At 37.9% G+C, this 138,734-nt stretch overlaps 1 protein-coding gene across 1 annotated transcript; it reads right to left on the bottom strand.

Moving 5' to 3' along the window:
* Nucleotides 1–23,171: 23,171 nt before the first annotated feature.
* On the bottom strand, nt 23,172–71,249 carry JAG1 (jagged canonical Notch ligand 1). Its single transcript, XM_072409620.1, has 26 exons — nt 70,885–71,249; nt 70,307–70,612; nt 52,748–52,799; nt 50,049–50,303; nt 48,693–48,753; nt 43,487–43,617; nt 42,706–42,825; nt 41,604–41,717; nt 41,261–41,374; nt 39,380–39,493; nt 38,733–38,779; nt 37,775–37,948; nt 37,162–37,312; nt 36,255–36,419; nt 35,890–36,003; nt 35,340–35,453; nt 35,141–35,254; nt 34,475–34,591; nt 34,039–34,066; nt 33,226–33,311; nt 31,226–31,339; nt 30,425–30,534; nt 28,944–29,183; nt 28,382–28,513; nt 27,860–28,007; nt 23,172–27,065 (listed from the first exon to the last, which is right to left on the bottom strand). Exons 1-26 carry the CDS (start codon nt 70,960–70,962, stop codon nt 26,608–26,610), a joined length of 3,657 nt encoding a protein of 1,218 aa, XP_072265721.1. The 5' UTR covers nt 70,963–71,249; the 3' UTR covers nt 23,172–26,607.
* Nucleotides 71,250–138,734: the final 67,485 nt, after the last annotated feature.

The following is a 138,734-nucleotide window of genomic DNA, read 5'->3' as shown; positions in this document are numbered from 1 at the left end:
ATATGGCCCAGCTTAGGAGCTCTATTAGTTTTGCATTAGGGACCACACTTTTCAAAGGTGACTTGCGCAGTGTGGCTTTCCATATATTTACGAATGTATGTGCCCAAAACGTTTTTTTTTTTTTTTATGCAAACTGTTACAACTGTTTGCTGTGTGTCCTGCTGACTAGCTTGCAAGAGTGCTGGGAAAAAGTTGTATCGTAGCAGTGAACAGTTGCTTTTGTAAATCTGCCTAAAGACATTAGAGAAATGTCTTCTGAAGGAAATTCGTTTTATATAGGGATACGTAGACAATTGCTGCCACCAGTATACTAGACAATACTTGCCAGCCCTGAAACTAGTCTCTTCCCTGTTGGTGAGTCTTTCCATATATCTTAAATAGAGTAAAAGCAGTGGAATTCTCAAAAACTGTCATCCAGAGGTGGCTATATAGTGAACGGAAATGGCAAACAATGCTTTATAAATGGTTTGTACAAAATGCAAAGATAGAAAAACCAGCAAACTATTCATTTTAGAAATAGGCTTTATAGACTTATAAGGATGCCCATGAATAAGTTCCTCCCCTTATGTTTTTAAAATGTATGTAAAGCCAAAATTTTGGTAAAAGAAGTAAAGAAGGATTGAAAGCTCCTGTTTTTTTTCTTTTTGCTGAATGTACACTGTTGAGGGAATCTCCATTCAAGTCCAGTTTTGAATTCACATTTTTATAAGGCTGTCGTAATAATCCCATTACAGCACAGAATATTAATAATATATTATTATTGTTATTGTTAATAAACAGGATTTATATAGCGCCAACATATTACGCAGTGCTGTACATTAAATAGGGGTATTTCTCATTTTCTCTCTGTGACAAAGATTAGCAGGACTACTAGAAAAGTCATTAATATCGGTGACCCAAAAAATATACCTGTCCCCACTCCTAACCCAAAATAAACTGGCAGCATATGGTCTGCTTTATATGTAGAACAACAGGACAACAGAACAACAGGACTAGGTGAAGTTTCATGTATCTTGAACTATAAAGACTATTGTGCCTCTTCCCAATATCCTCGTTACCCCTTTCCCTACAGAAGGAAAACTGATCCCATTTTGGAACTCATGATGCTTTTTCTGTCCTTTTATACCTTTCTCTGGCCTGCCATTATAGTAAATCCAGCACCGAATAATCTCCCAGGCTGGCTTTCATTACATAAGGAATACCACCACCAACTTGGAGAGCATACTTCATACCAGATCCAAGTCAGGTGACGCTGAGGTTGCAAAAGGTATTTCATACAGAATAAAATACTCATTTATCATTTCAGCTCACACAAATGGAGACCTCCATGAAGATTTGAAATAAATGCTTTTATTCTTTTTGTTGCATTCTGAACGCAGTTCTGTTGTATGCTGATTGAAGACTGAATCATTGCCATCAAACCGCTTCACAGTCTGGGATTCATAATACATTTGGAAAGGACTCCTCTCCATCCCATTGCTTGACATCGTTATGATTACTTTAAAATACCCATTTCTGTGTTGCCTTTAAAGTGTCTTGCATTGGAAAACAGATACAAGTCCCAGGAAATTTTGCCCACAGTCTTTGTTATATTTATGGAGCCTAGGCAGGTTTTTTTAGAGTTGTCAACTTTCCTAGCGTGACGCTACATGGCGGCAGAATTTTGACAGCAAATAGAATCCAGCTGGTCTGTTTTGTCTGCCCGTGGATGCAGTTAGTGTTTGTCTTAGTACTCTGCACACCCAGAAGTAATCTGGCTTTATTAACTAATATTTTGAAGGAACATTTTTTTTTAGCCTGTGTTGCCTAATAGCAAATTTGAACAGATTTAGCATGTTAATGGATGCATTAGGGCAGCTGTTTCATTTAAATGGGTGCCTAATACAGCAAATCTCACTAAAAATGTGAATGTATCATTTCTGGCAATGCAACTCACCACAACATTCACAGAGTGAATGGTGCCACTTTGCGGTAATGGTGTGTTGCTATTGCCACATTTCAATACGATGAATTCACAGTCGGTTTTTGTTGCCTACTGGGGAGATTGGCCTTTTCTCTTGATCTTGGTCTCTGGTAAAGAAAATGATGGGACATCCAAAACTTAGAACCGTTACATGAAAGTTGAGGGAATACTATGGTATTAAGGTCCCTTCTTTCTTCTAATGCTTCCTTGTGTGGGATATTCTATTTCTGTAAGGGTAGTAAGTGAATAAAGAGGAAGAGAGAATCTGTGTCCACCTACTGCTAGTCAAGTACTTTAGAGAAACTCCAAGGTATATCTGGTCTACTTGGCTTCTTGACGTAAGTCTCGTGTCACCTACCCGAAAGGACAAAAACAGTCTTACATAGCACCGTATATTTATTCATGGAAGCTAAGCTCTAAGCATTTATAAAAGACACAAATGTAGCTCAGTACCATCATTAAAACCTCCCGTCGTGCACAGTTGGACGGGTTTCTCTCCTTTAATGAAACCGCTTACAGTATGCATTAGAAGCTGCGGACACATTTTCTTAAGTTAAAAAGATCCAGAAACATCTAGTTATTTACTTCTTCCTCTTGTTTCTGATCTGTTTATTTTCATTAAGTTAGGTTTAGTTTAGTACCTGATTATGACCCTCTATCAGCCTCATGCTGTCTTTGTATGTGCGGGCTGGAGTGTGAGAAAAATAATAGCTCAGGGAGACTTCATGTGCTTGACAAGAAGAATGCCAATAGCATGACAGAGTGACAGTAGGATGACCTCATCACAGTGCTACTGCTTTTTTCATTGTTCCTTCTCTAGCTGGGGTAGGAACAGGATGACCTGGGCTTGGAAATAATGGGTTGAGTGATGCTAGCCAATAAAAGTACTGCACAAGAAATCAATGAATTGGAAGTTGCTACTGCAGCTTATTCTGGTTTATTTTATGTTTTAATGGGATAATAACCGCACACAGCAACATACACTTACAAACAAAATAGGAGATGCAAGCTCATCAATAACTATAGTACAACAGACAACAGTGTGACTGAAGATTTTTGTTACAGTTTATATCATGGGAACTACATGCTTGTCACTTCTATCCTGATACAAATGTTTCTTTAAACCACTCATAACAGAAATCCTGCAGCAGTCTTTAAAAAAAAGTTAAAGTAGAAAAAGTAAAAAAAAAATCTAATATGTAACCAAAAAATTGTGAAAATCATGCAATTTAAAAAAAAATGTTTTTATCATTTTAAGTATGTGCGTGTGTGTATGTGTATATGTATATTTATAATAAAAGAGATTTATACTTGAGGATGAAGCATGGGAATTGATAAGCAGGCAGTGTCACGACCCAGGTGTTGCAGGTGTGTGCCAGTCATTGATGTCCTGGACCCTTTCTTACTGTAAGTATAACCACAGAAGATCTGCAGCAGGTGGGTATTTTTTTCCCAGAAAGCAAATATAGACAATGTCGGCTTTCGGGAAATTGGCCTACCTGCTTCTTCTGCATTTGTGGTTTTACATTTTTTTTCACCAGCATACCAATGGATAGGTTAGTATTTAGGGTTGTCTTACTAAATAAGAATGTATTTTGTGATACAGCGTAAGTTTCAGCAATGACATGACAACCCATTGTTGAAAGTCTGCCATCAAGTCATAATAGAACAAGTCTTCCTCTTGCCCCAGGTTTCAAATGCTGGGTAGAATGCCAACTGGCATTTACCATATACAGTGGTACCTTGGTATAAGTCCTTAATCCGTTCCGGATCCTTTAAAACTGGGGGACCAAGATAAGTATTGGGCTCCCCATATGGTATGCAAAACTTGTGTAGAGTGTCTACGTCAGTGGAAAAATGGAAAACTGAGAAGTTTGAAATTTGGTGTACCTATGGTAAGGTTAGAGTCCAAAAATCATTATAATGATTGTTATTTTTGTGCTGTGAATGTAAAAGGTTTTAGTTGTTATAAGAAAACCAAGTGGGAGTTCCCTGATTTGGAATCAGCAAGACAGCCTGTGCCGCATGGTGCTGATGTCCCCATACCAGTGTTCAGTACACTCCCTGATATTCCTGTATCCAACATGGAGGATATACAGGGTTTGGAGTGTAATCCAGGAGTTAGCAGTGGAAGTGAATTTGAAGGAAGTGTTTCATCAAACCAGCAGTTCTCCCAAGAAGAGCTCAATGATTAAATATGTGACCTAAGTCTGTCAAAACAAGCATCTGAACTTTTAGTTTCCAGGGTAAAAGAAAAGAACTGTCCGAGACCGGAAGTTATAATGACAGTTTATAGGACAAGAGAGGTGACACTCCGACCATATTTCAGTGAAGATGGAGACTTTGTGTACTGGTGTAACATCCCTGGGCTACTAGCCCATATGGGAGTACCAGAATACCGAGCAGAAGACTGGCCGCTTTTCATATACAATACTCGAAGTTTGAAATCTGTTTTACTGCATAACGGCAACTGCTATTCATCATTCCAATTGAGAACTCAAAAAAAACCTAAAGAAGAATATGAAAATATCCTAATGGTCTTACAAAAGCTTTGCTATCATTAACACCAATGGTCCATATGTGTTGATTATAAAATGGTGAACTTCCTACTTGGACAGCAAAGTGGATACACAAAGTATCCTGGAGGATAGTACAAACCCAGCCAGCAGTCACATAGTTTTTAAGGTTCCTTTCCCCTGCAATTAGTTCTGCATTTTTATGCACAGTGCAATATGAAGCCCATGTGCTTCAGGTCTTCATGTCCATGAAAACTAGTGGTAAAAGGGGGGGGGGGGGGTTCAATTGGCCATTTGCCACCACCTACTAAACTTCCAAGGTAATTTGTTTTTTTAAAACACAAAGCATTGGGTTAATGAAGAAGCAGGTTACCCTTTTGGCTAGAAGAGTTGATAATACAGCCTTGCTCCTCACCAATGGATGCAATCTCTTCATTCATACAGCTTCACAATGGGTAAGGCCTGCTTAGCATACACTTATTGCACTGCGTACAAACAGTAAAGAAAACTCATTGGTGTCATGATTATTATTATTATTATTATTACATAGTAATTATAAAGCACCAACATAATAGGCAGCGCTTTACGTAGACCAGGAGTGTCATAACTTTTTGCAAAGAGGGCCAAATTTGGTGAAGTAAAAATGTGTGGGGGTCGACCATTCAGCACATACTCAGGTCCTGCACAGCACACACCAACCACGGTGACGTGAAGGATTCCCTGTGGACAGAGTCGGTTGTCATTGTGGGCTCTGAGCAGAGCACGTTCTTGGAATCAGGGTGGGCATGGTCCGTGTGGGTCCCGCACAGCCCACTATAATGATGTAGGGGATTCCCTGTGGGCACATAGGGACTCCTGTCCTGCCGAGTAGCAGGCTGATATTTGCAAGGTGGTTGATCAACAATTAAATATATAAAGATATAAAAATATAGCTCTTTTGTATGCATGTATTTTTCTGTGGTCAACAGTGCTGCCGGGCCACATATTATTGATTTTATGACAGAGGCTGCGGGCTGGTGGAAATCTGAACACTGGCTGCAATTGGCCCTGGGATGGACTTTGGACATGCCTGACATAGACCATAGTCAAATCACTAACTGTCCCTCCAAGGGGCTCACAATCTAATCTCCCTATTATAGACATATGTCATTATTACAGTCTAAGGCAGTGGTGGCCAACCTTTTCGGACCTACGCACTGAGCCGTGTGATACTCAAAGGGGAAAAAAAACTTCCCCCAGAGTGATGTCATAATGCCAGAACCCACCCACTCTCCCATCGCAGGTCTGAGAGTCCGGAGACACAACCTGCCTACAGTTCGTAGGAGAGACATGCTCCGTGGCTCTGGCCAGCGTGCCCGTTGCAAAACACAGGTTGGCGAACACTGGTCCAAGGTCAACTTTAGTGGGAAGCCAATTAACCTAACTGCATTGTTTTTAGGAAAAACACAAGTGAATTGTGGGTATTAGTGATAGGGTTTATTAGACTGTAATGTGTACCAATCTGAACTATGTTTTTCAATACAAGTAGCATTTTTTACTATTTCCTGCACAATAAAGATGGATACCTGTGTCCCAGTTAGTCAGTGGTGTTGGCATTGGCATACGGGGTCTAGTGTGATTATTACATTGTTTTATTAAATATGTAGTATATACACTTGTGGTACTATCTTGTACTGGTACCAGGGGTGTAGTGGGGCGGGCACAGGTGGGAACGCCGTGGGTGGGGTGTGTCTCTGAATAAAACCCACCCACTCTCAATCCTGCGATGGGAGAGTGGGTGGGGTCTGGTATCATGATGTCACCCTGGGGGAGGTGCCTTCCCCTTTAAGTGACACAGGCAGGGGATATTTTTACATATGCTGTTATAATCGATTCTTTATATGTGTATTTCTTAGTCTGCAGATACCCTGTGTATATGGCCATTATTAGCTTATAGATGAAGAACATGTGTGCACTGATGTATATACGGTATCGGTTCAGGGAAACACAATAATAATAACATAAACCTGACTGACTAGATGAAAAGCTGACAGACAACCCTAAGCTATCTCTCAATGTGGTATTCCTGATGACCTGTCACTTACAATGGGTGGTGCAGGATCAAACCGTATGTTACATTAACAGAAACCTTTCCCTTTTTTATGTTTATTTTTAGGTGTGTTATGAAAAAGGTATGAAGCAAATCTTGCCCAAGACGGCATGAGCTGACTAGTCCAATGTTGTTTGCATTCCTTCTTGATTTGGTACATTAGGTCCTTATTCAAGCTACACCTTCTTGTTTCCAGTCCCCACCCCTTTTTTGTAAATCTCCGCCCCTTTGTGAAAATAAAGTCATATTTATTTATATAGTAAAGTTATATGTATTATCCATATATTGGTTGATGGCATTGTTCTGTAGAAACAAATGATCTGTGCTTTGTTAGCAAGGAAAGATTGAAGATTTTTTGTTAGTCTGGGTAGGAGGGTAATAGGCACTGTTTATACAAATAATTTTATCACCTATAGTGATGAATAAATGTGCTTGAGTTCCTTTGGCAATGGGCACAGTGAATGTTTTTTGATGTTTATTGAGCCTGCTTACTGAGAATCTACTGCAGAAGAGCTTATAACAGGCTCGGATAGTGCCCATTACTAAGGTTTATAGTGGTCACTGTCACAATTGGCTAGTGCTTGTCAGGTGGGGTGTCACGCACGGAAATACAGGACCACTAGGGGGGGCTATGGCTTGCACGGAGGTGGTGTGAGCCCTGAAAAGGGCCAAGGCACAGAGTCTAAGCAGTAACCTGGTCTTCTCCAGAGCCTCTGATGGTGAGGATGTTGCGCCACTTGTTACTGCCAGGTTGCGGTCCATGGGCACACCAAGGTGGGTAAATCACAGTACTAAATCACAATGCAGAAGGATAGTCAGGGAAAGCCAGGGTCGAGGCAGGCAGCAAGCAAGAGAGGTCAGGTCACACGCCAGGGGTCAACACCCAGGGATCCAGGAGACGGACACTAGTGACACAGAGGCCACTGTGGGCACAGGGAACACAGGAGACACTGGAAGCAACAGGAGGCACAGGTGACTCAGGGATATCCACAGGCAGGCAGGAACACAGGAACTGCACAGGGAAGTTGGCTGGGAACCAACAAACTGGACAACAAGGGGTTAACACAGGAGCTGGACACAGGAATTAAGCAACAGTTGATCAGGAACTAGCTCACAGAACTAGGGGTTCGAGCCTTAGTGAAGACTTTTGCATAAACACAGAATGCAGTCTGTGAGCTAGCTAAATAGCCTGGGCTGATCAGGAGGCTATTTCCTGATTGGCCAGAGGATTGGACGGAGTTGATAAAGCTTGGAAACAGAGGCACTCCCAGCATCAGAACTGCAAGCATGCGCAGGAGAGGGATGCCTGTGCTTTAGTGAGGAACAGGTAAGTGTGACATGGGGTGCCTGATCTGTACGTATTCAACCACATGGAAGCCAGTGAAGGCAGAATCCCGCTACTTGGAAAGAACGCGCAAAACTGCTATGCATTTCACTGCTTGCAAATGCCCAAATTTAATTCCTAATGGCAAGCATAAACCTCATACCTAACGTCCTACCTTTCATTATAAGTAGCTAGAAAGGCAGAGAGGGTACTAAAATATGCTGAGCTGAAAGCTGAAGTCCAGGCAACACAAATAAATGCAGCTCGGTCATGTTTGTAAAAAAATAACAAGTATTTTGTTATTATAGTAAGTACTGTGATCTTTGAGAGAGGTACATGTTAAATTCAATAAAATTATTGAATTAGGGTCACCACATCCCAATAAATGTGTAGCAAATCAAGATGATAGGATGTTAGTATAATTACATAACATCAAAAAAAAAATGGTAATTCTATATAAAAAACACTTCCTATGATACAATAAAATTGACCTACATATAGCAATGTGTTATTGGAAAGAACTACACTACACATTACTACTATACAGGCAGACATGTAAAAAGCAAACATTGGTATAATCCTTAAAATCTCATGAATCCAGCCATATTTCAGAATTTGAGATTTTTAATTCTACAAAGTCATTCATACAACGTTGAACCCAATGCATTTCACAGTTCTGTGGGATATTGCGTTTTAACTGCTAATATAAGAAAATTATATATATATATATAGATGTATGTATGTATCTTACACCATATGCGCCAAAAGAATACTGCCTCCAGGTGAAAACTGATAAAACAAGAACTGTACTGATTCCTGGGAACTTCCTTATGGGGAAGGCCACTGTATAAAAGAAACAAAACAAGAATATCTAAATATATTTCAATCTACAAAATCATAATGAGGGATAACAATGGAAAGTCTTTATAATGTGATCCATGGGATAGGTCTTGTATGCACATATGTGTATGATTATATATATATATATATATATATATATATATTGATATAATTAGTTAGCATATATTAGCATAGTAACTATTTTTTGCACGTGTTTTAGGCTCCATACATATTTGTCTTCTGAAGAAGTGGTTAATATCCCAAAGAACTGCAAAACACATTAGGTTAATTTATACATAGGAGTGATTGGAAACATTGATTACAATCCCCTATTATGAAATATGGTTGGCTTCTTGCAAATCAGTTTATGTGTTGAACCAAAAGTTCTTTCCACTAACACATTGGTATATGTATGTCATATTTATTCTGTGTCTTAGAAAGTGTTCAATAAAAGACTTTTCCAAAAATTTGTTCAAAAAAAGACCGTGTAGGGATTATGTGTGAAAATGTTGTCGCTTATCGTTGTCACATATCATTCCTAGTGAAATATCTGCCCATCCTGTTAAAGGTGCCCTTCTGTTATTTCTCCAAACCTTTTAATATAGAGCATTAAAACATTCCAATTCAAGTTTCTTTCTCTTTTCTTGACTTGAGCCTGAATGTGTCTTTATCATACCAAAACTCCAGTGATCATCCTCAGCCTAAATTGAAGGAAGCATCTTCCAGACAAGGTCCTTAATGTCTGGAACAAACATGTACCACATCCTTTGCCTTTGAGCCACTCCAACATTAAATTTAATTCAATTTGTTCAACGAAGACATGCAATGTACTCTAATACATTAATACAGGAAATTAACAGAAAAGGCAAAAAATAATGAACTACTTTCTTTCACAAAATTCTATAAAAAGTTTGTATTTTCTGATGCCATCTGGTCTGCATAATAAAAGCTACTATATCTCGGTCTGTAATATAGTTAACAGGAAATAAATATAATCCCTATCTTGTATAGTGAATGATCATTATGGCATTATGGCGTGTCTATATTGGGGGAAAATGGGTCCATTCTTTAAGATCTAGGGAGAACTTTACTAAAATATATATATAAAATTGTATTTTTAATATAAAAATGCCAATTTACAAACTATTTTATTTCAATGGAGTAAAATCAACATTTTGTAATGTGAAACGAACACCGAAACCTAACAAGCAAAACTTTTCTGCCAGTGCAATTGTTTTCCGAGTGGGAAGTGCACACAAATGGTGGCTACACTACAGTATTCTTTACCTGAACTATAATCAGAGGGGCTAAGAATGTACATATTATTATTTTTACTCTTACAGCATACACTTACTACATATTGCATAATGCTGACATCAGAACATGCTGCATGTACTGTATGAAGGATGGTATTTGGGTTTCTCAAGCTTTTTACCAGAGCTACTGGCCAGGCAGCATGCACATAAAACATTAGAGACTCCCATCCTGATGTAGAAACTACATTTACCAAAATTCTCTGCATGCTTACATAGAGCCTTGTCTCATTTGAGCAGTCCTTGTCCTTCTCATTCTGGCATCTGTCCTACTTGAGTAGGTTATCCATCAATCTGCCTGTCCGCGAGGCTTCTTATGCAGGCTGTAGTCCCAGTGGGGATCACACATAAGCAAGTGGCTACGCAAACGCCTATTGTGAGAGCCAATGTGAATTAGCCACCCCATAGGAGAATGCATAGTGGCCAGAATCTTCCAGTTGCTCTTCAGCTGCATAGAAGGACCTGGAAAGAAAATGATAGTGTATATGTCCAAAATCAATGTTTTAAAGGTTTAATTACCCCCTATACAAAATGAACATTTGACCCTTGCAATCCAGTGTGTCCCACTGCAAGGGGATATTTTAAAATAACACAAAGTTGGTCTTTAATAGAGACACATAAACTGATATTTCAGTTTCAGTAGATACTGGAAAATGAATCCTCTTAAAATTTTTAATACCTCGCAGGGATTCTAATGATAAAATCTGTGCACTTGAGTTCCTATACCTGTACACCTACTATGGAAATAAAAAAAGGACATATTAAAGTGTTATTACAGCTTACTACATTTTTTATGAAATAACCTGAACCCCAGGCAAACATCCAAACCATAGATAAAATATATATAAAGGGGCTGTTCTTCCTGCTGGAGACCACAGCACACAGTATAGCCTGGCAGATGATACCACTTTGTTCTACAATTTAGGGACACATTGCTTGTCCTTCGCTTTTGACTAACCAGTAAAGGAGCAGCAGAAGACTGATAAAGTCATCTCCTCTTACTCTACCTTTTTATTGATGTCTAGCTCATTTTGGGTAAACACCACCACTATTCACCATTGCAGCATTCTGAGCCTCATGCCTATACCATGGACAGTGAATCAGCGGAGTTATATTGCTGATTCATTGTCCAAGGAGGAGGAAGGATGGCACAAGGAAGCTGCATCAGTGTGGCAGAGGTGAATAAATCAGCAGTTATTTATATAAATATGAATTCAAAGGGTTCCTCTTTAGCAGGAGAAGTTATGACACAGGAAACAGGCAAGGAAGTTAAAAATAACCAAAAATAGAACTCAGTGAACATGTTTCCTTAACGAAATCTCCTTCTGATGAATACTGAGAGAGCTTTAGATGAAAACATCTCATTAGATGAAAAGTCCCATTTTATGACCACAGGTTCCCTTCACCTCCAGTAGTTTTCCTGCTCCTATAGATCATTACTTCTGTTTTCTGTGTAACGCTGCCTACACACTGTGCTGTACATGACAGCGCACGCTCTAGCACTTAGTGACTCCTAATGCGCTGTAGCCTAGTGGTATTTACCAGAGGGAAGTAAATCATGGAAATGGTATCTCCAGTATTGCATTGATCTTTATAATTGTCTCACATTTCACAGGTCTGGGGATTACCCTGCAATTTTTAAATATGGGATTCCAGAAATAGGCGAATCTCCCATAACTACTCATCAACAAACAGAGAGCCTGACTGTGGCTGACATCTTTGGGCTGTCTGCATCTACTAAGATTTTTATACTTATTGAAAAAGGGCATTCTTCCCTTAACAGAGGGGCTAAGAATGTACATAATATTAATATTACTATTATTATGACTTCTTGTAACTTGTCATCCATCCCATATGTTACATGATGTTCACATTAGAATGTTGTTCATACTATCTGAAGGATGTTATTTGGGTTTACCAGACTATGGTAGAACTTAGCACACCAAGCGTTAGGACCTCTATTGTGTCCCACTGGTGTGAAGATTAATAATGGTTCTTATCTATGTAGACACATCTTAGAAATGTGGGGGTGGATTGGGCAGATTGATGAACAGCAACAAGGGTTCACTGTACACCTCAGATCTCAGATGAAAATCTCACACAATAATTGCCACTGCAGATTGATAAACGACTAATGGGGAATGGCTGTTGTTTACTACTAGGGAGGGGAGCACAGCAGGGTGCCGCCCATTTGTTCTCTCCATTGAACAGATCATTTCATCTACAGAACTCTTTCATTCCTCTATCTTCCCCTCCTATTGTGTGCTTCTTCTCCCACCTCCTAGATTGTAAGCTCTTCGGGGAAGGGTCCTCTCCTCCTTCTGTGTCACTGTCTGTATCTATCTGTCATTTGCAACCCCTATTTATAGGGTGATGTTAGGGTTACAGGTAAAGTTAGAGGTGGTGTTAGGGTTATAGGTAAAGTTAGTAGTGGTGTTAGGGTTTTAAGAAAAGTTGGTGGTGGTGTTAGGGTTATAGGTAAAGTTAGCGTGAAGATTAGAAGTGTGAGTGATTCTGGTGGTGGTAGGGTATAGGTTGAGTTAAGCTGCGTACACACTTCCAATTTTTATCGTTCAAAATGAACGACGAACGAACGACGAACGATCGATTGGGCAAAAATCGTTCGTAAAAAAAGTAACCAACGACGCCGACGAACGAGGAAAGTCGTTGGAAACGAACGACCAGACCGGCGGATCGGATTGGACGACGATCGTTGACCATCGTTCGTGTGTACGATCGTTCATTGATCGTCCATGGTCTGAGCATGCGTGATGAACGAACGTTCGTTCACTTCCTGTCGTGCACGTCACTCCCTGTATCGCTCAAACGATCGTATCTATTGTGTGTACAATATCTACGAACGATCGTGTCGTTATCTGTATGTGCAGGATCGGTGCTATACGATCGTTCGCAGATATCGTGCAGGATCGTTCGTCGTTCGTTTAACAACGATAATAATTGGAAGTGTGTACGTAGCTTAAGTGTTAGGTTCAATAGAGAAGGTCAAATTTAGGACACTCATTGTATTAAGGTTCCATTGTTAACAGCCTCACAATGGATTATACCCTTTAAAGGAACTGCCACCCAAGGAAGCTAAAATGCAGTAAGTGTCCTGGATTTGACCTCTTATTAAAATATAAAGATGATATACTATGTGTAATCATCAAGATCTACACTGGAGCTCAATGTGAATCCTGCTTGGTGGTTCAGAATTGTGCCCGCACATTCGTGTTCGGGTTACAGGGAGGGTATTTGTTAGGGATGGTTAGTATTAAAGTTGGTAATTATGCTAGGGTTATAGAAAAGATACTATTTATAAAACAGAAAATCAAACATTCCCCTAAACATTCCCTCGTGAGAACCAATTCCTGCCATTGGAACATAGACCTGGAATGATTGGGGGAATGTTTGATTCCCGGTTTTACAAATAGAGTCCTATGAGTTAAATAGTAGTCTATGGGTTACAGGTAATTTAGTGATAGGTTTATAGGCTGGACAAGTGACAACAGGGATCTTTAGGGTTACAGGGAGGGGGCAGGTGTTAGGGTTACCAAGAGGGTTAGTATAAAGGTTTGTACTAATGTTAGGGTTAGTAGTGGTATCATTACTATAAGGAGGATCAGTGTCAGGGTTAGTAGTACTGTTATGGGTTACAAGGAAGGTAAATATTGGTGCCATATGGAAAATGAATATAAAGGTTAATGTTAGAGTTGCAAGGAAGGTTAGTATGACGGAAGGTATAGGGTTAACTTCGTGCCTATTGGCTACCAAAACTAAGCTTCTGGCACTAAAAGCTAATTTATCATATTAAGGATATTGGGAATGCTGTTGTTAAAACTTTTATTTGTTGCCACTTTGAAATGTATATATCCACAATATCTTTCAGAAAGTTTGTAACAATAACATTACAAAATGTCAAAATAAGGAGCCGCCTTGGAGTTGAGTAAATAGATCTACCCACAGAACAATGCCTGTGGTCATACATTGTCATAGACGGTTCTTGGGACTGATGCTTGGCACCATGTTAGCTGACATCTCTGTGCAGAATTTAGCTGACTCTCCCCTTTGATGCTCTAGGAAGGAAGTGACTTTGTTTTCACTCTGTCTAGTGCAGCAGATAAATGGAGAATGAAGAGAATATCAGCAGTAGGCTTGTACTAAGGAAAGTATGGCTCTGTCCACATGGAGGAAATTACAATACTGTAATCAAAAAAATGGATTACAAACTTCTAAACCCCATCCTGCACCAATGACGATCTTTATGAATGAACAAATCTGGCAGCCTATTTGATTTCTACCTTTAAACATGCGCACCTGAAAATGTCTTTGGGTTTCAGTACTGAGCAAATAAACAATGAAATATTTCTTTTTTTCCCATCATTTTGTTACAAGGGTAAAAAGGACATTTTGACCGAGTCCTCTGAACATGGAGCTATTTGTGGTGCAAAAAAATAGCAAAGAATACAGCTGATTCATAGCCTTATTGTGTTGTGTTCTTTATTACATCCTGAAAAGCTCTGTGACTAATAGATAATAATGTTGTTTCTCCACTGAAAAGGGAATAATACTTTTAAATTACCTAGAAACCTAGGTGAAAGTTGCAAAAGAGGGTGGGTCAGCAATCTTTTGAAGAGCTTGAGGATTATTTAACTGAAGTTTGTCTCAAGAATCTAATCAGGTCCAGGACTTTTTGTTTAAAGCAAATTAAAACTCAATGTGCATGGATGTTGGAAACAACATAACCCCGTGATAGGTGATTTGTATCACCAGTGTCCACCCATAACATGTTTTTGTGATGGCCCACAATTATTCCTTAACACATAGAACCAATAATAACACAACATTTCTGGATTACCTGAAACGTTAATTTGAATGCTGGTCATGGCTTCAAGCCTGATACTTTAAAGCAAACAAACAATATTTAATGTGAAAACATAATGTAGTAATCCTCCAGTACTATTAACAATATCAATATACATTTTTCTGGCTTAAAAATTGTGCTATATAGATTACTTCTAATGCACCGAAACAGGTTGCTAGTTAAATAACCCAAACAGTAATTGCAGCCTTTTTCTTCCCAACGTGTTTCACCATTAAAAAGGGTGACTGCAGCATGCCGTACTAGGGCATAAAATGATGTTCCTATAAAGTGATATATATATATATATATATATATATATATATATATCTCAATTATTGTACTCACCCAATAATATATATATATATATATATATATATACTTTGTATTACTTAGTATTATTAATTATAATCATCCAGGATGTGTGAGGTTGACCTAAAAGTTAGTATATTAACTACTACATGTGTAAAGTAAACTATAAGAGTGCATAGATAGAAGAAAAAGATATATACATAGAACGCACATCTGGACGATCAACAGAAGCTTCTTCCGCTCCCTAAGAGGGTCAAAGACTTCCTACATAAATACCAATATGTTTATATGGTATTACAGCCTATTATAAAATATTAATCATTAATTGTGCTGGTACTATCAATTTTCAGGATAATAGAATTGAACATTTGGGAGCTTTGAAATGTTTTTGTCAATTGTAGGGGTGTATGACCCATTACTCCAAAAAGGTAGAATCATGATATATTGATACCAAAAAAGGAAAAGTATACCAAAATTAATTTTAGGGCGAAGAAATAATAATTTTTTTTTTTTTTAAATATGAAAAAAAAAATTAAAACAAAGAAGGAATAATTATTTTATTTTTTACGGTCTGTTTTAGGGTATTGGTATAAGAAATAAATAGCCCTGGGGAGCCAACATCATACAACATCAAGGTTCTTAAATCATTACAGGTGACTTACAGTATGTATGAAGACAGAAGGGCAATCTATATCTGGGTAAGTAGGGGGCATGCTTTGACCAGTTCAAAGATCCTTCTCATTTTTACATTCTTTGTGGCTTTGATTCACACGTGCAATCTGGTAGATGGACCATGAAATTGTTCTTCAGGGGGGTAACCTAGAGAAAGTTGCAAACAAGTGTCATACAACTTTTCTGAGGTTAATAAATGAGTCTCAATATGAGTTCACAAAATACTTTTCCCCGAAACACTTCCCTTGCATGCATGTTTCAGACACATAGAAGCCCACAAAGATTACTATTTTTTTGTATAAAGGGTCTTTTTATCCAAAACTCAAGCTGGTCTTACAGAACCAGATCAAGAAAATTCTCAGTGAGTAAACAGTCACTAGAATACTTGCTGGGTGAATGATTTGTCAGCTAGTAAAGTGAAGGAACCCACATTCTGTCCCAGACCGATGATCTCAATGATCTCTGGTCAATTAGTAATCTTCATGCAATAGAGATTCTTCTTTTACTGATTTCCAAAGGACACAGGGGGGTAACTGGGTGGGATTTCATGCCCCCCTTGCTTTCATTAATAAATGCCTAATAAGGGTGTCCTTAAAAAGCGAAGAACCCTGGTAAAAATACTAAGTGGTCCATTTTATTAGTACACAGCATATAAGGAAAATGGAGAATATTTGTCAGGGCAATGCAACTTTTCACTGGTGGTATATCAGCCATTTAAAACACATGGAAGATTCACCTGCAGTGAATGTCTGTTAATTGATAACTAATGCAGTCACGACATCTATGATCAGGTAAGACTTTCTTAGGTTTCAATATCTTTTAAAATAGTGTATCTATGTTATGGGTACGTCTATATGGAATTTCTCTTTTTGTTATTTAAGACCCAAAATTACATCTCACCTCCATGAGGTAGACTTGCAATTGACCACAGCATTCTACTACTAGGTCAACCGTCCTCCCAACTGCTTCCCGTCAACTGAATGGGAGCAGCTAGGAATCATTTTTTGCATTTGTGGGCACCAGAGGTGTAGTGGGGCGGGCATGGGTGGGAACGCCATGCCCCTTACTTTTTTTTGGGAGTCGGCACGCGTGCCCACTCTTTTTTTGCAAACAATTCTTCGATGGTCCGCCCCCCCCCCCCATGGGGTCAGGAGAAGGATACTGCTGGAGAAGGGGTGCACCGGCCAGATCCACGGACCATGTCCCTCGTATTGAATTGTAGGCTCAGGGAGGTGGGCGGGTTGTCTCTCTGAACACAACGGGTGGGTTCTGGTATCATGACGTCACTTTAGGGGAAGTTTCTTTCTCTTTGAGTTACACATAGGCAGGGGTGTAGTGGGGCGGGCACATCATGGATAGTAACATGCCCCCTCTTCTTTTTTACAACTACACCCGTTTTGCACATGGTTGCAGTGGATTGCGGCAAGATTCCTGGCTGCATGGTTGCCTTTTCTCCTCTAGAGTAAAAGCTGCACCCCAAGCACATTCAATTGCATGCCCAAGCATTTTTCAAATGCTGTAGTTTGAAAATGCAAAGTATTTGAAAACGAGTGGTTGGGTGCGTCTAACGATGCATTTTTTGACAGCAGGTCTGAAAGGGGCCATACTGTCTATTGAACATTAATTGTGCACAGATTTGAGGGTCAGATTTGGTCTGGAAAAGGTAAAGTTGGACCTGGAGGGTCTGGAACGAATACACCAAGTTCATAAACTTTAAGGCAACATGAGGTGCAAGGCTACTTCACAAAAGCAGACCTCTGCTGTTCCTATGCCTTGAAAACCTGGGTTTTATGATATATTCCCACATCATGTAATTGCCTTTATTAGATGTTCAAACAACATTCCCAGACTATCCCTTTACCACTATAAAGCTATATAAATATATATTTTAATAAATGCTTTTATTGCAGCTATTATTAAGCGAAACACTGATCCTTACTTATTTTAATGGGAAGCAAGTCTATTTCTGCTCAGGTCTGATGAATCATGCTCGGAGTAAAGAGTAAACACACAGCATCAGTGGGAGACTTCCCGAGTCCATTTCCATTACTGACTGATATTCATCCAAGTCTTCCTGACACTCTGAACTCTACAATTATCCTTAATCCAGGAGAGTACAACCAGTGCATACCACAGACCTTATTTCCCGAGCCAGGCTTGTGACTTTAGGTTTGTGGGGCATGTTACTTAAAAATATCTATGTATTCAATATTTGATTTGCTTATATAAAGTATCATTAAAAAATGTTTTTTTATGATATTTCCCATTTTTACAAGCTTTATGTGTCATAATTTAATGATCCATATTTCTATGGATTTCAGGCACATATGGTAGGGCTCTATCTCCCATATGATTTTGCAAGCTATATGTAATTAATGCAAGAAAACTGGAAAATCTCATGAAAATTATGCTAAACTTTACTGTGTAATGAAAATGTGTCTTCAAGGCTGATGAATACTGTTGATTGAGGGAACATCTTACTCCATCACGGGATCAAGAAGGAATTTTTGTTCCCCTGTTGGAGAAAAATGAACCATGGTTTGACCAGGACACTATCTGCATGGAGATTGCAGGTTCTCCCCGTGTTTGTATGGATTTCCTCTGGGTACTCCGGTTTCCTCCCACATTCCAAAAACATTCAATTAGGTTAATTGGCTTAGATCTTAGATTGTATTAATGACATATGACTATGGTAGGGACATTAGATTGTGAGCCCCTTTGAGAGACAACTAGTGACAAGACTATGGACTTTGTACAGCGCTGCATAATATGTCTGCGCTATATAAATACTGTGTGATAATAATGTGTAATAGGGTTTTATCTAGGATATGCAGGTTTGTAGTATGTTTACTTCCCTTGTGGTTGAACTTGGATTGAAAGGATTATTTTCCCTGGAAACAATTCAATGTATATACTTTAATTACTTGCATTGCCTACCTTTTCTGCATGTTTCATACTACTATACTTGTAACAAGAATGAGTAGGTCAATGTTGTAATTCTTTACAAAGAAGTAAAAGTTGGTCTACGAAAGGAAGTAGGAATTATTTTAGCCTAATTCATTTATGCCCTGTGCCAATGGGCTATGGGGTTTGTGTTGATGACACCAGTTTGAGAAGAATTTAGGATCATTTAGAATTATTACCAGGTGAATGTGACCTTCTGACCTGCATCTCACCTGCTTCAAGTGGGGTTTACATTCTTGTATTGAAATGCAATTCTGTTAAAATTGAATAAAAGCCTGGTGACATAGGCTCTTAGAATTTCCCACTGGACCAATTGGTGGTCAATGAAAGAAAATAATTTGTTTATTTAGTGTTAAATTGTAATATATAGTAAAATGATTGAAAGTGAAAGACTTTCTATATCACCTATTGTTTTTTTTTGTATAGTGAACAGGAATTGATGGTGCTCTATATAAATATAAAAAATATTGATTCCTAAAGGCTAGCTGTATGCCAGGCAATAGAGATTGTGCTTGTGTTGCAGGAAAGTCAATTTTAGAATAAATCAATTGAGAAATAAAACATTTTTCACAGACCACAAACCTTTTTTATTGTGTTTTATTTCAAATTAACGATAAGGCACAATTGTGTGGGGAAAGGCTTTTCTTTTTACCTAGTTCTTACCAATCAGGACTTTGGAGAAACCTAAGCTGAAAACGTTTTGTTGATTCACTGACTTTTAGTTACGTTCTTTAGATGAGGCAATGGTGCTGTGTTGTTTGGCTTAAGAAGCATCAAATGGAAGAAGCATCAAATGCACAAATACAAAGCAAATATAGCCGTCATCAATACAAAAATGCAATAGAAAGCAGAAGCATCATGACATTGAGATAAAGCATCATTAGAATGGTCTCAAGCAGGGAACTGTAACTGAATAAAATTGGACCTGCAGAAGATCATGGGCTCATAGAATAAGTACACCCGGGTCCAAAAAGAGTAAAAATAAATTGACTGGGGTTTTTTTTTCCTGAACTGCCTTTTCCTTTCTTTAACATGACTACTAGGATTGATTTTTCTTTAAATGTGAAAGATAAGACAATGTCTACATTAAAAAACTAAATTTTAAGATTTTCTCATGAACCAAGAAGGGAGCTTTTGTTGGTTATTCTTCCCATGCACATTTAGCCAGTTTAATGTCATAAAAATTCACATTTACCAGGAATCATTGGGGCATATGTTAGAATTTCCAAATCACATTATTATTTTGCATAAAACAAACTTTGTTTTTCCATGAATAAACAAAACTGCTCCCTTGTGTGACCTCTAGCCTTGGCAGCTTAGATCACATGGTTTTTAGCTGCCAATGAACACTATGAGCAGAGATTACAATATACAATGTTTTTAGTCAGATCCCGGATGACTTACAGTGAGAAAAGAAAGAGAGCTAAGAACAAATGCAAACATTAAACAAGTAGCAGACTATATCTATAATCAAGTGCAAAGACCAGAGGGGATAATATAAAACTGCCTACAATTGTATGTCTTCCACCTTGTCAGATGAACCAATTATCTCCCATACATGCTGCATATAAGACTAGGTAAGAGTAATTTTTTTTAGTTCACACTGCAAGATAAATCATTTTTGTGTGAGAATGTCACATTACAATTTAAAAATACTTATTTTAATATTACCGCCTGTCCCCGCCTCCGAGCAGCTTGTCCGCACTGCCCGGCCGGCATCTGCGTACCCTGGCCTTGCATCCCCAATGTTCACATGCCAGGGACACAGGTACTGGCCAGCATTTGTGTAGCCTGGCGGGGAAGCAGATGGCGGGCATCGCTGGAGGATGCCATGGGCACATGGGTACCAGGTAAGACTTGAAAACTCCCAGGCACTTCCACCCCGAGTTTACTGCTAGGGAAGTGAAGTGACACCAATATGACACCTTTTTGGCTCTCTTTAAGAGTAGGAGAATTCTGGGTAACCAGGATTGAAGGATTCCTCCTACTGACCACTACACTAATGTACTGTGAGATGTTGTCATAATAATTATAGGGGTTCCCTGAAGCCAAGGAAGTTCATTTTTTTTCAATAGTTCCCCCATGTTAAAAAGGTTGAGAAACACCGAGCTAGATGTAGTATATTGGTTAGGTGTCTCAGAGCCAGAGGATCAGCATGGCAGCCAGGTCTGTAGTTTTTATCCAAAGGTTAGCCATGGCAGCGTCTTTTTTTTCTACCTGCAGGCCATGACTTTTGAATCTTTTTAGCCACTGTCAGTCACCTCCTTTAACCCTTAATTTTATACAGCTGCCAACAAAGATGAATCTCTTGTCTGCTAAATTTAAAATCTCAGACATAAAGGAGAAAAGATAATCAGCTGTCAGTGGCCCTTCTGTTGATAAATGCAACTCTCGTCCTGGCTGACTGTACTGTGAGTGGTCCTTTTATTGATGGATGCAACGTGCAACTCTGCTTGCAGAGTTATTACTTTCCTATGGATACAACTTTGTGTCCTGGCTTCTTGTCAGTGGTACTTTTATTGATGGATGAAACTTCTATTCTTGGCTGCGTCTGTTGTCCTTCCACTGATGGATTAAATCTTCAGTTCTTGGGTGGCTTTCAGTGGTTCTCTACTGGACGAAGCAATTTTCTGTCATGGCTGTTGAGCTTTGTTGAGTGATATCACTGGTGGATGCAATTCTCAATCAAGTCTGGAGGGCAGTGGTCTTCCTATTGGTCGATGCAACTTTCCCCTATGACTGGCAGTTGTACAATTATTGATAGGTGCAACTAGCTTTCTTTGTGGTCCCTCTACTGATAGATGCAACCTTCTACCCAGTTTGCTGTCAGTAGTCGTTTACTGGCTAATGCATTTTCCTGTCCCAGCCAGGTTTTAGTGGTACCATTGAAGGATGCAACTTCAGAAAGTTGAGCCAGACTAAACTAATGGATTGTCATGCAGTTTGGTTAGTAGAATTGTATATGGTCGCATGGATGCTCCTTGTCTATTCTGGTGCAAGGTGGGCTTTATATGAACTGCAGGACTCCATTACTGAATTTTAGCTATACACCCGTTACCCATGACTCTAAATCTGATTCTGATTTTGGTTACTGACCCGGCTTGCTCCAGATTACTCTTTGGTTCTCCCTTGTCTGTTGGCCTGCTAGTGTATTGACTTTGGCGTGTTCCAACTTTGGTTCTTGTCTTCTGCTTTTGTAGTTCACTGCCTGCAAGTTGCTGTCCCTGGTCTATCTCTGATTTCTTCCCAGGTATTCTAACCCACCAGCACTTCCAGTTACCCTACGACAGCATGCCAACGTTTTGGTGATATCACTAACCACTGACACTTATGCCAGTGTTTGATTCTTGCACTGTTTCCGCATTGAACCTCAGAAAACTCAGTTTTTGTGTTTTGTATTAGTGCTTAGTGAGCCCAAGTCATAAAAATCTCTCTACAATCAATTGCTTTCTTTCCCTAATTTTAAACATCTAAATATAATGAAAAACAATCAGACGAGAGTGAAATGTGCCATTACCTATTTGTTTTTAAAAATACTGGTTCTATGCTGTCTTGAGCTACTGACCTGGAAGTATAAAGTTAGTGCTGATCTGTATTCTACAGAGATTTTTTAAAAGACCAGCATGACAGTCTTGCAACTAGAAATCTTGAAAGGTTAGCCAATGGAAGCCCACAATAGGGTTTCTTTAATCAAAACTTTCTGTAAAAGATATAGGTGCTGCCATTGCTTATCTCATTCCCAAAACTTCAGTATTGACATCATTTGGTAAGCATGGCAGTCAGGCACCTGGCAGCGAGTGTTTTTGCAGCCCAAGTTTTTTCTCCTTTGCAGTTTATTTTGACTTATGGTTCCAAGTCTACTTGCCAGCTGGCCCTGATCTACCCAAACACTTAGACCTTGGAACCCTTCCTATCCTCATACTATAAAAGCACCAAATCAACAAGACTGACCTTTCTCTGATCTCACCTTAGCTTTCCCCATCTACCCTGCATGTTTGTATAAATCCTTCCAAAAAAAACTTTTCTTATTCAACCTTTTTCAGTCCGTTAATTATACAATTGCCAGCTTTTTGTTATATCTGTAAAAGATTTGTATTTTTCCTGACCAAGTGTACCAATTTAATTTATATTGTCAGGGAAGACCTCTAGAAATACCTCTTCAATGCTTTCAGAGAGTTGTCCACCTTACTAACAAAATTTGGCACGAGGCTTTGATCTCACAGAACAGTTTTAAAAAACTTGATGGTCTAGTGATATAAAAAAACACTTCAAATGAATGGCATGGTATGCAAAACAAACATAAAATTCAAATTTCACAGGTTTTTATACAAAAAGAAATTTAATAAATATTACTTTTCAAAAGGTTTTGCCTTGAACAACACAAACTCATACTTAAGGTTTTTTTTATGTTTTGTTATAGAACACAAGTAACAAAACAAGGACTCAATTTAAGTTTAGGGGGTATTAATGGGATGCTGTGTAAGATGGGAGTTTTTTTTTTTATTGTAATGGGTGCTAAGGGATCAGCACCATAATAATATACCATAACTGGTAATGCAGGATGTTTTTCCCTATTCCTCTTCTGCACACCTTTTTAAACACCACCTCTTTTACCTCTTTAGGGCTATGCAAATCCACACGTAAAATATGGCTACATGGGTGATTTTATTATTACATTTGCACAAATAAAATATGCTCAGCTGCAACATTTAGGTTTCATACTGTTGATTCGCCATTTAAATTGTCTTGTTTGTTGCTATGCCACAGTACATACATTGTGGTGCACTGTACTTTGCATGTTGGGGTGCCTAAAGCAATGAATAGCACAGCAAATGTACAACAAGTAATGAGTAATGAGCTGATGTGCACTGCATTGGTATCAATGGGTCCTCAGGCCTTCGTTGTACAGGGAATTTTTGCTGGTTCTATTATCCTACTAGTCACTAGTCCCCAAAAGACCAGTGACCAAATATGGATGGAACAATGGTCTCCTATAACTAAAAGCAACACAGTATCATGTAATAAATGATTAGGCTGATCACACCACACTGAAGTTATGCACCATTGAGTACCCTACACCAAAGAAAGCCCTTTGTTCAATTACTTAGCCATTGGTTTTCCATAATTAATTACCAATTTTTGTAACAAACTTCTTATTGAGAAGAATACTGGAGTACCAATGCTAATCTCTATCTGAAAATGTTATTGTCAGGCTGTTATTAGGAAGCTCAGGAGTCATTGCTTTGTGTTATATACCAGACACAATAACCCTGATGGGTCAAAGCAGTATCATCTGCATTCTTGTTTCAGGTCATTGACTTAAAGCAAGCTAGTCAGTATGACAACCAGACATCTAGTATTTTCCCATGCGAGATAAATCTTGCAAGACTAATAAATCAGCTGTGACCTAAACCTACAGCTGTAAAGAGCAATGATTACATTTACAAGGGCTCTTAAAATAAGAGATGAGAAATATCCTGTGTAGTCCTAAACTTAACCATGGTCATGGGGCATAATTGTTTGTCTCCGTGGGCCAGATTTATTAAAGCTTTCCAAGGCTGGAGAGAATACACTTTCATCAGTGTAGCTGGGTGATCCAGCAAACCTGGAATGGATCTAATCCAAGATTGAAAACATTTGCTAACAAATAGCAAATGACTTAAGAAATCCATTCCAGGTTTGCTGGATCACCCAGCTACACTGATGAAAAAGTATTCTCTCCAGCCTTGGAAATCTTTATTAAATCAGGCCCAGTATGTTGCGCAAAGCCAAAACACAATTAAGGAACAACTTTTAAAAAGACAACTTGGCACAATAAAAATGAAATCTTGATGGTAAAACTTCATGCAGCATGTGTAGCAGTTACCTCTACAACTGCTGTATTTGCCTAAATAAATTTGTTTAGTTGACAGTCATAATGTTGGTACCTTAAATATTCCTCTGCCAAGACTGGTCCTCGGTTGGTGGAGACAAATAATGTATGAAAGGTTGTGGAAACCGTTACATCTATGGTGTATTTTTATGGTCTATTGTTGGTCTGTTTTATAGTCTATAGTTATATTTTTATGGTCTACTATTTATGTTGCAGTATCCTACCAAGTCTATGGCTAGAATTGACAGATTTAAAAAATAAGATGTTCAAGAAATATTTGGCTCAGGGTTTGAAGCTTGAAAAATTAGATAAAGATGGCACAGAGTCTGTAACATTATATAGTCACCGCATTTCAATCAAACCATGGTTAGTATTTGCCTTGTAAGTTCAAAACAAAACTATTTCTTAGTGCCTTGGCCTGAAGGCAAGAAGTAAAAAATAAAAAAAAAATAAAAAATTGAAAAACCAAAAGTGGTCTCTGAGCTTCTACTGTTCAAGTATTAAAATAACTAAACGGTACACTTCCCCTATCAAAGAAAAAAAAAAAAAACATATCTACAAAGTGGTTCTTTACTACATTTCCAAGGTGAAGAAAGAAAAATATATATAGAATATTCAGGTTTTATAAAAACAAGAGATTGCGGAGTTATCTTCACACTAATTGACTTTTTTTTTTTAATTATTTTTTTTTTTACATGCACTCTCACAATTCTTGTACATGAAATAGCCCAACATGTTCCCTTGAACTGCCTTGTAGCAGAATACCTGCCGGTCACAGCGATAAATGTTTTTTTTTTTAATGTTTTTAATTTTTTTTTTATATCAAAGCCAAAAGCAGCAAAGTTCTAAACTTGTTGTTCTAAACTCTACCTCTGAAAATGGTTTCAGGCTGAATTTACAAAAAAGTCTTTTTTAAGTGATACTATATAAAGTTGTTTAACATTTGACATTGTACAAAAAACAGCATCAAGGCAAGTGCGCCCCTCCTATTTTCTCTTTTTTAAAAAATAAAACTATTCTTGAACACCGTAAATTTTGGCATACAGTTAACATGTAACAAGAAAGGAATTCAGAAAAAAAAATGAAGCCACAAGCTTACAAAGCTATCAAAAACCTTCAACTCTAAACAAATACATATAAATAAAAAGGAATGATATTTTAAGGCTCTTGATTATTAAGTTAATAAATCAAATATACACAGTGATTAATAAAAAAAGGAATTATTTACAGGTCTATACAAAAAAAAAAAAAAATGTCTACATGACAATTCTTCATTTTACCAGCAACAGCTGACAGTTTTTGCCCGTCCCTCCCCTCCCCCTTCCCAAACACAAAATACAATAAAAAAAATAAATAATAAATTTTATGATAGTTGCTGTGGTTCTGAGCTACAAAGGCACTTTCAAATACAGAACTAGTTGTAAATCGCTATAAAAACAAATATACAAAATAAAAAAATATACATAATAAATATAAATAAAAGAAATTTTTTCTAAAGATTGAATTGTGGTCACCTGTGAAAAAATGTGGAGAAGAAAAAATAAAAATAAGAAAAAAACAAAACAAAAAACTGAAGAGCTAGCAAACTGGAAAGGCAATGCAGTATGTTCTGAAGGGTCTCCGTGGGTGTTTTAACCGTGGCTGAATTTACATTAGGGCACTTTCGACTAGTTTTGCATAGATGTGAAATGCAGCACTTGGCATTCCAGCCAACCACAGCAACTATCTTTGCCAGTGTAAGCCAGCTTGTCAAAACTTAAATTAACATAGGGATTCTAAGTAAATAATAGCCTCAGACTCGAATATTACACAACAGTTTAAGAACTAGAGACTCCCGAGCCCTTAACAGCGGACACCAGCTCTGCATGGCAGCGCCTTCCTCTGCTATACAATGTACTCCATCCGGTTTAAACTCTGTGCTGTTTCCAAGTCTCTGTTGTCCTGTTTATTTGTCCAGTGTGGTTGTTTTGTGGGAGTGCTAAGAGGTGGCTTTTCATCCCTGTCCACCAGCGTGTAGGCTGGCTGCTTGACATATCTGCTTTTCTGCTGGTGCTTGTCCATGTCGTCTTCTTCCACTTCCGAGTTGTGTGTCCTTATTTTTGCAATTTTGGAATTTTTGTTTTCGTAGTCTTTAATGGGGACGCTATTGGCTGCGTGCTTTTCTATAGGGTTTTTTATTTGGTTAAGCTGCTCCCGCACATTATTTGTGGTGTTATCCTCAGAGGCCGTGTGACTTTGGCTGCCGTGCTTTCGCCGTTTCCTGATACACCAGTAAAACGCAGTCACCAGGCAACAAATCCAGGCCAGGGTTAGAATGGAGCTCAGCAAGGGTACGAGGAACTCTGAAAATTTAGGAGGAGAAGAAATTAAGATCCATGTTCATATATTACAAAATGTGCAGATTATGCAATTATGGCACCTCCCTACCTAAACAACCTGCTGACTATGCTAAAGTATGCACCAGTAAATTTTACAGAGAAGCAGTAGGTTTTCAACTGGTGACGTCAACACCCATCATGGTGTCATGGTTTGGTAGTTTGATGCATCATTTGTCCTAGGGCATCCATAAGTTTTTTAAAGTTCCTAACTAAAGCCAATACTACCAACTAGTATAACTTTTAGATTTATAATCACATAAGTAGCAGTAATAATGCATTCTTTAACTTCTGTATGACTACATTTGTATACTCTTTATATAAGCTGGAACTACAATCATGCTACATTCTACACTCATCAGAAGTATGCCCACTATATGCCCTTTTAATGCTGTTGTAAGAATATCATGAGCAATACCAAGAACCCAAATCCAGGTCTGTGCCCTGCTGGCTCTGAAGAAGAGAAACACAGAACAGAATTCTGTAAACAGAAACAAAAGAGCCTGGACCATCACATTACTGCTCTCCACTAATCATGGAGGTCTTTCTGGTCCACTGAGCAGAGAAAACTTTACCAGCTACACATGGCTGCCCAGTTTTTGTGCATGAAATGGGCCACCATCTGCATAGTACAGAAGTATTTTCTGGAAAGCAGATATCAATATTTGGCTCTGCATTATAATTAAACCCCATGATTTTTTAGTGTTAATATACTCATTGTACTGACATGCTCTCACTTCCTCAGTAGCTACAAAACTCACCGGTTCTGTTTTTGTTCTGTGTCTGTACTCTGACTTCAGCCACCGATGCGATAAAAGTGTTGTTTCCATCTCGTTTGCTCACAAGGTCAATTATTTTTTCAATGATTTCTTGAACAGGATTCCTACCATCACGGTTTTCGTCAGCAGACTGAAAGAGAAATGTAAATTTAGATTTAGAACGAAAAACTTAAAGCAAAATGAAAATATAGGAAGGTACCAGGAAAAAGACCAGCATTTAAGTGCCCACATTTCTCCATTCATCATTTAAAAATTGCCTAACAACGGAAAAGTTTGAATATTAGTTTAATTACTCCCTCATATCTTTCCAGCTCCTACTAGTTTTAGGCTATTGTACAATTTGCTGCTTTTATGTCCAGCTTTGTTTCCTATACTAGGATTCGTGCAATGTGCAGAGCTGAAACAAAGACCTCATGAAAGCATGCATCCTGTACCAATAATAAAGTTTATATTTCCAGTTTATGGTATGTGCACGCTTTTTCCCACAGTGTGATCTGTACTTACTATAGTCACATGGACCTCGTTGTTTGCCAAAGGAGACGGCTCGCAGGTGATGTAGATGGAATATTCAGCTGAAGCATTCTTTAGGATGTTCAGATTCCTCAGTTCATTGCAAATGCTCTCTGTAGTTAGGCCCTGATCACAAAAAAAGCAAATTAGATTTTATTTCTGGAAATGCGGCCTCAGTAAACAATACTACCTCTGATATGTTTTTGTAGTTAATGGACATTTTTCTAAAATTTAATCTTAACAATAAATACAGCAATTTGGGTTGGAGACCAGTTAGCTGCTAAAACTGGTTTCTTGATCTCCACATTTTTTAATCCTCTTATGGGACATAAGCGAATGGAGTTTACAACCCAACTGAGTCGATCTTGGCACTGGAGTCCCCCAGAAAAAGCAGTGTGAAATTTAGATGCCAGCACCCCCCCAAACTATAAAAGAGTGATTATTCTTTAAAAGTCTGTCTACCCAAACAGGGCTCCAGTGGTAAGATCCAACCTGCCAATTTGCTTACCTAAAAACAAGCAGTGCCCTTTCAAATGTCTAGTTTATCCTTACTCACCGGTGACATCATTTCTTTGTTGAAGGTGAAAGTGATGTTTGCACAACTGTTGTCTTGATAACTAGCATTAGCGTTACATTTTGTCTTTAGTGGAGGCTGATTGGAAGGCCAACATTCGCCAGCTCCAACGCACGGAGGAACAAAGCAGTGGTTGTCTTTAATAGGAACACAAGACTGTCCAGGAGGGCATTCGTTGAGACCTAAATGGTTTAGGTCACATCGCTGCGGGCCACACCACACCTATGAAATTAAATAACAAATGTTTACAACCAAAAATAAATGTTTTCTGCTACCAGTCTAAGACATGGCTCAGTGGAGTTTATACCAATCTTCAAACACAGGGTACCTTTTAGTTAAGCCCTGCTTGTAAACCTTTACTGAAGTGTCTGCTCCAATGAGAGATATTAGGCAATGTATTTACAGTTGCTCTCCAGCTGAGCGCTAACCTTTGTTCTGTGCTGTCATCAGCCGGGCTGGGGAGGGGTTAGCTGCAATGCATTACTAGCAGGAAATTAGCCCAGAGCAGGAAAATCTCTTTACTAGAAAAGTAAACTTTCTCCACCAGAATATTTTCTGCTGAGCTTCTGATACTCTTAACGAATCTCAGTTTAGTCACTAACTGCATTGTGAGTTTACTGGTGAAAAAACTGTTGTACTAAAGAAACATTTCAATACTATTACTAGGATGCATGTTTAGATTTGCATTGTAAATGCTCCATCTCTGTGTAAGATGGTTGCAATGTCCACCATTTTAGTTATGGTACTTAAGATATATTTTGGACCCAGATATGAAATCTGCTGTGCCTATTCATATGTGTAAGGGAAACTAGGCTTTACAAGCACCAAATGAAGTCAATTGAAAAGTCTTTTACACTGCTCCAGCTGAAGTAACCTCTAAAGAGCACCGTCATGGGTAACCTGCATCATATATAGCATTCAATTAATCTATTGAAAGCCATTGTTAGATTGGGAGCACCTTTGAGGGACAGAACAATGGACTTTGTAAAGAACTGGGTAATATGTTGCAGCTATATAAAATACAAGTTAGTAATAATAATAGCAATATGCAAAGTGCAGTGACACTAAGCAACAAGACATTTATTCAAATTTAAAATCTTTGTATGGAATAGCTGCAACAAATAGGCTGAACATTTACAGAAAAAAAAACACAGCCATTGGTTAACTCACATAGTGATCTGTGACACAGTAAAGCATTAGAACAGCTTGAATGGAATATCAGGTTATGTCAGAAAAAAAGCATGCCGTTTCTGTACAATCAGAAGTGTGCACAGGGCATGACGTGCGCTGCCTTATCATCCTGTATGCATCCTGTCCTTACACAGTGATGACAGCCCTTTTCTGTACAATGGCTGAATTTGAAAGCAAACCACTTAATCATTTTAGACCGTACTCAAAGCTTATTAGGCCTTCGAAGAGCTTGTTCTTCACGCTGTATGACAACGTTAAAATAAGGAGCTTACCTTGGAGCAGGTAACTTTTCCATTCAAACATTGACAGGAGTTGCAGTCATCGTCCCATTTGGCTCCATCTGGTGTAGCATGTCCATTGATTATACAAGGCCTTCCTGTAACTGCACAAACACTAGTATGAGATTAAGCCTTCACATCAAACACTAGTGCAACTTTTCTTGGACAAGAAGTGGTGTCACTTTCTGATCTAGGATCATGGAATAATGGTGCTTCAAAAAGTCGTTTTATCTAAAAACCTTGGACCATACTTTGTGCATGTAAATAGAGGGACAAAGGATGGACTGAGGCAGGGGGCTGATAACATGGAAAACAGGCTTTAGATTGTAAATTCTAATCTAAAGAGCAGGATGTACAATGTCACAAGCATTTACAAAGTATTTACATAGCTTTCAGCCAGTTTTGATCCACTTTTCCTTTCCAGAGGCATAAAGAGTGGATAGAAAGGCAAAACATTTTTTTGTTTTGCTTCTGATAGAGTAGGAAAGGATTAAAATCCGTATCAGGTTATTTCTGTCCCCTTAGGGAAATGTTCTTTTAACTTACTGTAAATCTCTCCAAAGTGGACAGAGTTGTCATACAAACAATTATCCAAATGACTTGCCCAGGACCGACGGGTTTACTGTAAAGCTACAAGAAGTCATTTTGTACGCTGAACCAATATTTAGACTACCGGGCTTTAAGTATCTCAAGGTCAGAACACGAATATGCTTCATCTGTTTCTGGGCTATACATCCACACAGGATTTAAACAGCTGCTTTAAATACTTTCATGACAAGCTGCAGCTGGCAATACCTTCTTGACACTTTGGACCACTCCGGCCAGGTGGACAGATGCAACGGTAGCCATTAATTTCATCAACACATGTCGCGCTAAAAGCACATGGTGAGGACTGGCACTCATTGATATCTTAAAAGGAAAAACAACACAAACAAAATGGTAAATGCAACATCCTATATAAATTAGGAATTTCAAAACATGTCACAGGGCCAACAAAAATCAAGGAAAGGCCCAACTCTATGCAGCTGCCATTGGCCATCAGCCACAAATTAGACAAGCATGCTGGAAAAGAAACCTAGTTCAAGATTATATTGTGTTAATTTGCGTTATGTTGTGTACACAATGACATTATGTAACTCTTAGGTAAGAGGGAGGAGATTAATATAGATACACAGACAACAAGTTGTGTGACATACGATCAAAAGCAAAACAGCTATAACGAGGAGAGTTAGTTAGTCAGGAAAGGTTCATGTTGCCTATCAGTATCCTTATTTCATTTTAAGATGCAGAGCTATTGGTAAAAAAAAAGATGACTGGTTGCTATAGGGAAAAAAGAATCTTTCCTAAATCACGGTTTTTATCCACAAACCAATTGAAAGACTATGTGCAAGGAGTCCATGCCCCTTCCATTACTGATGTGATAACACAAAATAGCAATGAAATTCTCAATACGGTCTCAAAAAATTCACCCATCTTGTTTCATGATAGCTTCCTTTCAAGATTAAATTTCCAAGAGCCATAGGGTCCTGTAACTATTTTTCTACATTGCGTGTCATATACAGTTACAGATCATCATAGTTTTATTATTTTAAAGGCAATTCATTCTTGTGGCTTTGTGCATAATACATAGCCACCATGCACGTATCTATTTCTAATAAAAATGAACTTGGTTACCGGTGATGGGCCACCACCCTCAACTTTTTTAACTTTCCCTTAGAAGCTCCAATCTCTCTCTCCTTAAAGCTTGAATACAATAGAGCTTCCATTCTTATTAGAGCCAGCAGCGAGCACATGCAGGCAGCAAGAGAGAGAGATGGAGCCATCCTTACGCAAGCTAGACCCCCCACTTGGCCACCAGCCAAATCCAGGCCGGCCTATTCAAGAATGTGTGTGTGAAAGGTTCCCAGCTGTATTATCACTACTACGGCTTTTTACATGGAATCTGGTGTGAAATCAACAGCGTTAACATTTATGACAGAACACTATTTCAAATGAAGGACCGGAGAATACCACTTTAGATGGAAATTACAGTTTAGATCTTCCCAAGGTATAATTACACAAAATCTATTGCCGTGATTTAATGGCCTGGTTTTACACAGCAGACAGGAACAATTGTCATTTTTTCACCAAAACCCACAGAAGCAAACATAAAAATCAAAATGGATTATACAATATTTACGATAGAGCACACACAGCTTCATCTTGGAATGGCCTTGCGAGAACTGTCTGTAGTACTAGTGCAACAAGTCAGCTTTTTTTATTGTTTAACAGGGACAAGAAAAATCTGGGCTTGCAAAATCATAGACTAAGAATCGTAAACTGACCCCACAGTAAAAGGCCAAGCTTACATACCTAGGCCATTACAAGGTCTATTTTTGTTAACCTTTCACTATGAGGACCGGACATCTCTACACAATAGTAGAATCCACTAGAAATACTTGGAACAGATTCAGTTCACCCTAAAGTTTGTTCTGGCCCCAGAGTAGTGTAACATTCCTAACGCTCAACTGAAAAACTGTTTTTGATGGTCTCTAGCAAAACTATAGAGTTGATTCCAGTATCCTACAACATCGACACACCTTATGCTAACCTTTTCTATAGAACAGGATCAATCCTATACAGTCATGTGGAACGATCACCACCATTTCAGGCAACAGTAATTGAAAGCATTAATCAAAATGGTCCTTAATTTAAAACCAGTACAAACCACCACAATATTGGCTGGGAGCCTTTCATAAACCCAACATTCTCACTACTAGTGTGAGTGGTTTCAAATACGTGACACCAATACTTACTAATTCTACAGTCTGGACCAGCAAATCCAGGCGCACATTCACATCGATACCAATTGTCTCCATCAACACATGTTCCACTGTTGTAGCTGGAAAAAAGAAAAACACAAACCTTGTAAAATTTGTCAATGAATACAAATATTTAAAGCCCATAGTTTTATGAATTAACCTTGAGCTAGTTTGTACTGCACTTTTTATTAGCAGTTTTTCTCCTAAGCAGACATGTTAAAATTGGCTTCAGAATGTGAATTCATTCAAGTATGTGACAAGATAATTGCCACTCTTTACAAAAATCACTAGGCTGCCTGCATAGAAGTCCATGCTTGTCTGGCTATAAAATTACAATCATTACAAGTCTAAAAAAGCAAAATTTTAAAATATAAAGAATGTTTGCCAACCACAGGTAATAAAGTTAGCCAGCAGCATTTGGGGGAAAAAAATTTACTACATCTCCTATATAGAGATCGGTATTTCTCACTAAATAAAAAAAACTTTAATAACAAAATATATCCTACATATTTCAATGGCAAATTAAAATCCCCCATGAATAAAATTAAATAGAGACTCTAGAGGCTCTTGTTCAACCTTGATGATATAAGCCACTGACCAGGAATTAAAAAGAAATCAAGTGTTGGTGAACAACAGATAAAAAAAATGATTGCAATTTCCTTATATTTCTGTCCTAACAAGTTCCATTTAGGAAAAGGTATATCTCTCTAACAAATGGCATTTATCTCTAACATTCTATCATCCTGATGTACAATGGCACAGAAATCTTGTAATGGGATTTTGTAAATGTGTGTTCATTTTGCTTACCATGGATGTGGGTTGCAGTCATTGGTATCTGCAAACACAAATCAGAAGCACAAATTAAAATGATATAGGGCCTGTGGATTATAATTAAAATCAAATTGCATACATAAAACTGCAAACACAGGAAGAGCTCTAGTTTAAAGGAAGGGGGGGGGGGGGGGGTCAAGCTGGATGAAAGTGAAGGGAAGCAGACAAGCTGAGAATGCAGGAAAACATGGGGCAACATCTGTCTCTGGTTATCTCATCAAACTTTCTCATGCCCAGGTCGAGCCTCTGTTACTTAATGTTACGGCAAAACATGATTCAGGTGATGCTGAGGTCCAAATCAAACACTTCCCACTTCTGCTTTCAATTAAAAGGTACATGGGGTGGTAGGATGAGCTAATTGTCTAGCTGCGGATGGATCTCCCTTCCAGCAAAGCTTTGTAAGCAGACTTACTCTGAGAGCACGTTGGACCTTCCCAGCCTTCTTTGCAAACACAAGTGAAAGAGTCCCCACGGACTACGCAAGTTCCACCGTTGAAGCAAGGATTTGGCAAACAGCTGCTGTTTCTTGCTACGAAGAAAACAATGTAAAGAAAGCATGAGAGCTGAGCGGGAACCAAGGCAATCAAACCAATCTTCTACATTGCAATACTCTACAGCAATCATTTTACAGAATTTAAAGGAACACTTCTAACATTCTAAAAAAAAAAATTAATTAACACTGCATTTACAATCAGTGTCTGATGCTAGCATTTACTAGGTGTAAAGAAATGGTTTAGGATTTCAGCACATTGTTAAAGGATAACTCCACCCTTATAATTCAGTTTTGGAAAGCTGAACTTTCCATACTACAAACGTTTGAGCAGTAAAATCTCTCTTTTGTAGTTTTAATGCATAATACCTAGAAAAGGTAATCCTTATTTCCCCACTACCTAATCAAGAGAGTTAGCAAAAATTCCTGTAACCTTTAACGTTCTTTCACCATGTCAAAACTTGCACAAAGCTAAGCAACCCACAGCCTACATACCATGTAGTTGCTTTTATACATTTAGTGTAAACATCAGAGGTAATAATAATAATAAAAAAAAGCAATCTACAAGCCTAATTTGTGAATTCTTACCAATATTACAAGTAGTCCCTTCCCATCCAGGAGAACACATACACTTGAATGTATCTCCCTGGTCATAGCAGGTGCCCCCATTGTTGCAGGTATTCTCATCGCACTGGCTGTCCTCTGTAAAAGACCAAAATTTTGTTATCAGGCCCAGCACTATGAACACACCAATGTTTTAGCTCCAATTACTAACACACACACTTACGGGAGTGGCAGGTCTTTCCTTTCCACCCATTCTTGCATTCACAGTAGAAATCATTAACCAAGTCCCGACAAGTACCTCCATTGTGGCAAGAATTTTTACTGCAGTTATTTATGTCTGAAACAACAGCAACAAACACAGCACATGGTGAGATACAAAATATGAAGACTGCAAACACTGGAGACATCAGCATCACTGCAAATACTAGTAAATATTTATATAGTTATATGGTGCATACAAATTATACGGCACGTTTCAAGGAACATTAGCCCCTACCCTTAAAAGGGGTATACACTAAAAAATTTCATCACTACAATCTATACCACAAAATATACAATCACCATGTCAAGGATTCTAGCACATTAGTACTACAGAAGAACTAGTGTTACCATACAGAGTGCAGTATGCCAACAAGGTCAATCAATTCAGTTTATCATATTAGTATCCTTGTAAACTAAAATCAAACAATTGTTCTGATAATTTTAGATTTAGGACCTATTACATGTTCTGGTAAAATTTGTAGAGCTGACCAATTAAAAGAAAATTAACTTACCTATTTCACAATAGGTTCCCTCCCATCCTTCACTGCAAATACACTTGTAGGAGTTCACTCCATCGATGCAGGTTCCTCCATTTTTACATGGGCTACTTTCACAGTCATTGATATCTTAAAGAAGAAATATCTGATTAGCATTGTATGTAATAAACTACTATATTAAAGTGAAAATAGGCTTTTAAAATAAATAAAATGCTAATTAAATGGAATTACAACTATGATACTAAAAGAATGTTTTTGTAGGGTTACCTGGGTGTGATCTACGACCCAGCTTAGGTAACCCCGGAAAAAAACATTTGCTTCTTCCAAACTTACAAGGTCTCATTTTGAAACAAAAGATTGGGATTGATGGGCCAACTTACTTTCATGACAATATGTGCCAGTGAAGCCCTTGTTGCACTCGCAGGTGAATTTGCCTCCAGGCTGGCTTTTGCATTTGCCGTGTGGTCCGCATACATTGGAGGAAATGTATCTTACACCCTCTGGGGTACTGTTGGAAGCCACTGCAACCGTACAACTGTCAATCACTGAACAGGAGGGAAAATGGATGGAAGATGGTTACATTCATTTTCCTCTTTAAATAAAAAATAGAATACTTAAAATGTTTTTTTAAGGCCTGCTGATAAATCATGCCATGCATATAAAACCATACATTGACCCAATGTTCACCTGATCACAATAAAGCTAAAACTGATCAGTTGCTGCTAGTTGCAGAAGTCAGCAGATTCTCAGTGCTCATTTAAAGCTCAATAGAAGGTTTATAATAAATCTGCAACTTCATAAAAGTCAACTGATAAAACCCAATATGCTGAAAACTGCAACCCTAGGTGTGTAAATGTTAAAGTGATCTTTATACGTTTAACAAATGTAGATGAAGCTTTTTATTCTTGTAAGCACTTACAAATGCAGATGATTTATTGACTATAATATCAAAGGTCCTGTGTTCTTTATCTAGTTCCAGCTATGGAGGAACTGCTATAAGTGGAAACCCCCTTTATTGAAAAACATGTAACTATGCATGATTTGAAATTTTTTTTACTATTTTTTACACTTTAACCCAAAACTCATAAAAAGGCAGCAGCACTTAATAGTCGCGACTCGCTTGACTTCCGCTCCACCACCAAAACCTTTCTGCACACTAATGACTTAACTGCTTGGGCACAGCTGGATTTTATTATCACCCTGTGTGGTTCACTAGTGCCTCCATAGTCAATGCACCCATATAGATTTGCTAAGAGCCCAGCATGTGTCAAGCAGTGGCACACATACCTTCGCAGGGAGTAGTGCGGCAGTGATCTTTTAATTGCGAACAGTTCTTTCCTTCGTAGTCCTCGGAGCAGTTACAGAAGTAATCTGTGGCGAGATTAAAGCACTGGGCTCCGTTCTGGCAAGGGTTGGGCTTGCAGTAATCTATGTCCAACTGTAAATGTTGGAGAGAAAAGCAGAAGCAAAACAAAGGTTTTATTATTACCCTATTCAATACTAAAGAGAACAGAGACTCTGGAATCTGACCTTTTCATCTAGCTGCCTCTATTCATTTTACTTAAAGCAGAATGTACAGCTCTGCACTGCCTAGATCTGAAGAGACACATCCAGGATATAAAACAGTCACCAAAGGCCAGCTAGGAACATATAACAAAACTTTAACACAAAAACATTTGTGATCTGTTTAATTTAATGGATTTGATTTCCTTGGCTCACCCTCTCCCTCCCTACCTTCCCCAGACCAACGCTTTATTGGCAGACAGCTGTAAGGAGTATGACTATATAGCAAGCCTCACTGAACATAAGGTATTTAGTGTACAAATCATTAGAAAAGGAGGGAGGGGGGCTGTTGGTCTTCAGAACAATCCAGGAAGGTTTGCATTTCACCAGTGCTCACCTGACAGAGGTTTCCAGAGAAACCAGCGGGACACAGACATTGAAATCCATTGATTTCATCCTGGCAGTGACCCCCATTCATACAAGGGTTGCTGGCACATTCATTGACGTCTTTCTCACAGCGCTCCCCTGCATAGCCGGGCGGACAGATACAGCGAAAGCCATTAACCAAGTCCTGCAGTTGACAAAGATTGAAACAAAAGGAACGCTGTTTACTTTTGAATCAACAATAATATCTGTTAGCACGTGAAAAAGAGAATAAAAAAGTGTGCAAAGCCCCCTAAATTAATTTAGCATAAAAGCCTTATTCCCACAATTGTTTATAAAAACATTTATGATACTTCAGACTAAACATCAACTTTCAAGGAAATAGGGACAGATTTTTAACATGCATCTTTTGTTTCCATAAAATTGGTTTTCAGTAAAAAGATATTATGGGACTGTCCATCCAAAATATTTTAATTAAAATGGCAGATTTATTTTCTCAGAATATTTCACAGATTTCTATAATTGAGTTCCCAGGTCAGCCCACCTTCCATAGCCACTAAAACAGGAGCTAAGTAAAAAATAAGCCATTGAAGACCTAAAAAAAACTGCTGGTTGCCCAATCATCTGGCTTCAATATTGCCAAAATCACTGACTCAGAGAAAGTACGCAGATTACACAAAATCAGAACAAAATTTATATTCTTTATTTGCATATTCTTTCTTGGTCAGTACCAAATTATTGGGACCAGAAGTAATACAGCCAAGAAGCTAGCAAAAAAAAAAAAAAAGGGGTCAGCAAAACCAGTGCTTCATTAATGACAAGTTTGCTTTACTGTAATAAAGGATTGAGCTAAGGGGTGTAGATTTAAACTCCAGGTAGGAGATCTTACTGGTGGATTCCCCAAAAAGTTTTGGTCATCGGTAATCATGCTAAATATTCGTTTTGAATAGAAAAAAAAAAAATCTACATACCCTGCAGGTTCCTCCATTTTGGCACTGGTCAATGCAATCATTGATATCTAGACAAGGGAGAGACAAGAGCAGAAACTATATAACTATGACACAAAAGACACTTGAGATTGTGGATCATGTAAAACTATACGCACTTGAAATGATGCTGAAAAAAAAAAAAAAAAAACGTAAATCTCTATAACCGTAGTTAGATAGAGCTTTTGTTGAGTTTCCTGCATCCTTTCCTTTAGATAAGGTTATTTTAAAGGGTGGGGACCTTGAAGTAATTCTTCCAGAGGTTTGCTAAAAACTTCACATCATTGTTTTCGCTATGTTATCAGAACGTGACCATACTACAGACTAATAAGTTTGATAAAATTGTATATTTTCTTTCCAAGCAGACAACTCCCTTTTTCCTTAAATCATATCAACTGATTTAGATGTTCTAGTTTTTTTTGTGTTTTTTTTTTTAGGGGGAAGGGGCAGAGAGGTTAGTCTTAAAATAGTACAGGTTACATCTGTACAGAGGAAACTCATGAAACAGTAAGCAGTTATATCCATCAGTTAAGCCGAATTGTTGAATGGTGGCCACAGTTTGAACTTGAATGTTTGAATGTGCATAGATACTCAATGTCAATTAGAATAGGTCAGAAAAAAGCTATACTTACTGACGTCACAATTTTGACCCATCCATCCAGGGATGCAGTCGCAATAGTAGCTGCCGATGAGGTTTCTGCAAGAATTTGCATTCACACAGGGTTTGACTTCACACTCGTTTGCATCTTACAAGAAAAAGACCACAGGTTAGTTGTCTATAAAAGATACTAAAATAGCATAAACTTGCCCACAAGTCCTAGAGTAATTTTAGCAGATAATACAGCTTGGGGTCTTGGAAAAATAACCTAAAAGTCATTAGTGTCTGGTCTAGAATTTAAAAAAGTAACCTAATCCAAAACTTTGCTAGTTTAAAATATGTTGGGTTTTAAAGTCTTTGTCCACATGAGAATGTTTACCTTTGCTTTCTGTCCTGTAGACACAATAAGAAGCAAGAAAAACTCTTAAAAAAAAGGCCAACCCTGGTCAACATAACATATTGTGCACCCATCAGAGGAGAACCACCCTACTATTAACCAGAGTATACTGTACACGGTTTCCATTTTTTGTAACAAAAATGGTAAAAAGACTGAATTCCCTAATCTGAGAAAAAAAAGGGTTCAACAAAAGGACCCAGTGTAGACTTTGCTGCAATGCAAAAAATATTTTTGTTACACCTATGTGATACAACACTGGTAATATGGGTCGTTGACTTGAATACAAAAATGTATTCCACTAAAACAAAAGAATCTAGCTGCTAGAAGCAATTACCCCATATTTGTTTATTCTCATTTCAGCATCTTTTTCCAATGTAAGAATCCCAAGCTACAAAGCACTGTAATAAAAGCTAAAACATACAGCTCACAATATACGTACACACATATGGTAGGGGTCTACAACATATTCCCAAGTCCGTGAGAGGAAGAAAATAAACGTTCAAAGCTTATTTGTTTTTGGGTTATTTTCCCAGAACTATACATTCATATAAGGCTCCAGTAATCCTAGGGCTTATTGTGTGCCTCCATCCTAATTTCCTATGAATATATGGAAGAGTAACCTTTGAACTGGCTTCTTCCTAGCCTCAGTCACAGAACAGAAATGTGCTCACATATGTCTGTAAGGTGAGACTTTTTTTTTTGGCAGACTTAAAAACCAGCTCCTTTAATTCACTGGTATTTGCCCGATTGCTCATTAAGAACAGTAAGAGGCAATTGAGCATTGCAGAGGGGAACTTCCTTCACTATTGTCAGCCAGATTAGAGAGTTTCATAAAGAATGCATACAAGTCATTCTTCATGAGATCATCCACATTTTGGAACCCAGCTGTAAACTCCTTGGTCTGTGGGAGTTGACACGGCTGAAAAGATACAGCAACTTTCCCACAGGACCAAGCAGGGGAGAGCATAGGCTCATGTTAAATGCTTTTCCAGAGTGCGCTACTTAGTTTAAACATACATTTATTTATGGTTAATGTTGGATCTCAACCTGCCATGGCTGGAGGCACTCTGTAACAAGAACCCTATCGTTCCCATACAATTGGGGTTAGTTTTATGGCCAATAAAAAGAAAAAACACCCTGAGCTTGGGGGAATACAAGTAGAAATAACAAAGAACAAAACAAGACCATCAAAATGTGGAAGAAGCCATGAAAAAAAAAAAAATAGATGATATAAAATGTCTTATTTTAACATTTTAGGACCGGCTTACAATCAGGTTTTGACATAAAAAAAATTCCGAAGCACCTGTAAACCAAAATAATTGCCCGACAATTAGCCGACCTGACAACTTTAAACAAACGGGGTTTATCAATCAATGGGAGATTTGGCAGCACAGAACCAGCCTATCCTGATACAACAATGGCCGATACAATAATTTGCATAAATATTTTTCAAGGTAAATACAGTATTTGCAATCTAGGGAAAACATCACATATATCACAGATAATTATAATATTTACCTATTTGGCAGGTCTTGCCAGTCCATTGGGAAGGACAAACACATTTAAATCCATCTACCAGATCCTGGCAGGTACCACCATGCCCACATGGGTTTGGAGAGCAGTCATCAATATCTAAAGAAAAATTAATTTTTATCAATCAAACCACGCAGAGGCATATTGAAGGCAATGTATAGTAACTAATAAGTAACCTATACCAAGTAATTAAAAATTTTCAAAAGGTCAATTTGGTTAATGCTCAATTTTTAACATATGGTTATGGGTTACCTCTGATAACCCAATTTTGGAAGCAGGGTAGATTGCAAGTTAACTTAACAAATCCTTTCCATTATTAGGTACATACTGAGGGTGCAGGTTGGTCCCGTCCAGCCTGGAGCACAGTTGCATTCGAAGCCTCCTGTGGTTTCCATGCAGCTTCCACCATTGTGGCAAGGATCAGACAGACAGGCGTGTTCAGCTGTATTAAAAAGATTAGATTACATTAATGACCTACAAAAAAAAATTACAAACTAGTAACTAATAAAACGAGTGGTGCTGGGAAAAGAAACAAAAAAAAAAAAAAAAAAAAAAAAATAAGGAGCTTGGTCCTATGTGTGGACCACCTTGCTGCAAAAGATGTGACCAGCGCTAATACTCCTATATCTTATTCTCATTAACAGTGCTTGGTTTAACACAACTTCAAACAAGAAGGAAATAATCTTTCATGCTAAGCTGATCTGATCAATGTGCCATAGCTTAGATCAGCTTGAATTTGAGCCAGGACTAACAGATTCCCATAGACTCGGGAGAGCACTGCCACACAATATCAGGGTGAGGAGGGGGCAAAGCAGCAATTACAATACTCTAGTACTAGAAGTACAAATACAAGACTTACCATTAGCAACTGAAAACAGATAATGTGGAGGTTAAAGTAATAGTTTTATGGGATAAAATGCAAGCTTTGAAGACTCCAGGTCTTGTAATCAGTCATGCCTAGTGCCCAAAACGTGAACTATAGAGGAAGCTAATCATTGCAAAGTGTCAGCCCCATTTATCATGTCTGGGGGAAGACTTCTATCCGTGTGTAACTTAGGGCGACTGGGTTTTCTAAGTCTAGCCTGGGAAAGTTGAAGGTACAACTTGCACAATACATATATTTACATATTCGTGACAACTGGCAACATTTTTTTTTTCTTTACACAAATAGGTTGCATTGACAACACAAGAATAAGTCACTGAAAGGTTACAATTATCATGTATTCATATAGTGTTAACAGCACTTTACAGAATACAGTCATGTGACTAATTTTTTTATATTTATTAGACCATTTTTTTTCTTTTTTAAAGTGAATTATTTTGATGCTTGTAATGGTGTGTTTGTTTTCAAAAACTGAGCCTCACATCTATACAATATGCGCACAATGACCACTAGTGTTAACAGACACTAAAACACTTTTAAGACTGACCTATTTCACAGTTTTGGCCCGAATACCCCTCCGGACAGGAACACTGGTATTTGTCAGGGCCAGTGTTGCTGCAGGTACCCCCATTCAGGCAGGGCTGATATGTTCCACAGGAGTTCAAATCTGTAAAAAAATATATATCACTTAATTTTTGGACACTAGAATTACTCTTCTTTTTTATGATTTGAAGCTTGTGTTCACAAGACTTTTTACACTGTACCCAGAGCTAACTAAGCATTGCTGGGCGTGGTACTCTTCAGATTGTAAAAGCAGAGATCTGTGCTCATGGACAACATTCCACACCTCTAAGTGTTACGGATTTGTCCAATATACATCAAATTATCCATTAGTATTGACAACTGTAAAGATAATTACATTCCCACATTTTTACAGAGCACCTGTGACCATTGAAAGAAAAGGATAATTAGAAGCAGCAGGTGAATCTGGTGAAGGTGAATCTGAAGAAAGCAAAGTAGGTTAAGCCTTTTCTTGTATATCTTTGCATGAGAAACACAGTGATTGACAAAAAAAGTTTGGTTTTATTTTTATGTACCCAAAGCACTGAAATTTTTTTGCTATGGTATTGTTATTCTGCACATCTTTATTGATAAAGCCAGCACCAGACAAATGAGAAACGGTTACTATAGGCAACACAGACACATTCCTTTTCTCTAGATCTTGTACATCAACCCAGTTAGTAATGGAATGTGATGAATAACACAACTTTACATAACAAGAAACAAAAGGCTTTCCCTGAGTAGAGTCTGCTGTACGATTAGCATACCTTTGTCGCAGAGCTGACCACCCCAATTCGTTTCACACAGACACTGCCATGGTTCAGTGCAAGTGCCATGGACACATCCTGGGTGAGGAATGCACTTGTCGCAGTACTGTCCCTGCCATCCATATTGGCATCTGCATTCGGGAAGAAGAAAAGAAAGAAGTGAATAGGGTTTACACAAATCGCCTTCGGCGCAGAAGAATCCATGCCTCGTGAAGAAAAATGAAATACATTCCTTGAGGGTGTATTGGGTGTTTTCTTGTAAACAAACCTACCAGTAGTTTTGCCAAAGTCCCCAAGCCAATCTTTTCACAAAAGAATCACTGTTTTAAGAGACCCTGCATGGTGCCACTGAGCACAATAATAACTCTATTCTGCCATCATTCAAATGAGACAGGGGGGGCGGCTGTGCTCTACAAATCAATCTCTTGGCGATGTCAGACTGGACAATCAATTCTGCGTAAAAATAAAAAGTCCCACAGAACAATGAAAATGCTGCCTTCCTGTTGATGCTTTCTTTTCCCCTCGCTGCCTCTAAAGCAGTAGATGTACTGCACGCTTGTATGTGTACACATTTTTGGTGGGGGTCCCTTGTACCAAGACAACGTTAAAGACCACTAAACATACTTATTTTATATAGTGCCTGCATATTTATCCACACTTTATAGAACACAATTATCTATTCATGTCACAACCTTGCCAAGTAGAGCTTATAATTCAACATCTCCACTACAATTAGACAATTTTGGATATTTGAAGTATATGTGTAAAGCATTTTTTTTTTTTGGATAGGACCACAGATCAAGTTTGTATTTCTGTTTGATCTGGTGACCACGGTCTCCAAAATAGGAACATTCAACATTTTTTATTTTTTGGGCTCACTCACACTACTCATCACAGGTTACTGTATGCATAATGTTCAAAATGTCTAAATAAATGGAAGTTTTTGGTTTTCTTCCAACTTTTCTGCAATTCCTATGTGCTGCAGCAAAAATGGAAAATGTTCTACTTTTTCAGCTCAAATCAATGCAGGGTGTGAACAGCCATAGGGCAAAAGGCAAATTGGCTTGTTCTTCTATTGTTCAATGTTGCTAGTGTCAAAAAACCCTAAAGATTGTTTTTTTTTTTTTAACTTTGCAGTATATATAAGGGTTGTGGGAAGAAACTGAAGCATTCAAATACATATATACATTCCAGGAATATTGCCATCAAAACCAAATTCAGATTTCCATGCTTGCAAGAACACAAGGCTAGCCAATAAAACACACTGATGCTATGCAAGAATGCAGTACAAATAAATAAGCTAAAATAATACATTTAAAATGAATTTAGCATAGTAGCAGGATCTTTTGTCTTGTACCACAGAAGACTACCAGTCACGGTCCTTTTTTAGCTCTCATAGCCTAAAACGTCAGCCAACATTTAACAGAAAATTAGATCAAATGCAAATCCTGAAAAATTCAGTAAATACAGGTAATTGTGTATTTGTAAAAGCTTTGGAAAAGTAACTCTGTTTGGAGACCCTTTAAAAAAGTTCAGGCTCAAATGTAAAATTGATTATATCCGCAAGAACTGAGGGAAAACCAAAAAAAAAAAAAAAAATCAGAACCACATGAAATAAGCAAAGGAGATAGGAAACAGACACACAACTCTTAAAAGGCCAGAGGGGGCTTCAATATTGAAGTGCGGATTCTAAAGCTAAACACTCCAAGAATGCCCAAGACCAAACATATCCCCCACCCCTTTTCAGATTTATAAAAATAAACCATTAGATAGAGGTCATTCAGACTTCAAATAAGGATCTGCCGCTGCAAATCCGAATCATGGGAAAGCTAGTATTTTGTGAAAGAAGGAGGGAACCGCAAGGCCATTTAACTCTCAGAGGCATGGTTGAAGAGCCGCTTAAATTGTATTGGAGACAAAATACTGTAGACTAAGAACAGAACAAGTCTGCTAAAACACAAACAAAGAAATCAGCTTTCAACTTTTGACCATCATTAGGCTACAAAAAAAAAAAAAATAACTAAACATGGGTCACAAATACTACACAATGCCAAAAAGTTTACCAAGTAAACCAGTAATACCATTTTGTGTAATAATCCTTCTTTGCAACATGCTATGGTGCCATGTTTTGTTTTTTTTAGTAATCTAGTGGTTTTGGTGCATGCGTGTTTAAATAAATACAAGTTTTGAAAGCCAATATCGGAAACTTTGCATACACCAATATAAGACAAAGTATTGCTCATTTCTCTGCTGATAAAGCTTGCCAAAGACCAAATCCAGAGTAAAAATATTCAATTTCTAAAAATGTCAAGGGATACAGAACATGTCGGCATGCTAAAGTCTTTCACATGCCATATCAATGGCAAGTTTTAGATTAGGCATTGAGGGAGTTCTAAGAAACCAAAGTGGACCAGGCGGAAAGCATCACATTTTAAGTAATTTTTCTCAGTTCTAGATTTTAAAGAATGCAGAAAGTACTAAATAAATGCCAGGACTTTAGAAGATCCTAGGCGTTAATGCAGATATTTGCATCCATTAAAGGCAGAACAACATTCGATAAGGGCATACCATGTATGTATATCAGCAAGGACTATTAATCAGCACAGCAGCTTTAGAGATCATTAGTCATTTGAATAAAGACAGTGCCAAGGAAAACAGCCAACTATGCTACATAAAGCAGCCCAGGAAGCACCAGATGCTTTAATATTCTTGGGAAAAAAAAAAAAAAAAAGTTATGGACCTTGAATGCCAAACACAAACTTACAGCCTGTTTAAGACTATACAAGCTTGCTTAAACCTAATGGTTAACTGGCAGCTATAAAGATGAAGAAACAGAATCAAACAGGCAATCTTTACCCTATGATGGGGCTCCCGATGATGGTGATAATGATAACCCATTCAACTTAAAACTTGAACTTTAGCATGGCTTTGGCTAGAATCTAAAGAATCATTTGTACTGGGTCAACTGTGTATACGGGGACTACCTTAATTTGGAGTGAGATCCCTCCACTTCTTGTATTATACACTGTAAAGGAATAAGATGAAATCTTTACTGTAGGACACAAATGAAAGAGAATTATATATATCTCCATCCAACTTGAGGTATTAGAAACTGATTCCATGTAAAAGGGCTTAGCAGGTGGCTTCTAACCGAAGTCAGAATGAATTTACCCTGTAATAACCACTAAAAAGTTCTTGCTGAATCAATTTAGTTACTAAAACAAAAAGGTCCCATTTTCTAGCCTTAGTTCTAGTTGTACTATAGAATTAATTCCCAGCATCTTTACCCTTTGACCTATTTCACAAAAGGTAATATTTGCATACAGACAACTGCAGTAAGATGCATAGAAAAGTGAAAGTCATTAGTGAGGTTACCACCCTGGTTTTGTCTTCTCGAAACACACAACACAACCATCAACATCTATCTCCATTATAAGCCTGTAATTTTGCTTTTCTTTACGATCCAATCACACCACGCTTATTGTTACAGCTTCTAAAAGACAAGCTCTTTTTTTTTTTAATATGCTAATTGTGTGTGGGAAAGTTGCACCTTAAGCAAATATGAGCAGTAGTGCATGTCTGGGCATTGAGTGGGAGGTGAGATGTACAAAGAGAAAGGCCTTAATACTAAAAACAAAGCCTGTTGTTCTACAAAGGACCCAGAAGGGAATGTTTATTTTGAGGACAAGTCAAAAAAAATCATTAGGCATGCTATCAACTACTCTTTATGTCATGATCCGAAAAATATAGAAGCCATCATTGCTGAACTTCTGTAAATGCTAGTTGCCTGGCTGTTTCTGGCATTAAAAATGACCCTGAACAAGTATGCAGATTAGGAAGAACTCCTGACCCACTGTCACAAACAGATCAGCCTGACAACCTGGCAAATAGAATTGTTGACTTGGCGATGCTAGCAATGTGGGCCCACATATCAGACACCTTAGCTTTGAGTAGATAATATATTATACAGATCAATCATAATTGAAGTAGCATATCTTTATTTTTAATGTCTTTTCTGTGTTTTTTTCATTGAACTATAGGCAGACCCTCGTGGCAACAACTCTATTCTCAATTCTTGTGGCAACAACTCTATTCTTCAAACGCTACAATACATTCTTCACAAGCCTGCTTAGACATAATAACATTTAAAACCCAACATTTATTTTTCCAGTTTAATAATGCCATGTCTCAAAAAAAAAAAGAAAAGAAGTTCATAATTAAATAGCTTTCATAATCATTTCAACTATGATTGCTCAAAGGGGAAATTTTAGTAGCACATTGGCAGTATGTGGGCCACAAGTCCTAGGATGCATAGCCCAGTGTTCTATAAATTCACAATAAAACCCATCAAAAATTTTACACACTTTACCAATGGCTTACCTAATAAGCCTGGGGAGAACAGCATGACAGCATGATTATTGCCCAAGTGTTACTTACTACGTCTTCTTGTGACTAGAACACTTACATTGTGATTTTGCACAAAGGGCCTACTTATTGTTGTGAACGTATCTCATGTTCTCCCAATGTTACCCTTGGTATGGTCACATCAATGCAATGAGCAATGGCACACTTTTCTCATTCACATCACAATGTACAAACCTTCTTGTTGACATACTTTACTATACTGTTCCTGCCGTTCCACTAGAATTTATTTTTTTAATTAAAATTGCACGTCTATAAATATATTTATCATATGACAATTTTGTGTAAACACGGCTTACACTTTTATATGGCTGGCTGGCTTCACAGGAGACCTCAGCTTTAACACAGGAATGATGACTAGATGAAAGAAAATCTGCAATTCCACGTTATCCCAATATTTTAATAATGAAATTGTTGAGTATGTAAAAAACCTGCTCTCTATTGTATCAGAGCCAGAACACAAACGACTTCAAAGCCCGACAACAAACAGTGTCTACTGACAAGATTCCATCTCAGCCATTAACCTCTCAGCACTCAAATGCTGGCTCACAAGAGCTAAGGGACCCAGAGATTTCACTAATCCCATTCTAAAGAATGCCTCACTTTTTTGCCTATTGATAGACTTGGTGTGGGGGATGGAGACTGGAAAGTGTTAACCCTTGTAATACCACACTGGCCAGTGAGCTAACACACAGTTTGAAGGACAAGCTTCACAAATATACAAATGCATGTGGTTTCAAAAGTAAATCTGTACAATATCTATCTTAAGTTCTCAGGGACTTACCGGCATTCTCCAGGAATCTTACAAGTACCATGCTTTGGGCTACATCCTTGACGACATATTGCTGAAAGCAAAAAGATTTAATATGGTGTTAATGACAATGATATACAAGAAACATGCAGTTTATTTCTGTAAAGATTTAGAAATATTTTACAAATGTATTACTGCAGTGTCAAACAGTAAAACTTAAACAGTGCTCATCAACAGTACTCATTGCTGGAAAAGAACAAAATACCAATGTGTAAATTAAAGTTTCAGACTCTGCTAAGTGCTATAGAGAGAAGAGGTTAGGGTTTGTCTTACCGTCCTTTGAAATCCTGACATAAACACATAGGATTATAGAGTCATTTCACATACTGTCATTATAGACCTGTGCACTTCAAAATCTTTGCAGTAATGCACTATGATGACGATCCATATACAAGTGATCTTGCCAATTTTCTAGTGATAGCTCCCCTGTAAGCTTGCTCCCTTAAAAGCAAGACCAGCAAGATGCCACTCTTGCTAACAAGTGGGATTTTGCATCCCTCCAAGTATAAAAAGGGAAGGATTGCATTAAAGTTAGTGGAAGCCTCAAACTTATGTGTAGCAAAGCAAACGCAAGTAACACATACATACACACGTCAAATTTTTCGGCATCGGCCAGATATCGGGCGAGAATCTGGCGTGTGTACAGCCCAGGTCGTTCATCGTCCGTGGATGCGTCCTGGCGGATCCACGGATGATGAACGATGAGCGATCCTAATGCAAGGGAAGGGGGAGAGCGTGCAGCAGGGTGCCGCTCCGTCGCTCTCCCCCTCCCCTCTCCATAGAGCAGAACGGTGCTGTATGTACAGCACTCGTTCATGCATCTTGCGGTTCTTACCGTTGGAAAGGATCGTGAAAGATCCTTTCCAACGACAAGAACTGCACGTGTGTATGCGGCTTAAATAGAATGCTTAGGTTGTTTGCATCTGATATATTCCACTTATTTTATCAAAAAACACTGAAAAAGATTTATTTCTTGTAAAAAAAATAAAACCATGGCATGCCTGCAACTCTGGAAGTAAAAGCCCAGCACAGTCATCCCTAACGCGTCACTCTCAAAGAACGAGAGAACACAGCTTGCCTGGAGAACCCCAAGAGATCGTAAAATGGTATTTGTTACACAATTCAGCACGGTTGGAAATCATTTTTTCTTCTGCTCCAAGAAGCATCCTCCTCTACAAAGGGTGTGTGCACATTAAATTAATTCCTTTAAGGGCCCACAACAATACTTAAATTGAAGATGGACACAGATGTATGAAGAACACAATTTGTTATATTGAATTTGCATAAAACAGATGAAACAGTGTTTGTATGAATTAAAGAAGCCTTTACCTTTGTTACATTCAGGTCCCATCCAGCCTTCCATGCAGGTTTTATTGCCATTCTGATCGCAGGTATAATGTCCAAAGAAATCATCTCTTGGTCGACAAAATTTGTTGCAGCCAAAACCATAATAATGCTCATCACAAATAACTCGGATTTGATACTCAAAATGGGACATGCCGGCATTTTGCTTTAATATTTGCCATTGTCGATTTGGGTTGATCATGCCAGAATGGAGGGCTTTGTCTATGATGTCATCGGGATCTAGTAAAAGAAAAGTGAAACATTTTAAAGTTTTGCCACTAATTACCCAACCTTTATAATTAAAACCAAGTAACTCAAATCTGAAGAATGGGGCTAACTAACGATATGAATAGAAACCAGCAGGTTGATACATCTAATATGTTTTGTGTAGGAGGTTCTCCAGAAGCAAATACTTTGTATTAGACCTCCCAGTCAACTGCTGATCCTTTATAATGAAACATGCACAGGACCGGGGTATGCTGAAAAAAGCTTTTTTCAGTTTGTAAAATTATATATCAATTTTCATAAAGATAAATAAGAAAAAACAGGCCTAAAAAATAGGTCCAATATGCTTTCTTATATACCAAATGTAGTGCAGAGTGACAACTACAGCCAACCTCCAGCAAAACACTTACAGAAAACTCAACATGAACTACTGGCATGAATGCGCCAAGACACACAACCTGTCCTCTTCAAAACACATGTCTGCTTAACACTGTAACCTGGAATAATATTTCACAGCAACCCGGAATATGGTATATATCTGTGGTATTTCGCTCTGTACCTTGGGCCTTATGACTTAAATGATCTGACACCGCCTTACGACCTGCAGCAAGCTATGCTTTGACTGCAAAGTGAAGAATAATCAGCACAAGGGAACAGCATACAAACAAGAAACCAAGTGCCTTGTATAACAAATACACTTAGCAATAAATGAACTGAAGCAATTTAAAAAGTACACAAAATATTCTTTATCATTTTATTCCTAGGGTATACAATTACATACAGTTTTCTGTTTTATGTAATCTCTTTGTGTGGTTTATACTAAAATAAAGCAAGCTTGTGACCAACGTTTTGTAGAATGCTCTCAAAAAAAGCTCCAAAAGTTATACTGATTAGAGTTTTCTTCTATGATAACATAAGGAAAAGGTTTGTGAACCTATCCCTTACCATTTACACTAGGCAAAGAGTAAAAATAGGAAAGAGTGTGGTTAGATGCCCTTTAAATATCTTCTGTTGTACATTTAAAACTCATTTCTGTTGATGTTTTTTTCATTCTGTACACCGGAAAAATCAATAATGTCTGGACAATTCAGCCACGATATGTATACATATTCCCCAAAGTACAATAACTTTATAATTTTACATGAAGATCGCTGGAAACTATACCGCACCATCAACAGCGTGGCATTCTATATTTAGTGCTAAAAATCAACAAAAAACTGATTTTTATGCTAAGGCATTCTTTGCAACAGAATTCTTAAATTAAATGCATCTTGATCAGATTAAGTGAAAGTACATGATGGATTACAAATAGAACATTACATTCGTGCAGTTTAGACACAAACTATTTTGTCTTCAAGAAAATAGCATAAACCAAGAATTGAATGCCAAACACCATCATTGAAACAATTTATGCTTCGCATTTTACTTACTGGACTTTCAAAAGGGGTCCTGGAGCTCCCTGAACTTCCTAAAATGTTGCATTTCCCCAAGGCCTGGTCATAGCAATGGGGGATGTGGCAGCTGGGGTTATGTAGGTGTATGAACTATGTTAGGAAATGGAATACTTCAATGGGCCACACAAGGGTGTACTTGAGGGTGGCACCAAATTACACCTTAAACTAGTTCTTGTGCTGGACAGTTAACATTTATATATATATATATATATATATTCCAAGTATGGATTTTAAGTGTAGTATTCTAGCTTGAAGACACTGAAGTTACCTCCTGGAGAGAATTGCATTGGGTTCCTTATTTCAAATCTGACTATGGGTATATTAAATATCATGCATACAGATACATTTTAGACTAAATGTTCTATATGTGAAATGTAATGTACTGTACTGCCTACAATCCTTAGAGGATGCTGAAATACCATTATGGGGGGTTTACTACGACCTTGGTCTGCACCTGCCCTCATCTTTGTACATTTCAAAACATTTTCATAAGCAATAATGTTCCTTTTCAGAGGGGGTTTTCAATCAGTAAAGCAGCCGATCAGCACTTCAGTGACAAGCCCTGGGAATACCATTAGCTTGCAGCAAAATGTAGAAATGAAAACAAACTTCTATCACAGAATCCAGCAGTTTGACTTGAAGGTCAAAAAGGAGTCCCACTGTGGTCTGCTGACAGGAATGGACTGTTGCTGCACTTTTGTTTACTTTTTTGAGCTCTAAAAAACGTGCCAAGGGGATGAAATATAGAATAAATATGCTCGAGTGCCTTCTCACTTTACTGACGGATTGCAATGGTGACATGTTACAGGTTCTAGTGAAGGGTCAGTCTATCCAAAAAAAGGGTATTGCAAGAATAAATGTAGTCAGCCTTTATTTCTCAGGACCTTCAAATAGTAAAATCTAATTTTGATAGTCCCCGTGCCATAGTCCATAAATGCTACAGTACCAATACAAAACAAGGTAAAGTTTTAAGGGGACTGGTACATACAAAGATTATATGCTTACCGTTGGTTTCATTGTTGTAGTCCCAGGCCTCGACCACGAGGGTGTAAGATCTCTGAAAAATGATAAAATTCACAGTTAATACTATAGATTACTGTAAGACATACATACGAGTAAAAGAAAAGAAGTATAAAAATGTTAATGTGTTATACACACTTAAAGAATTTTATACAATTGTAGCAGGCACACACAAATCGTAAAAGAATGCCAATAACAATAAGACATAACAGTTGGACTAAAATTAACAATCTGAAATTTTGTCATGCGCACAATTCGTCCAATAAAGATTATATTTATTTGTTGTCATTTAGACCTAAACCATGAACAGATTAGGTGAATCAAATGTGATCCTCTTTCCCCCCCTCTAAGCTAACTTATCCAAGCTGATTCAGCGGAGACCTTTCACCTTAAATTACTCATCTTTGTCAACACCAATGAGTCTCATGGACTTAACTAGGAAGAACTAATAAACACTTCCATTTCACTCTGGGATGGGAAATGGAAATGGATTTAAAGCAGCAAACTAGGAAAAAAAAAAAAAAGATCCAGCAAACACACAGACCGGATACTAGGGAAGCAAAATATGTACATATACTCATGGTTCTACTGCAAACAGTAATTCACTGAGTATCTGAAGTGAGGACTCCTGGGAGATTTTGCTTTTCAGCACCTCTTTGAAAGCTTTGTCTGCAATAGACCATCACTGCTCCCACAAGTATCAGGTAACAAGGGAAAGAACTGATGAATTTTAGTGAGGTCGGAGGGAGGAGAGGCTCCTTAATACAAAGCCTCGGACCTATGCATTCGAAACCTTTAGGGCAAAGCTATGTGTCACATTTATAGGCACACTAATCTGACCAGGAGATCTTATACATTCCAGTAATAATCATAGGCATCTACTGCTTAAAAACGCACTCCTTTGGTTTTGGACGCTTGCCAACCATTGTATTCAGCCACCTTTTATCTCTGCTCCCAAAAGAAGGCAGAATGGCAGAAGCTCAAGCTACAATAGGACCACTTTACTGCACGTCTTTGACTAGAAGTGGCTAAATCTCCAGTCGTACATTCATACAAGCAAGTTAGAAACAAAGCTTGGCAAGGCAACATAGCTGAGAACTTTCCATAAAATATAACCTTGAGTTTTTTGTAATATGACATCATTTTTAACTGCTATACAATTAAAGGGGGGTTTAGTAGAAACCTTCCCCAAGGGGACTTAGGGAAGAAATGTGTAGTAATCCTGAGAATGTATAAATCCTTGTTCATGTAAAATTCCAATAGGATGCACCAGAGGTTTCTAAAGTGCTCCTTGGTGATTGGTGTACAATTGTATTCTGCAGGACCGATTAATACAGATGTTCAGCAAGTCATTTGCTTTACTTGGTGCCATTTTAAAAAGGAACATTTACAGATGCTTGAGGTTGTCTTGCTGTAGGACTACAACTCCCATTTTTAAAAATTGGAACTTTATTAGCAGACAAAAAAAAGGGAAATAAGGGACACAGACTGTTGGATGTACCCGAGGATACCAAAGGGTCTGATCCTAAGAATTACCAGGTATGCAAAGCAGCAAAAATGACTTGGCTCATCCACAGTACCATCTGTGGTTCCCAAAGCCATTTGGAAACAAACAGAACGCAGTAATTACACAGAAGACAAACCAGAAGCATATATAGTATTTATGGAGCAAGGTAAACACCTTGAAGGTGTAGGCACAAAGATAACTTCAAAAGTCAGCATAAAGCTACCTCTAATAACTTGACCGAGCTTGCAGCCTTTGAAGGAAAGCCCTTCTTTGTGAAGCTCTGCTTGGAATACAGCCTAAATATGTTTCATATTCAAAAGAACAGGATTCCATCTTGTTCACAGATAACTGTGGGAAAATGCAGAGAAGAGCAAGCAAATCTGGGCAAGCCGGGACATGTATGGAGCCTCCGATACAAAGACCATCAGCCAGGACAATTTAACCAGCCTATAATATTATTTTCTCAGTAAATTAACACTCCTAATGGCACATTATAATTTTATAGGCTTTTATTCTGTTTGACAAGTCTTGTTCTGAAAGGAAAATTGCCAAATATTTTCAATCAAACAAAAATGCCTGCTGCATATTAATCAACTGTGCCCAAAACAAATCCAACAAAAAATGTTAAGCAAAAAAATGGAATGGATCTATTATGTAACTTAAAAAACTTGTGGTTTAAAACTACTGAAAAAAAGCCTATGCACGTACAAAAGATCTAGAAACACCTTCTGGAAAATTATTTTCCCATTTCCCGGTGTATGAAATGCTACATTGTGAAATGTTATTCTCTTCATTAAATTCAATACATTTTAATATTCACAAACAGAGTTTTTATTCTCAAGAGTTCTAATCCTGCACATCCAACCACAATCAATTAGTTTGACTTATTAAAGTCTTGCAAAAAGAAAAACTACAAGATGTCATATTATACAAAACAAAGAATCTGGTGTTAATAGTGTATCTAAAGCTGCGTACACACTTGCAATTTTTGTCGTTGGAAAGGATCTTTCACGATCCTTTCCAACGACAAGGGGCTGCAAGATGCATGAACGATGCTGTACATACAGCACCGTTCATGCTCTATGGAGAGGGGAGGGGGGAGAGCGACGGAGCTGCACCCTGCTGCGCGCTCTCCCCTTGCCTTTCATTACGATCGGCTGTCGTCCATCGTCCGTGGATCCGGCAGGTCGGTCGTCCGGACGATGGACGACACCGACTGTACACACGGAAGATTTTCGCCCGATAATTGGCCGATGCCGATTATCGGGCCATAAAAATCTGCCGTGTGTACGTAGCTTTAGACTCAATTCATTCCCATTGACTGGTGGGTCAATGGAAATATAAAGAGCTCCCTTTAATTAGTTATCAGTAGGAACAATTCCCCTTGTAGGAGACATGGCCCTATAACTCTGCAGACACCATCAGAAGGAAGATCTGTTCCTCACTACTCCCTATTCAAGGAAACCCTAAAAACCTCTGAAGAAGCCCTGGTTGAGAACGGTTGGTTCAGGCTTGGCAGCACTATTATAGATTAAATATCATGTACAATAAATTGCACAAATCTAAACAAATGTTGTATGCAATCGTCACAACATTTCCAAAATTGGGTAGGTTTAAACACAATGGTCATCTGGACCAATAGTGGAAGTGACAGGTGCCAAAAAAAACTAACCCTTCAATATTTTATGCAGAAAAACAAAAGGTACATATACTTCACGTTTGCTACATCACCTTATGTGACGTAATGTATGTACATGCCTATTACATCATTATTAGAAAAACCAGGTTCAATACAGCACAAAAACAGACTCATCCTATTGCCCAGCCCAGTGGTAGTTTAAATGGCTACTCATTGTATTGATGAGAATGTTACTTTATCTCCTCTCCAATCCTCCAATTATCACACCAGCTTCTACACGCGATGCCGGGAACAGCATTGTTGGCTACGATATAATGCTGAATAAAAAGAGAAGCTCTTTCACAATGATAATGGGAACTGTTGGTTTAATAATGGGTGAATGAACACTCACATCCAACCCGCTGTATTCAGGTTTACTGCACATCTCTGGAATGAAGGCAGCCAGCAAGTTTTAATGTTCCCATGACCATAGATGACCTCTGATAAATATACTTCTTACCCAAATAATAAAACTGCACACAGTCAACGTATTTAAATGAGAGATCCACACAGTGTCAAAGATCAGCTGTGTACTGATAATGCCACACTTAATTAGCCACTAGAGGTCTGACCCTGAGCCAAAGAGAAGGTCCCTCCAGGAATATACATATACAGGAGCACAGCATAGATTACAAAGCGACCATGAGCTGCAATAGGAACAGCAAAATTATTTTTTTTACAATATACCAAAAAACACAACATAGAATGTCTTTTTTTGGTAGTCCATCGGTCAAAACTATAAGGAGCGTCATTGCAGTCATCCAATGGAATATATGCTACCTTCAAATGATTATCTAACACAGATTGCTGGTTTACAGAAATGAACAAATTGTATTTTTACCTGCTGATGAATTTCATGCAAACTACTAGAATAAACAATAGAGATTCATACATACGAGTTGGTCAGATGGATTTGGTATTTGCCAGATTTGCCAGTCAAGTGTTCCAAGCACCTATAACACAACTTGGCCCAGATCGGCTTTGTAGATTACAACAAGTCTGGTCAAATAGTTGTCCAAGTGAGATTCTCTCTACTCTTTCTATAAAGGAGAAAACTTCCAATGTGTTAAAAATAACAATAACTGGATAAAACTAGTGTTTAGACAGTTTTAAGTACCTGTGCTGTAAAATGTCAAATTAGCAATTCTGTAGGGCAAGTCTTTGTCAAACAAATCTAGATTTAAAGAAAATCACTGGTGTACCAAAAAGCTTACCAAAAGAATTAGGAACCACCATCATTCCTTAGCGTCAAACAATTGAATCAAAACTGTTAATTCACAAGTCTTGCTCAGAACTCTACAAGGTTTATGAGTTTTTATACAAATCTAGACATAATTTATAGCAACATCGCTACTCTATTCTCCTTTCACTATTGGTCTATTATTCCTGTCAGTGTCCTCTCTGACCAATAATGTGGCATGAGAGGCAGCGTTGCAAGAATGGTCCCCTTAAAAACAACATGGCCCTTCGAATGGTCCAAAATTGCCCACAGTAACCAACCTGATCTCAGCACTCATCCTCTAAGCAGAGCAGAAAAAAACAAATATTAGGAATCCGGTTCAGAGCTCAGTTTATAAAAACAGCTCTGCATTTTCACAAACTTCTATGCACGTGCGCAAGAATGACAGAAGTACTTTCAGTGAGTCACATCTGAGCATAGCAATAGCTGCTCCCTTGTCTACAAACACACTATAAACACTACATCAGTATCTGCAAGTTGCATTTTCCACATACATTGCCAAGAACTGTACTTTAACCAGATCTGAGCCGAGAGCTGAACCCATTCACAGCTACGGGCCTTGGCTTGTGAATGTAACAAAGCTCTTGTAGACTTTGGGCAATGAATTGCTGATCAGATGGAAACAAAATTTAAGAAACTTCCACATTATTCCTAAAGAACCAAACACAAAAAGTGATGAGCAATTCTACTTTTGCTGATGGGACATCAAAACAAAATTGCTTAGTCAATGTAGAACATACAATTTTGAGGCCTTCAAACAACACATCAAACCCCAAGTCTTCTGGTCAAATATGTGACGACATCCACCATACAAAACAGCAGAGCACATTTAGATCTTCAACATTACCTCAGATCCTAAAACCATGACCACAAGCAATCAAATTCATTACAAAGAAACTACACAGATGATAGGGTTTTAAAATTAGTAACTACATAGAAGTAGAATGGCAGCAGCAAACTTGAAGTGCTCTGGTCCTGGGTTGCAATCCCACCAAAGGCACTGAAGTTTGTGTGCTTGATCTATTCTACTGACATTTCACAAATATATACCAAAACAGATATATTCTACCCAAACTGGGCTTTTTGTCTGCATATAAGTCCTACCATGCTAGAGCATTAGGGTTACCATAAACCTTACAGTCAACTGTGGATAGTTTAGGTAGGGCCAAACATTACAAAGTTTTGGTAAATCCAATCACACAGGACCTTCCGATACATGCTCGTTGGTGGATTAAAAGGTAATTCTACAATCAGATTGAAATGTGTGGTAAACTTACTCTAGGCTTCTTTACAGTAGGTACTGATCTTGTGTACACGCTACAGAATGTTATTGATATAATAAAACCAAAACAAGAGCTAAACCCCACTTCTTTCCGAGGTTACCTTAAATATAATTTGTGTTGGTTTCCCTTTCTACTATGTCACCGTGTACAGAGATATGTAGGAAAAAATGCATTAGAAGATACGTTGATGTGCATGGATGCATACAATTTCCCAGGACACGTATGAGCCTTAACTTGTGATACCCGAAGCAAAAAGCCAGAGATACTAGTGAAAAACGTTTAATGTGATACAGCTGCTGCAGCCGTGCCAAAGTGATTGAGTGAGACAAAATGCCACTATCCAAACTATGCATGTGTTGTATCCAATACACTGGGGCTGATCTCTGATCTGGCAAGCCTACTGGAATAATGAGTATCCTGTGAATACATAATGTGCTAAAGTTGCCATTGTGTGAACTAAGTCCATGGTTTGTCTGGGAGCCGAGCTCTGCTGAGTCTACTGCTGCTTCCTGTTGCTTGTCCTGTATTTGCATTATTTTTGGATGGGCCCCATTATGTTCTGTAATCCTCGTTGCAGTCAGAATGGCCACACTATTGTTCTTGGTTAATATTAGCAGTCATTGCCTGTCTGGGTGGCCAGACTACAATGTATTCTAATCACAAAAACTAGCATGTATCAAAGTGATGAAGAAAAAGTTATTTTTCCCCTGGAACCGATCCTATCAATGATATAATTCATTTTTAATTTTTAGCCATTACACACATCACAATAGACAGGAGCCTAATGAACACAGAAAAAAAAACATTCAGTGTAATTGTACTGTGCTTACGAGCACAAATATATTTGCAAGGCATTTATAACTGTGTAACGCTGGAGAAGTTCTTTAACACACATGGAGAGTTTCAGACTTGTTGGGAAATTGAACAGTAATCATGTCAACCCTCCTCTGAACACAGAAAAGGGAAGGATCTGTAAAAAAAAAAAAAAAATCCACCTGAGAGCTATCAGCATCTGGCAAGTGATCGCCTTGGGTCCCTATGCAGCATCGTAATGCAAGTTTGTGTACATATCGTTATTGCTCCTTCTTAACAAAGAGAAATCTGCCAGTATGGGTTATCAGATCTTTCGCTCGCAGTTTTTTTTTCTTTTTTTCTTTTTTAAAAGGAGAGGTCTATGGGATCATGCAAATTCTTAGGGTCTTTAACATTAGAAAATGTACCTTTTTGCCCCCTATTACCACTATTTTAGGTATGTTTTCCATGCTTTGCAAAAACTAGTAGGATTGTTCAAAACCTAATAAATGGATAAGGTTTTCATAGAGTAGAATGGTAACTAGTTTTTATGCCCCCTGTGATCCTGTCTCGTAGCACATTTTAAAAAAGGTGCAAAAGGGCCCTTATGTAAACACATTCCTTGATGCAACACTATCCATTAAAATACAAAAGAAATTCATGGTTTGAAATAATGAAATGTACTCTGTTTTTTTCCACTGTTTAACCTCAATAAGAATATATTAAAAAAAATGCAAAAGAATGTTCCCCCCTGTATAAAGATATGGACATGTTTGAAACTCATGTTGGGGTTATATATTCCTGTGTTCTTTTTGGGATTTTACCCTTCACTTCTATTTGGAATACTGGTATCTCCAAACCATTTCTTTCTCCTGTCCAAGTGATCTTCTTTCCCATGAATTCCTGGAGGATCGCATAAAATCGCATAAACTGGGTCACAGCAATAGAAGGTCTACTCTAATAAAACTCTTTACATATCTGTGCCATAATCCCAAACCAACAAAACAGAAGAACAAAATCAATACTAAAATACCATTTGTTTTGGATATCTTGCTGAAGATAACCAAGCTTGTATTCATCTTAACCAGACAGTAAGATTATATAGATTGACATAAATATATATATATATATATATATATATATATCAATGTGTTTTGCAGCACATGTAAACCCTGCTGACATTATAAATATAGTTATAACATTTATACCTAAGTGAACATTTACTGCTATTATTTCAATAGCTTATTGGCCATTTGACATTAACTTAACTACTTAAAGAATCCCATCCATAATTAAATGCGCTCGTTACAAAAGGGTGGCAAGGTTAATAGTTAGAATACCAGCTGGCCAGCCAAGCACAGCAGTCAGGTTCACACACAGCAAGCATGAACAAGAGCCCTTTTTACTCATTTACCTGGAGTGCATAAAACTGGGTTGAGCTGGTAAAGGGACTTTGAATGTTTGACAAGCGCCATCGACGTTTTATGATCCCTCAACTAATCCAAAAACACTTTTCAAAAGGCTGCGCGCTTATAAAATGCTACCATTAAAATATAGCAAGTTCTGCACACCGCCGACCTTCAACCCACCAGTGAACCTCTATCATATGAACAATTATCTTATCTGGATTGTTATGGCCCCCCCCCCCCAATAGGGAAGGTTAAGTGCATTAGATGCAATTCACAAAGCTTACACAAAAGGATTATTAGCCCTTTCTAATACATGTGACAGGTTGGGAAAACAAAACCAAAAAAAACATGGCATAGACCGTCTTATGCTGGGGATAAATCTTTGTGAATGGGGCCCAATATTTGAGAACAGTTTTACTAATAAAGCCAACTACTAGCCCCTAGGAAAGTCATAGATTGATTGTCACACTGATTACAGGATAAGGCATTCCAAGGCTGTTCCTAACTCACAGCAAAATTGCAATACAATGCACTCAACCCTGTGCATGGCTTGATAGCTTCTATTATGGTCGTTCATGGATTAGTGATGATGAACAACTGTGTGAGATGAGCCGACAGCTCGTATCGTGCAGGAATCATCTGGCATGCATACATAGCCAAAGACAATAATTCTTTTTTTTCTTATCGGGTATTGCTGATTTTCCATTTGTTATCCAACCTACAAGGAGTCAGGTGTAAAATAAATTACCTGGAAGACTTGATGCGGCTAAAAACAGGCCACCCAAAATGTTCTACGTGTATGTAATCTACATAGAACATTTTGGGTTACATTAAAGTTGCACATAGGCTATTTGGATTTATTCCTGTTATATGTCTATTGTTGCCACTAAATTAGCATTGTATCCATTGAACTGGGAGGCACAGGTCTAACTCTTCTGAGAAAAGGCAGAATGTCAGCTGTGCATCAATTCCCATGTTCAGACTCTTGCTTATCTGTCCAACTGGGAAAGGTCAGGAGGTTTTAGCACATCAATTCTCAATGTAAACTCAAGGGGGTTGTGGAATGCTAATACAATTCATCAACATTTTTATAAGTGATGTATTAAATACAATAACTTAACCCAGTCATTCCATCTGAGAACACTAGAGGAAGCCTGGCCTAATCCATCTGCAAGGCTTCATTTGTGAATACACACTTCTTTCTCATCAAAAAAGAAAAGAAAAAAGAGTCACCAATTTATATACAACAGGACAAGTTTACTCAGCATGTGAAAACTTTTCATGGCAGTGTGTGACAATGGGACAAAGACTTGCAAACCACAAGCCAGTGCAGTAATGAGGGTCATGCACTGAAAAGTTTGGCAGAAGCAGTGAGCTTGTGGTTCGCCTGTTGTTAGGCTACCGCTACCAGCATGCTTTGCAAATACATACAATGGGAGTTGTAGATCTATAGGAGTGGGAACCTGCTTTGTATAGTGTGACAAGTAAATAAGAATCTACACACAAAAAAATAATAGTCTGTCTTACAGCACTCAAAAACAATTATTGATTCTGCGAGAATCGCTGGTAGTTTTCAGCAATATTTTCTAGAAAGGTGTAGTTACATGGTACCCGGTAGACTGAAATCTGGGGCAGAGGAGAAGGACCAAATACAGTATATGGAATTAGGAAATATTTGCCAGGAAACCCTGTGATTGCCATATTAAAGACGCCATTCTGTTTATATAATTTGCTGTAACATGCGTTAGCAACTACCAACCAAAGTGCTTCTGGAAAGGATTGCAGCCCATTGACCACAACCCACACCACTAGATACAAGGTGCTTTTATCTTGATCATTTCTGATTATAAATCCCCTTCAATTAGAAAAAAAAAACCCTTCACAATAGTTAATAGGCCAAATGTAAAATTGTAACTTTGAAGACGAGCAAGTGAAAAGTATCTTCTGCTTAGCAAAGTGTGCCATGTTGGAGGGTCTGGGACTGTTGTCTCCTGTAGAGGGATCAAATGCCATGTAAATTCCCTCTGCTGGGAAATTAACAAAATCTTACAGAAAGCAGAGATGAGAATATCCAACTTGCAGTTTTTTGTGGCCCAAAAGTTCATGACAAAATACCCGGAACAAAGAAGTATTAGACCTGTGGGGTGGCCTGGTTCCCGACAGCTATGCCTGAATATTATCATAATGTATTTATAATGCTTCTTCATATTACGCAGCACTTTACAGAGTCCATAGTCATGTCACTTAAGCTGGGTACACTCGTGCAATATTTGTCTAAGGACTGCACGATGCATGAACGAGTGCTGTACATACAGCGCTGTTCTGCTCTATGGAGAGGGGGAAGAACGACAGAGTGGCACCCCGCTGCGCGTGCTCCCCCTTCGCTTCCATTGGGATCGTTCATCGTCCATGGATCTGCCTGGACGGCCATTTGGACAATGGGCGCTGTACACACGCCAGTTTCTCACAAGCAGCATTGCAAGTGTGTACGTAGCCTTACACAATCTACTGAGAAACAAAAGCCCTGGCCTGTACAACATTTGCCCAGGCTTACATTTTTAAAAAAATTTGATTAGGCCTTTCCTTTAAAACAATCTGACCTCCCACCAAGCATCATGTACTCAATAAGCACTCTGCTCCATGCAGTGATCATCTCAAGATAAAAAGTCTATTGTCTGATAAGATTTGAGGAAGGGAAAGGAATCCAAAAAGAAAGGCATTGGCTATTTGATAAGAGTTTCCCCTGGTAAGGTCAGTTTATGTGAGCTTTAAAGATAGGTTAGACCAAGTCACTGTGACTAGAGATATGTCCTGTGCTTATTGTGACCTTATAGAACTTTTTGTTGCCATACGTGTCCCCTGCTAGGGAAATTCACCCTCTTCAAATGCTCTTCTGACCTTTATGTCCAGTACAGAAACTGTTCTAAATCTTGACATACACAAAGATCTGTTGCTTTGCATATATAATAAAAGAAAAAAATAACACACACAAACAATCAGTGTGTACACAAGGGACAAATAAAAGCAGAAACAAGCCAACACACAACTGCATTAGAGTGATATCATCCTACGAAGTTGGGGAAATAGACATCAGATGGCCACAGTCAAAACTGTGCAGAAAAAAATACAATTGTCTGTGTTGGATGTTGTAGGAAAAATATTTTATTGGATAATTCAATACATGTTGGTGTGTAATGACAACAACTTGTGCCAAACGAGCTAAAAGTTAACTCTTTTTGAATGTTATGTCAAATTACTGTAATAATATAAGAGTGGCCAGCTCTCTACATTTTCAGGGCCAACACCAGAGACTAGATCAATTAGGCTCCAGGCTTGATTTGCAGCTACATGCTATACATATAACAAGAGGACAGAAAAGAAAATCTCTTTCAATACTGGAATTGGATCATTTAGTTTGACTGAACCCATATAACTTCCAAACAATTTTCTCCCAAAAGGAAGGTCTTCAGCTTGACTTAACTCTAATCCCAGCTGATAAAATTTTTTTTTTTTCTTGTGACAAATCATCCTTTTAAAGTGGAAAGATTGTTTGGAACGATCGATTCTTTGACTGATCATAAGTTTATGGTTACATGTATGGCCAACATTAACCAAGCTCCAGCCAAAAGAAGGTCCACAAAATGCTCTTCCAGTTCCAAAACTACTTTGGAGAAGCTCTTCTCTATTCTTAACTACTTAGGGGTCAACTAAAATGTACAAGTTAGATTTCTTCCTAATACATTTGCAATAATCGTTCACCGCAAGAAGAAAAATATATCATGACAATCTTCTAAGACACAAATATCTTCAACTTAAAACTACACTAATGCCTTATGTGATATAAGCAGGTGGTAGAGAAGGTCATCACATGAGAAATGGAAGATTGTCAGCTCCATATACAAACTTGGCTTCATCTTGATATCAGCTACACTCAACCCTAGCAACTATATAAGAACAATGACAAAACGCTGCTAAGGTTGTAGAATATTGAGCCTGATGATTGTGAGAATCTCTACAGATATAGTCAGATTACAGCACAATGGCATTATCAAGTGCATTGAGTTAATTAAAAAAAGCAAAGGGCTAGAAGTTCTGCAGGGTTTTTCTTGCCGCCTGTCTCCCCAATAGCAAGATTCACGTTTTCTAATTGACACAAATGTCACCAAGAATTAATGGGAAGTGCAAAATTTTGAGCTGCCACCAGAACAGAAAATCTTCCAATTGGGACACCTACTTGTATGCCAAATGGGAATTCCTTCACATTGGAAAGATTTTCTAAAACTTCCTATTAATTCTGCAAAACAGGAAGAGAAGGGAAATCTTCCTGGGACACAGATGGCATATAGGACAGATGTTTTACCCTGCACTCTATCCAAAAAAATAAAAATAAATTGGCTTTAGATCCACTTCAAGGGAATTACAGAACATTCACACAGATTTGCAGCTGTATTGCACAAATGTCAACATGCAAGCCCCACCACAATTTTACTGCCTTTAATAATTTAATTTCAATTTAATAGTTTTCCATGCCTGCATCCAAGAGCTCTCAGCTAAGAAAAAAAAATATAGAGAAAAAAGGACTCTTTTCTAATCGGCTAGGTTAGAGGTGACCAATGTGTCACCCCATGATAATAAAACTCCATTAATAATTACACCACTGGTCTTCGGTCCACACATTAATATTATCGGCTTCATAGACAAGACCATATACACAGTATTCTGTTTACATGCATCTGAACACAAATCCTCTGAACAAAGACACAAGGCCATGAGAGAATACGCTCCCGTCCGATGTGTAGGCCTCTGAAGCCTCAAGCATGACAGGCCTAGGCAATCAGATTAGCGGCACATACCACTATTAATTATAGGCCTAAGTAAACTCAATTACCTAAAACACACAAACATAAAGCTGACTCTAAACTGATGTAATGCAATTAGGAAAGAGAAAAATGGACATTTCTTCCTGGTACACACTGCAGATACAGTGACAGCATCTGGTAACCTGGAAACACCAAACCAAATATGTAAGTTCACAAGGTCCGATACTCAGCTAGGAAAGTGGAACTCTGTTCTCCTATACTTGAATTAAAGGTTGTATAAAAACTGCAAACTATAAGGCACTTTAAACCCAAGGCCACCAAAAGCCAGGGCCGCCATTGGAGGGGGAGTGGGACAAGGGCTACTTTTATACTAGGCCCCGAAGCTCTGGAACTTTTAGATATAGGGGAGGGAGGCCCAGAAGTTTAGCTAGAATGGGAACCAAAAATTTCTGATGCCGGCCTTGCCAATAGCCAAGGTGCAGAAAAACTGTTGGTCCAAAGAGCCCTTTTTCTTGTTTGTGTGCAGCCAGTTTTTCAGAAATCAGGCCTTAGCAACAGAATGAGAACTAAAATTGGCCTCCAGGTCAAAAGTTAAAAGTTCCTCTATGGTTTGCCATCCTCAAAATCCATTAATTATGTAAAATATGTATAATTAATATATCCCTATTTAATGTACAGTACTGCATATTATGTTGGCGTCATATTATTAAACAGGATTTATATAGCGCCAACATAGTACGCAGGGCTGTACATTAAATAGGGGTTGCAAATGACAGATGAACATAGCCAGTGGCACAGGAGGAGAGAACCCTGCCCGAAAAAGCTTACAATATAGGAGGTGGGGGAATTAACACACAATAAGAGGGGAGATATATAAATATATTTTATTAATGATATAAAGTAGTGAGCTATTACCAGGCAGTACGTGGAAAAGCATAAATATCTCAAATTGGTCCTAAAAATGCCCTTGTTTGCCATTATTGGTCTATAGGTAGACAGCATAAGCAAAACAAATTCCTGATTGTTTGCTATAGGTTGCCATTGTCCTTTGCACAATACAGTAAACTCACATCTACACAAACATTAAACCTGTGCAAATTACTTGCATTGGTAGCAGGAGAAAGTTGCTACAGTTGTAACTGAAATCAAACAGCTAATTGAACAAGCGCCTCCTATTGGTGGAATTATGGTGAAGAATCGCAGTGCAGAACCTAAGAAGCATAGGAGCCTATAAATTTCCTTTACAAAGTCCACATTTACAGCAATGTGTCTTTAAAAAAAAAGAAACTATGCAGTGCCCTGCCTCTTGCTAGATAAGGAAACAGTAGTGCTTCATAAATCCATAACTCAGACATAATAAGTGCGTTCAGGATCAAACACCTGAGTTTATTTCCTCAGGTTAGTAGGCAAACATCCGAACCAGCCTGTCCTTCAAAGCAAGACTGGGAAAGAGAAGTCAAATGGCACAACAATGGAGGCACTACATGCATTGGCAGCACTTCAAATACCGCAGATTTTTATAAAACCTTTTATCCCTTTGATGGCATATTTGATAACAGTTTTATCTCACTGCAAGCAAAAGCTGGCTCTCTCCACCAACAGAGGCTACTTGTGTGAACTGAAGTATTGTGCCAGTATCGCTTCAAAACAAAAACCAAAGAAAAAACATTATTACTAGGGACTAGGCTGGTCCAGCGCAGGAATAGGAGACTGTATTCCCAATGCAAGGGAAGACAGGAAGAAAAAAAAATCCTCTGCATTCTTTTATGAGTGTTATTCGATACACTTGTAAATCAGAGTGTTGAACACATACTTCTAGGAAAACTGACAATATAGCAAGCCCGACTTTGTGATTGTCTCCATACTGGTCTGTGCTTCAACAGGGGTGGCCTCATTACTTAAATAACTGTGGTCCCATTGGGCAACAACAAGGTTGAAGCTTTAGAGTAGAAACCACCACAAGACAAAAGAGAACTGGCCTTTCAGCCAATTAAACTCCCCCAAGGTTAAGCATTGAATGCCCACACACAAGCAGGCGAGATATCCAGTTAATTTGGAGACTGGGTGGGGGTAAAGCATGAGAAGACAATGCAATTATATTGGAATGGTTGGAACTGCTTATTTGTATTTTATAAACCATTTGCAAATGATGTTTTAGTATGTAGATAAATTAAACTAATAATAATTGAAGATAAATTAAACTATTAATAATTGACTTTAAGGATCTACTTAAAATGCAATTAAGATGCAGAGATAGGGACTTGGATGTCACCACCATCAACTTTATTTAGCAAGTGGGCCAACTGTAGATAAATTTAACGATGTATTACGTTTATGGGTTAAAGTTTGTTTTCAGCATCAGAGTACACAGAATTTGCAGTGTTTGCACGACAGCCAAAACATATTCTGAGTACATGACAAGTAGTATTATTTTGTCAAGTGCAAACACATGTGATACTCAGCAGTGATCCACCTGAATAATCTCAGTGTAAACTTTTCCCAAGCTTAGTCAAACTTCAAATACAAATGATCTTTATACCCATCCTTCAAAGTAATGGTGTGGGCTTACGTAGCTGCCAACTTTTCTTTTTTTTAATGGGACAGTTCCTGTTTTAATATTTCAGAAATGATGACCTATATATTAAATTCCTTAAAATCAACTGTAGTCATCTAATTATGTTCTCTGGAGATTTTACAAGGTTTAGACAGCTGAACATGCAAAAAATTGAAAATTTATTACAATGCTCCAAAAATGGAGTTTTTTTTTAAGCTTATATAGGGTGTCAGGGTCTAAGTATTGTGTTTGATGAGCTTAACTGAATACAGCAGTATCCCTGGACATGAATACAACTTCACACACACCAAGTAGGCTACAAGAGCCAATACATCCCTGTGTAAGCAGTTTCTTTCACCCATAAAACTGCTCCTTAAAAAAGACAAAGAATTCTGGAATCGCTGCTACACAGGGTATAAAATGTCTTCATAGCAAAACAGCAATGATTAATCCAAGTGGCACTCCTTGATTTAATGGAACTTGCACACCCACCCTGCAACACCTGGCTGGGAGCGAAGGACACAGCTGGAGGGGAAGGGCAGGGCAACCGCTGGAACAGGGAGGGCGCTTGGTGATACGGTAGGTATGAGGATACAATATTAAACCCTGTTCCTCCTGGACTCATTCCAGGCCTGCCTCCAAAAGCATGCAAAAGAAATGGATAGCTTACCCAAGCAATAACAGTCTCCCCTGGGTTACCGAAGGCCAATTACCACCCAGGCTGGCTTCAGCTTACCAATTTAAACCACATGGAAGCCCACTTGTTCTTCGCAGAGGGAAGCAGCGCAAATGAGCCATTACAGATTTCATGTTAGCTATAGCTGTCAATCATTCTTGTTTCACACAGTCTAAGTCTATGCAAAAAAAAGTGCTGACAAATGTATCTTACAAGGGGTTCTCTAAAGACAATTAAAATCCTGCTATTAGGGTTAGGTGCTAGACCAAGCTGACCTGTCATCCTCTGACCCCCAAGTATAGCAATATCCTTCCTGGAACTGGAGGTAAGCAAACATAAACCACAGGAGAGGAGGGAGGACTGGACAACTCAGCTCAGCCAGATGCCGCTGGAGAGGTTTAAAGGAGATTAATCTACTTCTAGCTCGTCACTTCTACTTGGACACCACAGAACGAACTCCTGACCTTCTAATACATTTAGAATAATAATAAAAACACTTTTCACACAAGCATGCTTACACAATGTGCCATTATTGTACACATGTTCTATATTGCCAGGCACTCCTCCCTATCTTCTTGGCCAGGCATGGAGATCACAGTCCACTTCCTCACCACTCATGGTTCTCCCTCCTTTTACAACTTGTATCCATTTCTACATCAAGATAGGAAGTGAATTAACCATTTCCAGCACCACTATTAAATATTGCCCGGTACTTTTCACCCCCGATCTCCTTGGCCATTGTTAGACATCACAGTCCATTTCTCCACCATTCATTGTTCACCCTCCTCATACAACTCGCATCTATTTCTATATGAAGATAGTAAATGAATTAGGCTCTTGCAGAAACACCATGAAATACTGCCAGACACTTTTCCAGGTTTGGTGATCACAGTCCACTTCCCAACCACTCATAGTTCACCTTTCTTTTACAACTTATATCCATTACTGCATCAAGTTAACAAATTATTAACCCCTTGCAACAACATCACCAAACCTTGTCAGGCACGCTTTCCCATTCTACTTGGCTATCCCCAGAGATCACAATCCGCTTCTCCAACACTCATGGAGCTCCCACTTTCTACAACTTGTATTGATTTTAAATTGTCTATCATAAAATTAGTTAACCCTGTGCAGCAGCTCTATACATTGCCAGGTCCTCATAACCAAACTTGAAAATCACAGTCCACCACTTACAGTTTCTCCCTTCTCATCATTTGTACAACTCATTAAGAAATGCATTAACCCCTTCTAGCAGCAGCACCATCAAACAGACAGCTGATTCCTTACTAACTAAAAGAGAACCTGTGCTGAGCAAACATAGAAGCTGCCATTCCTAACTTTCAATATCTTGATCCAAGCATGCAGCTAGTAAAATCATCTGAAGCCATGGAATGACTGACAGCCTTATTTTCCCAGCAGATCAGCACAGGATTCCTGCAGCACTTTTTTCCTAGCCACCAGAAAAAAAATCTGCACCATGGCATCAACCTTATTACAGAACTATTGCAATAGCAAACTAAAAAGTAACTCAAACATGAATATATATATTAAAAAAAAGTTTCAGCAATATTCCCATGTGACTCACCGGCCAGGCAAAACTAAAAGGGAGCACAATGCGACTCTTGTCTGTGTTCCTGCTGTATTTCAGGCTGAAGGAATTGCCCCCAAGGACTGGGGTAGATCCGGAGCCGAAGCTGCACGGCCCCCCTGCGGACACCCTGGACTGGTACTCCTTTAGACAAACTTTAAAGTAAGTGTCACATTCATCCCTGGTGCACTTTCTGTCGGTGGGGTTCCTGCTGCCATCGCAGCAATTCCCATTCAGCACTTCTCCATTGGGATTCTGCATTGATAAGATTTCCAACTCGAATTGCCCCGAAGCCACAGACACCTGTTAGATCGGATAAAAAAAATATTGATAGTTAAATATGCAAAATAAAAAGTGTAAAAAAAATAAATAAAATGATGCAAGTAAAAATAAATAAAAAGTGTAAAAAATAAATAAAAAGATGCAAATAAAAGTGTACAAAAAAAAAAAAAAAAAAAGAAGGTAATAAAGTGCAAACAAAGCATGATCACCATCTAAGCTCACCAAAAACTTTTTAAGCTAGGAAAGGTGCAATATAAAGAAGAATTGTGCTGGGGATCCCATGCAAGACATACCTTTACCCGTAAGCATAGTAAAGCAATGATAAGCCTGCAGGATATGTCAGTGATCAGGGCTCTCCTCCGTGCAAGCATTGCCTCCCTTGTCCCAGTGCTTGCTCACACCAGTGATCGCTGCGAGCTCTGCACAGCTCTGATATAGCTCGCAGATTTCAGCATGCACGAGTGGAAGACAACACACTCCTATGGCACGCCGATCCTCAATGCCTCCTTTTCTTTTTAGCAGCGCCTTCTCTCTCTCTTTATTTTATTATTGATCCTTTGCTCCTTTTCTCTGTCTTTTTTTATTTGCAAATCAGCTGCAAGCGTTCGATGAGGACAAACAATAAGAGGCAAGACCTGAAAGCCTGTCTGCTAGCAGACTGACTGATTGCTTCATCTAGGCAGGAGGAGCTGGAGGCATGGACCTGGTTAATATTCATGGATCAGGGTGGTCAGATGGTTTGGAGGTTACACCCAGCCTCCAATCTTGCTTCCCCTCCCTTGCACAGCCTCCCTCCTCCTTCTTGTAGAATGATAGAACTGGAAGACTGACAGCTAGGAAGAGATGTGTAGGTGAGGGTAGACAGGTAGGAAGTTGGGATTAACTGGCAGCAGACAAACCAGGTGCCAGTCACAACAAGACAGGGAAATAACACAATGTATTTCTGCAAGCTAGTGCAAACTTGTGCCATGGGAGATGAAGCCTGGGAGAGGCAGCTGGAGGAGGAGGAGGGAGAATCAGGATTGCTGATGGCCAGGAGACTATCTCAGATCTTTATTATCACAGATTAACAATTTATATCATTATAAGGTTCCTCCTAAAACTATGGACAGGGCATGGTGTGTTAGTATGCTGAAAATGAAGAAAAGAAAACAGATACAATTATTGACACAGGAGAAGCAGAGGACCCTGGCCAAAAAAGCTTACAATCTAAGAATGGCATGCAGTGCAGATTGTTTTATAACCTGACCCTTATGCTTTGTGGGAATAATAAAATAAATATAATAATGAGGAAAGAACACAGCCTGGGAAATATGTTGACGTTCCCTTAAAGTAGTGGTCAGTGGGAAAGTGGCCCCCCTTATAATGGTGGTTGAACAGAAATCCAAGCTGTTGATTGGGTAAACATCATGCTGAAATCGAAACATCATGTGTCGTGATCGGTTTAGTTTAACAAGAAAAATCAAATATCCAACAAGTGGATGGTACATCAAATGCTTTTTATTGATTGCAAGGATCTCTTTAAATTAAATAAAATAGCATCATGAGACGATTGTGTAATGTATCACAGCTCGGCATTATGACACCATTGCTGCAGAACTGATACTTTATCCTAAGGGCAATTATCTCACTATGCGCTGTGTGAAGTGTACAGGGGGTCATGTGAAAAGCAGAATGCTGGGTCAGATGCTGCAGGCAATAGGGCGCGTTGTTATATGCTCGTTTCGGGGTTTGCATGGCCTTTTTTTTTTTGCTGACCTCTGCTTCTGAAAATGCTAGCTGTGTGGCTATAAAGCTTTTAACTGGATGTAGTATGTAGACTGGTTCTGATTTTCTATTCTTAGCAAGGACAGCCAGGCAATTAGTATTCATATACAATGATGCAATGGCTATATCTCATAAATACATAAATAAGATTTGTTTTATAATTTTTCTGTCAATCTAGGTATGGGTTTCGCACAATTTGGCTTCAGTTCAATGTTTTTTTTTTGCTAGCCTGTGAGTGGACATTCAGCGGAAACAGAACACTGATGAGTTATATATTATTAATAATATTAAACAGTATTTATATAGCGCCAACATATTACCCAGTGCTATACATTTAATAGGGGTTGCAAATGACAGACAAATACAGACAATGACACAGGAGGAGGAGAGGACCCTGTCCCGAAGAGCTTACAATCTAACAGGTTGGGAAAGCAGCACACTTGTTTTTTTTAAAGAGACCCTGTTACTAGTATAAAAAACTAGAGGCAAAATAGACTCATAAAAGATGTTATTTATTCACCTCTCTGGCAGGCGATATGTCAAGTCTGATATTATCCCACACTTCTGGATATGTTGAATGGCGTGTCCCCTGCTGGGGACTGTGGTTTCACCTGCCAGCTGCAACATGACTATAGTGTCCTGTAGTGACAAAGCAAAGCACGGGTAACATCACAATGCACAGCGGGAGAGCTGTCATCCAACAAATGTGTGCACGGTTCTTTTATGGCAGTGGAACTAAAGTGGAACTAAACTCACCACCTCTCGCTCCCACACTGCCAACATCCTCACACATTCTTTTTCTGGGTTCAGAAACTTTGGCCATCTTGAGAAACTGATCAGGAAAGACGTAACTCCCACGCATGTACACGGAAGGTCATTCAGAGGAGTGCCGAGGATGTACAATAGGCTGGGTGTACGCAATTTTGTGTATATTCTAAAGACAGCAGACTTAGGGAGATACACTGATTTCATCTTCTCTTTCTCTCCTATGGGATACGTCGCTTTTACTTTTGTGAATAGAGTAGTTTTGGGCCTGTCAGAACTAACCCTGCAAGACCTGAAAGAGCACCAACCAAGTTTCATAGAAGCCCCCCCCAGACACCACCCGAGTCTGGTTGGACCGTAGTAGGGGCTTCACAAAAAAGAAAATAAAAATATGGTATGGCTTAGTCTCTACCTAATGTTTTCTTAACTTATAGCTCAGCCTCTCTCAACTAGGGTTCCTCCAGAGGTTTCCAGGGGTTCCCCAAACTTTCATTGAATGATCTTCTATTTCACGATTCCTGCATAGTTCTGGAGCCATGGCCACTTGGTAGAACCAGTTTTATGACTGCAATGATTAAGCTGTCTATGATTGTGGTTGGATGCCAGTGTTAAAAGCTTTTTTCCCCAATGAACCTAGATAATTGGGGGTTCGCAGAGAACCCCTAATTAGTTAGTTTTATTTGACCTAAAAAAAAAGTTATACTCAAGATTTTTTTCTCTGAATCATAGAAAGCTGCAGGGGACTCTGTATATTGACATACCAAGTGTCAGTTTCTTTGTGAACCAGTGTCAGTGATCGAAGCAGAGATTGCCTTTTTCTTTTGATGGAGTGACATGGGGACTTCTGTCAGGTGTTTGTTAAGGTTTGTGTCACAGTATGGATATTTACACTTATTATTTATCCTGGTGTCTACTGTCACCGTGATTGAGTGACACTTGTCTTGGTGATAGCAGTCTATAAGGTCATTTCCCCCCTTCCTTTGGAAAAACTTTCTCTAACTTTCTGTTGTGTTTACTGGACAGACAGTGAAAGGGAACAAAAATGACGAAACACATTCTTGCAATGTGCATTAGAAACAGCAGCAAGTTATATGAAGCAGCCATTTCTAGCATACTGTTTTTGACCTACTCTTTATTTTATTTCACATGTGAGTGTTACCTAGGGCAGCCTCCATGCAAATGCTTAGGAACATCCATTCCCACTGTCACTGTCCCCCCAACCACCCAACAACGCCTTGCAGCAGATATTGTGGCACCATGTAAGCCCCTTCCACCAGTCACATCCCGCCTGGAGTACATAGAGAAATACAAGAAGCATGAGATACAAAAAAAAGACATTATCTAAAAACTTTATGTTGATATTGAACACATTTTACCTTTGAAGCAGTGAACAAGGTTTGCATATTAGCTGTCCACCTATTGCATGGCAAGCAGATAAAAATATTCATTGGTTGCATTTTGTGGTTTCTACTGCTCTTTATTTTAAAGCCTTTTTTATTTTTAATTAGATTGCATTCTTTTTAAATTATCCTGAGAATTAGTACTTTAGGTACATGATGTTTGTAATCAGTAAAGTTCACATGCCAACTTGGACAGAGGCCACCTAACCTATTACTTTGTTTTTGGATTGTTAAGAGAAATAGGAGCACCTAGAATGAAATCCCCAGAGACACGGGCAGGTTAGAGCTGACATCCTGCAACAAGGTACTTTACATAATATAAAATAAAAACTAAAGCTGATATTGGACACCAGGCACTGTAAGGTGCCACATCATTTTATTACTATGCCATAAGCAAAGCTAAAAACATCTAAACCTAATCAAGGCTGTATGGACTGTATGGACTCTACTTCCTCTACTTAGCTAATCGGCAAGGGGTTGTGGGTCAGTGTCACATCTTACTCAATACAAAGTACTGCTAGAATTTCACATAGTTTTTCAACCAGAGGTTGCTAGGGGTTCCTTAAACAATGAGCATTTTGTAGCTTTAACTGACACCAAGGATCTTTTTGCTTATCTCCAATGGATTTCTTAAAAAATCATTAAGTATTACTTTGCAAATCTTTTCAGTTCTGAACCAGATCCAGTCCAATAGCTCTGGTGAGAGGCATCCGGACTATCATGTATATGGCTAATGCACCTTTTCTATTTGTGGCATTTTACTCTAAAGCAGTCCTTTCACTTCACTACAGCAAGTCACCCATACTCAGCGGGCTTAGCTGTATATCATGTTTTGTTTACTTGGTATGTGTCACATTTTGACTGCTGAGATGGAATAATTTCCATGTCAACAGAATATCTGTCATTTATTGCTAAAAGCAGGTTAGACAGTTTATGTTGTGAGAAAAATGAACAGAACACTTCCAACCAGAGCACATGACAGTCCCTTCAGAGGACTAATAAAAAAGAGAAGTACCTTCAATAACAGAATTTTTTTTTTCTAGCCATTACGATGGCTGCTGACTCTCTGTGAAATGTTTTATTTTGTTTTATGCAACCAGTCCTTCCATCAGCGTCCTTCTTACCATAGTGGCTGTAGTGGGAAGTATGTGACCACATCTTCTGGTCAAGCATATTTTTTCCTCTGCGTCATCCCCACCCCTCATCTGACCAATGGATGAACCTTGTGTACATGGTACTGTCATAGTTTATGGTTTATGAACTCTTTGTATTCCACTTGTATTCCAGTTTCTCACACTTTTCTTGACCTATCTTGACTAATAATAATTGGGTTAAGCAGTTGGTCAATAAAAATATTCTGATCAGATTTTCACACCTTTCTTGACAAGTAATACTTGTGTTATGGGGTTATTATTATTATTATTTTATTATTATTATTATTATTATTAATAATAATAATAATAATAATAATAATGATAATAATAATAAACAGGATTTATATAGTGCCAACTTATTACACAGCACTGTACATTAACTAGGGGTTGCAAATGACAGACGAATACAGTGACACAGGAGGGCCCTGTCCTGAAGTGCTTACAGTCTAAGAGGTGGGGGAAGTATCACACAATAGGGGGGGGGGAGGAGATATGTAGTAATGGAAAGTAGTCAGGGTTTTAAGAGACAGGAGAAGACGGGTAGGCATGTTTGGGAAAAAATGGTTTTAGGTGCTCTTTTAAAGGAGCAGAAAGTAGGAGCAAGAAGACCATTCCAGAGAGTCAGGGCAGCTCTGCAAAAGTCTTGAAGCCGTGCGTGTGATGAGGTTATGAGTGAGGAAGTCATTAGTAGGTCTTTGGAGGAGTAGGCCAGGGCAATATTTTTCTATCAGGTCAGTAAGGTAAGTGGGACAAGAACTGTGAAGGCTTTTAAGGCAAAACACAAGAGCCATGTTCCATATTTCCATACTTGATTTTTTTTCTTTTTGTTTTTTTTGTTTTACCTAGAATAGAATACATATATATATATATATATATATATATATATATATATATACATATATGTAGACAGAGACAGACAGAGAAAGAAAAGTAAAGTAAAAAAATTTGTATGTGGAACAGAAATGTACAGCTGAACTCTAGGCCTCTGAGGCTGCTTTGGAGGTCACAGGTTTGAATATATAAAACTTACTTTTAGGATCAGGTTCATTGACTGTCCAAGAACAACATAACTTAACATTTGGAATTTCAGGCTATGTGTTGGAAATTTATATGAAGTAAAGATACTTTAGAAATATTGACTCTGGGCTTGGACATTGTCCTACACTCAGCTGGCTTGCTGTGCAGAAACGGTTCCTAACTAACACCCTTGGAGGTACAAAATGATGTTGGAAGATACTAGAAAAAACCTAATATCAAAGTGAGACTTCAAGTGTCATATCTTCAGACCAGAAACTACACAAATTTAATGTAACTAAAGCAACCATACTAATTAATTTAAAACATTTCATACTATATGGCTAACTTTAGCTAGAGTCTTTTGGATCGCATTCAGGATTGCAGCACTCAGCAGCAGTGTTAGTCTTTGGGATATCTATGCAACTGGATCATGACAAGTAAACAATATGTGTAAAAGATGTTATATGTTCATGTAATCTTATAGGAAAACTTTTATTAAGTAAATGGTCCAACATTCATGCATACATGATGCATTATCTGTAAGAAAGCTGCGTTTTGCTGTGCACTCTATTTCTTTATTTTTATTAGCACCTTTTCAATTTTCTGCCAATTTTCTCACATTTTCAAAGCCCTTATGGATCAGAGCATTTTTATGTTTCCACTATGAACCTGGTCATTTGGCCATAACTTTTTCCCACTCTTTTTTTTAACTCGATAACTACATATATCTTATGCAGTATGTATGGACAGAACCTTCATTCAGCTACTTCATATTATTGATTGATATCACAGTATAGTAAATTCATCATTATATTTTAGGTGTACTGGTCCTCAAACATTTTGTATATTTTGTCAGGTAAATGGTATATACATGGCTCTTATCCTTGTTTCACATGTTTTAAACATTCTCAAGGGCAATTGAATAGTTGCAGGTATCCCTAAGCTATTATTTGGTGTCAGTGTACATTAGATTACTTGGCTATGATTGAAATTTTAACTGCCCGGTTCCTTGTTGAAACACTAGCAAGCTCAAAATTAACCTTTTCATCTCTAGTGCCAGAGGGGTTTGCTGTCCATAGATCATTTTCTTTTGATCCTGTTGCAAAAGACACTAGACTCTCTAATAGGAACAGTATGTTTAAAAGAGCATTATACTTAAAATGTGTTATCTCAGTTAAAGGGTTTTTTTAGGGTTTATCGTCTTTGTCTGCTCTGAAACCAGATCCATAAACAGGAACATTTGTGACATACTGTCATAAAGTTAATCTAGCCATAGACAGTAGACGTTGGTCAGATGTGGGCATAATCCAACCTCAGAACCATTATTGTTTCTTCAAACAACTACTCAATGAACATATAAGCCTTATCTATGAAAAAAGGTAAAATGATCTTGTTTCCTATTCATTTAGGACGTTTTTCTTGTGGTATCTTCACATATAGCAGCCATTGTTCTAGCTAAAGAAGTACAACTAAATAGGGTGATGACCACGCTATGTTTGACGGTGCCTTAAGGTGAACCTGAACGTTCTCCATTACAGACAAAGCAACCGATGCACATAGATTGTACCTTTTGCCAGATTCATGTACTAACCTTTTCTTGGATCTCTGGTAACTTCTCTTGGCTACTGGAAACAAAAAGAAATAGCTTGTACATCCTGTGGCTAAATCCACTTCCTCCCGTGCAACCCATCCAGTCCCATGGTACTCCCATGGACAACTGGCTGCTCATACACCCAAACCTGTCTCATTGATGTATGGTGTCCTGTGTTAGTTCATGACTTAAGCTAGTTCATTGACTTGAGCTAACCAGAGACTTAAGCTGCGTACACACTGCCAATTTTTGTCGTTGGAAAGGATCTTTCACGATCCTTTCCAACGACAAGGGAGTGCACGATGCATGAACGGTGCTGTACATACAGCACCGTTCATGCTCTATGGAGAGGGGAGGGGGAGAGCGACGGAGCGGCACCCTGCTGCGCGCTCTCCCCTTCCCTTTCATTAGGATCGGCTGTCGTCCATCGTCCGTGGATCCGGCAGGTCGGTCGTCCGGACGATGGACGACACCGACTGTACACACGGCAGATTTTCGCCCGATAATTGGCCGATGCCGATTATCGGGCGATAAAAATCTGACGTGTGTACGTAGCTTTACTCTCTTCCCTCCCAACATTTGAATAGAATAATAAGGACTTGAAAGGTAAGTATGTGATTCTTTGCCCTCATTGGGTACTGATCAGGTCCATTGGGCCTGATTTATCAAAGCTCTCCAAGACTGAATAAGATAGGCTATCATGTGAGAACCTGGAATATATTTCTTAAAAATGATTAGATATTAGTTGTCAAATGTCTTTAATCCTGGACTCCTGAATTGCTAAAACACCCATGATGGTTTAACTTCCCCAGTCTTGGAGAGCTTTAGGAAATCCGGCCCATTGAGTGGGGTGTTCAAACTCTGGACTTTATAGTCTATTTGAATACATACTGACATCACAACTGCTAAAGGGATTGAAGGTTGAAAGTTTTTTTGTTTGATTGAATATTTATTTGACTTGAGCTGGGCTTTACGAACTACTACTACCTATATCAAATCAGATATAGGTTAAAGTATATAGGTATCCATTATTTTCAGTAAGTCAGCATAGACTTGCAGCAAGAGCAATGAAATGGTAATGTTTGGTACTTCTACAGCTGGACTAACCAAAGCACTAAATGTATAACTAGAATTATATTGTTCCTTGCCCCTTGTACCCATGATATACACATTGATAAGGTTTTACACAATGAGATACTTATAAAATATAAAAGTCCTCAAAACTGCAACAAATACCTGAAAATAAACATAAAATACATAAAGGGATTATCTCTGGATGGATGGTACAGATAAGGAGCAGCAAGAACCAGATGAGATCATTTTACTTCTTACTTTGCTCTCTCCTCTTATCAGCATGTTTCTTGGTGATAAGTTTGGCTTATCCTCTTTCAGTCTGTTGTAAAGGGGATTGCAGGGGGCAGATACCAAATCAAAATCAGGTATTTGCACTAGTTGCAATCCATAAAATGCATTTACAATTATCTCAATGAATGCAGAACTGTAATAATATGTGCTTTTAGATCTGCATAGAGTTCAGCTGTAAATGCTAGGGCTACTTTTTGTCCCTCTCTAATCCAGGTTCCCACAATTAAAGACGAGAGTTTCTCAGTTGTATTTAGTACTGTTTAGTACACCTTCAAAGAAGTCATAAAAGCAGTTATCAAATAATGAGATTGCAGAACCGGTCTCTTTTATATTCCTGCAACAGGTATTTAGTGCATACCATTGGCAAGGCGTCTTCAACGATTTGATTTTGTGCTAACGTCACTTTAAGACAAAGGATTCTGTGCCAGAATCCGGGAGCATTGCAATGCCATAAACATCCTGCTATCAAAGGGATAATCCATTTAATGTTAATAAAAATAGCCGGCCTCTTATCTTTGTCTAATCCTCACAAATACTGCATGATGTCAGAAGAAAGACAGATGTCAGTCCGATTATATTCTAACCTACCTGAGCAAGAAGTACCTGGCCACCAGTCTCACCTTTGTTCTCTATATATTTGCTATTAAATATCACCAATTAGATCCCACTATAACCATCGTGGTGCCTTTTCGTATGAGCGCTAATGCTTGTTGCAATTGTTAGCTCATTCATATAACTGGACTGTCTAATGCATCAAAAAAGGTGCATTTAGCATTTTTGTCAGCATACCACATCCCATCAGTAATAAAATTTGCTTTCCGGTTGTTTTACATGTATAGAATAATGTATATTGCTCTTTTTTTTTTGCACTCTATGAATTGTAATGATGTTTATATTGGCATCTAGGGCTAGATTTGATCATCACTATCAATATTCTGGCCGTGTAGAAGCAGCAATCTGGCAATGATCATTTTATTTATGTATTTGTTTTTAACACACACATTGATCATCCTAAATCTTTACACCAAAGATGTTCCAACTATCCCTGTACATTCCAGGCAGAATTGACAATGAATCCCTTTAATACACACAGGAAACACAACCTTCCTGCTCAGGGTTTCAGTATTTCATCCAGGCATAGGTGTAATTCCCAAGTTCAGCCAACTTCTTATTGCTAATTGTTAAACTGGGAACCCTTTTTGATAAACTGTTTATAATTCCAGATTTTGTTGTCTTTCCCATACAGAATGCCTGACATATCAAAGCATCAGCACTAAGAGCTGGTAAATACTGGCAAATGTATTACTTCCAAATAATTTCTGACTTCATAAAAAAGTTACATTTAAAATCAATCAAAATGTATATCTTCCACTGATTGCTGTCGGTTAATAACTGATTTTTTGCTTCTCAATGTATTGTGATATAATCAGATGTGTTGGTAAATCTCGATTAGTTACTGCACACTGGCTGCACTGCTTTTTGCTGGTGTACATGTCAAAAGGAGTACATACGTTATGTACATATTACCCATCAGAACCCATAATGTTACAATGTTAGAGCCAATAACATCAAATCATAGCAGACTATTATATATATGTATGCAGTGCATTGTGGCTTCCAACAACAATGGGTCATTTGGTCAATGGGTCAATAGATTGAATCAGCACAAAATTGCCAGTGGATCCGCTTGGGTGTATAAAGTCTACGCAGGTCCTCTAAGTCACCAATTATATCGACCTGCCTTGTTGATCCGAAACAATACCCACATATGAAACTGTTCAAAAACGTTATTCTCCAGGACACCACTAGCATTGCCACCACCATGGGAATCCAGACTGACACTTCAGTATATCCAACTGATCCTATCTTTATGCTTCTCTGCTGGCCATTGATAAAGACCCCTAACACAGAATACTTTAGACTACCTTTGAGCGTTACCACACGAAAATCATTGTAAGTGCACAATATATTGGGTTATAGCAATAAATCTTCAATGATGCACTGGTCTGTGTGTTTTTGTGTTTAATATTTGTAAAAACTTCTCTCTAATAATTTTTATTCTGAAGAACTTGATGGAATCAACCACCAATGGATTACACAATGTAAATCTATTTCACTTTTTTACTGTTATAACAATGTCAATGTTTTTTCAGATTTGAAGTGATATAGCTAACCCTAAAATTAAGGCTGAGCTATGCAGTTCGCTCCATATTTTATACTTTTTTTTTGTTAATGCATTGCTGCTTATACCTATATTTGAAGGGGTATTTAAATTATATGTATATAAATATTTCTATGTCTTATGCATGTTGTGGCCCTGATTTATTAAAGCTCTTCAGGGCTGGAGAGGATACACTTTCACCAGTGAAGCTGGGTGATCCAGCAAACCTGGAATGGATCTGGTCTAGGATTGAAAACATTTGCTAACAAATATCAAATGGCTTTAATAAATCTATTCCAGGTTTGTTGGATCACCCTTGGCTCACTGGTGAAATTGTATTCTCCCCAGCCTTGGAGAGCTTTATTAAATCAGCCTCCGGTATGTAGTGATGCTGCATTATTGTCCTTACACTATCTGCTGCATGCAGCCTCAAGCATGTTATAAAGCTAATGAAGAACTAAGGTCATCAACAGAGCAGACACTTCCAAGGGATTTGTAAGCCCAGGGGACGTAGTATTGTTAATGGAATGCAAGATGAAAGATGTGGCCATTGTTTTGGGAACCACAACACAAAAAATGTTGAATATTCTCTCCTCTTCTCCTGGAAAAACCCACAAATCATTCCTTAGGGCATACCTTTTACTGTAAAGATCTTACATATATATAGCTAAAAAATGAAAAGTATGTTTTTGTGCGTGTTTTTGTATCAATATGCCTTTTGCATATGAGATTAAATCTTTTCATTGCTTCCAGTAATATGGGCAGGCTTGTTTTGTGGTTAAGGTGGGTGTAAGCATCTCTGTCATCAGCCATGTGCTGCTTTGCACACAATGTATCCCCCACAGAATATTTCCTTTATTATAATCTCTCCCTTTGCTCCTTCCAATCATGAGACGTCTTCTAGTACCATGACACCATCCCTCCTTCTGTCACCTCACCCCAGGCTGGAAACAATACCGGAAGGCTCATGAATGGTGATTATGACCAGCCTGGGTTTCCTACTTGGGAGTGGTCCTGCCTTGTAGTCTAGGTTTGTGTTACTCTTTACAGCAGAGCCTAAATATTTGTATGTTGTAATTTTAGACTGGCCTGAACTGAGTGCAACTCAATGAAAATTGCTGGAACTGGAATGTGATATTATCTGTGAAGCAGCAGGTAAATTAGAGAGGGGAGTTCCCATTCATCCCATAAGAACAAAGAAAGGGCTGCATCTGAAGACCGAAAGCTCTTCAAGTGTCACCTGACGAATATGATTATTGAGTCATCCCTATGCAATTTAATAGAGGAGTACTTGGCATGTATCTGGAATGCTAGTAAGAGGGTATTAAAAATTTGCTGAACCAAACAGCTACTCACTGGTCCAGAGCAAAGAATGAACTTCCTTTTGAGCTGCATTAAAATGAATATGACTGTAGCATCTCTTAGCACTGAATCTGCCATTCCGAACCTCCAGCAGTCTGACATGATGGTAGTCATTAGGGTTTTAGTAAAGACACAAAATGCTTTTTACATACCTAGCTGAAAAAAAGGTGCAATAAAACTAAAGTAAAGCTAAAACAAAAACTTTTTTTAGTCCATTCATCACTTTTCTCTGGGGGATATTTACCTTTTCTCCCTGTCTCTGAAACACAACAGGAAGTGAGGAGGAACCCTTTAAAGTAAGCAGGAAATCATCTCTTAGACAGAGGTCACAAAAACAAGTGTCCCGATTCAGCACGACCCTTTATTTCTGTTTTGTAGACAACTCAAACTTTTGGATTTCCCATCACTTACTCTTTTTGTGACCATGGTCAACCAAACAAATAAAGGGGTCAATTTCCCTAGTGACATTGTGACAGAGGTTCTAACCTTTTAACACTGTGTCCTTAAAACAAAAAAAAAAACATTGGCACTTCTTATTGAAAAAAAAATGAGCAAACAATCAAGGTAATAGGAAATAGCAAGGAGTACCAAAGACTCAGAGTGGTAGATCTGACATGATTTAGCTATTCCCTGATCATATTATAACAAAGCATGGCAAGGGAAATTGGAAAAAGTTGAATTGCAAGAAGTTTTTATTTTTTAAGTTATTTTTATTGGGCACAGCTTAAAGAGTTCAGGTTCTCATTAAACAGACATATCAGGGACCTGACCGGCATGTAATAGATCCACAGTGGAGACCGTATGCCGGGGGGGAGCGGAACGTACAGAACACCATGTAACATGCTTTATCAATGTAGAAACACCAAAAAAAATGTTTCCAATAATTGTATAACCCCAACTATTGTAAGCCATGCACTCCCCTATATTGACTATTGGCTTAGTTTACACTGATAGTTTATATGAATGACTGCAAACTACATGCAGAGGTTTTACATTATTTGTATGTAGTGTTTTGTACTGGTTTTGGTGTAATTGATAGTCTTTGGTAGGCAGCTAAACCAGACGGTTTGACATGCATGCAAAATACATGCAAAATACTCCATAACTGCCAGATTCTGGGCCTGATTTATTGGAGCTCACCAAAACGGGTAAATGCCGGTTGTCCAGCAAACCTGGAAATGGATTTGGTCCAGGATTGAAAACATTTGCCAAATATTGGCAAATTATTTTAGGAAATACACTTCAGGTCCACTTGATCACCCAAATGCACCCATGATAGTCTATCTTCCCCAGTCTTGAAGAGCCTTATTAAATCAGGTACAATGTGCGGTGTTTTTCTGACCACCTTCAACCGTGGCACCCTCCAGCTTCTTATATGTGTACCAACACATCCTTATTTAAAAGCTAAGAATTGAAAGAGTCATTCTGAACTAAACCTTGAGCACACACATTCTAGTGGTCTGAGGATGCCTGTGTGCATCACTATATGTTAAAAAGAAAAAAAAAACGTACAATGATAAGACTGAGCATGCATGTTCAACCACCCTGTAATGTCTAGGATAAGCTTAACAGCCTGTGTTTACCCTGCTTTTAACTTTATTGGGTAAAGTTTCCTGTTTAACTTGATCCATGAAGAAGAAAAAGAAAAAAGAGGCATATTTGAGACCTTCCCTGTGCTTGTTTCCTTTCACCTAAATGACCCTGACTTTCAAGTATCGCTCAGATTGTATACTATTATAAAAAGGGGGCAGGGGAACTCCGGCTTCCTGGAGCCTGACAATTAGAGGTCACAATACAGTAGCACTAAAGGTGAGCAGGAGGATTATAGTAATGGTAATTTACTCAAGAAGGTTTATATCCCCTGAAGCATTTTGTGTTGGCAGATCTGCATGTGAGGTTCTTATTGACTGCCATGAGGTCTGCAGGATGCACAATTTTGCCCACACACAGCTTTGTATTGTGCATGATATAGCTAAAGGTACACACCGACATGGGATGAATGGGTGACATGCCTTATGCTACCTATGTACTATAGAAAATCCTCAATACATTAAACACAAAACACAATTGATCAAAAATTTGATATAGTTCTTTTAATTATTTTATTCTCTTTTATCCTCTTTTTGTCAACTGGTAATATCAATAGAACATACCAAAGAGAGAAAATCACATGGGAATGCTTATTATTTGCTTATTATTATGTCTATAGGTGGTTGCAGGGTTTATCAAACCAATCAAATAGTAATTATTAAAATTAAGTCCAGTGGGAGTTACACCAATCACTGTTACCACATTCCTTAATCTTTAAATACAAGATAAAGTACTTTCAATATTGAGACTTGATATATAATAAAAACATAACAATTTTGTATTAGATTAAAATTCCATTATCATGATATATATGTATTCTAATTGTTTAAATTACATCATAACCACATATCATGGAGTAACAAAATCAAAATATCTATCAAATAGTTATATTAGACCGCAATATAGTCATTATAAAACAGTGGTTGTTTTTTTGTTGGAATAAGGGTCTCTGAAATGATAAATCAGTACTCTGAATGTTTTTGACACGTTTCACAGAACTAGTCTGCTTCCTCAGGAATTAGAATTGAGGATGCATAAATAGTCAGTGTAAAATTTTCCCTTTGCATTGGTAGGCAGTGTAGGTGGACAATCTTTTAGTTTAATGCTCCAGGAACCCCTAGAAACATTTGGAGGTACTCAAGTTTGGAAAAGCTGATTTAAAGTGTAATCAATATAGTCATCATTTAATGGTGGTTGTTCTTTTTGCTATACACGTCTTATAAATTGATTAACCAATACTCTTTTGACATGTTTCACAGAACAAGTCTGCATCTTCAGGATCTTCATCTTTAGAATTAAGGAGGAGGTTATTAACAATAAAATATGAAGAGAAAAACAACAGCAGGTAATCCTAGGTTCTGCCTGTCCTGAATGATGGGACAAGCAGATCAGTAGGAAAAATCATCCGCAACCAACAGACCACAATTAGGTCTGTTTTGTGTTGAGACATTAAGTGGTGAGTTTAGTGAACTTAAATTTATCTTCAGTTAACCAGTAAACTCTAAGAATTGTGAAAATAAAAATAAATCCAATAAAAATGTATTATGTTTTTATTATTTAAATCTTTTTTGGAAGTCTAAAAAGATCTATGTCTAGAAAATAGCAATTGCGTATGTGAGATTGTCTAGGTCAGTTGCTGATGTTTTTAGATTAGATAACGTGAGCTTATGTTGGCATTGATATCTTTGTCTGGTCTTCTTCAAAGTGGACATCTTGATTGGCTGGCTATGGCTGACTTAACTTCTGTGCATGTACGTGGGATGTAGTTCACCTGGCCCCCAACAAATACACTTGCACAACTCAGGGTACATTCTGGTCCATAGAAACCTCCAAAAACACACCAGCAGGTTCAATATGACAGGCCAGACAACACAGCCCCATCCACAGTTTAGATGATTCACAGCAGGTCTTTGCTATTCATTCAATGTATGATCTTATGTATGTGGTGCAGATCAGATCAGACTTAGGCTGGTCCTTTGCTATTTTCTTTTGTAGGTTACCAGGTACCAACATAAATATTGAGATGGATCAGGCATGCATTGTTCTTTGTGAAACGCCTGCACACTTCATCATGGGATTTCTAGTTTAAATATAGTAGTGCACATGGTAATAAATACTTATGCATTGCTCAATCCGTAGGCCAGAATTTCAGCAACAATGCATAAATGGTCAGTGTAAAATTTCCCTTTTGCATTGGTAGGCAGTGTACGTAGCCGATCTAGTTGTATAATGTCCCAGGAACCCCTATAGTAACATTTGGAGGATCTCTATTTGAGAAAAAAGGTGATTTAAAGTATATGCAAATCCTAATGAAGAATTTCTTTGCTCCTTTTGGTCTATTTTTCTTTTGATATCGGTTTGATAAATGCAAAAATAAGATCTGTTGATTTTTTCAGAAATCCAATGCTGTCCCATGTTTGTGCATGCTATGTTTTTTTCCAACAGTGTTATCAAGAATCGGTTTAGTTCTGCAGAACACCTTCCTTTATGTTACTGACATGAGATGAGAAGCTGTTCTGTAACCCCATATACCTCCTGTCCTAGGGCGAAAATGCTGCATCTCCATAGAAAAAATACAGTAGATTAGCTTTGTAACCGCATAATGGGAGATGTGCTGCTGGCAAAATCACCAGGGGAAAATGTCTAAAATGAAGTAGACCAATTCGGCTAACATATCCAACGACTGATGCAATACAACAAAATTTGTGTTCATGGGTTTACCAAATGCCATTTCTCCAGGGAAAAGCATCCAGCAGGGTTGTTTGTCTTGGGTAATGTTCTACATGTACCTGAGATAACGACTGTCTATGTACCATTCACTTTTAACATTAACATGGAATCTTTTGTAGGTTATGACATTTATGTCTTCAATATTTGTTACAAAAATTGTCTAAAGCATCCCTTTAGAATCCATGACATGCCCCTTTGCAGCAAAAATGAGACACGTCAAGTGTTTGTTTGTTATTATTCACACATGATGGCCAGCTGGTGGGGAGCCCCATCAATAGTAATATCATCGGTTTTCCCTAAGATATTGCTTGAAACACTGATTTGTTTTCATCAAACATCATTTTTCATGTATGTCAGAAGGTTTCCTTTTCACCTAATCTATCCACAGAACATTCTTCATATTTTACCAGATTGTCAAAGCAAAACTAGTGAAACATGAGGTTGAAAGTGTTTGCATTTTGGAGATCTCTCTTGTTCCTTTTATCCTGGTTACCTGTTAACATTTGTATTGGGTATGACAAGAAATGCCTAAACTTGTTTATAACATGCACACATGCTAAAGAAATCAATCTTCCCTGGGTACATCCCTGAAATATTAGGAGGCAAAAAATCCTCCCCCCCAGATAATTTTCTATTAGTTCATTGATTATACACACAAAGTAAAGTAAAGCCACATACACAATTGCAATTATAGTCGTTGGAAAGGATCTTTCACGATCCTTTCTAACAACTAAGCACTTTCCGCAATGCATGAACGATGCTGTACATACAGCACTGTTCTGCTCTATGCAGAGAGGAGGGGGAGGAGTGACAGAGCGGCACCCCACTGTGCGCTTTCTCCTCCACTTGCATTACGATCATTCGTCGATCATCGTCCATGGATCTGCCAGGACGGTCGTTCGGATGATGAATGACGCGCGCTGTACACACTTCAAATTCTCATCCGATATCGGCCGAGAACTATTGCAAGTGTGTATGTAGCCTAATTTAACTTTAATCCGAGTCTATTTTTTCTGATCTGTTAACTATTGTGATTGGTTAATTTTATTAAAGAAGAAGTAATTTTATTAACAATAAATAAAATGAAACCAGCAAATCCATTAAAGAATATGGAACACGTTGACATGGTCCCTATTTAATGTACAGCAATTTGGTGCTATATAAATCCTGTTTAATCATAGTAGGTATTACAAAGGTTTCCTGAATGAGAACATAAAAATTATTGAATCAGTTAAACTAATAAAACAAAAACAGCTATGAATATGTATTGTTTTGATAATGCAATCAATATTTTGTCCAATCAAATAACCAAGATTATGGGTTACCATTCATAGTCCAATCTATGTATACAAATAATTCAGTTCACCATCACAAGTGATGATAAGGTAAGGATCTGGTCTTTGATTTTTCACCTGGGAAGCAAAATTAAACATTTCCAATGTAGTAAACGAACCTTTTGTCCCACATTCAATGTATCCCTTGTGTTTTGTACCCATCATTTGCCTGTTGATTGCTACCATTGAGGCCAATTGTACTGTGATGGTGCCCACTGTAAAAGTTCTAACTACACCCTTAGTGTTGCTGGTGCCAGGTACCCTAGTAAGGTGGCCCATGGTGAGATCCTTTTACCAATATAGTGGAAACTAGAAATATTCTCAGACTGTCCCACTTTGTTTGATTCCTTATTCCAGGTGAGAGATCAATACAATTACTTACTTACTTGTCACCTAAATGTGTATGTTACTGTAAATAAGAGTAGGATTGACCCTTTATTGGAGGGGGGTCCACCAGATTTAGGGATTATTCTTGCCCTGTGCAAACTGCCCCTAGTCCATGGGTTCCAATCTCTAAATTCCTCAGTTGCATGAGCATACAAGCATCCCAGCACTTCTTTTCACAATTAAGAGTAATGTGGTTATTGCTTGTAGTTTTTGCTTGTAGATGAAGCAGGTGTGGCATGTAAATCTATATATCGAATAGTAAAATCTACGTTCTGCTATTTAGTATTATTTGGTATTAGTATTCTTATTAGTTTTTGGAGGAATTAAAGGTCTTTACTGGGGCCCACCCCTGGGTTGTTTCTGAACCCACACATAAAATGGTCCTTTCCTATGAAAAAGCTAGACTCTCCAGGGCTAGCCTTCCTTTATAAAAAATTCTAGACAGCTGAAAATATTCAACCTAGATGATAAGCTTTCTTTCTGCATGCTTGTGGCCAATTTTGTGGGCAGCTACTTTGCAGATTTTGTCCAGAATAATTAATTGGTTTTGGGTTCCTTTATACATGGTGTAAATTGATTTTACCCATTTTAGACTGTCACTGCTTCGTGTTACATGAATGCCCCACATGAATTTGGTAGAATAAACATTGCTTTTTGCATAGTTCAGTTAAAGCGAATTTATCAAAATCAATTCTCCGCCCAAACCAATACATTTTAGAATTGTCAGAAATTATTTGTACTTTAATGTTCTTTTGCCCAGCAGTTGTTTTATTATTTCAGCATCTGTTCTGTGAAAGCATCAGCAAGCCATGTATCACAAGCAGCACTGTAAATGTGATAAACTGAGATTTCAGAAGGTTTTAATTTCCTGTTGCTCTTCCCTTGTGTCAGATGTGTGTGTTCAGCAAACATTTTTACAAGCAGAGTCCACTTATCTATTGCCCATTCCTTATTTGCGTACTGTCTCTGATCTGACAATGTAAAATAAATAAATATATCTAGCTTAGCTTAAAAACAGCCAACCTATGCAGACTTTGTAATGTCTTATCTGGTTTCCCTTTAAAGCTGTCCATTGGCATAAAGTGGCTGCCAGACTATACTCACTGATCTGACCTCCAAAGGGTCCCTTTTTATGAGAAATGCATAAATGTGTGCAACAATGAGTGTGTAGGTACCCATTGCTGCCTTTATGGCCATCTCTATTTTATTATGGATTTTTTTATATAATATGGATATTTTCTAGTTGTAATTAAGCACTTTACAAGTTGCTCATCATAGTTCTTTATTTTTAGTGGCAACAGAAACAACAGACATCTATTGTAATCTTTAAAAGTATAAGTGTAACCCAAAGTGTAAGTAAAACATGCAGGATTGTGCTGCTAATGTGATCAAATCTCGCTAGTATCTCATAAACACACTTTTTATTTAGGGTTAGAATAATTAAAAGGTTGGCTGTTCACTTATTGAGTTATATGAGACTTTAAAGTACATTTACCATGGAAGCAATGGGCCCAAATTATTAAAGCTCTCTAAGGCTGGAGAGGATACACTTTTATCAATGAAGCTAGGTGATTCTGCAAACCTGGACTGGATTTCTTAAAAGTCATTATGTATTAAAGTCATTAGGTTTGCTGGATGACCCAGCTTTACTGATGGAAATGTATCCTCTCCGGTCTTGGAAAGCTTTAATAAATCAGGCCCATTGATGGAAAAACCTGGTCATTCAGTACATACTGGTATATATACATAAAATCATCAGCTGATCTCTTTTGTTCTTTCTTGGCCACATAATGTTGCTGAACCTAGATCTGACTAAATTAAGCAACCCCAGAATATAATACTACCCTTACAGGCTTGGGGACTTTCTTTTTGGCTAGGCAATGTATATGCACTTTACATGATATCTATATGATAGGTACACCAGGCCCAATATGTGCATGGTCATGGCTGTCTTCCCTCTTATAACGAAAGTTGGATGTCATGAAATAATTTGGAGTTTCAAATCCCTATATTTCTTTCATGAAACTGACTAGACAAGCACCTAACTTACCAAAAATTATGAAATAGTATTCCAAATATTTAACTCATAACACAGTGTACTTACTGTCTTGGCTACTTGTGGTCTATATTTGGAAGTATAATTGGTCATCCTTGGGGCCGGCCGAGTTTAGCAGATGTTGGCCTGCAGTACAGGTGTGAGCAAGAGCAACATACAAGCCTATTTTTGTTTTTTACACTACCTCACCCTCCATCCAATCTGTAGCCTTTTGTTAAAGCACAAATTTTGTGTTCTTGGAAATCAAAATGACTCATGTATGAGGCTAAAAAGAGCTTGATGTATATGAATGCTCAGATTTTAACTCAGACATCAGATAATAGAGAAACATTGATATAAAAAGGCTATTTTATTCTGTAAATAGTTAAATTAGGGCAAACTGTTGGTAAATATGGCAGTTATATTTGGGTCCTATATCCATATTGGCCTGGAAATGGATGCAGTCTATACGTTTATGTACATTTATGTGCATTTGTACATTACGTGCACCAAAGTTACAAAAAGCCAGCTTAGTTGTGCAAGGCATCTGCTTTTAGGAGCAGGGGAAATTCCTGTACTTGCTAGCAAAACATGATTACCTACAAAAAAGAAAAATAACACAAAGTGATAATGAGTGATAAAATTGGAGTAAAACAGACTGCACCAAAAGGAAAATAAATACAATTGTAAAGCTGTTAACATACTTTTGCCTGCTGTCAAAAATGTGTAAAAGAGTGTTGAACGCCTCAGCAAAGTGACATTTATTCTTTAGTGTTCTTACTGTGCTCCAGGGCTGGCCCATAAAGATGCCTCTCGATGTGAATGAACTGGCCGCTCAGCACAATGCTGGGATATTAGATGGTGACGACTCTAAATAGAGCAATTAGTGCTGATGGCAAGTAATGAAATGGCAGGGTGAGGAGGTCTGTGCTCACTCCTCAAGCCTTCGTCAAAGGGTCTTTTTTTTTACTTGTAAAGATTTATTTGAATCAGTTTTTTTGTGGGTGATTGTAATGGGTTTTTCGCTGCAAGCCATTTATTTTGACCCCCTAATTAGTGCCATCGCACCAAGGCACTTAAATAAGGGTAATTATAGAAATTCCTATTGAAATGTGCCTAATGAGAACAACTTAAACCTAAAAGCCCTCCAAAAGCTGTAGGAATTCTGTGAATTCTTTCCATGGGAGCAAAGTTTGTGATTTTCTTGGCTTTGACAGATAATGACCTGCTGAGAGACTGTCGTTAAAGCAAAAGTTACTAGGCCATCAACGTTGTATTGTTCCACCTAGAGCCAACAAATGACTTTATGCCCTAGAACAAAATGAGGCAACCTGTTACTAACTAAAGTTGCTCCACATGTACTTTTTGGCTAATCAGGAGATCAAAACTATTTGGAATTTGTTAGCCTCCACCTAAGACAAAGCTTACTGCCCCATCTTACTGGACCTTGTAAAACAAAGAACATTTTTTTATCAATTTATGTTTGACAATGACGTCATCTCTCGAGTAATGTAGATATTCTGCATCCAATTCTATTTTCCTGCAAATAAGTTCAGCATGAACGACAGAAAAGTGGATTCTATAGCTTAGAATTGGCATTTAATGAACGATAAGACAAGTTACAATATAAGTGGTGGATGTATCACCATGGTCAATTGATGGAGAGGAATCTCTCTCCTTGTAGAACATGTTTTCAAGATGTTATATGATGTTCATAGTTAAGCTGTTGGCTGTTTAATTTGGCTTGCATTTTAGTCTAAACCTTCACATTATTATTATCCAGTATTTATAAAGTGCCGACATATTACTGAACGCGTTACAAAGTCTATTGTCATATCATTAATGGTCCCTCAAAGAAGCTCACAATCTAATGCCCCTACCATAGTCATATGTCATTAACACAGTCTATTTTTGAGGACAATTTTTGAGGAAAAGCCAATTAACTCTATCTCCTTTCAAATAGACTCCTGGCCGGAATAACCTGTGACAACTGTACTGTCCTAGGCTAGATATCCTATTTTCTTGCCATTAAACTGACTACATATGTTAGACAGGGGACAACACATACATTGTAGATCTTACACCTTCTACTTGCCTGATTAGAATTGGAAAGTTAAGCTATGTACACACATCAGATGTTTCATGTCTGGGACCCTGTTTCCTTTGAATAATTGTGCGTATGTAGTGTATGAACCATCATAAGACATAATATTTCCAACATCAATAGTCTAACATCCATTGGATGTTTGTACAGGGCATTAATGACCCATACCAATAGCCCAATCATCTGCAGTCAAGATCTAATGAGAGCCTATTCATCATATAATCTGCTTGTGTACCATCACCTTCACTTTATAGTTCCATTCTTCCTGGACTTCGTACTATCTATGAGCTTCAGCCTATGATCTTATCAGGACAGCTGCAGGCGAAGAACTGTTGGATATTGTCAACTTGTAACACCTGCTGGCAATCTAACAGACCTCTGCTTTCTTTTTTAAACCCCAAGTTTCCTGTTTCCTGCCACTGTTCTGTTGTGTCTTTGTAGCCCAAGACAAGAGTTTCCTGAATCCTTTGACCAGTTGTTTCTGCAAGTCAGGTTGAAGCCCTCAACCTTGTTTTCTTGGAAGCATAGTGTCATGGTTACATTTCACCAGCTTGCAATGTATTCAGTCTAGCTGGGCCTTCTCCAGACCTTATAGAGACCTGGCATTGATTTGCTAAGTTTTCACCTTCTGGAGGCAAATTATGATTCCTCAGGGCTTACTTTGATTAGTTTATGTTATACTAAAAAAATATTTCTTTCACCTAAATAAATCCACATTTTACTTTGGAAAGTAGAGCCAAATCATTGCCTATTTTGGAAATCTGTCCAGATCAGTTTTTTTTCATGAGCTGAATCTAGGACAATTTTCTCTTTAGTACAAAGCAGTTCCAATGGCAACTATAGTAGATGTTGGGGTGGTGGGTTGGTAGGAAGCAGCTTACCACTGTTGATTTACTGAAAACAATTTTTTGTTGAAACTGGGAACCATGAACGATTCTTTCTCTTTAAATAGTTTTACACAGTTTCATCCCCAAACTGTAATAAATATTGAAGCAGTACCTGACAAGTCTAGAAGGCATAAAACATGTACGGTACTAGTTCAAAATACAAAACAAGTACATTTAGAGTACATGTTCTTGTTAATTACTAAGGAACCCTGAAATGTGGGGGAGCTCTGGTATGCAATTCTTGATCTAAGTTCTGATTCTATGCTGGATCTGATCTTACTGTCTCTTGCATCTTATTTCTGGTCACTATGAAGAAGTGTGATTTGCAAGTCATGGATTGGGGAAGGACAGAGTTTTTGGCTCTAGACTGAACTAATTGAGAGCTCCTGATTTTGTAGCTCCTGGAGCCGAAGGTACATATATTTGCCGTCACCTATAAATTTTAAATATGTTAACTGTATTATTTAAAATCAATTGCAAACATTTCTAAAACACCTGTTTTACCAGCTAATAATTTATACATTTTTTGGTTGTGATCTGTAAACACATCTGTAAAAAGATATTTTTTACAGCTTTTAATATGCTAATGGTTGTTTGTTAATGACTAAACTCCAAAGGCATTTTGATTATTTTGTTAAGCTTACTAGAGAAGAAGATTTCAGCTTCTGTACCTTTCCATTAAAATCTCTCATCTTGCTGCTGTCAAATAAGAGAGGACAGATTCCTTTACAAAAGCCCTGACTTCTCACCAGTATTGTTTGTTGTTTTATGCTTTTCTGCATCATTTGCAAAGTTGACTTTGATCAACATTCCTGTTGGGTCTGTGGTTTCCTTTTTAAGCCGCAAAAAGGAAACTTGTTTTGTTTAAAAATGTGCTTATTTGGATATATTAGCACAGCTAAGTACCTTATTTGAAGATCCTTAGAAATCTTTTGGGATCTTTTTCCACTCTCTCCTTCCAGGACATCAGCTTGTTATGGTTTTTGTCCTTATCTAAAGCCAAATGACTGCTACAGACTTCTCAGAATTAATTAAAGCTCAGTGTCAAATTGATTAGGATAAAGTACATGAACAAATTCTTCACCAACCTCTTTACACATGCGCATTTTATCAAGTGATCACATTGTTACCAGTTGGAATCTTTTTACAATAACTTATTCAAGCAGCGATTGCATACAGTATATGTTTTCTTCTAACATATACATTACTTTGATTTACTCTTTTTTGAGTATTACCAAAGACAGTCTTCAGAAAAGTTTGACATTTTGTGTATAGAAAGATCTATGATATTCATGTATGTAAAGTAAAAGATCTCATATAAAGGCAACATGGTGGCTCAGCGGTTAGCATGCTGGCCTTTGCAGCACTAGGCCCAAAGGTTCAAATCTTAGCATGGAGTTTACAGGTTCTCCCTATGTTTGCGTGGGTTTCTTTCAGGTACTCCGGTGTCCTCCATCATTCCAAGAACATGAAATTAGGTTACTTGGTTTCCCCTCAAAATTGACCTTAGACTGTGGTAATGACATATGACTATGGTAGGGACATTAGATTGTGAGCCCCTTGGAGGGACAGCTAGTGATATGTCTATGGACTTTGTAAAGTACCGCGTAATATGTTGGTGCTCTAATAAAAAACTGTATAATATTAATCTGATAGTTGCAATCAATTTTTTGACAGAATGTAAAAAACAGATTACACTGAATATGCAAATGCCAATTGTGTTGGTGGTTTTGCAGCTTTCCATCAGTTTACTGCTAAAGCAACCTACTACATACAATTTGTTTTTCAATGGAGTAATGATAAAAACTAATGGAACTACAGTATATTGTTTAAAGCCAATGCAGTGCCAGTTAAAGTGTATTTTTTTTACCAGTGTTGATGATTTGGTCCCTTGAATCTTAGAATCCTGTAAAAGTCAAAGTGGAAGATTTCTGTGATTGGAAATTCCACAATTGTCAACAAATTGGCAAAGAATCTTCCAGGGTTAGGGTGGTCATAGAAGGTGAAGGTCCCTTCCTTCTTCATGAGAGAAATTATATGAGCCCTCTTAAACTTCCCCATTAAACATTAAATAATATCTGGTAATACAAGATTGCTGATTAGTTATATTATTTACATATTGATATGGCACCATCATAGTACAGTGCCTTACAGAGTCCATAGACATGTCACTAACTATTCCTTGGAAGAGCTCACAGTCTAACCTACCATAGCCTAATGTATCCAGCCTTGGGGAAATGACTATTACCCTACCTATTATTTTTGTAGAGATAACCCATTAATAAAGGTTAATATTTTAATTTTTGCTACCGAACAGCAAGATTTGTTACAATGGTCCAGCACAATGAAACCATCAAAATATAATTTCTTGTTTAATGCTGCTTCCATTATTGCTGAGTACTGATTAGTAATGGATAAGTAGAGATAAACATATGCCCCGTGTTCTTGCATCATGGACAGTAGTGAGGAGTTTTCCCTTAATAGTAATTGTCAGTAAAGAAAGGACTATGAGATTTTGATCTTTTCTGAACACTCAGATTCCTTCATTCATGACCAGCTTTACCCATCTGAAAAAGTACACAAAAGTAAAAGTATGGCTGCTGATTTTTTGTTTTGTACTTTTCTCAAAAGCTGCGAAGAAGAAGCCAGAACTGCAGCCAGTCCAGCAAACACCAGTTTGACATGCCTGGACTACATAGTTATAAGGCTGAATTTGGGGTGTGAATGTGATCAATTGAGAGCAGCAAACTTTTCAACTGCTTTCATTCCTTCAAAAGCTAATAGCTTTCCAATTGGTTGTGCTACCACAGCTGCTCTAATTTAAGAATAAAAAGAATTGAGCCCTTTGTGGTCAGGGCATTATCTGCCATTGATCTGAAAATTTTCTACCCTTCTTTGCTTCTTTTCAAAGACACATCATCTACAAAGATTGACCCTGCAGGAGCTGTATAGAGATTGCACTTGTTCAAGGGACTGAAACTTAAGTCCTCCCTTCCCTGCCTTTTGCAATTAAAAGGTATTGTAAAACGGTGGGCTCAACAGATGGGTCCAGAGACTAGATTGTGCTGCGTGCTCCCCTTTCATCCATTTCCAGTGCAGGCCGATTAGCATGGCAGGCTTGCAGATATATCAGCACGTGCTGTTCATAAATCTCTAATAGGACGATGCTGATTCCATTGTTACCCAGTGGATGATTTCCCATCACCAACCCATTTCTTTCTGGCACCTCCTGAATATATTTTATTACCTAGAAGGGTGTTCACTTGTAAATCCTTTATTATCACAATTGGCATGTAATGTATTCAGAAGTGTTTGAACATCCCTCATTTGTATATCAACATGCATTTCATCAAGCAAATAATAGCAATAGCTGAAAACTAATGTGGCCATATATATTATATGTAAATGTCTTTTCAAAGGTTACGTGTGTATTTCTTTTAATATAATATTTTTTAAGTTTACATCATCCCCCTTCACTCCAGCTGAAATTTGCCATGGGGCTAGCAGTAGGAGTGTCTACACTAAGAGAAGAGGAAGCGTGGGAATGATTGAAATCTTATCTTCAGTGTATCTTATCTCTAGCTCTAAGCCTCACATTACACAGACTGTTGTTGGCTGGGCAGGTGTATGGAGAGACCACAAAGGTCAAGCAGAGTTAAGATGTGTGTCTACTCAATTTGGCTATCTGACACATGGGGCACAGGCACAGTCATGTGTTCATAAACAAATGAAGGCAAATTTTAGCTTAACTCTGGGCACAAAATTTATTTTTCTTTTTAATTTTCTGCAATAATCACTTTAGCAGTTGATTCCTCCATGCAGGAATTCTATGATCTGCAGCCGTCATACAGAAAAGGTGAAATGATAAGTTTCTGATTTGCCTAAAGAAACCCTAACATCAGGGGGAAGGCTGTGATGAGAAATTGCTCTTGTTGGTATGAAGTGCCGATGCATAGAGGTGCAGATAGCTCTCAAACCTTCATATCCTAAAAGTATTAATATGAATTTTATTTACTAAAGCCCTGTACAGATGTTGGACATTAATAGTATACAGTATTAATATTAAAATTAATATTGATTAACGCAGCACTGTACAATAAATAGGGGTTGCAAATGACAGACAGTGACACAGGAGGAGGAGAGGACCCTGCCCCGAAGAGCTTACAATCTAGGAGGTGGGGGAAGTAACACACACTACTATGTACTTGTACGTCTTTTTTTTATTTTTGTAATGAATTATCTGACATTTGTTCATTTTGCATACACAAATAAAATGGAAATCAAATTATTTCAATTGTTTTACCATCTACAACACCTACACCATCTCAAAAGCCAAACAAATGACATAGATTACACTGAATTAGGTCATTGCAAAAAAAAAGTTTTCATACCTAATGGGCAGTAAAATTTGAGTAAATATAAAATGCAATGCATCTTCCACTCATACAGATTTAAAAGACGCTTAGTAATCACAGTTGGGAATAATAGACACATATACTGCATTGCCTATTATACCTATTATCCACAACGTATTCAAATGCCTATGAGACATCATTTCTCCTGTTTATGCCAATTTCCCAAGCCTTTTCCACTTCAATGAGTCTATTTTTTCCTGTGAAGAAATTGCATACCTGAACAGAATGATTGCCAGAATTCCCATAGTTTGTTCCAAGCCACTGCCACATCAAACACAGGCAGACTACTGAGCAAGATTGTTAGTAAAACATTAAGAATTTTTGTACTAGAACAGCAGAACAGAATCTTTGGGATCCCTCGTGTTAACAGATTGCACTCAAGATGTTACATCGTGGTCATATTTAAAGTATAACTGCACTCAAAACTGAAAATTTTGTTTATTTTTAGTGTTTAGCTAGATATATAATATGATTAACTTTGTCTCTGTACAGCTGGATCGGCTGCTGGAAAAGTCCCATGTTGCTTAATGTTGAGTTGTTGCTTGGCTCTGAGCTAGATACATAAAATAATTAACTTACCTAAATGGTTGTATTTGCTGAATTTGCTGCTGGGAAGGTCCCACGTTGGTTAATGTTGACTTTCTGCTAGAAATAAACAGATTTCCCATGAATATATATGGGAAATATTGTAACAGAAATGTAAGAGACATGAACTACTTTGTACTTATATTGGAAGACATTGTTTCAATGGAAGTCACTGTTAGGGCTTGCTTTGACTGGGTTTGGGTTTCCAGGGTGCTGTGAAGTGGTGCAGTCAATGTTTCACCAAGTGCAGCTCCAAGTTGGATGTTGCAAGCATTGGCTCTATGGGGGAGTCACTGGGGCAGGTGGGGACATTTTATAAATGCCTGCAGAAGAGCAGCCCCAAGATAAGCATTGCAAGCAGCATCTAGCTTTATGGAGCAGTCACAGGGGCCACTGGGGACTTTTTAGGAATGTTTACCAAGCGCCCATCACAATGCTCAGGTAGTAGCAAGGGGGCACAAGGGAACTGTCATTGAACTGCTTGGGAAAAGCCAGTCTGAACAAGTCGTAACAGTTATACAGGTACACAAACATTATGATGATGTCACTATGCATTGATGACCTCATCATAAATACCCAGCCTGTTCACTTTTTTAGTGTACAGTTATAAATGAGGACCTTGCCCTACATTTCAGCCAAGAGATAGCTGGGCCAACCATGACCACTGTGAGCCAGCCACTAATGAACAGTGATTTGCTATAAAAGGCAATACCAAGCAATGTGACCTTTTCTGCTATCACACCTAAATAAATAAATGTGCATACAAGTTGTTGTAAGCTTTGTTTCGCCCCTTCTAGTTCCCTAATAATTCATGGATAACAGCTGTCAAAGCTCTGTGTAAAAATTAATAAAAATCAGTTTATTTTTTATTAATTCATTCCTTCTTTCCCTATTGGCTAAAATTATCAGCCAAAAAGTAAAAAAATATTGCAAAGAATAATGAACAGAAGGACATATGTCTGAGTGGAAGGAACACAGACTTTTGAAATTTAAGTTGATTTATACAAAAATGGGTCCCATTTATAACTGACAGTTAATATTGCACTCACATTACATTGTACACTGCAGTGCTTCTTCATTCAGTTCTTGCAGTTTTGCAGAGAAAGCAATTTCATTTTTTTTATTTTGGTGTAAGGAACAATTAGAACTGGTTTATATTGTTTAATATCTTTTGATTAGGTAAAAGTTTCCTCACTTCTTATCATAGTGACTCTATAAGTGTTAGAATGCAAGAAGAATCTCACCAGTGGTGAATGGCACAGTAGAAACCCTCCTGCCCTCCCCCACTTTATTTCAAAAGTTCTAATACTTCTACAGCAAAACCTAAAATAAAAAAAGTGTGTTTGAGGTCTGCTTTATTGATCATAACTTGAAAAATGGGTAGATAAAGGATATTTGTTCTTATGTCTCCTTTATATGGTTGTTTTAGCAAATCTGCTCTTCTTGGCTTAACCAGACATTCAGGCAATACTAATTAGTGATCAGGTACCATTGCTAGAGAACATTCCTGTGGGCAATCACAAGTTAATTGTTAGCAATGTTAGAAAACTAAAAATCAACAGGCATAACTGAAGACAGCAGATTTGTCTCTGTGCTTTCCAGCTCACTACTAAAATACCCAGAGGGCAAGTAAAAGGATAATACATACTTTAACTTCAGATTCAAAGAACCTGCTTCTTGTGCAAGCTTAGCCGTTGTTCACTAAGTCACCCTACTGTTTAAAATCAGCATGATGCACCTAATTTGCCTAAGGGCCATGTCACTCTAGTGATTTTGTCACTGGTGACAACTCATGATTGATAGAATCCCCATTTAGGGCTGAATGGTGTACTGCAGTGGTAGCCAAAATTTTTGTAACCAAGGACCACTACATTTACTGGCTCCAGACCGCTCAAAGAGGAAGAAACTTCCACCCAGAGGGACGTCATTATGCCAGGACCCACCCACTCCCCCATCGCAGGTCTGAGCCTGCGTTGGAGAGTGAGCGGGTTGTGTCCAGAGACCACTTACCTGAGCCTGCGATCCATATGGGGACATGGTCCGCGGCTCTGGCTGGTACGACCCCCACAGAGGGGCCCTTCTCCTGATCCTCCTGTCCTCAGGGGCACACCGGCCAGAGCCACAGACCACCAGAATTTTTGGTTGGTGACCGCTGTTAGCTATAAGTACAAGTCATCATACTCACTAGTGACGTAAGCTGTGTAGAGATCATATTTTTGTATTTTGCATATTTAGTGCTGCACACTAAGTGTTGTTCGAGTTCTATGGAGATTGGAGAACATGTAGGAGACACCCCGCTGCATCCTCCTCTAAAGAATACGACAGTAGTCATCTCTATAGTTTAATGAACCACAATGTTGGATTACTAAATGGCATCAGTGAACCACAATATACACAATAGGTTTTCACCTGAGATGATCGTTCATCTCGGGCAACAATTATCTAGCCTTTGTACATAGCTTTATATTCTGCATCAGCAAGGGAGAGACAACTCATTCATTTGGCCAGTGAAGGAACAATGCAAATTGAATATTTTCTCTACAGTAAATACAAACGTTGTAGCTGGCAACTTGTCAACAGTGACAAATCACATGTGTGGGCCTAGTAACATGAACCTAAGCCTAAAATTTGCTTACTAGCTGTTTTCTACTCTTCCTATTATAAGAGAAGGAGGGAAGAGAGAAGAGAAAAAAACAGAATAAGTTCTGTATAAGTGCAAAGATTTTGAACTTAAACAGAACTATTCACTCCCTCCTTGGTTCTCATGTGATAGTACCAGTGGTTGACCACATTGACATCCAGTGTTGCATTTTAGGTCGAAGGAACGAAAGTCACATGGTCACCATGCCTGAACATGCAAGTATTAGATTTTAATCCTGATAGTTGAATTTAATGGTAAGAGAGAGAAAGGTAAGGAAGAAAGCATTAGAAAGTGAGGAGAGAGCAATTAAGGTATTTTGCTGCTTCACTTTTTATATTTTACCTGGGTTTGTTTACATGGAAAATTATTATTATTAATATCAAAAATATTAATAACTTGTATTTATATAGGGTGGACATATTATGCAACGCTTTAAAAAGTCCATAGTCATGTCACTAACTGTCCCTTCACGGGGATCACAGTCCAATGTTTCTACTATAGCCACATATCATTACCACAGTCCAAGGACAGATTTGAGAGGAAGACAATTAACCCAACTGGATGGGATTGATCACCCAGGTTCACCCATGATAGTCCATCATCTCCAGTCTTGGAGAGCTTTAATAAATTCCGGCCAAATGTCTACTGTTGGTAATGATGAATACCTGTAAATCACCTACCAAAAACACTTCTAAGGTATTAACATCGTGAAAAGACTTATCCAGGGAGAGAGCGCAAGGAAAAGCAGTAGTGGGCTACTTCTCATTTATTGTCCAATCAGCAGACTAGACTGGATCCTTTACCAAGCTTTATTACTTGCAGGAGAAAAAACAAAGGTCTGGCGGGTTGCCTGGATATAAAAATGGCTGAAGAAAATTGAAAATCAGATAATAGAGTTCATATCTATGCATTTAAATTGTGAATTTAACTGTTTGCCTTGAGTTCAGCATGGTGACATAAGACAAAGAACCATCAATCATATTACTACCCGTCCAAAACATTTGCTTTTCCACTCAAATGATAGTTATAGGTGAGCGTGACGGAAAACATAAAGCACACTGGGGTTGAGTTTTTTTTAGAAAAAGTGCTGATAGAGAGGTTAAGAGCTTCAGTGCCCTGCCTCCACAATCATATTTTAAACCATGTATTGATTATGTTTTATAGTTCTTTGTGTCTTAAATTACGCTGTAAAAAGGTAATAGTAGTGAGGCATTATTAGCCCTTACCATGCCATAAAACACTGGGATTCCTACTGTCAGTTTTATTATTTAAGTATTTTATTATATCACTCGGATGAAGGAATAATGAAAATCATAAATCCCAGCACTTGTTCTCATTATAAATGTATGTAAAATAACATGAAGACCATGCAAGGTAATAAATTATCTTGAAAAATAAAATAAAATAGTAAAAATCAGAAACAGCACTATAAAGAAATCAGGTATCTCTGATCTAAATCATTGTTATGAAAAATTGGGTCAGATTAGCCAGGTGATAGTCCAAGTGCTCATTTTATGTCATAGGGTTCAAATAAGGCAGCCAAAAGTGCTGACACTTGCCATTTGTTGTTTAGGTGTAGAAGGTAAAATTACAAATCTATCCTTAGGTTTTTAACTAAACCCAAGAGCTTGATAACTTTTTTGAATTTGGCAAATGTTTGGAAACTGACCTTCTTTCTAAGATTTGCTACACTTATAGTTTAGCTAATCTTTGCCTATATTATTAACTTTTTAAATCTACCAGCCTCAGAGGTCTTTGACCCACATCTGCCTACTTTTACTTGGGCCTATATAAAAATGATCTAGACCTTGGCATGTCTACTAATCCAAATTCATATCTACCTACCCTGGCCTTTCGATTGACTAGGATTCCGGTTTGCTTGCATTGCACTTGCCCTGATTACCAAGAACCAGATTTGCCAGCTATAACCTTGGCTTGTCTACTGACTATGATTTAGATACCCAACGGTAGCTATGAATGAGCGCCATACAGGCAGAGTTGTTCATTCTATGAGGAAGAGAACGTTAGGGAGGAGAATGAACAGGAGTCACCCTGCTGCATCCTTTTTCATAGTAAACAACAATGGTCATTGGTGATCTTTGGTTCTGGAATCTAGCAAACATTGAACTAAGCAGCTTTGGTCCACACACAAGATTTTCACTCAAGGTGTTGAAGAAAATAATCTAAGACCTTTGCATAGCTTAAGGTCCCAAAGGTCCTGATCTATCAGTCTATCTACTAGAATTCAGATTTGAAAACCTTGACTTCAGTCTGTCTATTAAGATTCAGATTTACATACCCTAAACTATTTACCACCTATGATCCAGATTTGCACCGTCTAAGGCTACGTACACACGTGCAATAGTTCTCGTCCCATAATTGTCTCAGGGCCGATATTGGACGAGAATCTGGCATGTGTACAGCGCTCGTTGTCCATCGTTTAAACAACCGTCCAGGCGGATCCACGGACAATGAGGATCTTAATGGAAGTGAATGGCCAGGGAGCACAGCCGGTGCCACTCTATCATTCCCCCTCCCCCCTTAATAGAGCGGAACGGTGCTGTATGTACAACACTCTTTTATGCATCGTGCAGTCCTTAGTCATTGAAAAGGTCCTTTGCAACGACAACTATTGCACGTGTGTACATAGCCTTAGTGAGAGCTAGATCTTCTTTCCTTGAGCATGTCCTATCAACTAAGATACAGATATGGCTAAGTTGACCTTGTCCCATCCACCTTTTTGCATCAGGTTGTTTTGCATACTTGTTGCACTTTTCCTGGCTGCTGTAACAGCAGGATGTGCAGGGGTACTATTCTACAAACCAGCTTTCCACCATTTATATTAAATCGCTACATTGTGGCCTAAACATATGTACATAATTTGATATGACACTATCATAGTGTGACTTTACCCCAAATTAATATTCATATAAATATTGGAGCCCTCTTCATCTTCGGATGACCCTCCCTTCTTAATAACAATGAAGATATTGCAAACCTTAAGCACCCGATTTAACTTCAGTAGACTCCGTTTCCTTAAGTAGGGCACATGTGTCACAATTCCCCAGTCTTGTCCAGTCTCCTTTAATTTTGCCATAAAGCATGTATGGATAGATGGCATATCAACAGATTTTGCATTTTGCAACTTCCAGGGTTGCTTCTGATGAGAAACTGGAAAGGTTTAGTTATTATTAGATGACCACAGTCTTTTCAAAAGTCACCACTTGACATATTCTTCAGGTAAAAGAGTTCTTAGCATGACTGTGGAGGTCTATGTAGATGGCTCTAATGAGATAGCTGTATGCTTTTTGAGCTGCAGCAAGTCTTGAAACAAGTTGAGCTTTAAAAAAGTTCACTTGACTTTCTGGTACATAAAGCCAGGGGTTGTAATCATGTGTGATCATATACACAATTAGCAGATTTCTTAAATCCATAAGTCACAGAGTAATATTAGGTTCACACAGTGGGGGTATTTCTTTTTAAAAGGACTTTTACCTTGATCTGTTTTGCTGACTTGTATGCCTTAGCGGGTATTTTATTCTTATGTTTATTCCTCATAAAACAAAATATTGTAAACCAACTTACAGTCCTTTGATGTTGCCAATGACTGAACGCCTATGAGTCAACACAATGTCCAGTCTCTGGTATCAGTTTCAGGTATAATGTAAGTATTTATCCGAGATAATAATACAATGCTATCAGTGAATGTAATATAAATATGCTCAACCTTTTTTTTCCATTTGATAAGTATAAACCATGATAAAGACAAAAGGTATAATATTAAGTAAAACCCTTCCAAATATTAAACAAAAGACACGCAGTTTGTTTTCTACAACATGTTCTTTTGGATATCAAAGCCTGTCCGGTATGTAGGTGTGCCTACAATATTTAGATGGCTGCAGGGCTTGTTTGCAGGACCTGGTCTCAGAAAGTTGTCCATACACAAGATTGTTGTACAAATCTGGTGTTTGCATTGGTTCTATCAAGAAAAAGATGTAAAAGTGCTTTGCAGACATCTAGACATCTGTAGGTTCAATTATTATTTCCAAGATGAGAAGAGGGCAGATGTAAAAATCCAACTGGACTGAATGACCACTTCATCCTAAAGCAGAATTAAGGTAACAGAACAGAAGCGTCTGTGTAAGACCATAAGCAATACTGGTGGCTAGGCCTTTGCCCCTGGCCTGCCTTTTTATGGGCACAATTTATTTACCTCCTAAAGTGGATCTAGTTTATTCTTCTTCACCCAAAGTTTTCTAGCTTGTGTAACATAGCCTAAAGCAGAACTAAAGCCATATTACTTACCTGTTCCTGTTTTCTTGCAGGGTGCCACCATCTTCTTCTTTCTTCTTTCCCGGTGGATGATCTTTATCTCTTGACTAACTAGGCCAGAACAATGTATTTCCTGGGCAGGTGTCATTTATTTTTTGGCAGAAACACAGAGCAGCCAGGCATGTAGGTGGGATTATTGCAGAAGGGACATCGCCTGTCCCATTTTGCAATAATGACCTGCCTAAGCATGTATTCTTAAAAGTGGAGCTTGTTTCCTCTCGCCTTCAACTGGGATTACATCCCAGATACAGCCTAGAGATAGAGAGCTTTTAAATTGTTCCTGTATCCAGATTATGTACATTAAATATTCTAATCAAATTGTAGCAGAACTTTAAAACATAGCATACCCATACTTTCTAGCTGCTTTTAATATGAAATTATTTATTCTCAAATATACTCAAACATTACAACAAACTCATTAGTGTTGGGCTTCAATTGGCTTCTAACTTCTAACTTAGAAACACCTACCGTTTGTTCACATAAAATGGGATATTGCAACATGCTGTCTTCTGTAATAAAACAAACTTGCCAGCCTGGTCACTAGGTACCTTTGAAATTGATACTGGTACTGATGTTGCTGTATCTTGTGTCATGTCAAGATTTCATTCACTCTGACAAGTCACAGACAGGTGACTTAACCAGAATCTCATATCTGGTCATAGACCTAATACACTGTTCACACTATTTTTGCATTTGTCAAGAATCCTTTACAACTGTGTAATCATCATGAAAAATTTGCATGGCCATTGTGGGTTAATGCACCTTAGAGGGTCCCTGAAAACTGTCTGTAGGAATTTGTGAAATGCAAATATACTGCTGCTGAACTGCAACTTGTAAGAGACTTGGAGTTTGAAAGCTATAACCTCTAATACTGCTTATAAAGGAAAATGTAATTATCACCATGCTAGGCAGGACAACATTGATTGAGAAGCCAGAAGATCTGGAGCTAAAACAAGGGAGATCTTGGTGTGTTCATTAACTTTGATAAAAGGTATCCAGCACTTCTGAAAATAAAAAATACAGCTGAAGTTTAATTCTAATAAATTTATGCCTGATGCATAAACAAACATTTGTAGTTAAGATCCACTTTAAAATATATATATTGGTTAGAGATATTACCTATTACCTATTTTAATGCACTGGTAGTTCTTTTCCTAAAATTACAGTTCAGTTTGGCTTTGTAACATTCATTTTCCATTTTGCTAAAATTACTTTTGCTAATGATTTGCTACAATAAATATAAAAACACACCCTTTGCAGCATGGCCCTATTTTATAAATGCCTCACCATCAGTTTTGAGTGTTTGGGGTTAAATATCTTTTTACAGGTAGGCAGAACTGCATCTCTGTATCTTCACGTATCTTCATAGATTCATGTTATTACAAATTTACATGCCTGTCATGGTTTTATATTTTATGAGATGTTAAGGATGAGCTGCAGGCAAGCTGCTAAATACACATATGAAATTCTCTACAAAGCTTAAAATGTAGGCCGTGCATACCTAACCTAGAAGAGAGCGACACATAATATGTGTATTTGGGACTTGTTTAGATTGTGATGTAGTTGTATTGATACAAGTACAACTATATGGTGTAAAGTCTTATAGTTCGTTTTCCTTACCAAATAGCCAAAGCCTGAGTAGAAAAGCCTCTTCCCTGCCAACATGTTATAAGGACACTAGCTCTCTGTGTGTAAGCAGAGGTCTTTCAGCAGAGGTCTAAAGTTCTCTCTGCCATGTCAGAGCATAAATTTGTTATTCTCTTAAAAAGTTAATAAGTATACTTACACCATCTTTTACTTTAATGTAGGGGGTAACATCACAGTCCTTCTGAGGAGATACTGAGGTCTCACATGATAATGCTTGAATACAGTGCGGGAGTGTCTTCTTGGTATTTTAGATGACTTTGCATCACACCCTTTGCATCAGGGTCTTGATGCAATGAACATGACATCACCCTTACCCAATCACAGCAGAAGGAAATGGGAAAAGGTCAATACTTTTAATACATTTATTAAATACAAAAATATATTACATTTATACCAAACACAATAATAATAAATACATTTCATTATAGACTAAATAAGGAGACCTTGTGTTTTAAATGCAATGTACAGTTTAGGTTTATTAGTAATCTGGATTGTAGGAAGCTCTAATAATTCAATTTACTTGTCCATTCTTCTCACAATGGTAAGATTTCTCTCCCTCCACCTCCTCTCATATTATATGAGAACATACATTTTTCCTAATCCTCTAATTCTATTCCACATATAACCAATGAGACTCCATAGGTTGACTTTATGATGGTTGTGGTTCTTGGACAGATCCTGGATTTGCAGTATGAAATTCTTACCTTTAGTGTTCTTTAGTGATAAAAAAACAAAACAAAACAAAATCCTGTTATTTAACTTGTCACAGAAAACAAAAAACATGAATTAAGTAAGTTTTTCACATTTTTATGGTCTTTTTTTTCAAGTCTTAGTATCACCAGTCTTTTATCTTGTTTCACTATCATTGGGAAGTCTATGTATGTATGGTCATCTGTAGAACCAGGAGCTCTCATTGTTAGCAATCCCAGTGCAGATGCAGATCGCAAATCAGCAAATGCATAAAAGAAATCCATCATTCAAAAAAATACTGAAACAGAAGTAATAAAGGGTAATAGGACCCATAAACAGAAGCCCCATAAATCAGCTTTGCAGTAGCATGTAATACAAAATGATTGTGGGTTAGAATACCAATATTATAACACATGTTAGGTATAACATAACTAATAATTAAAAGTTAATGGGTCTTTAAGGAGTATTACATTCTCTTGGTGTGGGGGAGCTTTTGCCATATTTGCCGATTATGGCACAGACCTATCTTTTTGTAGGTGGTTGGCAGTGATGACAGGTTCAAAAACCTGTCACCTCTACATCAGTCAAGTATGCCATCCTTATCATTGACTCCACAGTGGAATTCTGGGTGCATGGTGATAGTATGTGGACATTGGATTCTGGGTGCATGGTGATAGTATGTGGACATTGGATTCTGGGTCCATGGTGTTAGTATGTGGACATTGGATTCTGGGTTCATGGTGATAGTATGTGGACATTGGATTCTGGGTCCATGGTGTTAGTATGTGGACATTGGATTCTGGGTCCATGGTGTTAGTATGTGGACATTGGATAGCCACTGCTAATGTCACAGCGGTGTGTGTCAGGTTCTACACTGTATGTAGGCGACAAAGAAAAAGTCACCACGAGCCAGAAAACCACAAGTCATTGCATTTTCCTTTTGCCAAAAACCTCATACTTCTGGTGACTTTTTTAGGTTCTGCTTTTAAAACTAATCATCCGTATATGCTAAACATGACTGTATAAAGATCAGCAAATCAACTCAAATTTGTTGGCTGGGGGTGCTTGTCTCGGTGAATGTCTGATGCCCAATGTCCCATTGTGGTTTCACAAGATAGATAGATAGTTAAGAGTGGCTGCCTAATGCAAAGAATATGCATCCAAAATATATTAAAATAACATAAAAATATAAAAAAAACACATTGCTTGTGTAATAAATTTCCAAGTCCCTTCTGCCTGTGACAGTATGGAAGAAATAACAAACCCTTCTCTAAACAACTGCACAAATAAATACTGGTATGTGTATGTTTTTTATGTTTGTGCTGGAATGTGTTAGTGAAACATTACTATTTCTTTCCCAGGATAAGTATAGCAGAACAAAACTTCCAAACAATTTGCCATAATAATAACATATGAGTGCCCCCTGGCTACATTGTCACTTAAAATAACACATTTCTGATTAGCAAAATAATCTTAGATCTTGCATACTGGGCCTTGGAAGTAGGGAAACAAGTGAGCCTTACATGGGAATAAAGTTTTGATTCTATTTTTGTTCCTGAATTTGCTTTTTTATGGCGGCTTTGCTCCCAAAAATGTCTTTAAGCTTTGACATCAGATAGATGTTCAGACGACTGTCGTTGGAATTGATCTTTTGTGATAATTTCCAGTGACAAATGCATGCTGTGCACATAGCTCCATTCTGTTCTACTGAAAAGGGAGGGTGAAGGAGTTGCACCTTGCTGTGCTCTCTGACATTAAAATAATTGGTGGTCATGTCTGATCTGTTGTTCATCAATCTGGCATGGCAGAATAATGAATAAGGTTGGGGGATCACTGTACACATGCCAAGATGACCATTCGTCCTGGGGGCAACATTTATCTGACTTTTGTATCACCATATCTGACCTATCACCACATTTTTTACTTTATATAAAAGGGTGGATAGCCCTTCTATATAAAGTACATTTATTTTTTTCCCTTAAGCACTTAAGCTCCTCCTCTTCTGTCTTTACCGCCACGGCAGTAAAGACTGAGTAGGAAGGCCAATGCCTCCTGGGATACTTATGTCACATATCCCAGAAGGCTTTAGGCTGCTCCTTCTGTGCATGCCGGATCTCAGGGATGGGCAGAAGAGGCTTTCTCTGCAATATACAAAAAAATAATCTCACGCCTGCAGTGTGAGATTGGATGACATAAACAGAAGCAGGAAGCAGGGTCCTCCGTACTGGAAAGAAAAAATCCAGGCCAGTGCCGGACCAAATAGAAGCCAATTGTGGAGGGATCTCAAGGACACTTTAGAAGTAAAGGTGATTGTAATTTTTTTTAAAGGTATGCTATAATTATTAATACAGTCTGAATCAATATAAAGTTTTGGGGTTCATGTATAAAAAGCAATTATTTTATGTTTTTCCAGACCACTGTGACTATTCATCATTTCTGGTAATATACATATATATACATGTACCATAAAAATAAATACTAGAAAGCAGACAATAAAAGGCCTGGGTACACAATCCTAAACTGTATATAAATGTAAATAATACAATGACTTGGCAGAACTACTGGTGGCTTTGTACTTTTTCAACTTTATTGAAGAAATATAGTGGCTTTATGTTGTACTCCTAATATTACAGTGCTTTAGGTACTAGGAACAGATTGTCAATATGGGGCTAAACAATGTTCACTGAACCATTGGTAAAAAAAAAAAAATAAAAATAAAAAAAAGTATTAGTATTAAGTATTAGGGTCATTAATACTCTGCTATATAGCTGATGACATCAATTAAAATCAGATTGTAGTTACAAATGCGATCGCTCAAGTTAATTTCAGTTTTTTGCAGGTATAGCTCAGACTAATGCTACTACAAACTACTCTTCTTCAGCAATTTCAAACCACAATAGTAAATACAGAGTGAATCCTGCTGGGGGCCTGGATTGCTGCAAATAATTCACTTGACCTGGCCCTTATGGCGCAAAAGTGTCATGCACAAAGTACGTATTGTATATAATGTGATCCCATTAATAGTTTTAACTTTAAGCTTTGTTAGCCAAAAAAAGGCTCCTTGTCCTCCTCTGCTACTGGGTTTCCTTCATAAGAAGGGTTCCCACCTTCCTGGGACTAACACTAGGCCAACTGGCAACATGTTCATTTAATGTACTCCACTGAACAATACAAGAACTCCTAATAAACAAGGGTGTGTTGGGTGAGATTGAACCCTTAAGTCAGAAAAGTCAAGAAACCAAAGCAGCCTAGTTTTTTTGGTTAATTATAGTAGTTTTGGTTTTTGGCCAGGAACATCCAACCAGGTAACCCTAATTTTCCTAAACATTCTAAGGGGATTCGTATATTTGCTTCCACCTAAAGTTGGCTGTCAATATGGTGGCCAACTTGTGTGATCATATGGTATCCATGCCCTGGGGAAAATCTCAGGTCTGATCGAAGCTGAAATTGTACCAGGATGCTGTATATCAACATTACCTGCTTATTCCCAGCAGTTTTATCTTTTTCTACCACATATTAGGTGGCACATTATAGAAAATTAGTTTCTTTCCAGGTTACTAAGGACAGTTTTAGGTTCATTTTGAACATGCCATTACTTTCCAGTTACTGAGGATAGTTTTAGGCCCATTATGGACATTTGCAGTTCATAATGGACATTAACCATGTCTGTGCACAACAAAGAATTATTAGCTCCCTTGTGAAGCACTGTGTATACAAAAACCCCCTACAGTGAAAGGGCCTGATGCCTTTAACCTCAACAAGCCATGGCTTGGCTGTGTCCTAACAACATCTCTGATTTATTGTAGATGTAGATGTTATATGAGAACGTCAACACCAATCAGCATAAAAAGTTCACAGAAACAATTTAACTTATGGGAAACCAAGACCTCCATTATCTACCGCCTACACTTACAAGCATGAAAAATGAACCCATATGATAAGGTCCAAGTTTTAGTGCATTAGCTACTACAACTCATTTTGCTAGTATATTTAAAAAAGACTAAGCACCCTTTTCACTTAAAACTCCAGGACATTTCACAGGTTTTTGCTAATTAATGTCACCAGTATGGAAATGGAAGCAGGTCTGCAAACAAACTTGGATTTTATAGCGGGTGCAAGACATTTAGGCTGTAATTAGCTGGTGCTAAGGGGTGAAAATAAGTTACTAGTGATCATCAGGGGAAAAAGTCCAGGGATTTTCACCTTAAGGCACATTTAGCCCGTCTGCTGTAGCCTTCACCCTTTCCTTCTGGACAAATGTGGGAAATAGTGCCTTGAAATGCTAGACAGCTGAAAGTGAATGTTGACTAATCTGCAGCAGAACCAGATTTGTTTTGCTACATACTGGTCATTGGCCAAGAATTTCATAGGAATTACTTGGATATTGTTGAAAAGTTAACCCTTCTTTAAAGTTGTTACTTCTTTTGGCCCCCCTTACAGAGATCCAATCTGCTAGAATACTTGTGAACGGTGATAGGACGCAAACAAGTGAATAAGGTTAACTGTGGAAAAAAAAAATTAAAAATAAAAACTTGGATGCATTCCTTAAAATGGAATGTTTAAAAAAGCAATCTGTCAACGGAAGACTTATTAGCTGTGCCTGGGAGACACATGAGTTGGACATTTGTTGCTCATGCCAAACTGGTTGAGAATTAGTCCTGCGAAACTTTAAGCCTGTGAATTCTTTTGCAGGTTCCCCCAAATTCTTTAACAGTCAGTTGTTAAAGTGTGGAAGTATTTCTTCATAAAAAAAAAATTATTTTTTCTTTTGGTAATGTTGGAGCTTGATGGGGAAGTAATTTCAGGAAATAATATATTGTTTAACATTTTTAAATATCAAGTAATTCCATTAATTGAGTTTACAGACATATAGATTTCAGAGTTTATAATTTACAGCTGTGCAGTGAAAAGATGGTTCCAGTAAACTGTTATTTCATTGAGAATGTCCAGTGGCCCCAGGGTCTTAAATGACAACATTGTGCTGCCAATAATTTTTAGTCGGCGTATTAGATTTGTTTTATTATTAGGTATTATTTTCTAATTGTTAACAACATTTGCAAGAAAATATTCTTAAGATCAAGAATTAAATACCATTCAACTATGTTAAATGAAAATTCAGATTCATGGCAGGAATGAACAAGTATGAACTAAAGTTCTGCTTTTAGGTTTGTATGATCAGGCAGGCCTGGTCGATTTGTGTTTCTGTCTGCACAGGAGTTACGATATACGGGCATAGCATATCAATTTGGTTGAAGATCATCCAGAAGAGGAACAAAAGAAGAAAGATGGCCGAGCGTGATGCTAGAACGTGGACATGTGAATTGACCTGGGTTTAGTTTTGCTTTACTTTCAAAAGAAACAAAAGAAAATGTTAAAATCTCAATATCTGTCCAAAATGGCCCCTTTTATCTTCTTGTTCGTAGACCTCATTTGTGGTCCTTTGGACCCTGATTCATGGTCGCTCATGTATGATGGCCCATTTGTTTTCCTAACATATGGGCATCATGGTGTCTCAGAGGTTAGCACTCTGGCCTTCGCAGGGCTAGGTCCCAGGTTCAAATCTTGGCCAGGGTATTATCTGCCTGGAGTTTGCATGTTCTCTCCATGTTTGTGTGGGTTTCCTGCCACATTCCAAAAACATGCAGTTAGGTTAATTGGCTTTTCCCCTCCAAAACTGACATTAGACTGCATTAAAGACATATGACTAAGCTAGGGAGATTAGATTGTGAGCCCCTTTGAGGGAAAGTTAGTGACATGACTATGGACCTTGTAAAGTGCTGCGTAATATGTCCATGCTATATAAATACAAGATGATAATATTAATTGGCCATAGACTTGGCATCTTTAAGTGCAACCACAGCAATATGGCAATCTTTGTTTTATTTTTACTTCATTTGGATAAGGATGGTTTTTTTGTTGCAGTATGGTTCACACAAACCCATTGTAGTCAGGTATTAAATTGTTTGATTTGATGGTTCTTGTGCATCTTAAAGCGGAAGTAAACCCAAAACCAAAAAATCACACTTACCTTCAATCCCTCAGAGCAGTCTATGCGACGGGAGGTTTCCTCTATCGGGTCCCGCGTCTTCCCGGTATCTGTCTTTGGCCCAGCGCAGAGGGAGCGCCAGCCGATGACATCTTCTTCTCTCTTCCTCCATGTTATTCTTCCAGCGTCACCCAATCTTGCACTGCACAGGTGATGTAGATTGGGGAAAAAATTGCCAATCTCACTGCGCATGCCCTTTAAAAAAGGAGAATAGTAAGTGATTCAAGCTAAGCATGAGTTTCTTAATTTTTCCAAACCTTTATGTGATTGTAACCATTTCAATTTTTACTTTACTTTCTGTTCAACACAGAACAAAATGACTTCTTTAACCTTCAATGTATTTTATTCACATCAAATATTTTTAAGTATATTTTTCTGTTGAAAAGAGAAGCAAAAAATAAGGGTACTTAAATTACAATGTGTGAGGTAATTTTTTAATGAGTTGTGTTCACAGGGCCCGAAGGGTTAATTAAGCAAAAAGATGTTGTGGAGAATGTTGAACTTTAAAGGCAAAATGTCTCCACAGGAACTCAGTCTCCTCAGAAATAGCAAATAAACTACCTCTAAATGATTAGAAGTTGACCAAGCTTTTCCGCTTCAGATCACTCAGTGCCTTCCAGCGATATGGTTTTAAAAACATTGAAATTACAGGCCCATAAAAGTACACATTTACATGTGGTCACATGCAGGTTGGAGATTGGAGCAGGCCAATGTAGGAATGCTTGACATGAGTAGCAAAACACAGGCAGCATTAATGACAAAGCAGCAGGCTGGAATGAAACACAACAAAAACATGTAAAACTTCATCTATTATTACAGGCCTGGTCCTTCTCTCTGGAGCTTACAAGGACACACAGTCATTAACTCGGTTTTTTTCCACTGCTTCTTGCCTCTAGCTCTTGACGAGGTGGTGCAAAAGCTGCATAACCTGAGCTTTGATAACAATAAAAGAGACCTGAATATATTACCTGAAATATTACGCTGCCTGGTCAAAAAAGCCACACACCAAAATATTTTGTTGGATCACCTTTAGCTTTAATCGTGGTATAATTCTGATACGGTTTTACAATATTACAACATTTATTTCCAACCAGAGTTGAATTCTTTTTTTCCCAGGATCTTGTAATGATGATGGGAGAGTCAGACCACCATAATGTCTTTTCCTGCACATCCCAAAAATTCTCAATGGGGTTAAGGTCCGGATTCTGTGTTGGCCAAACCAACACAGAGTCATTTGGCAAATGACTTCTCATGCTCACTGAACCACTCTTTTACAATCTGAACCCAATGGATATCTTGGAACATGCTCATGTCATCAGGGAATTCAAAAAAATCCACTGATGGAAAAACACAGTCATTCTGTATTTTCAGGTAGTCAGCTGATTGCATTTGTGGGCATGTAATATTGCTGAACCTAGACCTGACCAACTGAACCAACCCCAGATCATACCACTGCCCTCACAGGCTTGGGATTTTTGTTTTGACCAGGTAGTGTACACAAAATTGATTTGGAAATCAAGGAAACATTTTAGTCCCAGATTGCTGGGATGGGAAGTTACCAGAACACTGGGGTGGCCTCATTGGTGGTAACAGTCCAGAAAAACAGTGCAGATAACTGAGCATTAGACTGGACTGTAGCCAAGGTCAATCTATAAGCAAATTACAATAAAGACAAATAAACTCAGCAAGCAACCAGAATGGAGACAAGAAAGGAAGAAGAAAGAGGTAGTACAAAGTAGACATAGCATAAACAACAAATTACCAAGCAGATCTTTTAAAACATACACAGCCTATACCAGGCCACATTTATTTATTGACCTACATGTGCAATTTGGAGTCATGTTTACCCTCAAGAATAAGCAGTTGTAGCAGTACATGTGTGCATACATTTAAAAAAATAGACCCTGGAACCCCGCAACATGTGATTCACTCAACACTAAACATTGAACCATGGGGCAAATGTCCCAATTTAGGTCCCAAAGACATAGCGGAACTGCTAGAAAATGCTTTTTTTATTGCTGCCTATATTTCCCTTTGTGACCTTTCCTCTCATTTTCTAGTGTATCTGATATGATATGAGGAGATCTTCTTTCACTTCCTTTTCCTTCTTATGTACTAGATGTAAAGAGAAAGCTCCCCAGAGGAAATGCTCCCCTAGGTTAAAGGTTAAAGCTCTCCAAGGCTGGAGAGAATACATTTCCATCAGTGAACCTGGGTGATCCAGAAAACCTGTAATGGATCTGGTCAAGGATTGAAAACATTTGCTAACAAAATCTGTTCTGGGTTTGCTGGATCACCCAGATTCACTGATGGAAGTGTATCTTCTCCAGCCTTGGAGAGCTTTAATGAATCAGGCTCTATGTGTCATGTGGCCTGCCAAGAAATTTAAGTACAATACAAAAAACAAACAAAAACACATAGCGTGGTGGATCCTTCAGTGGTGAAGATAGTAACCTATAGGAAATCCTCAGTGCCCAAAGTTGGGAGTCAATGCAAAGATTAGAAGGAATTCTGTAATAATAATGTATAGATAATATCAGAACTGCCTTACTGTGTGTTTTATACTTGTCCAGAGATCAGCTGTAAGGTACTTACCTGGCTGGCGGTGTCCTCCGGGATCGTGGGCGGGGTGGGAGAGAGCACTGTAGTAGGCAGCCAGGCCAAGGCTGCCACTGACCCGCTTGCAGCGCGTCTCTCTGCTCTGGCGGAGGGGTCCGTTCTGGCCGAACTACTGTTCGGCAAAACGGCATCCCCATGGACATGGACAGTGCTGCTCATGCCCTCAGCACCCCTGCGGCGTGCACAGCACAGCACGTCCCAGGGGTCCTGTTGGAGGAAGTGCGCGCCTCTTGTACCCCCCGGGGGTGAGGCAGTTAGCTGGCTTGCCACGGGTTGGGACATGTTTAGTTTGAATTCCCTGCGTCAGGTGGCGCGAGGTGATTGGGCACTCTGCACATTTAATCAGACCCTGTCCATTGCACCATTGCCCGTTGTAGCCTCTGTGTAACAGTGTGCTTGGGTGCGTTCTTGTGTTGTTTTACCTGGTTAACCTCTGTTGTGTCATCACCAGTTTTGACTTTACCCGCAGTGACCCGGACTTTTTCAACTTTGCATGAACTCTGCTTGCCCTGACTTCAGATTTGTTTCTGACTACCCTTGCCTGCTGCCTGCCCTGACATCGGATTGTCCCCGACTACGCCTCTGCCTCATTCACCTGTACAACACATTATCGGAGTGACCTTTGTGTATGACCTTGGCTTAGTTTCCTTGTAGTGGTTTGTGCACCCGGGTTCATTACATCAGCTTTAACATTGTTTCAGTTAAGTTTTAGTAGTTCCAAAGTTTTCATAGCAAGTGAAATAACCCTAAAAGATCTCATTCCCCTCCTCCTACATACCAGCTGAGGACAGTGGTGTGACTCCTCACCATTACATACAGTCAGCATTCTTCACTGATAGATCAGTAGGAGGTTCTGCTCATCTTTTTAACTTCACACAATTCCGGCTGATTTCCTTTCTAAAGCATTTACCCGTGGGAGGAAAAGAAAAATAATGTAATGCTAACCAAGACCAAATAACAGAAGATAAGGATTACAATAAATCATATTCTCTTTTGTGATGTCACTTATCTTTCAAATAGACAGAAATGTTAATGTGCAATAAAAGTAACATAACTCTTGTAGAAAGATGGCTATGTCACCATCCAAATGCAGAGAAGAGACAAAAATAACACCTAACATTACTTATTCATTTCTAGGGATTCCTCAACTTAACCCGGCATTGGGTATTGTGGTGAATCAATCATACTACACACTAGAAGTGCATTGCTTTCTCAAGACCTCCCTGCAATGTGCCAAATGACTTTTCATTAGTTGTTGATAGAGTAGAGAAGGATTAGGCCCCCTCACAGTAATTTTTGCAGAATGAATTCCACTGGGGAGTGTTTCCTTCAGTTCTGGTCTTGGAGAACAGGAAGTTCCCCTTTTTAGCTGACTGCACAAATTACAATCTGGGTATAAGAACTTTTTACAATCTCTGTTAGATCTACCAAAATGTTTACTAAAAGCTTAACCAAAACAATCTAAACTATTGGTATACTTACAAGGCACATAGCCAGCTTAAAACAGTTATCACTGGAACAGATGTTGTAACATTTATCCTCTACAACTCTATTGGTGACAGTGTTAAAATGTTATGGTCAAAAGTCACCAGGGCTAATAGAAAGGGTGAATCATACTTACAATTCATTCTGGAGCAGAATGTTGATTAAAATTGATTAGGAAAGTAATTCATAGGTACAATTGATTGTTATACTGATCAAATATTAAATAGGTATTTGGTACATTAAATACTTGTCTTGTGTAAGCCAAGAATTACTATTGTCCAGCCTTTCTCGACCTGTTTAACATAGGGGAACCCTTGAAATAACTTTCAGGTCCTCAGAGAACCTCTACTATTACTATTATTTCCACAGCTCACAGTACATTAGCATGGTGGTTAGTGGGAAGGAAGCCACTTGAATGCCTCCTGGTTGTGAAACACTTTTCCAGACTATAGTGACCAGAAGACCAATACACTAATAAAATCACTAGTTAATGAATATCATGAATATATGTTGTTGATAGGTATTAGAGTGTTAATGGTTACATACCAAGACCTCCATGTGAGCACATTCTCAAAGAAATCAACTTTCACTTCTGCTATTAGCGATTGGTAACCTATAACTATTTCTTATTCTGTTCTTTGAGTTGTAGAATGAATAGAAATAGTTTAAGAGAATCCACTATTTATACGAGAAACTTTTTACATCTTTTTTTTTTAATATACCTTCCTACGCTGGCATTGCTTTGTCTCTGTACTGCATCTGTAATAGAGTAGCGTTGTCACCCTAAGACAGGACTAATGGACACCACCTTTTTCCTGTCTTCTCTATAACATGAGGGGGCTGTACAGTGTTTCCTAAAAAGAGAAAACTGTGGTAACACCACCATGTGTTGCTGGCATCAATAAATGAATGGGGTTGGACAGGGACATTAAGAATAGAGATAAAAGGACTACATGATGCTGAATTGGAAAATGAGGCAGTCTGTCTTTGGCAGGTTCTAATATACTTGCAGTGAGTGCAGTGAAATCAGAGTAAGCTATTTCAGTACAAGGTGGAAAGTAAGGCTGGAATTCAGCTTTAGGCACCATGGCTGTGTAGAGTAGTGCAGTTGTTCTTAATCTGAGTACATGGTCCTATCTGGGGTTTGTAGGTCTTTTCTGAGAATGATTTCTCAAGTGTCCTCAGAGAGGCCAAACAACCACTTCCAAAGTGTGTGCGCTCATGTAAGGACATTAGATTGTAAGCTCTGGTGTGACATGGTATTCCGTAACAGGCTTTTGATGTGGGGTCATGTAGGTCCTATGTTATGACACACCTGCTAAAAGTAAGACCACCAATGACTTCATAAAACAAGAGCAATTTATTATTGGCATGACACAATAGATCATTTGTCTCAGTTATAGTGGTAATTCAAGCACCAAGCCTAGCTGGAAGACTTACATTAATAAAAATGAAACACATTTTTCCAAATAACATATTGGTAGATGATGTCAGGCTAATATATATAAGCCACTTAATGGCACTTACTAAAAGTAGCAAAGCTTTTAGTTATGGTGTTAGTAATCTGCCCTCTTCAACCTCCATGGCTTCTATCAGAAACGTTTTTACCCATCACTCGTGAGAATTTCACTTCTGGACTTGAAAAAATGTTTAGGGTCAGGCATGAAAAACATGTCTTTTTGTTGATGCTGGAATATAGCCAGTTTTAATAAATCCATTATTAGTAATGCACTATGGTATCTAAGAGAAAAAATGCAGACGCATATAAATGCATACATCACGTAACATAGGAAACAGCAGAACTCTGTAAATCCATTGCTCTCTGGGTGTCTTTCATCTAGACAAGATGACATAATTTGTTGGGCCTGATGCATTAAAGTATGAGTAAGAACAATTTCAATGTTTTAAGATCCACCAGTTAGACGCAGACTTTTAAGATTCCGACTTTATTATGTTAGGGCAGGGTTAGTCATATAATGTCAGTCTGCCTTGGGAGATCCTTTACTGGGTCATTGTTCCACCACCATCAGGCAGCCCTACAGTTGAATGAAGGATTGACAAGACTGCTGCTACTTGCAAAGTTACTACTAAATCTGGGTATTTTTGCCCTAATTTGTAGGATTTTACTGAATATTTATGATGTCTTTTATCAAGTTGGATCAGTGTTTCTCAACCCGGGCTCTGTGGAAGGTTCCTCCAGAGATTGCTAGAGGTTCCTTGATCAATTAACAATCTGTGCCTCTCACGTCAGTTTACTGACCCAATGATCTTTTTGGCTATCTGTAAGGTGGACATTTTTCCCAGTGGCCAGCAATGTAAGAGACCTTTATTCCAAAGGCCACCACACTAATATACTGTGAACTCTGGATAAAGTTATTTTAGCAGGGGTTTCTTCGGACCTGAAAGTTATATCAAGGTTTTCTCTATGTTTAAAAGGTTGAGAAACACTGAATGTATGAACTTTATTACAAAAGAGTGTATTGATACTCCAGTTTTTATATTATTCATTTTGGTACTTTAGAGTAGGTTAAACCATTACACTGTATTTTCTAGAGATGATATGTAATAAAGGCAAGTAAAACTGAACTTGCATTTACTTGTTTTAACTATTGGTTGCTGCTCAGCTAGTAATAACCCAAAAAATTATTTAGGTATATATAGGCTTGTTTATAGACTGTTAACTTTATTCTGTATTCTCCTTGCCATTGGGATGTAGTCCTGTACTCCCTTCATGATGTCATCCTGACCACCATGAAGAAGTGGAAGAAAATAGGCAAGGAGCTACAAGACAGCAGAAGGAAGTAAAGACCACTGATGGGTGGAGACAGACATAATACACGTACATTGCACTTGTACATGGCACCCTTTTGTCCAGTGATTCCAACATGCTAATGAAATAGGGGAAATGTGAATTGTGAGATCTGTATGTGAAAGAAGAGTTGGTGGAAGCACAATCTGTACAGGCCTCCGATGGTATAAACCAGGATGACATTGTGGAAAAGGAAAGGAAACAAAAGTTTAAATTTACAAGAATAAATGAAAGTAAATTTAGAATTAGTAGAATTAAGAATACTTTAGGCTTATATACACACCCAGGGTTTAGTTCTGCTGTAACAATCTATCTATGTATCCAACTGACATACCTTTCTTTTTTGGCCTTATTTTCTCTTCCCTTTTTCTCTCTTTTTTTCCTTTCCTGTCTTTTCCAGTCCTTCCTTACTTTCCTGTTCTTCCTTCTTTTCCTGTTTTTCTCTCCTTTATTCCTTCCTTGCTTCCTTCCTTCCTTCATTTCCTGTTCTTCTTATCTTCCCTCCTTCCTTTCTTGTTCTCCCTTTCCTCTTTTATTTCATGCCCTTCCTTTTTTCTATCTATCTATCTATCTATCTATCTATCTATCTATCTATCTATCTATCTATCTGTCTCACCTATACAATCTTCCTCATTTACACATTTAACTTCAGACACTCTTTTAGAATTGCAGTGCAGTTAATTATCAGTCTGACTTTTCAGCATGAAAATTACAGCGAGCATTAGCTTTAAAACAGTGAGCCTGAAGCAGCCTGGGAGACTCTAATTTTCAAGTGCAGTCATGACGCCATAACGTCACTTACTATCACTAGCATGCTGAAGCCTACATGAGTCATTCTGCATTTATATGTGTCTGGGCTGACTTCTGTTTACCTTGTAAAATAGTTCATGTGTTATTATTTCATTTTGTCATCACTCTGGTCTTAAACATTAAAGACCCTCCAGCACCATTTCCAGAAAGTTTTTTTAACCTTTATATAAAATTTACTTAATGTTTCATGGTAATGTGACATCTGCTCAGTCTAATTGTATACAAATTTGCAATGGAAGTTGTTTGCAATGGAATTCATCTTTGTATTGGGTTACTGGATTAGGTTAGAATGACAGATTTTCTGGTAATATTTTAAGACATTGTAAGGTGGAAATTGAAAAGCGACTGAAAAAAAACATTTGGCTCTTTTCTGAAAGAGTATACATGTGGGTTATTAAAAGAATGGACCACTGTATATAAACATGAACTGGACACACATCTCAACCACTGAACATTAAATTTGGTTTATGATGCAATGATGGGGTTGTTTTAGTTTATTTATTACAGTCCATTTTCTGCAAGTACAGAAAATACCTATTGATTCTGATGAAATATAGCATCCTTGTAACATTCTGTACACAAAAATAGAGTAAATCTGAACTAAAAAAAAATAAAAATGTTGCCAGAAGTAAATCCAGGAGCTGACTTCGTCAAAACAATCCTGGATCCTGGTGTCTTTTTGCTTTAGCTACACTCTGCACAGCACATTTTCTGTGTGATGTAGAGCTTGGTTCTGTATGCAGTGAGCAATCCACTGGGAACAATCATTTGTGGCCATCCAGTGGCTAAAGTGGATCTCCATGAAGCCATAGGTCCATTTTGGAGAAGAAGGTGGCTTCCTGGAGCGTGGATCCTGGACTGGATCCTGGACCTGTGATCACTGTGTGATGTCTGCACACAGGTTAGCCTTTGCCACATTTTGCAAGTATGCTATACAGTACTTGCTGATTTTGGGAAAGATTACCACCCACCAATGAGTATAGGCCCACTTTAAATCTTGAACTACGTTATTAACTCTACCTAGTTTTCATCTAAGTAGAGAAAGCTGTGTTTTATGGTACGGAAATGAGAAAAGAGAAAATTTTTTGTACTGCAAATCCGTAGAGAAGTACAGCAATTTTTTCCTTCAGAGGTACATGTCAGTGTGTGAGTTGTATCCTGTTAATGGCATGATCAATAAGTGAAAAAAAAATATTGGAAAAAATTGCATCTAAACAACTAAGATGTAATATGTTACATTCTTACTTTCTTCAAATGTACTGCACTGGTACCTACCTCCTGCAAACCCTTACATCAATACTGTATCTTGTAAGGTCGTATGGGTTGTCGGATGGAACTTTAGCACACACGATGGATGACCCAAGGACACTGAGACCAATCCTATATCTTCTAGCTTGAGTTGCTGCACCCTGTAGATTAAGTATTCCACCTTCTCCTATCTTGCTGCCTTTTATCAAGCTCTTGATTAAGCAGTTAACCCACCTTCAAGCTTGAAACTGGACTTATTCAACAAAAGAAATTTTAAATACTATATAATAGGCTCATTGGAAAAAGTGTTGCTTGGAGAGTTACCAGCTTTAAGGTGGAGGCACTAACGATTATTAATATGCATCTCCTAAACTCTCACTTTGGATCCTAGCTTTGGATTTGGTGTTGCCCAACATTGGGCGTTATCACATCAAAGTGAATCATCTCACATGACCCATTTCCCCAAACAGGACTACATACTGTATGAATGTGCATACCTCTCATATGATATAATCATGTGAATCTTAAGCCTTTTAGGACCCCAAATTCCTTCTATATTAGCACCAACGTTAACAAATATTTCTGATAAAAATGCTGCCTTTACCATATTTAGGCCTGCCAGAAGCTATTGGGATACTAACAGTTAGAGGTGTATTTTCTGTTATCCATATGTATCATGTCTTATAGATTTTCATCACACATACATTGTTAGAATTTTTTAACTGCAGACAAGTTCCAAATTTCTTTGCACTTGTACCATGTCATTCTGTTTGCAAGGTTGACAATCTCAGTGTCATTAACATTAACATTGTGACAGCAAAATGTGGAATGTTCTTTTTGTTAATAGTAAAACCCATTAAATTCGAAACTCTTCATACAATTACCTTTTTGTGACAGTGTTTTGAAGAATTTTGAAAATTCTGGTAAATATTGTAATAATGAAAGAATTTATCCTCGACCCTTGGATTTGTCAATCTATGGACAAAGTGCGGATGTACAATTTATAATGGCAAAGGGTTAAACATTTTGACTGAATGCTATTGGTGTCATGCACAACAACCATTGCTTCAGGTTGGTTACAAAAGGTGGGGGTACCACAAGATCTGCCTTTTATAGCCAATCTGAATGTTATTGGATATTTGTGCAAAATAGCAATGCATCTTTTAAACTATGTTATAATTAATATTAATATTATTATTATTACTATTATTATTATTATTAATAAACAGGATTTATATAGCGCCAACATATTATGGAGCACTGTACATTAAATAGGGGTTGCAAATGACAGATGAATACAGACAGTGACACAGGAGGAGAGGACCCTGCCCAGAAGAGCTTACAATCTAGGAGTGGAGGAAGTAACACACAACAGGATGGGAGATATGTAGTAATAGGAAGTAGTGACGGTTTCAAAAGACAGAAGATGACAGGTAGGCAAGTTTTGAAAAAATGGGTTTTGAGTGCTGTTTTAAATGAGCAGAAAGTAGGAGCAAGCCAAATAGGATGAGGAAGACCATTCAAGGGAGTTGGGGCAGCTCTAGGAAAGTCTTGGAGCCGGGCGTGTGATGAGGTTATGAGTGAGGAAGTCAGTAGTAGGTTATTGGAGGAGCGACGAGAGCAGCTAGGGGAGTATTTTTTTTACCAGGTCAGAAAGGTAAGTGGGACAAGAACTGTGTAGGGATTTGAAGGCAAAGCACAGGAGTTTGAAGAGGAGTGGTGGGAAAGATGGATAAGTCTGGCTGCAGCATTCATTATAGATTGTAGAGGAGAGAGTCGGGTTAGTGGAATACCAGAAAGGAGGAGGTTACAGTAGTCCAGAAGAGAAATGATAAGAACGTGTACAAGTAGAGTGATAGTCTCTGGGGACAGGTAGAGGCGGATTTTGGAGATGTTACGTAGGTGATAGATTCCGTGTTTGGCAAAAGGACTTTACTGAATGATAATTGGTGGAAATAATGTACTCAAGTCAATATGTGAATAGTTACAAGGGGTAGAACAAAGTTACTAATGTACAGGACAGGCAGCATTCCCTTTACATGTGCAATTTTCGTCGCTGAAAACAATCTTTCAAAACTGACAGACGAATAAAGAGTGTGCACACAGCGCCTTTCTGTTTTATGGGGGAGAGAACGAGAGAGCAATGTCCCGCTGCGCTCTTCTCCCATTGACTTGTACAGTGGTAGTCTCCGACGATCGTTCATGGATCTGTGAGAATGGATCCATGAATAACTTCGAACCGCTGAACTCCAGGCAAACATACTAAATACATATTACCCACTACATGTGTTTTTCTCTATAGTTCTAAAATGCACACAGCTTTGCCACACAGTCATGTCTGTCTTGAGCTCATTTTTCTGTTACTCTGTTTTTCCTTCTCTTAATATGTATTGTTAGTACAAGAGGACTTCAGCACCAAGTCAAACTCTTCATTGCTGTGCTGCCAAGAATATTAAAAAAAATGTAACATATGTGATATTAAAAATAGAGCTGCATTATTATTATGTATCTGCGTGGGGTTCACCAGATTTAGACTGTAGCAGGGTGGTTTTTGCAAGAGGGCTACCACTCAAAGCGGCACGCAAGAAAATGGTTAACAGTGGACCAAACAGGTCCATTCATTATGCAGTTACTACAGTATTTTTTTTTTTGGATGCTACATATTGATGCCACCCCTGCCACCTCTATAGAATAAAATTGGTTGGCTTGTGCAAGCGTTATTAAGCATTTGTGTTTATTACTATGCTTTTGCATTAGTTATGGTCTGTTACCACTCCCAGTACCTAGTGTTTGACAGTAGGCGCCAAGGGGCAGTAAATGCCACTAGTCTGAACTTAATCTAAAACATAAATTCTTTAATTTATTGTTTTTATCTTTTTTGGTTCCTTACTAAAAATTACTAAAGAAATTAAAATTTCATTATACCACATCCTATCTCAAAATAATAAACATGTATCAGCTAATTGAAATAATGGAATATTATTTAGTGATAACTTAGGGCCATCGCTGTCACTGTATGTTTTAGATTCTTATCACTGCACACAATTCTCTTTATATGTATTGTGTAATGAATATTGACAGAAAAGGGTCACTGACCAAATTGTTAAAATAGTTGTTTCACATTCCATTTCCTGTGTGAAAGAGTCTGTTTTGAAGTGATCAATATATTTGTCTCTAGTTCTACAAATTGTGAAGGCTGGGAATAATATTGCTATTTTCACAATGGGAATAAATAAGTAAAACAGAAAATGCCAAACTTTTTTGGATGTATTTTAATAAAATGTTGAGCTAAATAACAAATGACGGCAATAAAGTATTAAATCTGGACCCTAGATAAATAGGTGCAGACATATTGGGTCTGATTTATTCAAGTTCTCCAAGGAGAATTATAGACTATCATGGGAGAACCTGGGTGATCCAGCAAACCTAGAAGTGTTCTGGTCCAGGACTGAAAACATTTGCCAAATAATATCAAATGATGTTTAAGAAATCCATTTTAGGTTTGCTGGATCACCCAGATTCTCCTGTGATAGTCTATCTTCTCCATTCTTGGAGAGCTTTAATAAATCAGGTCCATTGCATAGATGAGATCTGATTTATCGGCCAAAGGGTACCTAATTCTGCACAGCACACGTGAAAGATCCTTTCCAATGACCATTATTGCATGTGTGTACTTAGCCTAAATTCCGTTTAGTAAATCAACCCAATGAGCCAGATTTTTTAAAGCTCTCCAAGCCTGGAGAGGATACACTTTCATCAGTGAACCTGGGTGATCCAAAAACAAACCTGGAATGGATCTGGTCCAGAATTGAAAACATTTGCTAACAAATAGAAAATTACTTTAAGAAATCCATACCAGGTTTGCTGGATCACCCAGGCTTACTGATTAAAGTATATCCTCTCTAGCCTTGGAGAGCTGTAATAAATCAGGCCTAAAATGTCTAAATTGTGCATTCTGCTTATTAAGACAAAAAATCCATCCAAGCTGTCTACCAATCTATAGTTCCCTCTCCATGCAGTAATATACCATTATACACATGATGCTCTATAACTGTTTGTTAGAAACCTGGGAAATGGCTTGGCCCTGCTCCTTTAGATTAATAAGGGGTGACAATAGATGGATTTTATCATGCATAGGCATTTGGTTTATTTTATTTAGACCTTTTCTAGCTGAGTGCTGTTTAAATATTTTTATCACCAATTCTATGTATAGCCAACATTTTTGGGAGGGTTTGGGAAAGCATAGAAAAGGGTTATACTCACATTTTTTAGCTTGGGTAGTTTTTAGTTCACTTGCTGACCTGGAGTTTCAACAGGAAGTGAAAGGACACATTCGACAATTGCCACTAGATAATGTACTATCACTTTTGTTTGGGTGACAAATGTAACACTGACAGTGACAATGGTCACCAGGACAAATAGATGAGTGAATCTTCCCAGTAGGGAAACAGCAATAAGATTCTACCCTGTCAACCACCATCTAAATAGAACACTGTGACCTGTATACCTCAATAAAAGGCTCATTGCTCAGTATTTACATTGTCAACCTTGAGCTGTAAAACCATTTTTTGGATACAGTGGACAGTTTCTGTCTATTGTGTACAATTAATATTGTCGTTTACCTTGCCGACCATACAATAGTTTGGAACATTTCAGCCAAATGAGCCTTAAACCAAACCAAGCTAGAAACAATACTGAGAATTTCCTGTTTTGCTCCATTGCAGCACCTTGTAAATGAGCATTTACTGTTGCATAAAATCACTGGTGTTCCACATTTATCCATACCCTTTGCTAGTAAGAACCTGAACCTAAGCCGATACAGATGTCCAGCTTTGAGCTTTTGCAGCGAGTTGCTTCTTCCACAATCTATGAACTCCTGTTTGGCTTCATTGTGGCAACTTCAGTATCACAAAGTTTTTACTATTGTGTAAAAGTCTTGATGAACCACAGAATATCAGTAGGTAAAATAATATGAGCCCCATCTGTTCTTGAAGGCATTTTAAATAGTCTAATTTTTAACATTAGGATATGATTAAATGTAAAAATGTACATAAAATGTTCATCTGGCAAATCTCTAGGTAGGATGTAGTCTGCCAAAAAATGTGTAATTAGCTCTAACTTCTTATTTTCATTAATATTTTGCTTTGTAGCCACTTCTCACTTAAACCATATGTCATACATATGTAAGCAAAACATTTGGGGAACTAAATTAATGGTACTGTTTTTGCCTTTAGCTACCAAACTTTTGTATAAAAGTACCAAAACTTATTGAGCTGGTTAGGGCAATCAGTAAAGGGAACACGTAACTGTTAAAAGCATCAGGGTCATTTTGCAGCTAAGGAAAGAAGTAAGAAGGAAATACTGGTGGCATCTATAAGTTAAGGAACTGCAATGAGGTGGACTTCCTTGTCCCTTTAAAAAGTGCTTAGGAGGAGGTTTTCAAGAAGGACTGGAAATTACAATTTTCTCATGTGGGTTAGTATTTGTTATGGACATAAAGACTGAAGTAAGGAGGACTTTCAGTCTCTTCTACCCATCAGTGCTCTTGGTACTTATCACGGGGGTAAATGTAGAGCCAGTAATTTGATAACAGCATTCTCATGTAATTTGGTGCTGTTTGGAATAAAGAGACAAATTTGCTGTGAAGGACAAAATTAGCAACTCTTGTGTCTTTTCTTACTTCATGTTATATTTTGGGCATGCAGGGTGATATCAAAACACTGAGGAAGTTCAGATCTTGAGCTTTCAGTATTTTCGATGGTGGTGATGGACATGTGGGGTGGTAAAATCCACTTTGTATCACAAAAACAAAGACAGGAAGGACACAATAGGACAGAAAAGACACAAATGTAGAGGCCACTGGGTAGAACTACGAGCGCAGTGGTGGTGGAGACATCTGACACTATCAGAAGTGGTTTAAATTTTATAGTTTCCATGTAGCTTTTCAAAAGTTTAAAAAATCCAAGACCTTGCCCATCTAAACTGGTTCTAATTACGAAGGATGGGTTACTTTTAAATAATTATTCAGTTGACACAATTGTTTCAGAAAACACTGCTTATTGCAACTCCTTATTGCATACTAAACCTTTACAAGAAGAATTGAATATCAACTCTTGAATATGGCCACTCTTTTTATACATGGTACTTTGAGGTTTGAAATTCATCCCAATAATATGGAGATCACAGGCGCATTTTGTTGTAGACACCACACAGCATTATTATTGTTTCTACAATATAATGAATGTAGGCAAAGGGGTTTAGGGTTTTGAACAGTTCCTTGTTTTTCAAACAACAGCTTGCTCTTCGATTTGACCAGGGATCTCCTTTAACAAGAGTAACCAAGCTTTTTGTTGTATGTTCTTTGCTCTATATCTGGAAAACACTACCAAGATTTTGAAGACAATATTGCCTTCACACATCACCCTGTCAAAGATTGTGTTTAACGTTGAACATTCTCTGAATTCTCCAAAGGCCAAATAAATTATGTTTTAAGACCTTGGGTTTTGCCAGTTTAGGTCACCTTCTGTTCTCCTGTCTTGACAATGATACCCTTTCTTTTGTCCAGAGCCATGCAGCAGTAAATATAGCTGAGTTATAGGAAAGTGTTTTATGGCTGAGGAGGGGGGCTCTGTATGTCTTTGTGAACCAGACCTATTCATGACTAACAATTTTATTTGGATTGAACTTTTCCTGTTCTTTTCATACGAAAAAATGCCTGTAGTTTACTGGACATGGGTCCAGCAAGATTTAATGTAGAATTTCACATTGTCCTGGATTTAAAGGGCTGCTGGATCTAAAACACACATTGCCCCATATAAATGATTACATTTGCACAACAAATTTGCACTTAGTCTTATTTTCAGGGGAACAGCTTACCGATGAGGTGGTGTTGCTTTTTATCTTTCCATTTTATAGCTTTCTGCCCAATTCTGAAGATAGCCCTACTTTTTAAAAACCAATTGTACTGATGACAACCAACAAGCCTAAAAAGCTGTATGTGGTGGAACAAATTATACTATAATAATAGGCCACATCTGTGCTATAAAGCAGTGATCCTGGATTCACAGCGGAGCCAGGGGCAAAATAGCATGATTTTCATGGATCTGCCCTTATATAGGGTGATATCAATCACCCCTGATAAAATATGTGAAAAAAAATATTATAAATAACGTTCCCTCTTTTTTTTTCTTTTAGGAAAGGTACAAGTAAATCAGTTAGAATAAATTAGGTACAATTACAAGCAAGACAGGTACAAGTAAATTAAATAGACTTTTGTGTTATCATAATGATAGTTTTCCTAGATAACATAAAGGTTTACTATTTAAAAGTATTAGGCAGCACGGTTGGCTAGCACTCTTGCCTTTGTAACAATAGCTCACGGGTTTGATTTTCGGCTAGGCCACTATCTGCAAGGAATTTGTATGTTCTCCTTGTGTTTTTATGGGTTTCGTTTGGGCACTCCAGTTTCCTCCCAGAAACATGCAGTTTGGTTAATTGTCTTAACCTCAAAATTGACCTTAGACTGTGTTAATGACATATGATGATGGTAGGGACATTTAATTGTAAATTAACACTTTGAGATATGACAATGGACTTTGGCTATGTACACACGTGAAAGATTCTTTCCAACGACTAATGAGTGCACGATGCATGAACGAGTGCTGTACATACAGCCCCGCTCTGTTCTATGGAGGGGGGAGAGGGGGGGACGACGGAGCGGCACTCCACTGCGCTGTCTCCCCCTTCACCTCCATTACGATCGTTCGTTGTCCATCGTCCGTGGATCCGCCAGGACGGTAGTTTGGACAATAGATGACAAGCGCTGTGCACTTGCCAGATTCTCGTCCGATATTGGCTCTGAGCCGATTATCAGACATGAACCATTGCACGTGTGTCTGTAGCCTCAGTAATGTTCTGTGTAATATATTGGGACTATATAACTAATTTAAACAAATACTATTAAAGGTTTACATCATGCTTTTACTTTTTGCATGGAGATGCATCTTAAACAAATCTTGTAATAAAGGGAATATGGGGCTTTCATTGCTGACATTTGTCTTTCTGAAATTTCTGGTTCCCTGTTGGCCAGTTTGGTGCAGTGACCTCAGTACTTTCTAAGATGCAGACGCGGAACAGCTGTGCAGCAAGTAAAGTCAGTGTTTCTGACCTGCATACTTGTTCAGTGACTCAGGAACTACTGAAACTTGACAGATAAGGTACTAGCATTTTGCATAGGCTGGATGACAATGGAGACCTCCACATTTAGTACAGGCTTTCACAAGCAAGAACTAGTTTTCATACTCTACGTTATGACTAAGCACCTTTGCCAATAAAATGCATTTTAGGGAGGATATCTTGAGTATTTAACCATTAGGTTTGATTGTGGGACCAGATTTTGGAATTCAGCTACTACTTATTAGTACCTTATTGTTACTGTTTGTGATGAGGCCAGCATGCCCAGGAGAGGTATATCTCTGAAATGCCCTGACTTCTCTATTGCATGAAACGATAGCTATGATAGCATCATAATTTGTGATATTTTACTTTTAGGAAAATTTTAATATTAATAATAATAATAATAATAATAATATTTTGAAGCTTACAAATTTGCTAAAATTGTTTTTGGGTCTTTTTTGGTCTTGACCATAATTGTGAAAGACAAAATAAAAGAAAACCAAAAGACATTCTATTTAAGCTTAGAAGTCCTTTAGTATAAACATTGATTAAGCTAATTAGTGGGAAACTGCTTACAATGTGCAGTAAACGTGGGTGAGGAATTTTAGGATGTTAAGTGACATGAAACTGCAAAGCAAACTGCCACCTGTACTTTTAGCTTCCTTAATTTTATAGTGACTGAAGCCCAGATGGTGATTATGGGACCTAATTACTGGAATACCGAGAAAGTACACTACAGCCAGACACTCTCCAAGCTAGCTTCTGACAAGAAGAAATAAACACAAATGATGATGTAATGCATTATGAAATAACTTAAAACATCTTCAGAAAGTTTTTATAATGAGTTTTTGCTTAGACTTTCAATTTTCATTCTGATTATTTTGTTGTCTCTTTGTACCATATGCAGTAATATTTCCTTCACTGACTCTTAGGAAGTTCATAGGTAGCCATAGAAACAAATACTGTAATATAAAATATAATATAAGCCTACTTTATTAACTTTTTAAAACAATCAACCTGTTGCTGAAGCTAAAAGATACATGGAAGTCAGTGTTCCCAATCCCGCAAAGTTTTGGCTTTTGTTATTTTTAAGATTTGGCTTATTTTCCCCAAAATTTTACTGAACATGTACATTTTTCAAACTGGATCCAATAAGAAAATGTGTCAATCGACTTACACTGATACATTGTTCTAATTAAATTCAATGTGAAAAATATGTAAAAAGTTTAATGAATCATTCTGTGTGAAAACATATATAAATAAACCCCAATGTTTTATTTTTTGCAATATGCATTTTTACATATACAGTAGTTCTCTTTGACCAATTGTTGTTAGCAGAAAAACTTTGATGTCCAATGCAAAATCTGTAGTAAATGTAAAAAAAAATACCAAAAAAAAAATTACTAGTGGGAAAAAGGAAAAGAATACATTAAAAGAGGAACCCTGAAAAATAAAACTAATATAATTTATTTTTTACACGTTTTTGTTATTATTCTACAGTGTAACAGTAAATAATTACAATGCATTTTAAATTAATATTATTTTATTATTATTGCTTCATCATTGTGACATGTTGTTGTTCACACTGAATTGGTATAATTTTATATTGTCTTTTTGACACTATTATATATATATATCCATGGCAGTCAGGCCACAATGCTCTGTAAACTTCCATGTTTTTAATCGCAGGATGTCTATTTAGACACGAGAAATATAACGCGGATTGGAACCAAAGCCTGCCTCCTTTCCTGATAATATCTAAGTAATAAATCACGTTGAATACGGACTGCACATTATTCCACAATGTTCCCATGCTTTAGATCTGGACATCATTGTTATTAGTTGGTTTCCAGAGAGGGCCAAATCTTAAAACAACAATAAAAGACTTCAAGAGATAGAGTTCTGAGATTGTTGGAAGGAAATCAATGTCTGTTGTTACCCTTTATGTCCCATAAGAGGTTTGATGACTGCACACAGAAACATATTGCTTATTCAATGCATTTATCACCAGGGCACAAACATGGGAATGTGTATATAGAAGAAAACAGATTATTGTGTGTTTAAGAAGGTATAAATGTATAATACTAACCAGATTGTATTCTAAAGCAGGAAGTGCCAGGATTGGTATAATCTGTATAGTCTCATATTACATACATACATATACAGTTCTGGGATGTTATAGAAATCTATTCTGGAGAGAAAATGTATATGTATAACATGCACATCACGGGAAGCACTGCTTTCTGGAATGGTTGGATAGTTCCGGCCTGAGTCCATTCCAACTCGGATTTGAAGCAAAGATAAGAATTGGAGTTTGAGCTCAGCTTCCATTTTGGATTTCTGTCTTTTTTTTTTTTTTTTAATAATATATTATGGTAGCAGCAAGTCTGTGTACCCCTTATCTATAAAAGGTCCTCTGGAATCTCGCTTGCTATAGAAGAAAGAGGGTAAAAAGTGTGAAGCTTCCTACCTTTGACAAAACCAGACCACAGCGTGCCTCTAAGGTTGGCAAAGGCCATTGTTGGCAGAGAAAGGGCCTCATTAAAGGGATGTTTATATTCCAATAACCTCTCTCCTGTAGACCCCCACAACTCTGAAGTCACTTTGTGGGTATGAGGCCCTCTACCTCATTGATGGTCTTTGCAATATCTTGCCATAATACTCTCCTACATGTATTTTTTTGTGATTATCATGAGACTAGAATTCATTTATAAGGGTTACTTTTACAGAATAGATAATGATTTAGACTAGTTGGTTTGCAGGACTGAACAATAAATATACCATAGACACTAACATATCTTAAGCATTGAGTCTGTGCCGTGTTGTTTCAATATATGTGTGGTTTGTTCTATTGTTACTCTTTATACTTTTGCAGACAAATATGTAGTCATATGTACATCACACATTCTCTGTTATGTTATTTTTCTATTTAAGGGGAAACCAACCTATTTATAAATACCACATGGTCTTTTTTTTTCTTATACTTGGCTCTTATTAGCACGGCTTGAGTTCTACAAGACAAAGAACCTTGAATATCATTGTAAAACATGGATAACCACTCACAATGCTCACTAAACATTTTTGTTAATAATGTCTTTTACTTTCGGCATATAAAACCATAGCAAACAAATTTATACAGTGTTTGTGTATTTTTAGGACAAAGATTTTCCTCACTAGCAAATAGAAAACACGTGTCTGTTTACTACATTGATTGCTAACAGTTGACTTGAGTTGTTAAAGAAATGTGCAGCATTTTTATTTTTTTAGAACACTCTTTTTATACAAGATTACAAGAGACTCCAGAGATGTCCAGATCTGTGGCTTGGAAAACTTTTGTTCAAATTTTACATATGAAATTTTAATGACATTATTGGCTCCATAAAAAGTCTTTAGAAACTTCCAGTGTAGCATCAGTCTCTAGTTCTATTAATGTGAATTGATTTGGATCAACATTACCATGATGTATCTTTTGTGTTTTCTTGTACTAAAAACATGTTTTTTTGTAGGAAAACAAAATCATTGGGGTTGATTTATAAAGCAGTGAATGTTACACTCTCTGGTGAAGGATAAATCACTGTCATTAAAAACACATGGAGCTGGAAGATTCTTCACCTAGGAATGCCAACTGAATGTCAGATTTACTGCTTTATAAATAGGCCTCAATGGAATGGTGGACATAGTCAACAGTGGGCCCCTGTTCGGACCTGACATGGGCCTTCCCTCCAAACTGACATTGAGCCCCTGTGGATGGGAAGGGTATGGGGCCCTTCTGGAGCTGTACACTTTGTACCTCTCTATGTCTGCTGCTGCCTCGATGTGTAAAAACAATTTGTCTTAGCGTTGCTTGTCCACACCATTGCTATGGAGTACAGGTTAAAAAGAATCCTGCAAGAATTTTGTAATGCCTGACCACAGCATGTAAAATGCCAATCAATATACAGGTATAAAACATACAGAAATGCATTACTGTGGATGTCCATGAAGGCTGATCCAAATAGTAGAATAGACATGTACTCCATCTGCCTCGTATGTATCCACCAAGTCTATTTTCTGTTTCAATATTTTTTAAGGATTTTTGAGTGCTAAAGTATAGGACGAAGTATAAGCTATGAGCAGAGTTGAAGACAATTGCAAATAAGTAAAAAGAGATTTCAAAACATTCCATAAGCGGCCCAATAAATCCCATCTCCCAATAAGTCAAAAGATGCTAATAAACTGGTACTATTCACATACAGTGGTGCACCATCTAGCGGAAATAAACCATGGAAGAAGCAGAGACCTCCTGGTTAAAAAAAATATAGGAGAGGGCAGGAGCCCTTTTTTCACCAAAATTTTGGGAAGAGGTAACTGGGTAAGGCTCAGCAGTTTCGAAAGGTAGGAGGTAAGAAGAAAGTAAGAAGAGGAAATTATTCTGAAGTCTGGGTGAGGGAGTTCAAGGAGTTGAGAAAGGTAAAGGGCAGAGACCATACCATGGCCCTGACATCAGGACACAACACAAGACCTTAAAGGGTATCAGGGTAGATACGGATTGGCTTCAAGTTGCTTGGAAGAAAATGTGTAATTCAAGGTGACCATGTTTTCTGAAAACCAGGCAACTGGCCCCCAAGTCTAATTTCAATATCATTGTATAGAATTTTTTAATACTCAAATAATGTGTAGTTGAATATTGTGAATTCTTCCAAGCAGAAGACTCCAAAACAGCTCGACTCCAGTTATATGTGTTTTGTTTTAGACTTGTTTTTATTGTAGCACTGGGAAGGTTTATCATCATTTTCTTTCTTGGTGCAACTACGATAAGAAAGTTAACGGACAGGTGACATGGGACAGTAAAACACCAACAACAATAGAATCTTTCTTCTCTGTTGTAGAAAAAATGTGTTTTTGTTGCTGAATTCGATGTGGTATTAGTCTACAATCAACATGGCTCAGGCTGCTAGAGAGGGGAAGAAGCAGCTAAATAAGCCAATGTGTTGGTCTGCAGTGCTCATGTGCTAACAAGGAGCGTAATAATAGGAGGAAAGAGCAAAGCAACTAACAGATGAGTTTATCAGTTTGCTGCTAATTGTTAATTCCCAGTCTCATGCTTGACTGATAATATAACACAATTGTGTTTATTATTATTATTATTATTATTATTATTAATAATAATAATAATAATAATAATAATAATTACTAATTACATTAGTCATCAAGGCTGCTGGGTACTATTCTGTTCCCCTTTATTTCATTTCATTACAAATTAGTTGGAGTCCCTGAATCCCAGGGTTGCATTTTAATTCATTACATTGGCCATCGCTGTAAAGGTGAACCAAAACCCTATTTGAACGAAATTAGTTCCCAGTGGATTTATCAGTTTAAATATTAAGCCAATTTGGTAAATTAGGTTTGCTATAGTTTTTTTTATGTCCACCTAGTTATGATTTGATTTGATTCATCTTTCCTAAAACTGTTAATGTGAATATTATAAGACATATATGCTGCTATTATTTTGTTTTCTTTTTGGGAAAGGTCAGTTGTTCCAGTAGTGTAATCTTTGGATCATTCTCAGATATTTTTCTCATTTCTAAGCCTCACCCAGAAGCAGCATTGGATCAGTGCGCTTAGGTATTTATGCCTACAGTACATTTGTATTGATGTGTATAAGTCTGCAAACAGATAGTACTGATGTGATTGTAATAAATGTCCTCTCACTCATTGCTGTGCTGGCTCTAGGTGACAGTACAGGTACAGACAGATAAATACAGCTTCAAACTATAGGATTTTAACATTTAATACTTACGCACATATTTATGTATGCAGAGCTGGATTACTTTCCAGGCAATCTAAGCAGGAGATTAGGACAGAACAGATATGTGTGGTCCACCGGCCATTGTTACAAATATAGTAGCACTCAACTATTAGTAGAACTCACTATGGGGCTCTGTATTGTTGCCTCAATAATTACTGGACTGGTTGTAGTGGAACTTACAATGAGGTTGGTCTCAAATGCTAGAACCTGGAAATTTGGCTGTATTGGAATAGAAAGAAATATCAGAAGAGGGTTGAAGGGGGGCTGGTTGCAAGTAAAAAAAATTGTGGACTGCTGAAGAATGGCTAGGTACAATATATGGGAGCTGAATGCTAAACACAATGAGGTGCGGATGCATGGATTGTGGCTGCTGCAGCAGAGACTGAATGAGCATTGTAAGCAATAGGGCTTATTTACAAAGCTTTGAGGACACATGTTGATCAATTTCCTATAACATCATATAGATTTTATTTCTGAACTAAGGAATTTCGTAACTATACATATTTCTCCATTTTGTATACCAACTCCACCTTACAAACCATCATGCAGTAGTCCATATAAATGCAGCTGTGCTTCACTTAATTTATTATTACCTGTAATAAATACAAGAAAAGATGTAAAGAAAATTCTGTGACCTTCATAAAAATGTGTAAGCACTTGCATGAAGGTATTGTAAGCATGAAGGATCCTTATTTACAAATATATAATAAATCCTTACATAGATACACTTTCTAAGCAAAATTACACTCAACACAGTTTATATTTAAAAGATATTTTTTGGAAGGAAGGAGGCTGGAAGGAATCTCACATTTTCACTGCCATTGCAAACTGAATTAGCAATACAAGAATGAAAAGGCCTTTTGTTTTAACCTTACCTAAGGCTTGATTTGAAGGTAATTTAGCACTGTTCCTTTAAATAAATCTAACCCTAATGGTAAAAAAATAAAAATAAATTCAAACCTACTGAATGAATTTTGTCTTAAGAACAGTTGTCTGTAAAGGCTCATAGCCTTCATATCTTATTGTAAGGTATATCCTAATTGTACAACAGCCACTGACCACAAATAAAACAGTAGCTTGAAGTGTACAAAAGGTTAATGATCAGTAAGTTATCAGTATTGATTTAGGGCTCCTTTACACCAGGTGCATTGTTATACATTTGCTGAAACAGACTAAAGGTGCGTACACACTTCCAATTTTTATC

The sequence above is a fragment of the Pyxicephalus adspersus genome, chromosome 4 (genome assembly GCF_032062135.1).
Source record: "Pyxicephalus adspersus chromosome 4, UCB_Pads_2.0, whole genome shotgun sequence".
Classification (NCBI taxonomy): Eukaryota; Metazoa; Chordata; class Amphibia; order Anura; family Pyxicephalidae; genus Pyxicephalus; species Pyxicephalus adspersus.
This window is presented reverse-complemented; position numbering and strand designations above follow the sequence as displayed.

Coding starts and splice junctions, on each gene's coding strand:
- JAG1 (XM_072409620.1), bottom strand. CDS start 70,962: ATGCTTGCACGGAGGAGAGCCCTGATCACTGACATATCCTGCAGGCTT. Junction 48,754..50,048: donor GGGACCTGAATGTAACAAAG/GTAAAGGCTTCT, acceptor TTTTGCTTTCAG/CAATATGTCGTCAAGGATGT. Junction 41,718..42,705: donor GGGCCAAAACTGTGAAATAG/GTCAGTCTTAAA, acceptor TTTTTAATACAG/CTGAACACGCCTGTCTGTCT.